This window comes from Stomoxys calcitrans, chromosome 3 (genome assembly GCF_963082655.1).
Source record: "Stomoxys calcitrans chromosome 3, idStoCalc2.1, whole genome shotgun sequence".
Lineage (NCBI taxonomy): Eukaryota > Metazoa > Arthropoda > Insecta > Diptera > Muscidae > Stomoxys > Stomoxys calcitrans.
Window position 1 is genome coordinate 14,505,248 of NC_081554.1, and position 144,179 is coordinate 14,649,426.

The window sequence follows — 144,179 nt, forward strand, 5'->3', positions numbered from 1 at the left end:
ATTTAAACCGACTTTCTTTTATTGTTAAAAATAAATTGGGTTATTTTCAGACGAAGCTTCCTTGAAAAAATGAAGGCATGGTTAATGTGATCAATAGTAAAGTTCGTGTCTTAAGTCTTTTGTTTTTGTTATATGAAAATTTAAAATTTTATAAAATATTGGGTTGTCCAAAAAGTAATTGCGGATTTTTCATATAGTCGGCGTTGGCAAATTTTTTCACAGCTTGTGACTCTGTAATTGCATTCTTTCTTCTGTCAGTTATCAGCTGTTACTTTTAGCTTGCTTAGAAAAAAAGTGTAAAAAAAGTATATTTGATTAAAGTTCATTCCAAGTTTAAAATGCATTTACTTTCTTTTAAAAAATCCGCAATTACTTTTTGGGCAACCCAATATAATCAAAGTAAAATTTTTTTTGTAGATTTATTGTATAATATTCAATATCTACTCTAACATTGTCTTAACCAAAAAATTCATTTGGATTTATATGAAAATGTTTTGGTTGGTAAACTGCTTCTGGGATTTGCCCATACACGAAAAATAAATTTTTATCTTGGATGGACTTTTTGATAAAAACATTTTTATTTCTTTTAAATAGCTGAAGCTGGGCAACCATGTTAAAAACTAAAGTTTATATATCCTTTCAGCAGTTGCACGCTCTACAAACCTTCTAGCCACTGGAAGTGACTCAGTTGCATTTTTATCAAATTTCATTAATTTTCTCATGCACTTTGATTTGGTGTCAACCAATTCGAGCAAAACTTACAAAGACCACAAAACGATCAAAATGAAACTAAAAATGCCTAGTAAAACAAGAGAGCCGATCAATAACCTTTTTTGTTGTATGTCAATGCAATGATCATAGAGGCGGTGATGGTTGTCGGCCCATTGTTCTGTAAGCCAACCAAAAAGAAGAAAAAAAAAAACAAAACCATAGGCGTAGAACGGAAATGCCCATCTGATATGGTCGTTGATGCGTCTTTTGTCCCCTTTGTCTGCTGAATCATGTCACAGTTTGTTTTGTGTTTTTTTTTTTCATTCCCAAAAGCAACAACCACTACCACCTATGATTATAACAACGATTACTCTGAAATCAATCCGCATTTGTTACTTTGTCGTTGTGGTTTGCTGCATTGGATGACTGAAATTGATTTTTCTAGTCGCCTCATTGAACATCCAAATGGATTGCATGCAATGACAGAATGTTCATCCGGACTTTCAGCCATGCCCCATTCGCCAACATCATCACCAACATGACTACTAAAACAAGCATGCATCCTATAGTTGTGTTGCATTAAACTTCAATTTAGAATCAAGGCATGAATGAGTGAATGATGAATGATTTTTCCAATTGGAGTTATGGATGGAAATTGCTTGGAAAATGTCAATTTTCCATGATTATTGTTTAATGCGATTTGAAATCATTATGTTGGCATAGGTTTTTTCTTTCGATTTGTTCATTGAACTACACTAGGCTGCTAAGAGGTTTAGAGACTCAAGGGTATTTAAGGGATCTTTATCAGTAATACGACCGGTTTGGATCATACCTGGTACGGATGCTGGAGGTCAAAACTGAAAACTTTGTGACAAATTTCAGCCAAATCGGATGAAAACTGACACTTCTAGGGGCACAAGAAGTCAAATCCGGGGATCGGTTTGTGTGGGGGCTATATAAGTTTATAGACCGATTCCAATCATACTTGGTACGGAGGATGAAAATCATAGCAGAAGCCCTTGTACCAAATATCAGCCAAATCGGATGAAAACTGACACTTCTAGGGGCTCAAGAAGTCAAATCCGGGGATCGGTTTGTGTGGGGGCTATATAAGTTTACAGACCGATTCGGATCATACTTGGCAGTTGGAAGTCAGATCACAAGATTTTGTGCCTAATTTCAGCCAAATCTTATGAAAATTTAGGTCTCTAGGGGGTCAAGAAGTTAAAACTAGTGATCGATTTACATCGGGTCTATCTTAAAATCTGAACCGATATTTCCCAATCGCAATCCCCAATGACCTACATCGATAGGAAGTATCAGTGCAAAATATCAATCGAATATCCATGTTAGTTCGAACGGGCGGACAGCCGGACGGACGGACATGGTAAAGTATCTAGGGAACCTGCCCCGATTCGTACTATATGGGATTATATGGGACTTTTTATACCCTCCAACATAGGATGCGGGTATACTAATTTCGTCATTCCGTTTCTAATTCCGTCAATCCGTGTGTCTAAGACCCCATAAAGTATATATTTTTGATCGTTATGACATTTTAAGTCGATCTGGATATGTCCGTCCGTCCGTCTTTCGAACGAACTCTAACTTTTGAAGGAGTAAAGCAAGATGTTTGAAATTTTGCAAAAATACTAAGTTATTAGTGTAGGTCAGTTGGGATTGTAAATGGGCCCAATCGGGCGTTATTATTACACGATTTGGTTGAAAATTTTGCACGAAGTATTTTGCTTTGACTTTCAATAACCGTGCCAAGTATGGTCCAAATCGGTTAAAAACTTTATATAGCTCCCATATAGGGACAATATCGGGAGATCGGTTTCCCGATTACACTTCTTGAGCCTTTAGAGGGCGAAATTCTTATCCGATTTGGCTGAAGAGTTGTGTAACGACTTCTTTTATGACCTTTAATATTCGTTTTAAATATGGTCCGAATCGGTCCATAACCTGATATAGCTCCCATATAAACATGATCTTCCGCTGTTATATCTTGAGCCACTATAGGGCACGATTTTTATCCGAATTGGATGAAATGTTGAACAATATAATTTAATTGTGGTCCAAACCGAACCATATCTTGATATCGGTCTAATAGCAGAGCAAATCTTTTCTTATATCCTTTTTTTTTGCCTAAGAAGAGATACCGGGAAAAGAACTCGACAAATGCGATCCATGGTGGAGGGTATTTAAGATTCGGCCCGGTCGAACTTAGCACGCTTTTACTTGTTTCTATTAGTATTTATTTTCGTATGGGCTGGGCCACCAGGGAATAGACCCCAAATTTCTATATACGTTTCTTTTTCTACTCCCAAGCACAATTCATTAAATCCCATATTGTGCCGAACGGCCTATATGTCCGTTTAGAGGTGTTTGTTGGGTGGGGCGGCCCCCTTGAACTTGACCCCAAATTTGAATATTAGTTTCGTATTCTACCTCCAATTACCTTTCATTTCATACCCGTATTGCCCCAATCGGAAAACATGTCAATAATGGGCGGTGTTTGGGGTTGGGGCGTGCCCGCTGATACTTGGGTTCAAATTCGTATTCTACTCTTAAATACCTTTCATTTGATACCCATATTGTCCGAATCGGTAAACATGTCCGGCTGGGTGGGTTTTGGGGTAGGGCGTCCCAAACGGTTTGTTGACCCCAAAGTTTTATACCAATTTTGGGGTTTGGGGTTACCATTAGGGGTCATACAAAAATTCGCTTAAATCGATCCACACATCTCCGAGTTAGGGGGAGGGTCCCCCCCCCCCCCCTCATGGGGAATACCCTATTTTCAATGAGGGGCCCAACTATACCATCAGTGAAAATTTCATGAAAATTGGTTCAGCTGTTCTTGAGTCTACTCGGAACAAACAAACAAAGCGCAACACTTTAATTTTTATACCCTACACCACCACTGTGGTACAGGGAATTATAAGTTTGTGCATTTGTTTGCAACGCTAAGAAGGAAAAGAGCTAGACTGATTAATAATTTTCCGATTTCGATTTAGCCATGTCCGTCTGACAGTCTGTGAGTCCATGTATTCTTGTAATCAAAGTGCAGGTCGTTATTGTTATACAATCATCACGAAATTTTGCACATATCACTTTTTTGGCCCAAGCACAAACGCTACTGATTTTGCTAAAAATCAGTTTAGATTTAGATATAGCTCCCATATATATATATATGACCCGATGGCCGTAGCAGCTACAATTTTCAACCGATCAGCACAAAATTTGGCACGGATTGTTTTGTTACTGATCTTAACATATCTGCAAAATTTCATCAAAATCGGTTCAGATTTAGATATAGCTCCCATATATGCATATCGCCCGATTTGCACTTAAATGGCCGTAGTAGCTACAATTTTCCTCAGATCTGCACAAAATTTCGGACGAATTGCTTTGTTACTGATCTTAACATGTCTGCAAGATTTCATCAAAATCGGTTCACATTTTGACATAGCTCTCATATATATTGGGTTGCCCAAAAAGTAATTGCGGATTTTTCATTTAGTCGGCGTTGACAAATTTTTTCACAGCTTGTGACTCTGTAATTGCATTTTTTCTTCTGTCAGTTATCAGCTGTTACTTTTAGTTTGCTTTAGAAAAAAAGTTTAAAAAAAGTATATTTGATTAAAGTTCATTCTAAGTTTTATTAAAAATGCATTTAATTTCTTTTAAAAAATCCGCAATTACTTTTTGGGCAACCCAATATGTATCGCCCAATTTTCAGTTAAATGGCCGTAGCAGCTACAATTTTCAACCGATCCGCACAAAATTTGGCACAAATTGTTTTGTTACTGATCTTAACATATTAGCAAAATTTGATCAAAATCGGTTCAGATTTATATATAGCTCCTATATATATATATATCGCCCGATTTGCATTTAAATGGCCGTAGCAGCTACAATTTTGAACCAATCTGCACAAAATTTGCACGGATTGTTTTGTTACTGATCTTAACATATATGCGAGAATTCAAATCGGTTCAAATTTGGATGAAGCACCCATACATATTTATGGCCGGATTTGCATTTACGTGGCGGTAATAACAAAAATATTCAAACGATCTGCTTGAAAGTCAGTTCAGATGTAGATATATCTCTTATATACATATATATTTATATAATTGTAATTTGTAATTTATTGACACCCGCACAACAAGAACGCATGTTCTTATGATTATAGTACGGGAAATTAATCCTTTTAAAGTTACAATGTTAGACAAAGTATAAATAAATAAATGTAAAAAAAAGAAAAAAAAATCAAATATAATAAGCTTGAAACTAACAAAATATAAATAGGATGTTAATTTGAGTAATAAATCAAAAATAAGAAAAATATTGGTATACAATTATTTACCGCTCACAAATCAAAATTAACACTTGACATATTTATTTTTAACAAGACTTATCTAGAATCCCTAAAGTGATCTAGTAATTTACCTTTAAATGTTACAACGTTACTGATGGTTTGAAGGTCGTGCGGGAGAGAGTTCCAGAGCTGAACGGCGAATATAAATAGATGCCATTGAGAGACTAAGCTACGGTGTATCATTGGAATCAATTTGTTTCCTCGGTTCGACCTTGCAAATCTGATTCTCTCAAATAAATGAGATGGTGCCTGTGTATATATTATCCTATGTAAAAAGGTCAATGACCTCATGAGCAAAACATCACGAAATGATACACCATATAAGGATCTGGAGAAACGGAAAGTGGAGTCTCGTCGACGAAGACCATATACATAGCGTACCACACTGTTGAAGAAAGTATCGATCTTACGACTGCTTCGAGAATCACAGTTTGCAAATAGCTCACAACCGTAGAGTAGGCTAGGTATAATATATGACTTTGCCAAAAGTATTCTTACCCAAAGAGGAGTAAGTTGTTGAGTGGACCAAAGCGAGCGAAGCTTTGAATACCCTTGACCAACAGCAGCATTAATATGGTCTGTCCACGACAAGGTACTGTTGAAAGTCACCCCCAGGTTCTTTGCACGAGCCACGATCTCTAACCTCTCATTAGCAACAACAACAACAGGATCGCAAGTGAAACGTGAAACCCTTTTCTTAATAACCATGCACTTCGACTTGAGAGGATTAAGGCACAAGCCATTAGCATTTGCCCATTCATAAATTCTGGACAGGTCATGGTTCAGCATCCTGACATGGTCGTCTAAGCATTCCTTCGTGCTACTTATATAGACCTGCACATCATCAGCATACATGTGGGTCTTACAAAATGAGAGCTGGTCTGGCAGGTCGTTGCTATATAAAGAAAATAGAATAGGACCCAAGATTGAACCCTGGGGCACTCCTCGAATAACAGGCAAGGGACTAGAAACTGATGACTTCGAAACCACGGATTGGGTACGATTGGAGAGATATGACATGATTAGACGAACAGACGAAGACGAGAAATGAAACAGGTTTTTTAATTTTGCTGCCAACATAGTGTGATCGACCGTATCGAATGCCTTTGAATGGTCGAGGAGAACAAGCAAATTCAATTCGTCATTCTCCAAGTTACTCCTGATATCCTCCACCACATCTGCTAGAGCACTTATACAACTACGTCCGGGACGGAAACCTGACTGCTTCTCATATAAAAGAGAGTTCTCATTTATATACGAAAATATCTGTCTATACATTATCTTCTCAAAGACTTTGGACAGAAAACACAAAATGGAGATGGGCCGAAACTCCCTACAATTCTTGGGTAAGGGTATAACTTTAGCGTACTTCCATGCCACCGGAAATGAACTTCTGGTCAAAATGCTGTTAAAAATGTGGGTAATGTATGGCAAAATAAATGGTAATAGTACCTTGAGAAATCTTGGTTCAATGCCGAATCTTGGTATTGCCCGAATTTATAATTGTATGGTAAGTGTAGAGTATTATGTAGTCGCCTCCGTCCGACTTTTTTCTTTCCTTATTGGTTATATAATAGATTCTTCAATTTTTTTTTGCCAAATAGAATTTTAAATCTGTTTTCCAAAACTGTATAACACAAATTTGTTTCAGTGGAAAAGTCTGACAAAGTTTGGTTTCTTCTAAAGTTTGCTTAATTCGAAAGAATTTTTTTCTAACACTATTTTTTCTTCAAAATTTTATGTTGGCCAGTGTTTTTATTTATTTTTTTCTTAAATTGCATAACACCAATGTTGATGAGCTAATTTCTACTACTTCTGATGCTGCTTTAATTTGCTTTGTCCATTGCCTGATCTGGGCCCATGATGCAAATGCAATCTAATAAGACAGAGACAGACATTGAACCAACTAGCCTCGTAATGTTGAATGTTGTCTTATGATTGCAATAAAACTGAGAAATAAACGTGATCCAATTTGTCGGACATCAGCCCAAAAACTGGCTAAGAAATGATGAGGAAAATGGATTTAATACCTCTGCTGCTAGAGGTGATGTCGAGAGCGAGCTGACCATTTGCCACCGAGCAAATGCTACTGCGGAGAGTGCCAATCACCCAGACGCCAGTGATAGCAAATCATTCATCCAGCCGTCCATCAGAAGCGACAGCATATTGAGGTGATCTGTATCATTCAAACATTGCCATAATTCCTTTAGAGATGCAGTGATGTTTATTGCTACGTCCCTTAGTGAACTGATTTACAATGGTTTGGCTGGTCTGTGTTTTTTTTCTTATTGAAGTCTTAATTGAATTTCGTTATGCCTTAAAGGGCAGGGGGGTTTCTTTTTGGAATGGCCTACACGTTTTAGAGTGCATTTCCTCAATCAACATAGCCTTAATCCCTTGATTGAATATTTCTCAATTGTTGTTTTGTTTTGTGATTTGTTATAGGAATTGTGTAAGGCGCTAAATTAAGTAACAACAGTGTGAAATATTCAAAGAAGATTATTTCAAGAAAATAAACAAATATAAACTTAATTAGATTTCAGTTAGATTACAAAAAAAAAAAAATAGAAATTGTCCAAGGGCTTCGGATTTAAAGAAAAATCATAAATCAATGACTGGAAGAATTTTTTTCGAGTGGTTACTTTGACTCTATAATTTGTATGTCACATGGAAATTCTTTGTTTTCTTAAATTTCTCTTAAAATTTCCTTTTTTTTTCTTTTGGGTGGAAAAATTAAAAATTCTAAATGACTTGTAGGTTTTTTTTTTTTAATTTCATTTTTATGGGAGTCCATTTGAATTTGGGTTGTCCATTCAAAGACATGCATAAAGTCGTAATGTATAATTTGAATATATAACTTTTAATGGATATGCATAGTGGCCACTGAATGGGTTTATGGATGCTGTTGCTTAAGTTGCGTTGACTCAATAGATCGATCGTTGATTCTTGTCCGTCATGCCTATGAAAATTCCTTATTTATTAAGAACACGCCGTGCGTGCCAGAGTGCTTTGCGTGCTGTGTTAATTTTCACGCTCGCTTGAGATTTTGGACGATCATCTCATTAAATGCTTCTAAATGCATTTTTTTTTTGGCTTTTCGATTTACCATGATTGAATGGTGAGCCATGGCACTATTATGTTATTTCTAAATGCATATCTCACTGTTTTTGTTTAAACCATACTTGATAAGAAGAAAATTCCAATTGGCCGTAAACGAAAAAAAAACTCTTATCAACTAACAGTGAAATTTTACAAAAAAAAAAAGAGTGTAAAGGGAAAGTCATCGGAAAGTTCTAAAACTCAATTGAAGCCATAATTGACAACATAAATGTGGTTAAAATGAAGAAATCAATTAATATTGGGTTGCCCAAAAAGTAATTGCGGATTTTTTAAAAGAAAGTAAATGCATTTTTAATAAAACTTAGAATGAACTTTAATCAAAAATACTTTTTTTACACTTTTTTTTCTAAAGCAAGCTAAAAGTAACAGCTGATAACTGACAGAAGAAAGAATGCTATTACAGAGTCACAAGCAGTGAAAAAATTTGTCAACGCCGACTATATGAAAAATCCGCAATTACTTTTTGGGCAACCCAATAAATCCCAGAGCATAAATAAAGTTGTGTTGCAATTTGTTTCCAAAAAAAAAATTTAGTTGAAATTGTGTTTCAAAAGAAAATTTTGTCAAAATTTTCTTTTTGCAGAAAAACACAAATTTTGTCAAAATTTGGTTACTTTGAAATTTTTATCAACATTTTATTTCTATAGAAATTTTTGCTCAATTTGGTTTCTATACCAAATTATATCAAAACTTTAGTTAAAAAAAACAATTTTTAAAAATTTAGGAAAATTTTTGTATGAGAACACTTAAAAGAATTTGAAAAATGTTTTATGAAAAGTTTTGTTAAACTTCTGGTTTTATAGAAAATTTAGTTTCTTTTTATAGAAAATTAGCCGAACTGGGCCCGCTCCGCTGCGCCTTCTTTAACTCTCTTATATCTTTTTAGGGTGGGGACACTTCGCCCTGAATGCTGATGTCGAATTCGTGCCATCGTAGCCTATGACGCTGAACGCGTTCGAATCCTGGCGAGAACATAGGACGAAGTGGGGACACTTCGCCCTGAATGCAGATGTCGAATTCGTGCCATTGTAGCCTATGACGCTGAACGCGTTCGAATCCTGGCGAGAACATAGGACAAAACGGTGTTTATTCCCACTTAATGTTGTTGCTTAAGGACGCACCCCAAAACACTTGGCTCCAAAATTGGATATCAAATTCGTTTTCTACTCTCAAATACCTTTCATTTGAGTCCCATATTGTCATAATGGGTCAAATAACCCATTTGCCGTATCTTTAGGAGGAAAGGCGCCCCCAAGACTTGAACGCAAATTTTAATGTCATATTCGTAATCTACTCTCTAATACCTTTCATTTGAGTCCCATATTGCCATGGTCCACTAACATGACCATTTGGGGGTATTTGAGGTTGGGCGACCTTCCATTACTTGGACCTTATGTTTTATGCCATATTTGTAATCTACTGCCTAATACTTTTCATTTGAGTCCCATATTTACATGAACTTCGAATATATCTGTTTAGAGGAGTTTTGGGGTTGGAGGGGGCCCGCTGGGTACTTGGACCCAAATTTTTATACCATATTCGTTTTCTGGTCTCCAATACCTTTCATTTGATACTCTTATTGTGCCCATCGGACCACTTTCAGATATGGGTGGCGTTTTTGGGTTTAGGGGGAGGGTCCGCCTCCCCCCGATATCTAAAAAGTATAAAGCCTATGTTTCCTTCCAGATAAAAGTACACAATCTATGAAAATTTTCAGAAAATCGGTACAGCCAAGTATCATATAGTCATAATGGGTCTAATAGCGTTTTTGAGGGTTGGCGTGACCCCCAATACTTCGATTTGATTTTGTATGCCAGATTCGAAATCTACACCCGAATACCTTTCATTTGAGCCCTATATTGAAATGAACGTCCAATATGTCTGTTTGGGGGAGTTTTGGGGTTGGGGCGGCCCGATGGGTACTTAGACTCAAATTTTAATAACATATTCGTATTCTACTCTCCAATACCTTCCATTTGATACCTATATTGTCCCGATCGGTCCACTTTTGATTTTGGGTTGTATTTTTGGCATAAGGGGGAGGGTCCTTCACCCTTGCGATACCGAAAAATTATATTGCCTATGTTTCCTTCCCGACCTACCAACACAATAAGCGAAAATTTTGTGAAAATCGGTTCTGCCGTTTTTCAGCCTATACAGAACAAAGAAACCGAGTCCCATATATTCGTTATGGGCTAATGTGCACATTTTGGACGTTTTTTGTGGGGGTCGGGTGTGGGGTTTGGGTGACCCATTCGACATGAATTTGTATGCCAGATTCGTTATCTACTCCTGCATTTGATACCCATATTTTCCTTATCGGTCGACTTTTGATTTTGGGTGGTGTTTTTGGGGTAACGGTGGAGGGTCCGCCCCCCTCCCGATATCAATAAATTATAAAGCCTATTCCTACTTCCTGACCTTATTCGTAATCTACTCCCAAATACCTTTCATTTGAGTCCCATATTGTCATGATCGTCAAATAAACCTATTTTAAGAGGTTTTGGGGCTGGGGCGGCCCCCCAGGTATCAGGTTATAGACCGATTTCAACCATATTTAATACAGTTGTTGGAAGTCACAACAAAACACTTTATGCAAAATTTCTGCTAAATCGGATAAGAATTGCTCCATTTATTTGCTCAAGAAGTCAAGATCCTCGATCGGTTTATATGGCAGCTATATCAGGTTATGGACCGATTTCAACCATACCATACCACTGTTGTTAGAAGTCATAACAAAACACCTCATGCAAAATTTCATCCAAATTCGATAAGAGTTGCACCCAGGGATGATAAAGGCGCTTGAAATTTCAAACAAATATTTCCTATTAGTGTAGGTCGGTTGGGATTGTTAACGGGCTATACCGGTCCATATTTAAATATATCTCCCCTATAAACCGATCTCTCGTTTACATATCTCTAGATCCTAGAAAATACTATTCTCATCCGATTTGGCTGAAATGTTGTACTATGACGTTTTCTATGATACTCCACAAATGTGCCAAATATGGCCGGAATCGGTTCATAACCTGATATATGGTTGCCCAAAAAGTAATTGCGGATTTGTTAAAAGAAAGCAAATGCATTTTTAATAAAACATAGAATGAACTTTAATCAAATATACTTTTTTTACCCTTTTTTTCTAAAGCAAGCTAAAAGTAACAGCTGATAACTGACGGAAGAAAGAATGCAATTACAGAGTCACAAGCTGTGAAAAATTTGTCAACGCCGACTATATGAAAAATCCACAATTACTTTTTGGGCAACCCAATAGCTCCCATATAAACCAATCTCCCGAATGCATTTCTTGAGCCCCTAAGGGGCGCAATTTTTGTCTAATTTGGCTGAAATTTTGCACAACGACTTCTCCAAAGGCCTTTAAGATACCTGCCAAATATGATCTGAACCGATCCATAACGTTATATAGCTCTCACGAGCTCTCTTGAGCCTCAGGAAGACCTAATTTTTATCCGACTTGGCTGAAATTTCGTACAGTGGCTTCTTCTATGATCGCTAACGTACGTGCCAAATACGGTCGGAATATGTATATAACCTGATATAGCTTTATATAAGTCGATCTCCCTATTATACTTTTTGAGCCTCTAGAGGTCGTAATTGGCTAAACATTTTGCGAAGTGACTTTTCCTATAATCTCTAACATACGTGTCACATATGGTGTGAATCGGTCCATAATACAAATCAATCCTGATACAGCTCCTATATAAACCGATCTGCCGATTTTGCTTCGTGATACCCCATATGGCGCAGTTCTTATCCGATTTGGTTGAAATTTTGCACAACAGGACCCAAATCGGTTCATTACCTGATTTAGCTCCAATAATATTGCAATACTTATCGATTATCCTTTGTTTGCATATAAAGAGATCCCGGGCAAAAAACTTGACGAATTCGAATTGACCCCCAGAAACTTGGTACGGAAACTGTGTATCAATTTCATGCTCTTCTCCCAAATTCCTTTTATTTAAGCCCCATATTGCCATGGGCAGTAAATGAGTCTGTTTTGGGGAAGTGGTGGACCCCAAGAAATTTGATCCAATTCAATTAGTATGAATTTTGCGCTCATCTCCCCAATACCATTCCATGTATTGCCTGGATTTAGGGATGTTTTGGAGAGTGGTGTGGTCCCCAAACACTTAGTCTTGAAAAGATATTAGCTTCGTGTTCTATTCTCAAATATAATTTGTTTGAATCCGAAAACATGTGCGGTTTGGGTGGTATTATGGTTGTTGGGGAGGCCACTAAGTAACTTAACCCTGAATATACTTCTCGAAAATATCTTTTATTTGGGCCCCATTTTGCTATGGTCGTCAAATTTGTTCTCTTTGGGTTGGGGGCAGCCCAATAGACACTTTTTACCGAATGTTGATATCTGATTCGTATTCAACACTCAAATACCTTTTATTTGAGCCCCATATTGCCATGGTCAGTAAATATGTCCTGTTTGGGAGTGTTTTGTTGAAGGGGTGGACCCTCAGAAATTTGGTCCCACATTTGGATATCAGATTCATATTCTACTTGCAAATGCCTTTCATTTGAAACTTGGTCCCATATTTCATTTAAAACTTAGTCCCATATTGCTATGGTCGTAAATTTGTCCTCTGTGTGGGGTGTTTTTGGTGAGTGGCGGCCTCCCAGAAACTTGGTCTTACATTTGGATATCATATACGTTTTCTTATCCTAAATACCTTTCATTTAGACCACTCACCATATTGTGGTGATTGGTCTAAATTTATATTTGGTAGATTTTGGAGATGGGGCGGTACCTACCGGTACCCTAGGTACCCCATCCGGAATTTGAATACCAATTTTTTATTTCTAGGTAGCTTTAATCGCACCGTCCATCAATTAGGGCAAGGGGGAGAGTCCCCCCCCCCCCACCTTTCAGATATCTAAAAATGTAGTACGCCATTTTCACCACGGGATCATTATGCATCATCTGTGAAAATTTCAAGAAAATCGGTTTAGCCGTTTTTGAGTCTATACGGAACATACATACAAAGACACACAATTTCATGTTAATAGCCACCACTATAGGATGGGGCTATACTAATCTAGTCAGTCCGTTTGTAACATCTCGGAATATTCGTCTACGATCTTATTAAGTATATATATTCTTGATAGTCTCGAAGTTCTGAGTCGAACTTGCCATGTCCGTTCGTCCATCTGTCGAAATCACTAAAGCGATCGAACGCATAAAGCTAGCCGCCTGAAATTTTGCACAGATACTTAATATTGATGTAGGTCGTTGAGGATTGTAAATGAGCCATATTGGTTCAGATTTAGATATAGCTCCCATATAAACCGATCTCCCGATTTGACTTCTTGAGTCCTTACAAGCCGCAATTTTCATCCCATTTCACTGAAATTTTGCATGTGGTGTTCTGTTATGACTCCCAACAACAACAACTATTTTCCTTCCAATTAGCTTTCATTTGATGCCCATACTACCCCAATTGGTAAACATGTGCGTTTGGATGGGTTTTGGGGTAGGGCGTCCCCCACTGTTTATTGACCCCACAGTTTTAAACTAATTTTGGTGTTTTTGGGTTGCCATAAGGGCATACACAATTGCGGTTAAATCAATGTACCAATCTTCAAGGTGGCATTTGTGAAAATTGTGATTAGAGGCAGGGTTAGCCGTAAGCAGATATCAGAAAAATTAAATACCCCACCATCTGTGAAAATTTCATGAAAATTGGATCAGCTGTTTTTGACTCTACTCGGAACATACAAAAAAACAAATAAAGCGCAAAACTTTAAATTTTATAGACTTAACTTTTAAGAAAATTATATTAAAATTTGTTTTGTTCATGTCTTTTTTTTTACCAAAAAAACTCCTTTATTGAGTAAATCTTGGGTATTTGGCCAACAACTGTGTGAAAGTGTTTGCTCATATTTAAGAAGATTTAACCTTCCGCTGCCTAAGTTGTCATCGTTTTGGTTATGGATAAGTTTTACCTAACAAGTTCTATGAGAATGTTTTTTTTACAAAGAAAATGTTGTCACATTCCTTTAATATGTCTCACATAATAAGCCACACGGTATAACCAATTTATTATTGTTTTGCTTACAACAACCTTAAAAAATTAAGCCATTCACATGGGACAATGGGAAATCCCACAGTCTAATGGGAACCAAATATTTGAAAACGAAAAATTATCACATACAACATTTAACCCCAGTTTTGAAAAAGACCCCTCCCCACTTAAATGTCAAAAAACAAAACCTTCGAAAAATAAGGCACAACAAAAACATAAACAAACTCTGAATGGATGAGTGATCTGCAAGAATCCCAAAAAGAACCAATAAAACATACCTAAGAACGACAAAAAAAAAAAAAAAATAAAAGAAAAATTTGTCATTTCCTATTTCCTACGCACACATAACTGTGCTGCTTGTTGGGGCGCATTCACTCAATGGCAGTCACCATAAATAATGCCATTGTTCCAGAAGTCAAGACAAATTTTCATCAACAACATAACATTACCATGGCTGGCGGCCGAGATGTTGATGGTGGTGGTGGTGACGATGCCTGATCATTATGATCACCGCGATAAAACGGTGATGACGATAATGGTGTTGACAATGACGTCGAAGTTCTAAGACTCGTCGTTGTATAGCCCAACACCCAAATCTTTGGCAGCAAAATTAATTTGTGTCATGCTCAGGTGACTTCAGTCAACCGAAAAGAACAAGAAGAAGAATAGGAAGAAGAAAATGTGTGTGCAGGAAGGGTGCCATACCTAAAACATCAACCTAGAAAACTCTAAGCACACGCAGTCAGTTGTTAAGAATTTTTAAATTCTTTATAAAATGGAGGTGGGTGTGATAAGGGGCCAAAAATTTTGAAAAAAAATTTTTTTTTTGAGAAAAAGAAACGAAATTTTGACAAAATTGTCTGTTAAAACTATATTTTGACAAAATTTTCTATAGAAGCAAAATTTTACCAAATTTTCTATAGAAGCAAAATTTGACAAAAACTTATATTTAAAAATCAATTTGTGTTTATTTGTTTGTATGTTTGTGTGTTCCTTATATACTTCACTCTTGGTGCGTAATGATCCCGTGGTGAAAATAGGGTACTAAATTTTTTGATATCTGAAGGGGGAGCGGACCCTCCCCCTTACCCTAATTTTCAGACACGCCAGATCTCGGAGATGGGTGGTGCGATTTAAGCGAAATTTTGTGTGCTCTCTTATAGTACCCTAAAAATAAAAATTTGGTATCCAAATTTTGGATGGGGTACCTAGGGGGGCTGCCCCACCCTAAAACCTACCAAACATATATTTAGACCAATCACGCCAATATGGGACTCAAATGAAAGGTATTTAAGATAAGAAAACGTATCTAATATCCAATTGTCGGACCAAGTGTTTGGACGACCACCCCAACCCCCAAGAAACCCCAAAATCAAACATATTTACCGACCAAGGCAATATGGGACTTAAATGAAAGGTAACATACGAATCTGATATCCAAATGTGGGACCAAGTTTCTGAGGGTCCACCCCTTCCCCAAAACAGCCCCCAAACAGGACTTATTTACTGACCATGACAATATGGGGCTCAAATAAAAGGTATTTGGGAGTAGACCATGAATCGGATATCAATATTCGGGACCAACTGTCTAGGGGACGTCCCACCACCATAACAACCCCCAAATAGGAAGTATTTGCTCACCAAGACAATTTGAGTCTTCAAGACAGTGGAGCTCGATATTCATAGTTTTTAGGTCCCATACCCCAAATCGGACATATTTGCTGACTTTTGCAATAAGGGGTTTAAATGAAAGGTATTTCAGATAGGAAAAGGAATTTAATATCTAATTTCGAGGTCAATGGCAATATGGGATTCAAATAAATGATTTACAGATATATGAGAATAGAGCACGTTGCTGATATATTTTCAGGGCTTAGTGTTTGGGGGACCACCCCACTCCCCAAAACGCCCCTAAATCGAGCATATTTACCGACCATGTCAATGTGGGGCTTAAATGAAAGGTATTGGGGGTAGAGCAAGAATTGTTACCCACTTTCAGAACCAATTTTCTGGGGTCTACCCCTTTCCCAAAATACCCCACAAACAGCAATTTTTTAGTGACCATCGCAATATGGGGCTCAAATAAAGGTATTTGGGAGTAGAATACGAATTTGATATCTAAATGTAGAATCATGTATTTAGGGCATCACCCCCTCCCCAAAACACTTCCCAAAGGGTGAACATTTTTCGACCATGCCAATATGTGGCTTAAATGAAAGGTATTTGAGATTAGAAAACGAATTTGATAATCAATCTTGGGCCATGTTTTTGGGGGACGTCCCATCCTGTAAACTCCCCTCAAATCCAATAGCAATATGGGCCAATGGCAACATGGGCCAATGGCAATATGGGCTGGCCCGGTCCAGCTAGTGTTCTATAAAAATAAAATTTTGACAAAATTTTCTATAGAAACAAAATATTGACAAAATTTTCTATAGAAACAAAATTTTGATAAAATTTTCTATAGAAACAAAATTTTGACAAAATTTTCTATAGAAATAAAATTTTTACAACATTTTCTATGGAAACAAAATTTTGACAAAATTTCCTATAGAAACAAAATTTTGAAAAAATTTTTTATAGAAACAAAATTTTGACAAAATTTTCTATAGAAACAAAATTTTGAAAAGATTTTTTATGGAAACAAAATTTTCTATAGAAACAAAATTTTGACAAAAATTTCTATAGAAACAAAATTTTGACAAAATTTTCTATAGAAACAAAATTTTGACAAAATTTTCTATGGAAACAAAACTTTGACAAAATTTTCTATAGAAATAAAATTTTTACAACATTTTCTATGGAAACAAAATTTTGACAAAATTTTCTATAGAAACAAAATTTTGAAAAAATTATCTATAGAAACAAAATTTTGACAAAATTTTCTATAGAAACAAAATTTTGACAAAATTTTCTATAGAAACAAAATTTTGACAAAATTTTTTATAGAAACAAAATTTTGACAAAATTTTCTATAGAAACAAAATTTTGAAAAATTTTTTATAGAAACAAAATTTTGACAAAATTTTCTATAGAAACAAAATTTTGACAAAATTTTCAATAGAAACAAAATTTTGACAAAATTTTCTATAGAAACAAAATTTTGACAAAATTTTCTATAGAAACAAAATTTTGACAAAATTTTTAGTAGAAACAAAATTTTGACAAAATTTTTAGTAGAAACAAAATTTTGACAAAATTTTTTATAGAAACAAAATTTTTGTAATTTTGTTGTATTGTATCGGCTATAGGTCCATTAAAACACAAATATTTAAGGTTTTTTTCTTTTATTTTTCTCCAATATTTCGGTAGACTCCGTCTACCATTTTCAAGGCTAGTTGTATTTAAATAAAAAAACAGAAAAACACAAATTTTAGTAAAAACGAATCACACAATAAAAACAGAAAAACAATAATTTTTAAGAAACTTTAATTCCTATTACATTTAATGAGTTGTTACACGAACTATTGTCTGTTGGCAACTAAATGTTCTCTTCTGCTGTGCTTGTTGACTGTGTGGCGGTATACCTTCGCGCAGCTTTCTATATCTTTCTTGAAATTCATTCTCTCGTCAGGCGGTAAGTCGATGATATGCAACATCTCGAGAGTGAATCTTCGTCTGTAATTGTTCTCTTGAGCTAAGATGTCCACATCGTTGAGGTTTGGCTTATGACCAGTCAATGCACAGTGGGCTGCTAGTGCAGTTTTCTGCTCGATTGGTCTATTATTGGCTTTTTGGTCAGATTTATGTGCAGATAACCTAGTTTTCAATTTCGTCATGGTAGTGCCAATATATGCCATCGGGCATATATTGGACTTGTCGCCGTTACATCTAATTTTATATACCACGTTTGATTTCTCCTCATTTTTAATTTTACATTTTGTCTTGCTGAATAATTCATTCACAGTTTTGCCTGTTTTTAATGCGAGATGGTATTTGTCCTTGTCGTATAGATTTGATTTGCCAAATCTTTCGGAGAATCCTTGTATGTATGTTAGCGATTTATAAATTTTTCCTTTTGTAGGCTGCTCTCCGTCTATGATTTTTCCAAGACGTTCCTTGGCCTTGCCTAATAGTGAATTAATTGTCCAATTAGGGAAGTCGTTGGCTCTAAGAATTGCCTTTATTTTCCTCTCATTGTCAGGATGAAAGTCTGGATCACTAATGCTAAATACTCTTCTTATAAAATTCGTTGCTGTGTTTGTTATTACTCTCTTGTGGTGTTTAGAGTAAAAATTGATTAATCTTCCGGAAGCCGTCGATTTTTGATACCAATCTATTTTTAGCTGGTTGCCATGTCTATAAACTACCGAGTCCAAATAAGGTAGTTTGCCATCATATTCTTCTTCCTTCGTAAATTGGATGTAGTTGTTGAAGGAGTTCAGAGTCTTCAGCGTCTCTGCCACGTCTGATTTCTTCAAAATCGCGAAAATGTCGTCTACATATTTTGTCAATATCTTAGGTTTTCTTATTTTGTCAAATGTGTTATTGAGAAGTTCCTCCATTACGATGTCCGCAATAATGGGTGAAGCGGGTGATCCCATTGGCATTCCTCTAAGCTGTTCATACAACTTGTCATCGTATTTAAAATATCTGCTGTCCTTAATGCAGAATGTTAGAATTTCCTTGAAAATTTCCCTTGGAATATTGGTATATTTTTCAATCTCGTCCCATTTATTCTCAATTGTCTGGAGTGCTAAATTTATTGGAATACTTGGGAACAAGGACACCACGTCAAAAGATACTAAAACTTCGTCATTTTCTATGGTCATGTTCTTTATCTTAGCTTTAAAGTCCACTGCGTCTTTCACATTATATTTGGAATCCTTGGTGATATTTTTCAAAATATTCACTATGTACCTACATAGATGATAGGACGGCGCGTTTATTGATGAACATATTGGTCTCAACGGTGTACCTTCTTTATGGATCTTTGGGAGTCCATATATTCGAGGGGCCAATGCGGTCTTGCTGGTCAATTTATTCTTCTCCTGGATGCTGATAAGATTCAAGTTGTGAAGTTTATCCACCAATTTGTTGTTCCTTGTCTGTAGCCTAGATGTTGGGTCAATCTTTAAGCGCCTATACATACACATATCGTGTATTATTGCCTTCATTTTTTGCTCGTAGTCATCTTTGTACAAAGCCACTGTCTTTCCTCCCTTGTCTGCCGTTAAAATTAATAAATCCTCATTCTCCTTTAAATATTTTCTTGTTTGAGACACTGTGTCCACCACATATTTGTCTCTCATGCTCATCTTTGACTTTCGTAAGTGATCGTCTATCAATGTTGTAAGCTTGGTTCTTCCCATCTCCTGTTCCTCTCTATTCTCTATAGTTTGTACACACTCCTCTCCCTCTGCAATGACTTGCAAGAGTGGAAAGTTCTTGTTGGTGTGTGGGAGAGCGTGTTTCGGACCTAAAGAGAGAATCCATTGTACGTTCGTTGGTATCTCTCGCTCTGTTTTATTCACAAACCACACGTCGTTGCGTCTAATGTTGAGGGCCTTGTCTTGTCGTTGTGTGAGTGCCTGTAGTTTCTTTATGTGTGTTGTCTTGCTCTTGCTAACATTGCCCTTGTAGAGAGTAAGCTCACTGTCGAGGTATTGTAGGAAATCATCTTGAGTCAGTAGTTCTCCTAGCTTAGTCTTTGTATTCTCTACTTTCTCTTTAAAAGAGTGGATTTGCTTGTGTTTGTATTGTATTAGAAGTTTTAATACTTTCGTGTGAAAGTTGTGAATGTACCTGTGTAATGTTTTCTCAATATTTGGCGGGATTTTCTTGGTTTTGTGTGTTTGGAAGATGTTGTTAGTGTGTTTGGTTGCATTGATTATGAAGTTTGGTATGATGCCTGTTCTCTTACATTTTATTAAAAATGTTACCGATGTTTTGAGCTTGGCTATTTGTTTTTGGTGTTTCGAATATTGCTGGGCCGTTCTGTATGTGTGCTCATTGTACTTTTGTTTGATGTTTTTGTATATTGTCATCTTATTTGTTTTTATATTACGGCGTGCCTCCCGTTGATGTATACTCTGTTAGGGTATTGTTGACCTGGTTTAAAATTCTTGTAATTTTGTTGTATTGTATCGGCTATAGGTCCATTAAAACACAAATATTTAAGGTTTTTTTCTTTTATTTTTCTCCAATATTTCGGTAGACTCCGTCTACCATTTTCAAGGCTAGTTGTATTTAAATAAAAAAACAGAAAAACACAAATTTTAGTAAAAACGAATCACACAATAAAAACAGAAAAACAATAATTTTTAAGAAACTTTAATTCCTATTACATTTAATGAGTTGTTACACGAACTATTGTCTGTTGGCAACTAAATGTTCTCTTCTGCTGTGCTTGTTGACTGTGTGGCGGTATACCTTCGCGCAGCTTTCTATATCTTTCTTGAAATTCATTCTCTCGTCAGGCGGTAAGTCGATGATATGCAACATCTCGAGAGTGAATCTTCGTCTGTAATTGTTCTCTTGAGCTAAGATGTCCACATCGTTGAGGTTTGGCTTATGACCAGTCAATGCACAGTGGGCTGCTAGTGCAGTTTTCTGCTCGATTGGTCTATTATTGGCTTTTTGGTCAGATTTATGTGCAGATAACCTAGTTTTCAATTTCGTCATGGTAGTGCCAATATATGCCAGACGAAGATTCACTCTCGAGATGTTGCATATCATCGACTTACCGCCTGACGAGAGAATGAATTTCAAGAAAGATATAGAAAGCTGCGCGAAGGTATACCGCCACACAGTCAACAAGCACAGCAGAAGAGAACATTTAGTTGCCAACAGACAATAGTTCGTGTAACAACTCATTAAATGTAATAGGAATTAAAGTTTCTTAAAAATTATTGTTTTTCTGTTTTTATTGTGTGATTCGTTTTTACTAAAATTTGTGTTTTTCTGTTTTTTTATTTAAATACAACTAGCCTTGAAAATGGTAGACGGAGTCTACCGAAATATTGGAGAAAAATAAAAGAAAAAAACCTTAAATATTTGTGTTTTAATGGACCTATAGCCGATACAATACAACAAAATTACAAGAATTTTAAACCAGGTCAACAATACCCTAACAGAGTATACATCAACGGGAGGCACGCCGTAATATAAAAACAAATAAGATGACAATATACAAAAACATCAAACAAAAGTACAATGAGCACACATACAGAACGGCCCAGCAATATTCGAAACACCAAAAACAAATAGCCAAGCTCAAAACATCGGTAACATTTTTAATAAAATGTAAGAGAACAGGCATCATACCAAACTTCATAATCAATGCAACCAAACACACTAACAACATCTTCCAAACACACAAAACCAAGAAAATCCCGCCAAATATTGAGAAAACATTACACAGGTACATTCACAACTTTCACACGAAAGTATTAAAACTTCTAATACAATACAAACACAAGCAAATCCACTCTTTTAAAGAGAAAGTAGAGAATACAAAGACTAAGCTAGGAGAACTACTGACTCAAGATGATTTCCTACAATACCTCGACAGTGAGCTTACTCTCTACAAGGGCAATGTTAGCAAGAGCAAGACAACACACATAAAGAAACTACAGGCACTCACACAACGACAAGACAAGGCCCTCAACATTAGACGCAACGACGTGTGGTTTGTGAATAAAACAGAGCGAGAGATACCAACGAACGTACAATGGATTCTCTCTTTAGGTCCGAAACACGCTCTCCCACACACCAACAAGAACTTTCCACTCTTGCAAGTCATTGCAGAGGGAGAGGAGTGTGTACAAACTATAGAGAATAGAGAGGAACAGGAGATGGGAAGAACCAAGCTTACAACATTGATAGACGATCACTTACGAAAGTCAAAGATGAGCATGAGAGACAAATATGTGGTGGACACAGTGTCTCAAACAAGAAAATATTTAAAGGAGAATGAGGATTTATTAATTTTAACGGCAGACAAGGGAGGAAAGACAGTGGCTTTGTACAAAGATGACTACGAGCAAAAAATGAAGGCAATAATACACGATATGTGTATGTATAGGCGCTTAAAGATTGACCCAACATCTAGGCTACAGACAAGGAACAACAAATTGGTGGATAAACTTCACAACTTGAATCTTATCAGCATCCAGGAGAAGAATAAATTGACCAGCAAGACCGCATTGGCCCCTCGAATATATGGACTCCCAAAGATCCATAAAGAAGGTACACCGTTGAGACCAATATGTTCATCAATAAACGCGCCGTCCTATCATCTATGTAGGTACATAGTGAATATTTTGAAAAATATCACCAAGGATTCCAAATATAATGTGAAAGACGCAGTGGACTTTAAAGCTAAGATAAAGAACATGACCATAGAAAATGACGAAGTTTTAGTATCTTTTGACGTGGTGTCCTTGTTCCCAAGTATTCCAATAAATTTAGCACTCCAGACAATTGAGAATAAATGGGACGAGATTGAAAAATATACCAATATTCCAAGGGAAATTTTCAAGGAAATTCTAACATTCTGCATTAAGGACAGCAGATATTTTAAATACGATGACAAGTTGTATGAACAGCTTAGAGGAATGCCAATGGGATCACCCGCTTCACCCATTATTGCGGACATCGTAATGGAGGAACTTCTCAATAACACATTTGACAAAATAAGAAAACCTAAGATATTGACAAAATATGTAGACGACATTTTCGCGATTTTGAAGAAATCAGACGTGGCAGAGACGCTGAAGACTCTGAACTCCTTCAACAACTACATCCAATTTACGAAGGAAGAAGAATATGATGGCAAACTACCTTATTTGGACTCGGTAGTTTATAGACATGGCAACCAGCTAAAAATAGATTGGTATCAAAAATCGACGGCTTCCGGAAGATTAATCAATTTTTACTCTAAACACCACAAGAGAGTAATAACAAACACAGCAACGAATTTTATAAGAAGAGTATTTAGCATTAGTGATCCAGACTTTCATCCTGACAATGAGAGGAAAATAAAGGCAATTCTTAGAGCCAACGACTTCCCTAATTGGACAATTAATTCACTATTAGGCAAGGCCAAGGAACGTCTTGGAAAAATCATAGACGGAGAGCAGCCTACAAAAGGAAAAATTTATAAATCGCTAACATACATACAAGGATTCTCCGAAAGATTTGGCAAATCAAATCTATACGACAAGGACAAATACCATCTCGCATTAAAAACAGGCAAAACTGTGAATGAATTATTCAGCAAGACAAAATGTAAAATTAAAAATGAGGAGAAATCAAACGTGGTATATAAAATTAGATGTAACGGCGACAAGTCCAATATATGCCCGATGGCATATATTGGCACTACCATGACGAAATTGAAAACTAGGTTATCTGCACATAAATCTGACCAAAAAGCCAATAATAGACCAATCGAGCAGAAAACTGCACTAGCAGCCCACTGTGCATTGACTGGTCATAAGCCAAACCTCAACGATGTGGACATCTTAGCTCAAGAGAACAATTACAGACGAAGATTCACTCTCGAGATGTTGCATATCATCGACTTACCGCCTGACGAGAGAATGAATTTCAAGAAAGATATAGAAAGCTGCGCGAAGGTATACCGCCACACAGTCAACAAGCACAGCAGAAGAGAACATTTAGTTGCCAACAGACAATAGTTCGTGTAACAACTCATTAAATGTAATAGGAATTAAAGTTTCTTAAAAATTATTGTTTTTCTGTTTTTATTGTGTGATTCGTTTTTACTAAAATTTGTGTTTTTCTGTTTTTTTATTTAAATACAACTAGCCTTGAAAATGGTAGACGGAGTCTACCGAAATATTGGAGAAAAATAAAAGAAAAAAACCTTAAATATTTGTGTTTTAATGGACCTATAGCCGATACAATACAACAAAATTACAAGAATTTTAAACCAGGTCAACAATACCCTAACAGAGTAAACAAAATTTTGACAAAATTTTCTATAGAAACAAAATTTTGACAAAATTTTCTATAGAAACAAAATTTTGACAAAATTTCTATAGAAACAAAATTTTGACGAAATTTTCTATAGAAACAAAATTTTGACAACATTTTTTATAGAAACAAAATTTTGACAAAATTTTCTATAGAAACAAAATTTTGACAAAATTTTCTATAGAAACAAAATTTTCTATAGAAACAAAATTTTGACAAAATTTTCTATAGAAACAAAATTTTGACAAAATTTTCTATAGAAACAAAATTTTGACAAAATTTTCTATAGAAACAAAATTTTGACAAAATTTTCTATAGAAACAAAATTTTGACAAAATTTTCTATAGAAACAAAATTTTGACAAAATTTTCTATAGAAACAAAATTTTGACAAAATTTTCTATAGAAACATAATTTTGACAAAATTTTCTTAGAAACAAAATTTTGACAAAATTTTCTTTAGAAACAAAATTTTGACAAAATTTTCTACAGAAACAAAATTTTGACAAAATTTTCTATAGAAACAAAATTTTGACAAAATTTTCTATAGAAACAAAATTTTGACAACATTTTCTATAGAAACAAAATTTTGACAACATTTTCTATAGAAACAAAATTTTGAAAAAATTTTCTATAGAAACAAAATTTTGAAAAGATTTTCTATAGAAACAAAATTTTGACAAAATTTTCTACAGAAACAAAATTTTGACAAAATTTTCTATAGAAACAAAATATTGACAAAATTTTCTATAGAAACAAAATTTTGACAAAATTTTCTATAGAAACAAAATTTTGACAAAATTTTCTATAGAAACAAAATTTTGCCAAATTTTCTATAGAAACAAAATTTTGACAACATTTTCTATAGAAACAAAATTTTGACAAAATTTTCTATAGAAACAAAATTTTGACAAAATTTTCTATAGAAACAAAATTTTGACAAAATTTTCTATAGAAACAAAATTTTGACAAAATTTTCTATAGAAACAAAATTTTGACAAAATTTTCTATACAAACAAAATTTTGACAAAATTTTCTATACAAACAAAATTTTGACAAAATTTTCTATAGAAACAAAATTTTGACAAAATTTTCTATAGAATCAAAATTTTGACAAAATTTTCTATAGAAACAAAATTTTGACAAAATTTTTTATAGAAACAAAATTTTGACAAAATTTTCTATAGAAACAAAATTTTGATAAAATTTTCTATAGAAACAAAATTTTGACAAAATTTTCTATAGAAACAAAATTTTGACAAAATTTTCTTTAGAAACAAAATTTTCTATAGAAACAAAATTTTGACAAAATTTTCTATAGAAACAAAATTTTCTATAGAAACAAAATTTTGACAAAATTTTCTATAGAAACAAAATTTTCTATAGAAACAAAATTTTGACAAAATTTCCATAGAAACAAAATTTTGACAAAATTTTCTATAGAAACAAAATTTTGACAAAATTTTCTATAGAAACAAAATTTTGACAAAATTTTCTATAGAAACAAAATTTTGACAAAATTTTCTATAGAAACAAAATTTTGACAAAATTTTCTATAAAAACAAAATTGTTTTACATAATTGTTTTCATCTACATATATCAAAATCTTTTTCAACTAGGTTTTTCTTTGAATTTCCCTTCCTGATCATATGGCTTATCTCCACCTTCTTCACAAATAGCGTGCAATATGGAATGACAAAAGAATTTGATGAATGTGTGCCACCTTGAGATAAACAATTTAGAAATAACTTTATTACACACATGCAAACAGACAGACAGACAGAAACCCAGTCATTCAAATAGTTCTAAAAGTCAGCCCACAAATGTGGGTATTTTCTTTCATACACACTCCAAGATGCCGTCACAATTATCAGCTAGCCTGCCAGCCAGCCAGCCATACATTTATTTAGAGTTGGGGTTTTTTTTTTTGCATTACACACAGTGTTAATTGTTTCCAGACGACATGGCATAGAAACGGAGCATAATCTGCTCTAGAATGTGGCCAAAATAAAAAGAGACGCACAGAATGAGGCACAACATAGAAAAAAAGCTAATTCACGCGATCTTTCCAGCTCCAGTTCTGGCCCTGGGACAACTAACAGCGATAAAGTCAATCAAATGCCAACAATGAATGGCATCACACCAGCTAAATGGCGATACTGCATCTGAGCAGTGCGCTATCAACCCACACACATAGTTTTTCTCCCAGTATATACCCTGTAGAAAATGGCCATTTTAATCTTTACTTACTGACTTACTATTGACTTTGTCACCAGAACTACAAACAAATTGTATCCAAGCTTGTCATTCAGAAGTCAGTAGTGACATTGTCAACAGTAAGTCATTAGGGTATATATAGAGACATTGCGAGATATATGGGGCATTGTCCAAATGGTGTTTTATGCAGGCACCTGCCAAAATGGCTTAATCCCGCAAGGCTCCTAAACCCGTGTGAAAACGATGCGTCTACCAACGCCCCCATAGACTCCGTATAGACTCAAAAACGGCTGAACCGATTACGACGAAATTTTCACAGATTGTGTAGGTTGGTCTGGAAGGAAGCATAGGCTATATAATTTTTTGATATCGGGAGGGAGGCTTACCCTCCCCCTTACCGCAACAGTACTACCCCAAAATAAAAGTGGACCGATCGGGACAATATGGGATTCAAATGAAAGGTAGTCAAGAGTAGAGTACGAATTTCATAATAAAAGTAGGGTCCAAGTACTTGGGGGGACGCCCCAGCCCCAAAACTCCTTAAAATAGTCTTATTTGACGATCATGACAATATGGGACTCAAATGAAAGGTATTCGGGAGTAGATTACGAATATGGTCAGGAGGTAGGAATAGGCTTTATAATTAATTGATTACGGAAGGGGCGGACCCCCCACCGTTACCCCAAAAACACCAGCCAAAATCAGAAGTGGACCGATAGGGACAATATGGGTATCAAATGAAAAGTATGCAGAAGTAGGTAACGAATCTGGCATACAAATTCATGTATTGGGTTGCCCAAAAAGTAATTGCGGATTTTTTTTGAAGAAAGTAAATGCATTTTTAAAAAAACTTTGAATAACCTTTAATCAAATATACTTTTTTTACACTTTTTTTCTAAAGCAAGCTAAAAGTAACAGCTGATAACTGACAGAAGAAAGAATGCAATTACAGAGTCACAAGCTGTGAAAAAATTTGTCAACGCCGACTATATGAAAAATCCGCAATTACTTTTTGGGCAACCCAATAGAAGTATAGAGGGTCACAAAAACGTCCAAAATGGGCACATAAGCCAAACACGGATATATGGGACTCGGTTTGTTTGTTCCGTATAGACTGAAAAACGGCAGAACCGATTTTCTCCAAATTTTCGCATATTGCATAGGTTGGTCTGCAAGGGAACATATGCAATATAATTTTTCGATATCGGAAGGGGGACGGACCCTCCCCATTATGCCAAAAACACAACCCAACATCAAAAGTAGACCGATAGGGACAATATGGGTATCCAATGAAAGGTATTGGAGAGTAGAATACGAATATGATATTAAAATTTGAGTCTAAGTACCCATAGGGCCGACCCAACCCCAAAACTCCCCTAAACAGTCATATTGAACGTTCATTTCAATATGGGGCTCAAATGAAAGGTGTTCGGGAGTAGATTTCGAATCTGGCATACAAATTCAGATCGTAGTATAGGGGGTCATGCCAACCCTCAAAAACGCCATTAGACTCATTATGACTATATGATACTTGGCTGAACCTGATTTTCTTAAAATTTTCATAGATTGTGTACGTTTGTCTGGAAGGAAACATAGGCAAAATAATTTTTAGATATCGGGTGGAGGTGGACCCTCACCTTTACCCCAAAAACGCTACCCATATCCAAAAGTGGTCGGATGGACACAATAAGGTTATCAAATGAAAGGTATTGGAGACGAGAACTTGAATATGGTATTAAAATGTGGGTTCAAGTACCCAGCAGTCTAGGTGGCGCTTTTCTTCCCAAAGATAGGTCAAATGAGTTATTTGACCCATTATGACAATATGGCACTCAAATAAAAGGTATTTGAGTGTAGAAAACGAATTTGATATCCAATTTTGGAGCCAAGTGCTTTGGGATACGCCCTAAAGCACCCCCTAAACTGAACTTCATTTCCGTTGCGAATAAAGAAAGAATTTGATATCTATTTTCAGTAAAAAGTGCCGGTGGGAGCCCCAGCCTCAAAACATCCTCCAAACGGTTCATTTTTACCAGCCATGGCAATATGGGGCTCATATTAAAGGGATTTGGAAGTGCAGCACGAATTTGATATCCATATTTGAGTCGAAATGTCTGAGGTGCCATCCCTCCCCTAATGAGAACATTACCCTAAGGAAGAACATTACCACCAGGAACCCAGATGAGGCAAATTCGCACACATCAATGAGTGCTTTCCGATTCAATTTTAAACTCAATGATAAAGGACCTTTTTTATAGCCGAGTCCTAACGGCGTCCCGCAGTGCGACACCTTGTTGGGGAAAAATGTTTAAATGACCATGCATGGCATTGTACCTCGCAAGTGTCTCCCATATTAAGAGGGGATAAACACCGCTTTGTCCGATGTTCTCGCCAAGATTCGAACGCGTTCAGCGTCATAGGCTGCAATGGCACGAATTCGATATCTGCATTCAGGACGTAGTGTCCCCACCCTAAAAAAATATAAGAGAGTTAAATAAGGCGCAGCGGAGCGGGCCCGGTTTGGCTAGTAACTTTTATAAAGGAAATTTTTGGATAGCTGCCATACGTTTATCGCATTATCACCAAGAATTATCTTCTCTGCCATGTCTGTTAAGTACAAACAAGAAGTTTAAATTGGTTTCTAGAATTTATACTAAATTAAATTCTTTAATTACATATTGGTCAGCTTATGTCGCTTATTAGCATCACTTGCTATATTTGCATTTTCATTTTGGTTTTTTTTCGTAAAGATTTATGAGCCAGCAAAATTACTTCCAACAAAACAAAAGTTTTTTACCTGTCAATGGAAACAATGTAGACAAGGTTGTAGACAATTTGGTGACAATGTCATATACGCTGTAGACAAAAGTGGTGACATGGGGACACTTTACCCCAGACTTCCTACAGGGTATAAAATCGATGGAGGGAAACATGAACGGCTGGCATACGCATTTGGCGCATTTTTTTTTTTATTTTGCAAATGAAGTTGTTATGAGGTCTTATATGCATATAATACTCGTATCCATAATGGTGTTAAAATTTTATTCACACATTTATAATGACCAAGCCAAGCCAAGGATAAATGAGTTAGGAGTTTATTTTTTTTTTTATTTTCCCAGCATTTTCTACAAGTAGATTTTGAAATGCATAAAATGCTTCCATAGCTTATGTCCTCTTCAAAACAGGCTCCGTTCAGTGTATGACTCAAAAACTACTGGGCCGATTTTCCTGAATCTTTCACAAAATATCTCGATATCGAATCTTGACTTCTTGAATCTCTGGAGAGAGCAATTCTTGTCCGATTGGACTGATATTTTGCACAAATTGTTTTGTTTCGAGTTCTAACAACTGTGCCAAATAAGCGCCAAACCGGTTCATAACCTTAAATTGCTGCTATATAAGCCGATCTACAGATTTGACTTCTTGAGCCTCTAGGTGGCGCAATTATCTGGCTGAAATTTTAAACGTGGTATTTTTATAACCTACACCCCTACTGTGGTACAGGGTATTATAACTTAGTGCATTTGTTTGTAACACCCAAAAGGAAGAGAGATAGACCCATTGATAAGTATACCGATCAACTCAGAATCACTTTCCGATTCGATTTAGATTTTCATCCGATCGTCTTCAAATTTGATATAGGAATGTTTTTCGGCCTAGAGACGAAGCCTATTGAAAAAATATTGGAAAAAAATCGGTTCAGATTTGGACCGATCTGGGCCAAACTGACGAAGGATGTCGAAGGACCTAACACAACTCACTGTCCCAAATTTCAGCAATATCGGATAATAAATGTGGCTTTTATGGGCCTAATACCCTAAATCGGAGGATAGGTATATATGGCAGCTATAACCAAATCTGGAAAGATCCGGGCCAAATTAACGAAGAATATCGAAGGGCTTAACATAACTTACTATCCCAAATTTCAGCAAAATCGGATATTAATGTGGCTTTTATGGGCCTATGACCCTAAATCGAAGGATCGGTCTATATGGCAGCTATATCCATATCTAGACCGATCCGGGCCTACTTAACGAATGATGTCGAAGGGCTTAACACAACTCACTATCACAAATTTCAGCAAAATCGGATAATAGATGTGGCTTTTATTAGCCTAAGACCCTAAATCGGCGGATCGGTCTAGCTCCCATACTATATCAAGATATAGTCCGATATAGCCCATCTTCGAACTTAACCTGCTTATGGACAAAAAAAAGAATCTGTGCAAAGTTTCAGCTCAATATCTCTATTTTTAAAGACTGAAGCGTGATTTCAACAGGCAGACGGACAAGCGGACAGAAATGTCCGGCTTGTAAAGATTTAAGAAGTCAAATCGGGAGATCGGTTTATATGGGAGCTATATCAGGTTATAGGCCGATTCGGACCGTACTTAACACAGTTGTTGAAAGTCATAACAGAACACTAGACCCAAAATTTCAGCCAATGGGAGCTATCGGACGAAAATTGCGGCGTCCAAGGGCTTAAGAAGCCAAATCGGTTTATATGGGAGCTATATCCAAATCTGAATTGATATCACCCATTTGCAATCCCCAACGACCTCCATCAATACTAAGCATCTGTTCAAAATTTCAAGCGGCTAGCTTTACGAGTTCGACCACCAACGTGATTTCGGCAGATTTTCACTCCTAGGGCCACTGCAAGCGCATTTATTGACTAATATTTTTAAAATTTTGTGCAACAATTTCCTCGACGACTTCCACAATATCTAAGAAAATTGGTCAAAATCGGTTCAATTAATCTAGAATAATGTTGTCATTTGTCAACCGTATTTTATTTTTCAATCAACCAAAACGCAGGGGATGTCCCCCATATATGCCATGCATTGCGTTGGAAAGGATAGTTAAGGATAGGAGGGGGGAAAGAGGGGGTAATGTTTATTGACACTTGCCTTGAATGTCGTAAGTTGCGGGAAAAACATCCACCGGAAGTCGATTCCACATACGAATCGTCTTTGTGAAAAAAGAAATCTCTCGGTAGTGCATGGTCCGATCAGTTGGCCAATCAATTACAAACAAGTGCGCGCTTCTAGAAAATCTTGTACTTCTGACAAACAACCTCAAGTCAGGAATCAGAAGACTGATTTCCGAAGAACACACACCGTGGAAAAACCGATAGAACAGCGCCACACAACCCACATTTCGACGATGCTCAAGGGAAACAATAGAGTTGGATACACTACAATCAACACCAACGCCCGCCTCTGGACACGGTCAAGCAGCTCCAAGGATGATATTGGAGCTCCGGCCCATATATGCGAGTTATATTCCATCTTCGATCTGATGTACGTAATGTAGATATTAGGGAGATCAGCGGGAGTGAAATATTTCTTACACCGATTAAGAAAGCCCAATCACTAGAATACTTCCTTTGAGACTTCGAATACATGCTTTGATCAACGGACACCACATTGTATCTTATCTTATTGTATCTATCATAGCACCGTCCGTCTGTTGTAATCAATCCTCCAAAATTTTAAATATTGAGCTGAAATTTGGCACAGATACGTCTTTTTGATGCACGCTGGTTAAGTTCTTGAACGGGCCTAATCGGACCATATTTAGATATACAATAGCTGCTATATAGACCGATTTTCCCATAAAGGGTCTGAAGTCCGTAAAAGCCTTATATATTACCCGATTTTGCTGGAATTTGAAACAATGAGTAATTTAAGACTTCCCGACAACTGACCTAAATGTGGTTCTGATCGGACTATATTGAGATATAGCTGCCATATAGAGCGATCTGCCGATATGGGGACTGAAGCCCATAAAAGTTTTATTTATAACCCGATTTCGCTGAAATTTGGAGCAGTGAGTTTTTCTGAGCCTCCCGATATCCGACCTTAATATGGTTCGGATCGATTTATAATTGGATATATCTGCCAAAAAGACCAATATTTTGTTCTACAAAATTGAAAAGTGCCATATATATTTTAGACCACTCAATGTCCGAGATCAATTTGCGTGCTTAAGTTATCCAATTTTCATTGGATTGCGATTAAATGAAGTTTACATATATACCCGAGGTGTTGGGTATCCAAAATTCGCCCCGGCCGAACTTAATGCCTTTTTACTTGTTTTTTCTTCCCTTTTATTAAATTTACCGCACTGTATACTAGACTATTTTCATTGACTTGTAATTTGCTTCAGTTTAATGTTTACCGGCAGTCACAACTTCTGACATTTTCTATTAACCACTGACCCATAATAACTCAGCCGACAATCCCACTAGCCTAGTTAGTGGCCCAAAAATCCCCTTCCATTGCTGTACTACAAATTATGTACTACTATATGAGGGAATTGTAACACAACAAGAAAACCGGAACCCGCCGGCACCCCCTTGTATCACCAATTAAAAGGTTAATGAAATAAAATCATTGTTTTTGTTTTTTGTTTTGAAAGACAACAATTGGAAAATCTCAACTGTCCGACCTACAAATAACGGCCAGAGAACAGCACACAGCACAGCACAGCACCCCCCCAAAAAAAAGAGTTCAAATGGGATCTCAACTAAATGTGAAAGACTAAAGACGGTGACAAAGACATCGATGCTGGCCATTATGTTGTTCAGTCACCCACCCACCACTTGTTGAATGAGTTGTGCAAATGGTAGAAGGCGCACCTCCGAAAATATAAACACAGCAAAAGAACTTTTCAGTCTATGCCCTGCCATACGTTGACTCGGTCTAAGGCGGCAGCGACATTTCAATTTGAAACAGAAAAAAAAAACAATATTTCGCTCTTTAGCATTTTCCATGGTCTGCCACCATCATCATCAGACCCATGGTGACAGTCTGCTGTGCTGCACATTGAGGCAACAAATTAATAAGAAATATTGGCTAGACGGAAAGATAAAAACCATTCTTGAGGGATTTTCTTTTTTTTCCGATTTAAAAATAAACTACTTGGGGGCATACACAAAAAAATCTCGTCAATATGAAAGACATGGCGGCTGTTTAGAAGAATTTCGTAAGTTCTCCATTCAGCATTTTTGTGATTTTGGTAAATATGTATATGGGTGGAGGGACGGACATGCCAAAAGATGTATTTCAATAATTGTGACAGATTTTGGTATTTTGCGCCTCATGGTAAAGAGGAGGAGAGAGTTGGGGAAAGAGGTGTTGTCTAGTTGGCCATGTTCTATTATAGAGAAATTTATGGGGTGCATTTTGAAATACAAATGTATGTAAGACACCGTTTGTTTTTGTTAAATACCAAGGGCCTGAGGTGTACCATAGGTCGTACAGGTTTTGCAATGAATAGAAAAAATCAACTCTGCAGAAGCACAAAATAGTTTTAACATGTGAGTGGCCTAGACTTATTAGTCTAAGCATTAACTCTGCTGGGCAATAATGACATGTTTCATAAAAGCTGTGGAAAAAAACAGTAAGGAAGGGCAAAAGTCGGGCGGTGCCGACTGTATAATACCCTACACCTACCCTTTAAGTACAATGTGGGAGCTATATCAAATTCTGAAACAATTTTGATTGACCTCGGCGAGCAAATATATTCAACTGTAACAACTACGGTTGACAAATCATTAGATTATGCAAAAATTACCCAAAATCTCACGAACATATTTATGGGAGCTATATCTAATACTGAACCGATTTCGAGCAAACTTCTCAGATAATGTGGTAGTCTTCGAGGAAAGCGTTGTACAAAATTTTGTCAAGATTGATCAAACAATACGCTTGCAGTGGCATTTGGGGTGAAAATCTGGCGATATACATATATAACAGCTATATCAAAATCTGAACCGATTTCCATAAAATTCACCAGTAATGTTGAGAATCGTAAGCAAATCTTTCTTGCCAAATTTCGAGAGAATCGGTTAACAAATGACCATTTTATTGCAATATTACTGCAAATCGGACGAACATATATATGGGAGCTATATCCAAATCTGAACCGATTTTTTCCAATTTCAATAGGCTTCGTCTCTAGGCCGAAAAACATGCCTGTACCAAATTTGAAGACAAGCGGATAAAAACTGCGACCTGTACGTGGTACACAAATTAATATGGACAGACAGACGGACGGACAGACAGACAGACGGACATAGCTAAATCGAATCAGAAAGTGATTCTAAGTCGATCGGTATACTTATCAATGCGTCTATCTCTCTTCCTTTTGGGTGTTACAAATAAATACACTAAGTTATAATACCTTGTACCGCAGTTGTGGTGTGGGGTATAAAAACTACAACCTTTCTTAATCAAAATGCTAATTTTTCCCATGAACATTCCACTAAGAAACAGGGGCAAACTTCTCACATACCAATGAGTGCAGTCCGATTCAAGTTTAAGCTCAATGATAAGGGGCCTCCTTTTTAAAGACGAGTCGGAACGGCGTGCCGCAGTGCGACACCTCTTTGAAGAGACGTTTTACATGGCATAGTTCCTCACAAATGTTGCCAGCATTAGAAGGGGAAAACCACCGCTAAAATTTTTTTCTGATGGTCTCGCCGGGATTCGAACGCAGGCGTTCAGCGTCATAGGCGGACATGCTAACCTAATCACAGTAATAAAAATCCCCTTATTAAGACGATGGATTACATACTTCCCATAGTTTATTACAAAACATTACCATGTATATTTTTCCCATAGAATACAAAGAAAATCCCCTTGGAGATTCTAAAGGTTCTTTCACACATCCCACATGCAGTTGCTTTAATGGAAAGTTATTTCCCCTGTCTAAGCAGAAGATTTCACATGATTTTCTTTTAAACATAAAGGGGAGTTTTTTTTTCGCCACGAGCAAAGATTCAACAGTGGGAATTTTTTTTCTCAAACCCATTAAATTCTCAGACATATTTCATTCATTCTTAATTGCCCTGCTTTTTGTCTGCTGCAGGAGCAACAACAGCTGCAACATTTCGAGGTTCTAGGCAATAAATAAACTTTGTAATAAGTTGCAAATTTCCATTGACAACGAAAACATCAACAGCACCTTGGCTTGGCGTGGATGGAAAAACGCATTTTCTTGCTACCTCTTTGTGTTGAACAGCAAGTAGTTACTGCCATAGCTGAAAGGCAGTTTGGTGTTATTTCTGCTTTTTTTGTGTGTGCTGACAGCTTCCATTGTGAAAGCCTCTTTTTCCCAAGCGAAAATTTCTCAACATGCCTTTTTACCAATGCTGGGTATTTGCACCTCTGGCGAAATGTCGCTTTTTTCTGTAGAGCTCTCAGTGCATCATCAAAGTTGCAGCAGATGGCTCCTTTAAGGCCATGCACTATGGGATGAGATTAAAAAAAAGGAAAATTTAAAAAATGAGAAAATGATTTTTTTGTTGTTAAAAAAAAACATAGTAGCCTCGGTAACGAAAGGAAAAGGTGTTTTTTTTTTCAAAATTTTTTAAAATTTCAAAATTTTTGGAAAAATGCTACGTCAATATAAATTCTCTAAATTATAAATATACCTGCTTATGACCGGTTGTTTCTTTGCCCCAATGGTACACCCAATATCGAGATGTAACTGTATAGCAATTTTAATAGCTTTGGGCTTATGCGTAAAGAAAGAACATTTTGGAAGATTTAGTGCCTAAATGTACGAATTAAAGAAAAAATCTAGTCGGGCGACAAATACTGTCAAGGTGTAACTGTATCGCAATTTTGAGATCTTTAGCTTAATCCGTAAACTAAGTTCCATTTTGTACGTTTTAGTACCTAAATGTACAAATTTCAAAACAATCTTCTAGTCATCCGTTACTAACTGCCAAGATGTATTGTCACAGATATAGCTCAGTCTGTAAATAAAGTACCACTTTGTACGTTTGCTACTAAAACATGCGAAACAAAATCTTCTGGTCGTCCGGTACACACTGCCAAAATGCTCCTGTATCCCAAATTGCAGCTCTGCAGCCCAATCTATAAAGAAAGTACTAAATAGTACCAATTACAGCACTTAAGAGCTATTTATTCCATTCCTTGTACGATTTCAACATTTCATATTTGGTACAATTTATCGTATAATTGTCAAGACATCGACCATTTTTAGCAATTTGTTTTTAATTTTACTATTCTCCGTTCACTGTAAAAGTAAATAAGCTATTTCATACTTTTTGGTACCTAAACGTTTGTTTTGTTAAAAATTGCTTAGTCAGCCAACACATATTAAATCTCAGAGCACTAGTTCAATGCGTAAAGAAAGTATGAAATGGTACCTAATACGGTACTAAACGTAAGTTTCTTCCATTTCCATTACTATTTTTCATATTTTTTTCTATCTACCCTCCTTATTTAGCAACAACAATTATTTAAGCCAAATTTCGAAGTTCTAGCTCTACCCATTCGCCTTATGCAAAGTTCACCTATTTCGTACCATTTTTGGTACTTTTTTGTTTCTAAATGTCAAAAACCTCTTTTGGCATCCCTATTTAGATTGACATAGTCTACCTAAATTCCAAAATTCAAAGCTCAAGCCCAATTAACAAAGAAGGTACCAAAAAGTACCAATTGAGCTACTTAACGTACCCAAAATAGTACCGCTTCCGGTACTATTTTGGTAAATGTTTGTCATCAAATCTTATTTTTTTGGGGCGTTCTTTAATTTGAGCCCAATTTGTAGTACATAAACGTACGAATATCGAAAAAACGCGCCTGCGACCCAAGACCCACATTCGTGCCAAATTTCATGACTCTAGCTTTAGCCGTTTGGGTTGGGCGTTCACCAGTCAATCACGAGTCTCTTTTATAAATGGAAATAAATTTCATCAAAATCAAACAACGGAATCGAGGGTCAGGCGTAATGGGTTAAAAATTCTTTAAAAATATTTATTGCCCGAGGCCCCCCCCCCCTGGCTACGTCCCTGGCTCCAATATAAACCGATCTGCTGATTTGACTTCTTGAGCCCTTCCAAACCCCAATTTTTGTCCGATTTGGCTGAAGCTTTGCATGTAGTGTCCTGTTATGACTTTCAATAACTATACCAAGTAAAGTCCATATTGGGTCTTTAACCTGGTATAGCTTCCATATAAATCGATCGCCCGATTTAACTTTCTGAGCCTTTACAAGCCGCAATTTTTGTCCGATTTGGCTAAAGCTTTGAATGTGGTGTTCTGTTATGACTTTCAACAACTGTACCAAGTACGGTCTATAACCTGATATGGCTCCTATATAAACCGGTCTCCCGATTTGACTTCTTAAGCCCTTACAAGCCACTATTTTTGTCCGACTTCGCATGCTGTGTTGTGTTATGACTTCCAACAACTGTGCCAAGTACGGCCAAAATCATTCTATAACCTCCAGTCTCTCGATCATCCTTGTTAGGTTCCTAGAAGCTTTAATTCTTGCTGGTTTGACAGAAGTTTAGTATATGGTATAAAATTATGCCCTACAACTTAATTTGTATTGTTTAAATTTTTAGCAGAATCCATGGTGGTGGGTTCTCAAGATTCGGCACGGACGAACTTAGCACGCTATTACTTTTTATTTTTTTTTTTGTTAAACCTTTTATTACATCTAAATAAGTACTCTAGATATTGAATATATGAAATCTCATCACAATTGGAATCAAGTGTCCAGCGTAAAATGGTTAATTTTCTTAAATCAAATCCCACTGTGCCACATTGAATCAGACTTTATAAAATACCTGTTGTGTAAAGAAAACTTTACCAGCAACAGTTTTCATTGAGTTTTTATTGTACCCTGCAATGTTTACAATAATCCTAGATTCTGAATTTAAAAGGGGAATTTTGAAGCACAATTCGGTAATAACCCATGGGGGAATTTTCTCCAAAAGAACGAAAGAAACAAAAATTTGAAGTGACAGCTTTATGTTTGGGAAGGTAAAGTTTTCTTTATGTCCAACTCCTCCCAAAAGGAAACCTGTGGCAAAAACACTTTTTCTGCCACATTATTCTGCTTTGGCGGTTTATTGTTTTGTTATAATAAAAAACACAAAAGAATAACCATTAAAAGAATGACTGCAAATGTTGGTAGTAAGTCAGTAAGCCTTTTAAAGAGCAAATGCTTCAGGATGCAAAATGTGTTGTTAGTATGTCAACACCATGCGACGAGCGAGCAACTCAATGATGGACGAGGCTCTAGACCAAGTCTTGCCATTAAAAGCCAACAAATAACAAAAAAAAGGAGCTGTTTTGTTATTCTGTTTTGGTTTCCATTTCATAAATCCATCGCAAATTTGGGTCAACTCTTTGATAGGTTCGTTGTGTCGCACATGATGATGTGTGATGTCAAAATCTTCCAATATGGTCTGGACCAATCAATAATGAAAGGAAAAGCTTCCAAGTTTCCCACACACAACACCATACCTCCTGCAGTGAATGGCAAGGCGGCCAGAAATCTAGTTTAACCACTTGTTGTTGCCTTGTCGATACCTTTCTAACCCGCCACATGAGTGCAATGAAATGCTTCACCAAACACCCATGGTTGGTCGGTTGGTAGTTGGGTATTGGCAACATTGTTTATGGCTACTTCAGCATGAAATTGATACGACATACATTACGTGCTTTAATGTTTCATTTGCCTTCTTTTTACACTTTGTGCTCGATTTTCCTACAAGAAAGTGGATATTTTTGTAGTGTTATTGGGTTTTTTTTTTTTTTGGTCAAAATATTTTCACATTTTATGGAGCAACCAAAATTCACAATGTAGTGGTTTAAATTCAAATATTCATTGCGGTAAAAAAAAATTCACATAGAGGTTGAAAGGAAGCGAACGATACTCTACATGCGGTGAAATAGACAAATGATTTCTAAAATGGAAAACGTAGTATAACGACAAAAATAAAGAAATATCATAAGTAAAATAAAATAAAATATAAAAAAGCTAAAAAAAAATTAAATTGAAATAGAATAAAATAAAATAAAATTTAATGGAATGGAATGGAATGGAATGGAATGAAATGGAATGGAATGGAATGAAATGAAATGAAATGAAATGGAATGGAATGAAATGAAATGAAATGGAATGAAATGAAATGAAATGAAATGAACTGAAATGAAATGAAATGAAATGAAATGAAATGAAATGAAATGAAAAGGAATTGAATGGAATGAAATGAAATGGAATGAATTGGAATGAAATGAAATGGAATGAATAGGAATGAAATGAAATGGAGTGAAATTAAATCGAATGAAAAGGAATGTAATGAAATGGAGTTAAATGGAATGAAATGGAATTAAATGGAATGAAAAGTAATGAAATGAAATGGAATGAAATGAAATGAAATGGAATGAAATGGAATGGAATGGAATGAAATGGAATGGAATGGAATGAAATTGAATGGAATGGAATGGAATGGAATGGAATGGAATGGAATGGAATGGAAAGGAATGAAATGAAATGAAATGGAATGGAATGAAATGGCATGAAATTGAATGAAATGGTATAAAATGGAATGAAATTGAATGAAATGAAATGAAATGAAATGAAATGGAATAAAATGGGAATAAATGTAATGAAGTGGGAATGAATAAAATGAAATAAAAATAATCTTCTTAATATAAAAATCAATTTGTGTTTGTTTCTTCCGTATAGACTCAAAAACGGCTGAACCGATTACCTTGAAATTTTCACAGATTGTGTAGGTTGGTCTGGAAGGAAACATAGACTATATAATATTTGATATCGGAAGGAAGGGAAAATAAAAGTGTACCGATCTCGACATGATGAGACTCAAATGAAAGGTATTCAGAAGAAGAGTACGAATTTCATATTCAAAATTGGGTCCAAGCAACTGGGGGGCCGCCCCAACCCCAAAACCACCCAAAATAGGTTTTAATAGACGATTATGACAATATGGGACTCAAATGAAAGGCATTCTGGAGTAGATTGCGAATATGGTCAGGAAGGAGAAATAGGCTTTATAATTTGTTGATTTCGGAAGGGGGCGGACCCTCCCCCTTACCCAAAAACACCACCTAAAATAAAAAGTGGACCAATCGGAACGATATGGGTATCAAATGGAAGGTGTATTAAAATTTGGGTCCAAGTACCCAGAGGGCCGCCCAACCCCCAACCCCCAACTCTAAACAGATATATTCAACGTTCATGTCACTATGGGACTCAAATGAAAAGTATTCGGCAGTTGATTACAAATTTGGCATAAAAAATTAGTAATAGTAATGGGCGGTCGCCTCACCCCCAAAAACCCCAAATGAGCATATTAGCCGACCATGTCTATATGGGACTCAAATGAAAGGTATTTGGCAGTAGATTACAAATATGACATTAAAATTTTGCGTTTAGGTCAAGGTGGCGCTTTTCCTTTCAAAAATTAGTCAAATAGGTTGATTGACCCATTATGACAATATGGGCCTCAAATAAAAGCTATTTGAGAGTAGATAACGAATTGGATATCCAATTATGGAGAGAAGTGTTTGGGGGTACGCCCTAAACCAAACTTCATTTCCGTTTATGGCAATATGGAGCTCAAATCAACGGTATTTGGGAGTTAGGCCCCAAAAACACCCTCCACCCTCCTTTAATTAAAGCCCCATGGCAATATGGGGCTCAAATTAAAGGGATTTGGGAGTAGAGCACGAATTTGATTCCAAAGAAAAACACATTATTTCGGAGATTGGTAATTCGATTCGTTCGAACTTTTTTTGGCATTCCGACGGTTAATCGTCCAGCCCAAATGGCTAAAGCTAGAAACACGAAATTTTGTACGAATGTTGGACTTAGGTCCTAGGCACGGGATAAGGCTGGATTTGGTGCTATTCGTACGAAGAACCAAAAAGTACGAAATGGTACATAATTGCCTAGCGCGAACGGAAAGGACTAAAATTATGTTCTTTGGCCCAAATTAAAGAGCGTCTCAAAAAAAATAAGGTTTAACAAATTTATCGAAAATCGCACCGAATGTGGGAGAATTAGTACGTTTAGTACCGCTATTGGTACTGTTTGGTACATACCTTGTAAATTGAACTAGAGCTCCGAATTTTGGAACTTAGGTTCACTACGGCAAACTTAATTGGGTGACTATAAGAGTTTTTGAAAATTTTTACATTTAGGTACTAAAAAAGTGCCATAAAGATACGAAATGGGTGAAAATTTTACAGGGCGGATGGATAGAGGTGGAATTTTTAAATTTGACTAAAAAGAAATCTGGTGCAAAAGGATGAGCGTAAAAAGAAAAAATGGAAGAATAGTACTGCTTACGGGAGAAAACTTACGGTTAGTATCGCAATTGGTACCATTTGGAACTTTCTTTAAAGATGAAGCTAGAGGTCTAAAATTTGGCATGCAGGCACAACTATGAAATATATGATGGGTGGCTAAATGATCTATTCAAAATTAGTACATTTTGGTACCTAAATTGGTACCATTTGGTACATTTTTGCATGTAGGTACATGTAAGAAATATATGAGGGATGATCAAATGATTTGTTCACAATTCGCACATTTTAGTACCAAAATTGGTACCATTTGGTACTTTCTGTTCACATGGAGCTAGAGGTTTGAAAATTTTCATGTAGATAAATCTAAGAAATATATGAGGGGTGATCAAATGATTTGTTCACAATTCGCACATTTTAGTACCAAAATTAGTACCAATTGGTACTTTCTTGGAACTACAGATGGAACTACAGGTCTGAACTTTGGCATGTATGTACAACAACATATGATTGGTGGCTAAATGATCTTTTCACCATTCGCACATTTTGGAACGAGAATTGCTGCCATTTAGTACTTTCTTTACAGATGGAGCTAGAGGTCTGAATTTCCCTTGCAGACACAACTACGAAAAATAGGATTGCTGACCATGATCTTTTTACAATTCGTATATTTGGTACCAATATTGGTATCATTTGGTACTTTCTGTGCAGATGGAGCAAGAGGTCTGAAATGTGGCATGTAGTACAATCTTATAAATATATGATGGGCGACTAAATGATTTTGGTACCGAAATTGCTACCATTTGGTACTTTCTTCATAGATGGAGTTAGAGGTCTAAAATTTGGCATGCAGGTACAACTAGGAAAAATAGTATGGCTGACCATGATCTTTTTACAATTAGAACATTTGGGTACCAAAATTGGTATTATTTGGTACTTTCTTTATAGATGGAGCTAGAGTTCCGAAATTAGGCATGTAGGTACAACTCAGAAATACTACTGACTAACTGATCTATTCATTCATTTCGTACATTTTGGTACCAAAATTGGAACCATTTTGTAGTTTTTTTTACAGATTGAACTAGAGGTCTAAAATTTCACATGCAGGTACAACTAGCAGAAATATGATGGGTGACTAAACAATCTACTCAAAACTCGTACTTTTTGGTACCATTTGGTACTTTCTTTACAAATGGAGCTAGAGGTCTGAAACTTGGCATGTAGGTAGAAGAAGGAAATATATAATGGGTGACTAAGTGATCTATTCAAAATTCGTACATTTTGGTACCAAAAAGTGAAAAATAGTACGAAATAGCTTATAGTCGCTTACAGCGAACTGCTAAAATTAAGTAATTTGACAAACATTATCGAAGTCTTGACAAAAATACGACATGGGCAATAAGTCGTACTAATTGTGGTGTAATTGGAACCTTGGACAACTAGAAGATATTTTGTTTTCCCTCCACCATAGGTTGGGAATACTAATTTCGTCATTCTGTTTGTAACACCTCGAAATATGCGTCTAGGTCCCAATATAATATATATATTCTTCATCGCCATGACATTTTAAATTAATCTAGCCATGTCCGTTCGTCTGTCCGTCCGTCCGTCTGTTTATCGAAAGAACGCTAACTTTCGGAGGAGTAATGCTAGGCGCCTGAAATTTTGCACAAATACCTTTTATTAGTGTAAGTCGGTTGGGATTGTAAATGGGCCATATCGGTCTATGTTTAGATATAGCTGCCATATAAAACGATCTTGGGTCTTGACTTCTAGAACCTCTAGAAAGCGAAATTCTCATCCGATTTGCACGTGGTGTTCTGGGACTTGACTTCTTGAGCTGCTGGAAGGCGCGGTTCTCATTCGATTTGGCAGAAATTTTGTACAACTGCCGAACTTAGTACACTCTTTCGTCTTATTCGTACATTTAGGTACTCAAACGTACAAAATGTCACTTTCTTAACGGAGTAAGCTAAAGCTCTCAAAATTGGCATGCAACTACACTTTGGCTATAAATTTTGGGTGACCAGAAGATTATTCAAAAAACGTACATTTACATATGTACTAAAACTTACGAAGTGGTACGAATTGAGCTTAAGAACTCTCAGAGTGATCTTAAGTTCTCAAAATTGGGATACAGCTAGTCCTTGACTACAAATTTTGGGCGACCAAAAGATTTTTTTGTCAAAATTGGAATTCATTTATACTCTGCCAATATTTTGGGTTGCCCAAAAAGTAATTGCGGATTTTTCATATAGTCGGCGTTGACAAATTTTTTCACAGCTTGTGACTCTGTAATTGCATTCTTTCTTCTGTCAGTTATCAGCTGTTACTTTTAGCTTGCTTTAGAAAAAAAGTGTAAAAAAAAGTATATTTGAATCAAGTTCATTCTAAGTTTTAATAAAAATGCATTTACTTTCTTTTAAAAAATCCGCAATTACTTTTTGGGCAACCCAATATATTGGGGGACTTGTGCTTTCTTTACGAAAGGCGACAGATTACTGAAATTTTATACGCAATTATTACAAAACTTCATAACCTTATAAACCTATAAACCTTGGTTTTCAGAAGTCCTACACTAGAAAGGGGGTATCAAAAATGGGGGTGCTAATTTTATATATTTTATATTAACTGCTCAAACTGCTGGATATAGGGTGATTAAGTTTATATTCATTGTAATATTTATATGCGTGTTCGTTCGTAGGCGTATGCGTATTCAAGACTGCTGGCGTTATCATAATTACAATTTTATGCCCCAAGTTTCGCAAGCAAATACAACACACATTCCAAAGCAACAATTGACTGAACGAAGTCAAGCATATTTACTAGTGTTTATTAGGTTGTCTTCATTGCAAAAGAAGTGATGGTATTGCCAATTTACAAAAACAAAAGTGGCAAACATATGGTCTGATAAACTGTTAGAAATAAGACTCCATGATTTTTGATCAAACATTATGCTTAACCTATTAAAAGTTCACATTTTATGTTAATTGAGATATGACTTTTTGGATTAAAACTTCTTTTTGGGAACATTCCATTAATTCAAAAAGTATTTGATCTTCGTTGTTTATTCAATTCCATCTTAAATTCCGCATTAAAATAAGTGCATGCCATGGGTAGACTGATAGACACCACCTTTGTTCCGATCCATTATGAATTCCCCTTAAATTGGACCACTGGGTGTGCATAAATAATACGAATTGTAAGTATCGAAGCACTCAAACACTAGCAGAGAAACATGCACTCTCACACTAGAATGCATGGGAAGCATTGATCCGTAGCTGTAGCTCTCCCTTGCATGAATGCATAATTTTTTACTACACATGCGTTGTAGCATGTGTGGAGGCGCTATGTCAAAAACACAGTGGGACATTTTTTTTAAATTTAAAATTAAAAAAAAATTAATATTTTAAAAATGTTGGATAAACATAGTAGCCCGGTTAATCCATTTGGCAAAGTGGGCTACTGAAATCGGGGCTAGCAAAAATTAGCAAAATTTTTTTTCAAATTTGTATTTCCAAATATTTAACAAATTTTTTTGTTTTAATATTTTTTTTAATTTTAAAACTATATATAAAAAAGATTATAAATATTTTAATTACTCAAAAATATTTAACTTTTAAAATTGTTTTATTTATACATTTATTTTAGTTGCAAATTTCGTTGATTATTAAATTTTTTTAGTTATTAAAATTTTTTTTGATTATTACATTTTTACTTAAGTTGAAAATTTGTTTTTGTTAATAAATAACTTGTCTAATTTCCTAATTTTTAAATTTTCAATTTTACATTTTCAAATCTCCAGTTCTATATTTTCAATATTTTTTTTAATTTTTATACCCTCCACCATGAAATGGGGGTATACTAATTTCGTCATTCCGTTTGAAACACCTTGAAATATGCGTTTAAGATCCCATATATTCTTGATCGTCGTGACATTTTAAGTCGAACTAGCCATGTCCGTCCGTCTGCCCGTCCGTCTGTCTGTCGAAAGCACGCTAACTTTTCAAGGAGTAGAGCTAGCGGCTTGAAATTTTGCACAAATACTTCTTATTGGTGTAGGTCAGTTGGGATTGTAAATGGGCCAAATCGGTCCTTTTTTTGATATAGCTGCCATATAAACCGATCTTGGGTCTTGACTTCTTGAGCCTCTAGAGGGCGCAATTCTCGTCCGATTTGACTGAAATTTTGCACACAATGTTTTGATATCACTTCCAACAACTGTGCTAAGTATGGTTCAAATCTGTTCATAACCTGGTATAGCTGTCATATAAACCGATCTTGGGTCTTGGCTTCTAAAAGCACAATTCTTATCCGATTTGGCTGTAATTTTGCACCTGGTATCACTTCCAACATTTATACGAAGTATGGTCCAAATCGGTCCATACCCTGATATAGCTGCCGTATAAACCGATCTATGATCTTGACTTCTTGAGCCTCTAGAGGGCGCAATTCTTATCCGATTTAGCAAACATTTTGTACAACGGCTTCTCTCATGGCCTTTAACATACGTGTCTAATATAGTCTGTATCGATCAATAGCTTGATACAGCTCCCATATAAACCTATCTTCCGATTTTTCTGCTTGAGCCCCTACAAGGCGCAATTCTTATACGAATGAACTGAAATATTGTGTTGCCCAAAAAGTAATTGCGGATTTTTCATATAGTCGGCGTTGACAAAATTTTTTCACAGCTTGTGACTCTGTAATTGCATTCTTTCTTCTGTCAGTTATCAGCTGTTACTTTTAGCTTGCTTTAGAAAAAAAGTGTAAAAATATATATTTGATTAAAGTTCATTCTAAGTTTTATTAAAAATGCATTTACTTTCTTTTAAAAAATCCGCAATTACTTTTTGGGCAACCCAATATTACACAATGACTTCTACAATGTTCAGCATTCATATATGGTCCGAATCAGACTATAATTTGATATAGCTCCAATAGCATAGGAGTTCTTATTCAATATTCTTTGTTTGCCTAAATAGAGATACCGCGCATAGAACTCGACAAATGCGATCCATGGTGGGGGGTAAATAAGATTCGGCGTGGCCGAACTTAGCATGTTTTTACTTGTTATTACTGTTTATTCATTTTGATAATCTCAAGGCTTTTATTTTCATAAATTTTTAATTTATAAAGTTTTTTAACGTCAAATTTTTTTATATTTTTAAATTTATAATATTTTGTATTTGTTTTTTAGTCAAATTTTTGAAATTAAAAATTTTTTTATGCTTTACTTAGCATTTTATTTATAATTAAAGTCGCTTAAATTATTTTTAAAATTTTTATCAAAAAAAAAAATAATTTTTGATTTAAAAAAAGTTAGTTTTCTACTCCCTTAGTTAAATTTATTTGTTTTTTTAATATAATTTTTAAAGTTATTATTTTTTGTATTTTGAAGTTTTTGTTTTATTTTTTTAATTTTTTAAAAAAAGGAAAAACGTCTTTTTTTATTTCATTTGTTTTCTTTTGTAAAGTTTTAATAAAAATTTTCTTGTGTAAATTATTTTTTTTTTCCTTATTTCTTTACATTATGTTCCCCTGTGCCACATTTCTTGTATGCACCATACACCAACCCATGTTGCATGCGGATCATTTGGTTTAAACCGCATTTCTGGCAAAGCGGCAAACATTGTCAAAGCATGCAGAGGGCGCCGCGTATTCAAGCAATTTGGCGGTATTGCATTTTTATTTATTTTATTGCTTTTCAATAGATCAGGTGAGTGGGTGGATAGTTTTTTCGCTTTTTGCTCTTTTGACTGAATCGGTAACGACGATACTCCAGTCTGCATTGCCAAGTGTCTGTCCATCAAATCTAAAGGCACCACACATGCTCACAAAGCTGAGTGAGTGAGTGAGTGCAGTGTTATGCAATACTTAGTCCCAATTTGAAATTCCAAAATAGACGAATTTATGTTTTTATTACAACTCTAAAAAAGACTATAGGGCGAAAAAAAAAAATTGAAATTGATTTATGACATTTTGCCTTTTATCTGAGTTACAGCTTAGCATAGACCATTGATCTCGACAAAATTCTTTTGAATTTTCCACATAGCATGCTATGCATTTTTTTTGTAAGAAGTTAGTGTGATGAACTAAAATTCGAGCGATTGAATAAATTGCTGATTTAAGGAGAATAAATGGTTTGCTAAGGGGAATATTATTATGACTATTTATCTAACGTGGAACAGATGTTGTCTTTGAGAATATAGAAAAACTAGTAAATATTTAGTAAGTTCGGTCGGGACGAGTCTTAGGAGCCCCCTACCATGGATTGTACTAAAAATTTACACAAAGGACCTTAGTTGAGGGGCACAAGACTTCGGATCTTGACTTCTTCAGCTTCCAGAGGGCGCAATTCTTATCCGACTTGGCTGAAACTTTCCATGAGGTGTTTTGTTTTGGCTTCCAATAACTGTGCCAAAAATGGTTTAATTCGGTTCATGACCTGACATAGCTGCCATATAAACCTTTCTCGCATTTCGACCGGAATAGCCCGAATTTCTTCGGAAATGTTGTCTTCCAAAGCTGGAATAGTTGCTGGCTTATTTCTGTAGACTTTAGACTTGACGTAGCCCCACAAAAAATAGTCTAAAGGCGTCAAATCGCATGATCTTAGTGGCCAACTTACCGGTCCATTTCTTGAGATGAATTGTTCTCCGAAGTTTTCCCTCAAAATGGCCATAGAATCGCGAGCTGTGTGGCATGTAGCGCCATCTTGTTGAAACCACATGTCAACCAAGTTCAGTTCTTCCATTTTTGGCAACAAAAAGTTTGTTAGCATCGAACGATAGCGATCGCCATTCACCGTAACGTTGCGTCCAACAGCATCTTTGAAAAAATATGGTCCAATGATTCCACCAGCGTACAAACCACACCAAACAGTGCATTTTTCGGGATGCATGGGCAGTTCTTGAACGGCTTCTGGTTGCTCTTCACTCCAAATGCGGCAATTTTGCTTATTTACGTAGCCATTCAACCAGAAATGAGCCTCATCGCTGAACAAAATTTGTCGATAAAAAAGCGGATTTTCTGCCAACTTTTCTAGGGCCCATTCACTGAAAATTCGACGTTGTGGCAGATCGTTCGGCTTCAGTTCTTGCACGAGCTGTATTTTATACGGTTTTACACCAAGATCTTTGCGTAAAATCTTCCATGTGGTCGAATAACACAAACCCAATTGCTGCGAACGGCGACGAATCGACATTTCACGGTCTTCAGCAACACTCTCAGAAACAGACGCAATATTCTCTTCTGTACGCACTGTACGCATTCGTGTGGTTGGTTTAATGTCCAATAAAGTAAACTGAGTGCGAAACTTGGTCACAATCGCATTAATTGTTTGCTCACTTGGTCGATTATGTAGCCCATAAATCGGACGTAAAGCGCGAAACGCATTTCGAACCGAACACTGATTTTGGTAATAAAATTCAATGATTTGCAAGCGTTGCTCGTTAGTAAGTCTATTCATGATGAAATGTCAAAGCATACTGAGCATCTTTCTCTTTGACACCATGTCTGAAATCCCACGTGATCTGTCAAATACTAATGCATGAAAATCCTAACCTCAAAAAAATCACCCTTTATTTCCAGAAAGAAGGGGTTTAAATGCAAGGTTTTTGAAAATTAGAAAATAAATTTGATATCCCATTTTGAGGCCACTGACAATATGGGGTTCAAATAAATGATATTTCGGAGTAAAGCTCCATATAGAGTAAAAGAAGGCTCGGCGTAGCGGGCCCGGTGATCCATCGTGGGGGGTGTATAAGATTCGGCCCGGCTGTACTTAACTTGATTTTTTAAATATTTCACTGAAAAGTTTTGTTTTCCCCAATTTGAAATCTGCATATGGTAATGATACTCTCTTATCTATTGATATGATCTGGTAACTCCTTACAATGTTTCTCTCACAGCAGCAGTGTAAATAAAACAGCTTTAATTGCTTTCAGATGCAATTATGCTCAAAATCGCGATAAGCAACTTTTACACACATTGTAAGGGGATTTTCTCTTAACCTTTATCCGCCTATTTGCACAAATTTGGTGCTACATTTGGTTTGAGTTTGTATGAGTGTGTCTGTGTGTGTGTGTGAAATGCAAGCATTAATTTTTTGGCAATTATTTCAACGATCACTCCTTGTTTTTTGGTTTACGTGACAATGTTTTGATTGGCGATATCTAAAACGTTTTGTGTCCGTTTTAGTTTGGCGATATTCGTTTGGCAACTTTCATTGCAACAATTTCACCCCACAACAACTTACACCACACTCAAACACATCGCCAAAACTGCTCCCACAGAATCCTTTGTAAAAAAAATGTTGCCCACATCGCAATCGCAACGACAACGAGAAGAAAAAAATGTCGGAAAAAGAAAAGAAATCGACAGCTGAATTAAAAAAAAGCGAAATTATTTTAGTGCTTAATAGCACGATCTGTCTTGACCTTCTTTAATGGGAGCTCCCAGTGCCCAGGAAAAAAAACAAAACAAATGCGCCACAACAACAACAGCAATTGTTTGCATGAGAGGCCAAAGAAGCTTCCCAAAATTTTCCTCAAAAACATTCAAAGTATCGATGGATCGATCGATGCATTTTGGCTCATTGAAATGTGCATGGGCAATAAAACAAACGAAATGCTAAATACACCAGCGAAAAGTCGCCAACATCCGCCGCCGCCGTCGATGCCGCCGCCAACATAGGGAACAATGATGTCGACAATACACTTCAATACCTCACCTCAGTTGTGGTCAAGTTTGGCTTAAATGAGGGGAAAAAAGTGAATTTGTGGCTGCTAAAGTGCACTGTGGCTTTACCATTCAGGCCTACAAATGTGGGTACTGAGCTAATAGGAGTTCAAAGTCTAGCCCAGCAAGCATAGCAATGGTCTCAAAACGGGTTGAACACGAGATAGGAAGTGAGAGGAAGTACAGAAATCCAAAGGAAGATCAACTGGGAGAAGTTCAGTGAGCATATGCAGAACTTTAGGTCCTCTGGGGGACCTTTATGGGTCGGAACTGCAACGGCCAGTGGGTCTAGTTACATAGTATCTGAAAGAAGTCTTTCTAAAGGCATTTCCAAAACTCGTACCGCTGCGCAAGACCAAACTGTCATGGAACATGGGAAGGTAATCAGGAAAAAAGCTTAGAGGCTTTTTAATAAGGCGAAGGAAGAGAACGCATGGAAGGCTAGAACAAGTATTGCGATATCCTAAAGAGCTTCTGGAAGGAGGCGAGGAGAGCAATGAGGGGTTCCCTGCCAAAATTCCTGTGGAGAGTTGGACGGCTCTAGTGAGACTTCTAGGTTACGCAAAATACTCTGAAGAAAGCACAGCCTCAGAACAAAGGACAGGATCTTCACGGAGAAAAGCCCAGAGACCATAAGCGTAGTAAGGCCTCTAGATCTAGGATGGGCTAAGCACCCCCAGCAAAGTTTTAGCTCATGCCAAAGACAGTGGAATTTCTAATGGAAAACTATTTTCGAAGCAGAAGGAGGTTAGCAATCAAAATATCGCATTAGCCTTCTCAACCTGTAGTGGCCCGAGAAGAAACATTGGGTGGACACATTCAAATTTGAGTTTGGAACTGAGTCACTGTTCATCTATGAGCTCCCCTTTCATACACAAATAAATTGCAAATTTTGCCCAAGAACATTCCACTAAGGAACAGGGGCCAACTTCTCACATATCAATGAGTGCAGTCCGAATCAAGTTTTTAAGCTCAATGATAAGGAGCCTCCTTTTTATGGCCGAGTCCGAACGGCGTGCCGCAGTGCGACACCTCTTTGAAGAGAAGTTTTACATGGCATAGTACTTCGCAGATGATGCCAGCATTAGGAGGGGAAAACCACCGCTGAAAATTTTGTTCTGATGATCTCGCCAGGATTCGAACCCAGGCGTTTAGCGTCAAAGGCGGACATGCTAACCTCTGCGCTACGGTGGCCTCCTCCCCTTTCATGCACTATTCTCCTTTTTCTCTAATTTTAGAACAATTTCAATTTTATATCACAGTTCCTTACCATTTTTCAATTTTCTAACCTAGGATTCGAACCCAGGCGTTCAGCGTCAAAGGCGGACATGCTAACCTCCGCGCTACGGTGGCCTCCTCGCCTTTCATGCACTATTCACCTTTTTCTCTAATTTTAGAACAATTTCAATTTTTTATAACAGTTCCTTACCATTTTTCAATTTTCTTAACCACTGTGTGACCATAGTACCCCCAAAACCCCCAAAACATTAATGGTAAGTTCAGTGTCCAACATTTATGGCCTTAACTCCAAAGATCATTGGACTTGTTACCAACGCCAACAACTTTTAGTTTCTTCTTTTCCATGCTTTCATTGCTTCTTGGAGAAATTTCAAACAGGTTCAACGGGCAAACGCTGACTCGCTAACTTTTGTTGTCTCTGGCAGAGAATTATTGAATGTCTGCAATCCTTTGGAATATGCCATCATGGGCGCAAGCCTGAGCATGCGAATTCAATGATGATTGCTGTAGTATGTGGTGCTAGGTGAACTTAAATGATGTTAAAGGTGCAGCAGCAGCAACATGTGGCAATGCATCATCATAACAACAGCATGCGGATACACGTATGAACGCAGGAGGGTAGGAAGGACGGACGGACGGACGATTGGAAGTCATGTTTTTTCAGCCCAAGTCTGGAAAGCAAGCTCACTCTTACTTGGGGCAGTAGCAGCGGTGGCATTGGCAGTCGGGCAAAGGCATTGCTTTATTTATCGCTGATGACCTAGAATATTGCAACGTTGCCCCAACATAACAAAGGCATAGACATGAAACATGTTGCCTTCAAAGTGCTGTGATTGTAGTGTAAGCTGCTGTTGCTGCTGCTGCCGCTGCAGCCGGCTGTTTGTTGTTGTCTCTTAACAATCATTGATCGAAAGCCGGTAATAATGATCTTGTCACTTTTTTGCTTAATCACCAACACCACGCTCCACCGTTTTTTATGGGATCTGGTGGCCAGCGATAAATATCCGTCTGTCTGTCTTGGTCTGCCAAATGTTGTCGTTGGGATGGTTGCAATTACTTTCTTGGTCGCATCCGCCGCCCGGTGTGGTTAACAGTAGGATGACAACGAAGACGACAACGACAACGGTGGAGCTGCTGTTGCTGCTGCTGCCTGGTTTCACTCTCTTTGGCAAGTCTTTCACTTTTGTTTTCTTTTCCTTGGCAACTTTCAATTGGGCAATAAATCTCATACACACTCCCGTGTGGAGTATATCACGCATCATCGGCATCGGCATTGGCATCTGCCTCTTTGTCTTTGTCTTCATCATCAGGCAGCCTCAGCATCATCTGTATTTTGCGGTGTTTTGCAGTGCAGTGGGCGCATGCGTAAGTTAAACCTGGGCAAGATCAAAGTAAAAATGTGCGATGAATATCAATTTGCATGATCATCTTTGGCTGTTTTCGTTGGTTGTCGTCAATTGTAATGTGGCGCATTGTTGCCTTTTGAAAATTTCCCAAGATCTCATGGAAAACACCAGCAACTGCCAAAACACTTACTTCCGCAGTATTGCAGTAAAATTATTTCACGGCTAAAAATTGCAGCATTAACAGGGCAAGTGCTCAAAGGAAATATTTTGCGTTTGCAAATTACAGGGAAAGTAATAAATTTTGCGTTGTTTCTTTTAACTTGGTTTTTGATTTAACAGGTTTTTGGTAAATAAAATTTTGGGAGAGAATTAAAAAAAATAATAAAAAAATAAAATAAAATAAAATAAAATAATATAAAATAAAATAAAATAAAATAAAATAAAATAAAATAAAATAAAATAAAATAAAATAAAATAAAATAAAATAAAATAAAATAAAATAAAATAAAATAAAATAAAATAAAATAAAATAAAATAAAATAAAATAAAATAAAATAAAATAAAATAAAATAAAATAAAATAAAATAAAATAAAATAAAATAAAATAAAATAAAATAAAATAAAATAAAATAAAATAAAATAAAATAAAATAAAATAAAATAAAATAAAATAAAATAAAATAAAATAAAATAAAATAAAATAAAATAAAATAAAATAAAATAAAATAAAATAAAATAAGATAAAATAAAATAAAATGAAACAAAATAAAATAAAATAAAATAAAATGAAACAAAATAAAATAAAATGAAATTGAATGAAATGAAATGGAGTGAAATGAAATGGAATGAATTGGAATGAAATGGAACGAAATGGAATGAAGTTAAACGAAATGAAATAAATAGAATAAAATAAAATAAAATAAAATAAAATAAAATAAAATAAAATAAAATAAAATAAAATAAAATAAAATAAAATAAAATAAAATAAAATAAAATAAAATAAAATAAAATAAAATAAAATAAAATAAAATAAAATAAAATAAAATAAAATAAAATAAAATAAAATAAAATAAAATAAAATAAAATAAAATAAAATAAAATATAATAAAATAAAATAAAATAAAATAAAAAAAATAAAATAAAATAAAATAAAATAAAATAAAATGAAATAAAATAAAATAAAATAAAATAAAATAAAATAAAATAAAATAAAATAAAATAAAATGAAATGAAATGAAATGAAATGAAATGAAATGAAATGAAATGAAATGAAATGAAATGAAATGAAATGAAATGAAATGAAATGAAATGAAATGAAATGAAATGAAATGAAATGAAATGAAATGAAATGAAATGAAATGAAATGAAATGAAATGAAATGAAATGAAATGAAATGAAATGAAATGAAATGAAATGAAATGAAATGAAATGAAATGGAATGGAATTGAATTGAATGGAATGCAATGGAATGCAATGCAATGAAATGCAATGAAATAAAATGGAATGGAATGAAATGAAATGAAATGAAATGAAATGAAATGAAATGAAATGAAATGAAATGTAATGAAATGAACTGAAATGAAATAAAATGAAATGGAATGAATTTGAGTGAAATAGAATGACATGAAATGAATTGGAATGAAATGAAATGAAATGAAATGAAATAAAATGAAATAAATTGAAATGGAGTAAAGAGGAATGACATGAAATGAAATGAATTGGAATGAAGTTAAACGAAATGAAATGAAATAAAATGAAATGAACTGAAATGAAATGGAATAAAATGGAATGGAATGCAATGGAAAGAAATGGACTGAAATGGAATGATTTTAAAATGAAATGGAATGAAATAAAATGAAATTAATTGGATTGGAATGGAATGAACTGAAATTAATTGGAATGGAATGAAATGAATTGGAATGGAATGAAATGAATTGGAATGGAATGAAGTTAAACAAAATTAAATTAAACAAGTAAAAGCGTGCTAAGTTCGGCCGGGCCGAATCTTATACACCCTCCACCATGGATCGCATTTGTCATGTTCTTTTCCCGGCATCTTTTCTTAAGCAAAACAGGATATAAGAAAAGATTTGCTCCGCTATTAGAGCGATATCAAGATGTGACCCGGTTTGAACCACAATTAAAATATATGTTGGAGACCTGTGTAAAATGTCAGCCAATTCGAATAAGAATTGCGCCCTGTGGGGGCTCAAGAAGTAAAATAGAGAGATCGATTTATATGGGAGCTGTATCGGGCTATAGACAGAGTCAGACCATAATAAACAAGTATTTTGATGGTCATGAGAGGATCCGTCGTACAAAATTTCAAGCAAATCGGATAACAATTGCAACCTCTAGAAGCTCAAGAAATCAAGATCCCAGATCGGTTTATATGGCAGCTGTATTTGGTTATGGACCGATTTGAACCTTATTTGACACAGTTGTTTAAAGTAAAAATAAAATACGTCATGCAAAATTTTAGCCAAATCGGATAGGAATTGCGCAATCTAGAGACTCAAGAAGTCAAGACCCAAGATCGGTTTATATGGCAGCTATATCAGGTTATGAACCGATTTAAACCATACGTAGCACAGTTGTTGGATATCATAACAAAACACGTGGTGCAAAATTTCATTCCAACCGGATAACAATTGCGCACTCTAGAGGCTCAAGAAGTCAAGACCCAAGATCGGTTTATATGGCAGCTATATCAGGTTATGGACCGATATGGCCCATTTACAATACCAACCGATCTACACTAATAAGAAGTATTTGTGCAAAATTTCAAGCGACTAACTTTACTCCTTCGGAAGTTAGCGTGATTTCGACAGACAGACGGACGGACATGGATAGATCGACATAAAATGTCACGACGACCAAGAATATATATACTTTATGGGGTCTCAGACGAATATTTCGAGTAGTTACAAACAGAATGACGAAATTAGTATACCCCCCATCCTATGGTGGAGGGTATAAAAAAGCGTTCCGAATCTTGGGAACTCACAACCACCATTCAGTTAAAAATTGTTTTCGACAGACGGACGGACATGACTAGATCGATTCAGAACGACGAGACGATCAATAATATATATTCTGTATGGGTTCTTAGACGAATATTTCTAGATGACTAGATTAGTATACACCCATCCTATAGTGGTGGGTATAAAAATACGAAAATTCTTACCATATCCGGAAAGAAATCGTTTCGAGGGAATGATAAGGAGGGAATTTATTTTTTCTGTTCCGACATTTAAGAACGAAATTGTAACGATTTCTGGGTCAGAGAGATGTTTTGTAAGACTTTCGTCAAGCAATTGATCCGAAATCGGACCGATTCGTCGGCAATATCATCCGCATTTTCTAAGACATTGGTCAAGAATATATGTGGAATTTCCCTCAGCCGTGTCGTGCTGATAACATGACAACTACTTCTCTCGATTTTAGTTACGATTTCGGTAAGCATCGGATCTGATATCGGATGATACATTCGATTGTCGGACCGAAATCGGAAAATTTTGTTAGCTGGGAGGTTTGGCCAACCCAACATATACGCTTATATAGTTGTAAAGTTTCACAATATGTTATTGATTACTTCTTTTTTACGTTTAAGTATTAAAATAAACCTTAAAGTATTTTTTTTATCCAAACTGGGTCATGTAATCGATCCAGCACTAAAACCATGCAATATGCTATGGCTGCCCGCATATAACATTTACCAATGCCAAATTCCAATGAAATTTTTGTTAATTGGGTCATCATTAAAGAAAAGCCGAAAAAGACAATTTTTTTCCACACTCACTCACACAAACACGTGCATCACTTGGTCTTTGCTAAGCTCTAAACTCCAACAAATGGGTGACATAATTCCATATGGCCACCGAAAGTGAGGCTTTGTGTTGCGTAAGTGGTAAGTGGCAGACGCCAATGACATTACGACGACGCACTCTTCCATCTCACCCTGCTAAATAACCCATCAAAGACTTTACCCAAGACTGCAGCAAAGATTAGCGCGTTTTTTTTTTTTCTTTGCTTTTGGGATTTCTGCGTGGGGTGAATGGAATGAAACGAAATTGAAAAGCTACAATAATTAATTCTCACAGTTAGCTGTCCGTGCCTGTAAGAAGTGAGAGGCGATTTGCTGTTGAGGCGATCATCATCAATTGTTTTCATAATCCGCTGAGCAAGCGAGCGAATGAGCCATGCCATGTTTGTTGTTGTTCGTAGTGGTATTTTCTTAAAATTAAAACATTAATTTATTTACAGCTTTGTAATAATGTAATGGCATAATGTTGCAGTGGCATAAACTAACACACTTAGGCATGAGAGAGTTGGCAAAAGTCAGGTTCACACTGCATGATAGGAAAATAAAAATTGGAAAAAAAAAATTTTTTTTTCTATAAAGAAACGAATTTTGGCGAAAATAAAACACTACTATTATTTTAACTTAATTTAAATAATATTTCTTAAGTTTATCAAATCAATAAAATTTTGCCCAATTTTATCCCCTTTAATTGTTTTATTTTACCTTTCAAATTATATACTACTCCCGTCATTCTGTTTGTAACTACACGAAATATTCGTCTGAGACCCCATAAATCATATATTGGGTTGCCCAAAAAGTAATTGCGGATTTTTCATATAGTCGGCGTTGACAAATTTTTTCACAGCTTGTGACTCTGTAATTGCATTCTTTCTTCTGTCAGTTATCAGCTGTTACTTTTAGCTTGCTTTAGAAAAAAAGTGCAAAAAAGTATGTTTGATTAAAGTTCATTCTAAGTTTTATTAAAAATGCATTTACTTTCTTTTAAAAAATCCGCAATTACTTTTTGGGCAACCCAATATATATACTCTTGATGGTCGTGACATTTTATGTCGATCTAGCCATGTCCGTCCGTCCGTCCGCCTGTCCGTCCGTCCGTCCGTCTGTCTGTTGAAAGCACGCTTACATTCGAAGGAGTAAAGCTAGCACCTTGAAATTTTTCACAAATACTTCCAATTAGTATAGGTCGGTTGGGATTTTAAGTGGGCCATATCGGTCCATGTTTTGATATAGCTGCCATATAAACCGAACTTAGGTCTTGACTTCTTGAGCCTCTAGGGGACGCAATTCTTATCCGATTGGAATGAAAATTTTCACAACGTGTTCTGTTATGATATCAAATAACTGTGCCAAGTATGTTTTAAATCGGGCCATAACCTGATATATCTGCCATATAAAACGATCTTGGGTCTTGACTTCTTGAGCCACTAGAGGGCACAATTCTTATCCGATCAGAATGAAATTTTGCACGAAGTGTTTTGTTATGATATCCAACAACTGTGCAAAGTATGGTTCAAATCGGTTCATAACCTGATATATCTGCCGTATAAACCGATCTTGGGTCTTGACTTTGTGAGCCACTAGAGGGCACAATTCTTATCCGATTTGGCTGAAATTTTGCACGAAGTATTTTGTTATGATATCCAACAACTGTGCAAAGTATGGTTCAAATCGGTTGATAACCTGATATAGCTGCCATATAAACCGATCTTGGGTCTTGACTTCTTGAGCCTCTAGGGGGCGCAATTCTTATCCAATTGGAATGAAATTTTGCACAACGTGTTTTGTTATGATATCCAACAACTGTGCTAAATAAGGTTCAAATCGGTTGATAACCTGATATAGCTGCCATATAAACCGATCTTGGGTCTTGACTTCTTAAGCCTCTAGAGGGCGCAATTCTTATCCAATTGAAATGAAATTTTGCACAACGTGTTTTGTTATGGTATCCAACAACTGTGCTAAATAAGGTTCAAATCGGTTGATAACCTGATATATCTGCCATATAAACCGATCTTGGGCCTTGACTTCTTGAGCCACTAGAGGGCACAATTCTTATCCGATTGGAATGAAATTTTCCACAACGTGTTTTGTTATGATATCCAACAACTGTGCTCAATAAGGTTCAAATCGGTTGATAACCTGATATAGCTTCCATATAAACCGATCTTGGGTCTTGACTTCTTGAGCCTCTAGAGGGCGCAATTCTGATCCGATTGGAATGAAATTTTGCACGAAGTATTTTGTTATGATATCCAACAACTGTGCTAAATAAGGTTCAGATCGGTTGATAACCTGATATAGCTGCCATATAAACCGATCTTGGGTCTTGACTTCTTGATCCTCTAGAGGACGCAATTCTTATCCGATTGGAATACAATTTTGCACAACGTGTTTTGTCATCATATTCAACATAACCTCATATAGCTGTCATATAAACCGATCTGGTGGCTTGACTTCTTGAGCTTCTAGAGGGCGCAATTCCTACCCGATTTGGCTGAAATTTGGATGACGTTTTTATTATGACTTTCAACAACTGTTCCAAATAAGGTTCAAATCGGTAAATAACCTTATATAGCTGCCATATAAACCGATCTTGAATTTTGACTTCTTGACCGACTATTGGGCGCAATTCCTATCCAATTTATCTGAAATTTTGCATGAAGTGTTTTGTTATGACTTCCAACAACTATGCCAATTATGGTTTAAATCGGTCCATAACCAGATATAGCTGGCATATGAACCGATCTGGGATCTGGACTTCTTGAGCCTCAAGAGGGCGCAATTATTATCCGATTTGGCTGAACGACTCCTCCCACGACCTCCAACATACGTGTCGAATATGGTCTGAATCGGTCTTTAGCCTGATACAGCTCCCATATAAGCCGATCTCCCTATTTTACTTCTGAAATTTTACACATAGACTTCTATTGTGGTCTCCAACATTCAATTCAATTACCACAATTATTTTCTTTTATCCTTTGTTTGTCTAAAAAGAGATTCCATGGCAAGAGCTCGACAAATGCGATCCATGGTGGACGGTATATAAGATTCGGCCCAAACGAACTTAGCACTCTTTTACTGGTTTTTATTAAATTTCCCATTATGAAATACCCACCACTGTTGACAGCATGAGAACCCCCCTTAGTGCATAATTAACGAGGAATGCAATCCTCTATTGGTGATTGTGACCATAATATTGATTACGGTAGCTATAACACTATTTAATTGCAATGAATAAGCAACTAATGTCCGCTTAAGACAAGTATCTTTATATTTCAATATTTCATGATCATGCCGATCATTGGCCGTTGACACGTTGGCATATGGAAAATCATTGCAGGAAAACTCACAAAAAAAAATGCAAACATTACCACATCAACGATTTATAAGCAATACATTGGTCTTGTTAATGACCCGCTGATTATGTATGACATGGCATTTATGGGCGATATAAGCAGTGGTAGGCCTGATGAAGGATTAACCTCCTACCACCCTCCACATTACATTGGTTGGTGGTTGTGAGTGATCTTACCTTAAAAACAGGTTTAATTTACTGGAATATACCTAAGGCTGCTAAATTGCCATTTTTCATTGGAAATATTTATCAAATCGAAAATTTTCTTTGTCACATAGATGCATAGTTTCTATTTGAACATAAGAAGAGACACAACAAATAGCACCGGAGGCCAAAAAGGAAAAATTATTACCTCTCAACATTTTGCCACATAGTTTCGCCATGCTTAAGCATTCAACTCACATATGTGCCAACATGATTTCACTTTTCTTTAACGTTGATATTGATTTTGAGCAAAGTTGGCATTTTGCTCATAATGATGTTAGTCTTATCCGTTTAGGATTTCCTCAATCTACGGCTCTCGTGAATAACAAAATGTTCAATTGAAAAGTGATAACGTAGTAATTTTTCCTATAAAGAATTTTCATATATTGGGTTGCCCAAAAAGTAATTGCGGATTTTTTAAAAGAAAGTAAATGCATTTTTAATAAAACTTAGAATGAACTTTAATCAAATATAATTTTTTTACACTTTTTTTCTAAAGCAAGCTAAAATTAACAGGTGATAACTGACAGAAGAAAGAATGCAATTACAGAGTCACAAACTGTGAAAAAATTTGTCAACGCCGACTATATGAAAAATCCGCAATTACTTTTTGGGCAACACAATACATTGAAAACTCAAACTAGTTAAAGCGTGCTAAGTTCGGCCGGGCCGATCTCTTTCCACGGCATCTCTTTTTAGGCAAACAAAGAATAATAGAAAAAAGTTGCCATGTTATTGGAACAATATCAAGTTATGGTTCATTTCGGACCATAATTGAACTGAATATTGAAGAAGAAGTCATTGAAGTGGAAGTCAATCATTGTGTGAAATTTCAGCCAAATCTAATAAGAATTGCGCACTTCAGAAGTAAAATAGGGAGATCGATTTATAGGGGAGCTGTATAAGGCTATAAACTGACACGACACGTAAGTTAAGGGTCATGTGAGAAGTCGTTGTACAAAATTTCAGCCAAATCGGAAAATACTTGCGCCCTTTAGACGCTCAAGAAGTCAAGATCCCATATCGGTTTCTATGGCAGCTATATCAGGTTATGGACCGATTTGAACTATTCTTAGCACAGTTGTTGAATGTCATAACAAAACACCTCATGCAAAATTTCAGCTAAATCGGATAATAATTGCGCCCTCTAGTGGCTCAAGAAGTCAAGACCCCGGATCGGTTTATATTGCAGCTACAACAGGTAATGGACCGATTTGAACCATTCTCAATACAGTTGCTAGAAGTCATAACAAAAAACGTCATGCAAAATTTCCGCCAAATCGGATAGGAACTGCTCCCTGTAGAGGCTCAAGAAGTCAAGACCCCAGATCGGTTTATATGACAGCTATATCAGGTTATGGACCGATTTGAACTATGCTAAGCACAGTTGTTTAAAGTCTAAACAAAACACCTTATGCAACATTTCAGCTTAATCGGATTATAATTGCGCCCTCTAGTGGCTCAAGAAGAAGAAGAAACATCACAGATGTTTTCGACCGCCTGAGGTCTCCTTGTTCGTTTAGCTGGTGGAATCATTGGACCGTATTTTTTCAAAGATGCTGTTGGACGCAACGTTACGGTGAATGAACACATTTCGAACCGAACACTGATTTTGGTAATAAAATTCAATGATTTGCAAGCGTTGCTCGTTAGTAAGTCTATTCATGATGAAATGTCAAAGCATACTGAGCATCTTTCTCTTTGACACCATGTCTGAAATCCCACGTGATCTGTCAAATACTAATGCATGAAAATCCTAACCTCAAAAAAATCACCCTTTACCTCAAACAAATCACTTAAACATATTAGGTCACCCATTTGTTCTCCGTTATTTGCTCTCAATGAACAGCCAAGAGTGATACAACGACACGGACGACTCCATGAGAGTGCGATTAAAAACCGAAGACCCCATAAACAAGACTTTCATCCTATATGAATGGTCTCCTGACCACATCGGTTACCAACAGTTGTTAAGCGGCCCACAGCTCTTATCAAGGTTCTTACCTCTAATTTTTTAATACGCACCATCATAAGATCGATCGAAATATCCATTTCTGACGCTACAAAGTTTATATATTTCAGATCGTTGTAAAGTTCTAAGGCGATTTAACGATGTCCGTCTGTCCGTGAGTCTGTTGTAATCACCCTACAGCCTCAAAAATTTAAGATATTGAGCTGAACTTTGGCACATATATGTCTTTTTGCACCCAAGGCTAGTTCTTGACCGGGCCAAATCGGACCATATTTGGATAAAGTTGCCATATAGACCAATCTGCCCATAAAGTCTAAAGCCCATAAAAATGCAAATGACAATTATGCCCATGAACATTCCACTAAGGAACAGGGACAAACTTCCCACAGTGCAGTCCGATTTAAGTCTAAGCTCAATGATAAGGGGCTTCCTTTTTAAAGCCGATTCCGAATGGCGTGCCGCAGTGCGACACCTCTTTGAGAGCAGTTTTACATGGGATAGTATCCCACAAATGTTACCACCATTAGGAGGGAATAACCACTGCTGAAAATTTTCTCTGATGGTCTCGCCAGGATTCGAACCCAGGCTTTCAGCGTCATAGGCGGACATGCTGACCTGTGCGCTACGGTGGCCTCCCTAAAGCCCATAAAATCTTTACTTATTTCCCGATTTCGCTGAAATTTGAAACAGTAAGTTGCTTTAAGCCTCCCGAAATCCGATTAAAATATGGTTCACATCGGACCCTATTTGGATATAGCTGCAATATAGACCGATCTGCTTATTAAGGGTCTGAAGCCCATTACAGTTGCAATTATTACTCTATTTCGCAGAAATTTTAAACTGTGAGTTGTTTTAAGCCTCCCGAGATCCGATCCAAATATGATCCAGATCAGACTATATAGCTATAGCTTCCATATAGACCGATGCCTGATTTCGATGAAACTGTTACTTGTATAAAAGTTCTTGGTACCTGAGTATAATATGGTCCAAACAAGCCGCTATTTAGATATAACCATGGTAATGGTAGTGGAGTTATAACAAGTAAAAGCGTGCTAAGTTCGGCCGGGCCGAAAATTATATACCCTCCAACATGGATCGCATTTGTCGAGTTCTTTTTCCAGCATCTCTTCCAGCATCTTCTCTGCCCGTCAGTCAGTCAAAAGCACGCTAACTTTTGAAAGAGTAAAGACAGCCGCTTGAAATTTTGCACAAATACTTCTTATTAGTGTAGGTCGGTTGGGATCGTAAATGGGCTATATCGGTCCACGTTTTGATATAGCTGCCATATAAACCGATCTGAGATCTTGACTTCCTGAGCCGCTAGAGGGCAGAATTCTTATCCGATTTGGCTGAAATTTTGCATGAGGTGTTTTGGTATCACTTCCAACAACTGTGTAAAGTATGATACAAATCGGTTTATAATCTGGTATAGCTGTCATATAAACCGATCTTGGGTCTTGACTTCTTGAGCCTCTAGAGGACGCAATTCTCATCCGATTTGACTGAAATTTTGCACGAAGTGTTTTGTTATGACTTCCAATAACTGTGCTTAGTATGGGTCAAATCGGTCCATGTTTTGATATAGCTGCCATTAAAACCGATCTGGGATCTTGACTTCCTGAGCCGCTAGAGGGCAGAATTCTTATCCGATTTGACTGAAATTTTTCACGAAGTGTTTTGTTATGACTTCCAATAACTGTGCTTAGTATGGCTCAAATCGGTCCATGTTTTGATATGGCTGCCATTAAAACCGATCTTGGGTCTTGACTTCTTGAGCCTCTAGAGGGCGCAATTCTCATCCGATTTTACCGAAATTTTGCATGTCGTGTTTTGGTATTACTTACAACAACTGTGTTAAGTATGATTTAAATCGGTTTATAATCTGTTACAGCTGTCATATAAACCGATCGTTGATCTTGACTTCTTGAGCCTCTAGAGGGCGCAATTCTCATCCGATTTGGCTGAAATTTCGCATGAGGTATTTTGTTATGACTTTTAATATCTGTGCTAAGTATGGGGCAAATCGTTACATAACTTAATATAGCTGCCATATAAACCGATCTGGGATCTTGACTTCTTGGGCCTCTAGAGGGCGCAATTGTCATCCGATATGGCAGAAATTTTGTACAACGGCTTTTCTCATAACCTTCAACATAGAAGTCTAATATGGTCTGAATCGATCAATAGCTTGATACAGCTCCCATATAAACCTATCTCGCGATTTTGCTTCTAGAGCCCCTACAAGCCCAATTCTGACCCGAATGAACTGAAATGTTACACAATAACTTCTACAATGTTCAGCATTCATTTATGGTCCGAATGTTGCTATATCTTGATATAGCAACAAAAGCACAACAGTTCTTATTCAATATTCTTTGTTTGCCTAAAAAGAGATACCGCGCATAGAACTCGACAAATGCGATCCATGGTGGAGTGTATATAAGATTCGGGCCGGCCGAACTTAGCACGCTCTTACTAGTTTTATTTTGCCATCCTTTCATAATCCACTTTTTTCGGTTACACTGCGTAATACAATGATTAAAAAGTATTGAGACTAAAATTTTAATTTTTAATACATTTTAAATTCATTAATAAAATTTATTTATTAATTATTATACTAAGCTATACAAAAGTAAGTAAATGAAATCATGTACATAACTTCAAAAAATCACCATCTGAAGGGGAACACCTTGGGCGGTTTATAGATGTGCTATAGATACACTAACAATTTTCCATGAATTCTCTAAAGACTTTGGAGAAAAATTCTATAGAAAATATCTAAATATTAGAAACTAAAGGAATGCAATAAAATAATAACTAAGGAATAAGAGTTATGATCAGAGCCTATATATAGACAGTACATAATGAAGCCACAAATATAGTACAAAACTTCAGCTAAGTTCATGGAATTGTAAAGAAAATCTAGTTTTTAGTTTGGTCCTCATTGGTGTTGGTTGCCTGTGTACCAGTTGTATCAGTTGTTTGGGTTTGTGCGAGATTTGGATCATCGCGTAGTAAGGAAGACTGCTCAAAAATACGACTTCTAGCATCACGTAACAAAGCTAAACGATCGGTAATCTGTTTAAAGAAGAGATGTTACAGCCTTAGTGAGATTCTCGGTACAAATTTGTGTACTTACCGATCGATTGCCGGCTCCCAATCCCAACTGAGAGCTAATGGGGCTGTAAATAATAAAAAATCATATGTTTTATTTTAATTTTTGTTCTCAAAATTCAAAAGACTCGCCTAAACGAAGCCAATCTTAGGCGTTCAAATTCAGCTTCCAAAATTCTATAATCTTCACGCAATAAACGATAGGCATTCATGTATTCACTCTTATCCTTATAAAAGAAACCAAATAACTCCTCAAACTCTTTGAATTTTTCACGTATTATAGTTTCGGCCTTCAGTTGGTCCTCCCTCCATTGGCGATACGAGCTGAGCAATTCCTCTGATTGTTTAGAAACTGCCTGTTCGTTTCTGCAAAGAATAACAGTGCAGATCACTGAACATTGTTAGTGTGTTGAAGTACATAAAGTAGAGGCGTGAGTAAGAGCCAACAATGTGACTTTGAATCATTTGTCGCATACTCACTCGTAGGCCTCTCTCAATCTTTGATAGTCCTCTTCAAGAATTTTTATATTTCGTTGACCATCCAGCTTCTCTTCTCTGAGTTGCCGTAATTCCCCGGCATGTCTGACATCATTGCTTCTTAATATAGCCTGCTGCTTCTGTATGACCTCATGAGCGTTGTAAAGTTCTTTTTCGGTTTTAATCATTTGCTCCTGCAAACTTTTTTGGCGACCCACAACAATGGCTTCTTTCTCTTTAAGTGAAAGAACCTCTTTTCTCAGCAAATCGCCCTAGCAGAATATAGAAGAAAGTATAATTATTTAATTTAGAGAATTATATGAGAGTATGATATGACAGAATTATATGAGAGAATGATATGAGAGAGTGATGTGAGAGAATGATATGAGAGAATGATATGAGAGAATGATATGAGAAAATGATATGTGAGAATGATATGAGTGAATGATATGAGAGAATGATATGAGAGAATGATATGAGAGAATGATATGAGAGAATGATATGAGAGAATGATATGAGAGAATGACATGAGGGAAGTATTCCCTGTTCCTCAATGGATTGTTCATGGGATATTTAGTACTAAAGGGTGATTTTTTTGAGGATAGGATTTTCATGCATTAGTATTTGACAGATCACGTGGGATTTCAGACATGGTTTCAAAGAGAAAGATGCTCAGTATGCTTTGACATTTCATCATGAATAGACTTACTAACGAGCAACGCTTGCAAATCATTGAATTTTATTACCAAAATCAGTGTTCGGTTCGAAATGTGTTCAAATTTTGACAAATTTTGTTCAGCGATGAGGCTCATTTCTGGTTGAATGGCTACGTAAATAAGCAAAATTGCCGCATTTGGAGTGAAGAGCAACCAGAAGCCGTTCAAGAACTGCCCATGCATCCCGAAAAATGCACTGTTTGGTGTGGTTTGTACGCTGGTGGAATCATTGGACCGTATTTTTTCAAAGATGCTGTTGGACGCAACGTTACGGTGAATGAACACATTTCGAACCGAACACTGATTTTGGTAATAAAATTCAATGATTTGCAAGCGTTGCTCGTTAGTAAGTCTATTCATGATGAAATGTCAAAGCATACTGAGCATCTTTCTCTTTGACACCATGTCTGAAATCCCACGTGATCGGTCAAATACTAATGCATGAAAATCCTAACATCAAAAAAATCACCCTTTAGTATAGTAAAACACTTAATTAATTCAAAAAGCTGATAACAACTTCTTGAACTTCTCAAGGCCATATTAAACAAGTAAGAGCGTGCTAAGTTCGGCGGGGCCGAATCTTATATACCCTCAACCATGGATCGGATTTGTCGAGTTCTATGTGCGGTATCTCTTTTTAGACAAACAAAGAATATTGAATAAGAACTGTTGTGCTTTTGGAGCTATATCAAGTTATAGTCCGATTCGGACCATAAATGAATGCTGAACATTGTAGAAGTTATTGTGTAATATTTCAGTTCAATCGTATAAGAATTTCGCCTTGTGAGGCTCAAGAAGCAAAATCGGGAGATAGGTTTATATGGGAGCTGTATCAAGCTATTGATCGATTCCGACCATATTAGACACGTATGTAGAAGGTTATGAGAGAAGCCGTTGTACAAAATTTCAGTCAAATCGGACGAGAATTGCGCCCTCTAGAGGCGCAAGAAGTCAAGATCCCAGATCATTTTATATGGCAGCTATATCAGGTTATGTACCGATTTGCGCCATACTTAGCACAGTTATTGAAAGTCATAACAAAATACTTCATTCCTCCAGAGGCTCAAGAATTCAAGATCCAAGACCGGTTTATACTACAGCTATACCAGATTATGAACCGATTTGTGTCATACTTAACACAGTTGTTGGAAGTGATACCAAAACACGTCATGGTAAATTTCAGTCAAATCGAACGAAAATTGGGCCTTCTAAAGGCTCAAGAAGTCAAGACCCCAGATCGGTTGATATGGCAGCTATATCGAAACATGGACCGATTTGAACCATACTTAGCACATTGTTTGAAAGTCATAACAAAATACCTCATGCAAAATGTCAGTCAAATCGGATAAGAATTGCGCCCTCTAGAGGCTCAAGTAGTCAAGACCCCAGATCGGTTTATATGGCAGCTATATCAAAACATGGACCGATTTGAACCATACTTAGCGTTGTTATTGGAAGTGATACCAAAACACGACATGCAAAATTTCAGCCAAATCGGACGAGAATTGCGCCCTCCAGAGGCTCAAGAAGTCAAGACCCCAGATCGGTTGATATGGCAGCTATATCAAAACATGGACCGATTTGAACCATACTTAGCACATTGTTTGAAAGTCATAACATAACACCTCATGCAAAATTTCAGTCAAATCGGATAAGAATTACGCCCTCTAGAGGCTCAAGAAGTCAAGATCCCAGATCGGTTTATATGGCAGCTATGTCAAAACATGGACCGATTTGAACCATACTTAGCGTTGTTATTGGAAGTGATACCAAAACACGACATGCAAAATTTCAGCCAAATCGGACGAGAATTGCGCCCTCCAGAGGCTCAAGAAGTCAAGACCCCAGATCGATTGATATGGCAGCTATATCAAAACATGGACCGATTTGAACCATACTTAGCACATTGTTTGAAAGTCATAACATAACACCTCATGCAAAATTTCAGTCAAATCGGATAAGAATTACGCCCTCTAGAGGCTCAAGAAGTCAAGACCCCAGATCGGTTTATATGGCAGCTATATCAGGTTATGTAACGATTTGCGCCATACTTAGCACAGTTATTGAAAATCAAAAAAGAAAACCTCATACGAAATTTCAGCCAAATCGGATGAAAATTGCGCACTCTTGAGGCTCAAGAAGTCGAGATCCAAGATCGGTTTATATGACAGCTATACCAGATTATGAACCGATTTAAATCATACTTAACACAGTTATTGGAAGTGATACCAAAACACGACATGCAAAATTTCAGTCAAATCGGACTAGAATTGCGCCCTCTAGAGGCTCGAGAAGTCAAGACCCCAGATCGGTTTATATGGCAGCTATATTAGGTTATGTACCATACTTAGCATAGTTATTGAAAGTCATAACAAAATACCTCATGCGAAATTTCAGTCAAATCGGATAAGATTTGCGCCCTCTAGAGGCTCAAGAAGTCAAGACCCCAGATCGGTTTATATGGCAGCTATATCAAAACATGAACCGATTTGAATAATACTTAGCGTAGTTATTGGAAGTCGTAACAAAACAGCTCATGCAAAATTGCAGCCAAATCGGATGAGAATTGCGCCCTATAGAGGCTCAAGAAGTCAAGACCCAAGATCGGTTTATATGACAGCTATACCAGATTATGAACCGATTTAAACTGTACTTTACACAGTTGTTGGAAGTGATACAAAAACACTACATGCAAAATTTCAGTCAAATCGGACGAGAATTGTGCTCTCTAGAGGCTCAAGAAGTGAAGACCCCAGATCGGTTTATATGGCAGCTATATCAAAACATGGACCGATTTGAACCATACTTAGCGAAGTTGTTGGAAGTGATACGAAACAAACACGTGCAAAATTCAAAAACGTCAAATCGGAAAATAATTGCGCCCTCTATGGGGTCTCAGACGCATATTTCGAGGTGTTACCAACACAATGACGAAATTAGTATACCCCCATCCCATGGTGTATAGGGTAGAAAAACATCATACATACTCATATCAAAACCACTTTTCTCTACTAACCTCCATTTTGTGCTCCATTTCCGTTCTTTCCATCAGTTTATAACGTTCATTCAGAACTTTTAACTGGGTATGAGCAGCTCGTAGTTTCTTCGATTGATCCTCAAAATTTTTCTCCAGGCTATCAAACTTTTGAGCCAATTCCATGCGATGACTTTCTTGAGATTTCAACAGACCCGCTAATCGTTGCGATTGTGCATAAAGGTTTGCTGTCAAAAAGATAACTGATGTTCTAAAGATATTCTTCACTTTTGGATACTATGAACAAACAAACCATTCTTTCTTTTGCTTTCATTCAACTCCTCATTGAGTTTTCGAGTCTCGGAACGCAAAAAATGTTCTTGTCTCCTTGAATCATCCAAATCTTTGGATATTTTTTCCAATCGGTTTTCCAACTCTGCAATTTGATGTTGACAATTACAACTCTGATTGGTGTAGGCAATTGGAGCTGCACTGGGATGCTGCAGGGTATTGGCACGACATGAGAATTCAACAGCAGGTGTTGGGGCGGAACGATTTAACAACGTTGTCAAATGCAGGATATGTTGTTCACTTGCAGTAAGGTTTTGTTCAAGCTGATGTATTTGGCATTTAAGGTTGTTATTCTGAAAAAAGTTTATGCAAGAGAAACTTTTAATAAGTAGAAGGGGACAAGAGGAATTTAGCAGAGAAAATAACTAAACAAACCAATCACGATTATCTTTTGAATAGAATACGATAAATGATAGCCAATTTTATATAATATTGGGTTGCCCAAAAAGCAATTACGGATTTTTTCATATAGTCGACGTTGACAAATTTTTTCACAGCTTGTGACTCTGTTATTGCATTCTTTCCTCTGTCAGTTATCAGCTGTTACTTTAGCTTGCTAAATTTCATTCTAAATTTTATTAAAAATGCATTTACTTTCTTTTAAAAAATCCGCAATTACTTTTTGGGCAACCCAATACTTTGTATTAGTCGTACTTATGATATTAAACAAGCAATTAATATCAATAGAAAATTTAAATAAAGACAATATTTCATAGAAAATTTCCCTAAAATCAAGTAAGAAAAATATTTTTATACCCACTACCACAGGTTAGGAATTCTACTAATTTAGTCATTCCGTTTGTTACATGTCGAAATATTGATCTGCGACCCTACATAGTAAATAATTTTTGATCATCTAGACATTCTAAGTCAATCTAGCCATATCCGTCCTTCCGTCCGTCTATGAAAAACACCCTACAGTCTTCAAAGCCAGAGATATTGAGCCATTTATCGTATTTTAGGCATTACACCGTGTTTTTTATCCATAGGCAGGTTAAGTTCAAAGATGAGCTTTATCGGACTTGAATCAATCAAGATTCTTGATACAGCCCCCATATAGACCGATCAGCCGATGTATGGTCTGAAGCCCATTAAAGCCACATTTATTATCCGATTTCACGGAAATTGGGGCAGTGAGTTGTGTCAGGCTTTTCGATATCCGCGCCCTATATGGTTCCGATCGGTTTATATTTTAATATAGCTGCCACATATACCGATCTCCCGATTCAAGGTCTGTGCCTAAAAAAACCAGCGTTGATTACCAAATTTCCTCGAAATTTGGCGCTCTTCGACTTCCCTGTTCAATATGGCTGCCACATTGACTGATCTCCCGATTTACTGTTTTGAGAATTATTGAACAGTGAGATGCGTTAAATGCTCGACGCCCGTGCTGGGTTTGAATCGGTAGCTTCTACGGGTGTATAAATGATGCATTCTCACACCGGACTTTGTCGAAATGAGTACTATGCCATGTAAAAACTTCTCCTCAAAAGAGGTTTCGCACTGCGGCACGCCATTCCGACTCGACTATAAAAAGGAGGCCCCTTATCATTGAGCTTAAACTTAAATCGGACTGCACTCATTGACATGTGGGAAGTGTGCCTCTATTCTTTAATGGAATGCTCATGGGCAAATGTACATTTTACTGACAAGGGTCTCAATAGCCTAAAAACGCGTCTGCCAGTGGTGTGATATCTATGTCCGATTGTGTGATAGCTGGCAATTTCATTTCTTCAATTCATAAAACCCATCCCTGCTACCTAACATACATTCTCGTGGCCATTTAAGCTGGACTAAGGCACAAAGAGTGATTTATTTATTCCAATGACTAACTCTAGTAGCCAATAGTAAAAAATTCTTCGATTCGGAAAAAATTTCTTTGAATTAAAAAAAAAAAAAATTTTTTTGTTAAGCATACCGATCGGCTTAGTATCACTTCCTGATTCGATTTAGCAATGTCCGTCTCTCTGTCCATGTATTCTTGTGATCACGGTACAGGTCGCATTTATTGTCCGACTGTGATGAAATTTTGCACATGTCACTTTTTTGGCCCAAGGACAAACGCTATTAATTTTGAAAAAAAACGGTTCATATTTAGATATTTTTCATCCGATATGGCCTTTTAAGGCTATAGAAGCCACAATTTTGGTCCGATCTTTAAAAAACATAGTACGAGGTGTTTTACTCGACGTGTACATACTTGTACAAAATTCCATCAAAATCGGTCCAGATTTAGATATAGCTCCCATATACATCTTTCATCCGATCTTACCTTTTAAACCTATAGAAGCCACAATTTTGGTCCGATCTTTAAATTATTTAGCACGGGGTGTTTTATTTGAAATCCTAATACGTGAGCGAAATTTCATAATATTTCAGTCCAATCGGATAAGAATTGCCCCTTGTAGGGGCTCAAGAAGCATAATCGGGAGATGGGTTTATATGGGAGCTGTATCAGGCCATAGATCGATTCAGACAATATTGGACACGTATATTGAAGGTCATGGGAGAAGCCGTTGTACAAAATTTAAGCCAAATCGAATACAAATTGCGCCCTCTAGAGGCTTAAGAAGTCAAGATCCCAGATCGGTTTATATAACAGCTATATCAGGTTATGTGCCCAAAGTTGTTGGAAGCCATAACGAAACATTTCATGCAAAAATTCAGCCAAATCAGATTATAATATAGGGGCCTAAGAAGTCAAGAACACAGATCAGTTTATATAGCAGCTATATCAGGCTTTTTACCAATTTCAACCATACTTGGCACAAAACACATCATGCTCAATTTATCTAAATCGGATGATAATTGCGCCATCTAGTGGCTCAAGATAGTTTTACATGGCAGCTATATCGGGTTATGGACCGATTTGAACCATACTTAGCACAGTTATTGAAAAACATAACGAAACACGTCATGCAAAATTTCATCCAAATCCGATAATAATTGCGCCCTCTATAGGTTCAAGAAGTAAGATCCCTGATCAGTTTACATGACAGCTATATCAGGTTATGGCCTTCTAAGGCTATAGAAGCCACAATTTTGGTGCAACCTTAAAAAAATTTTGCACGCGGTGTTTTATTTGAGATCCTCATACGAGTGCAAAATTTCATAAAAATTGGTCCAGATTTAGATATCGCTCCCATATATATCTTTCATCCGATATGGTGTTTTAAGGCTGTAGTAGCCACAATTTTTGGTCCAACCTTAAACAGATTTTGCACGAGGTGTTTTATTTGAGATCCTAATACGTGTGCAAAATTTCATAAAAATTGGTCCAGATTTAGATATAGCTCCCATATATATCTTTCATCCGATATGGAGTTTTAAAACTGTAGTAGCCAAAATTTTGGTCCGATCTTTACAAAATTTTGCACGAGACGTTTTATTTGGCGTCCCAATATGGATACAAAATTTCATTAAATTCGAACCTGATTTAGAAATAGCTCCCATATACATATTTCATCCTATATGGATTTTTAAGGCAGTAGAAACCACAGTTTTGGTCAGATCTCTACAATATTGGGCGTGAGAAATTATATTTGACGTCCCAGGTATAAAAAAAAAATTTTAGACCCAACAGACTCTCGGTTTTTTAAAAAGTTTAGCCGCTCAAAGTGTTGATACATACTTTACAAATATTGTGTTGCCCAAAAAGTAATTGCGGATTTTTTAAAAGAAAGTAAATGCATTTTTAATAAAACTTAGAATGAACTTTAATCAAATATACTTTTTTTACACTTTTTTTTCTAAAGCAAGCTAAAGGTAACAGCTGATAACTGACAGAAGAAAGAATGCAATTACAGAGTCACAAGCTGTGAAAAAATTTGTCAACGCCGACTATATGAAAAATCCGCAATTAATTTTTGGGCAACCCAATATATAAAGAAGATAAAACTCCCGCACGAACATAAACCTCAAATTTGTATTCCACGAGTTCTACATCTATGAACCATGCTGTATCGAAATCGAGGGCGCGCCCTATACAGCGCTCTTTTCGTAAAAAATTTAATATAAAATTTTAGTATTTTCAATTAAATTTTTAATTAATCCAATTAAAAAATTAATTGGATATTTCGAAAATTTCAATCATTTTTGTAAGTGAATCAATTAAAAAAATTAATTAAACATTTTAAAAAATTCAATCATTTTTTTAATTGGACCAATTAGAAAATTAATTGGACATTTCAAAAATTTTTCAATCATTTTTTTTTAATTGAACATATTTTTCAATCACCTTTTTCAAAAACTGTGATTGATATTATCACTACCGTGATTGAAGCGGTTTCAATTAAAAAATTGATAGGATCAATTAATTTTGTGATTGAAACCGATTTTTATTTTTATTTTTTTTTTTTTTCTGTATACATTCACTTTTGTGAATATGGGCGTTAGTCGCTGGAGAAAATGTTATTCAAATTTTGTTTAAAGAAAATTTTTTGAAATTTTGTTTCTATAGAAAATCATGTAAGGATGTTATTTTTTCACAATTAACTCAACACACTGTGGCTTCCATTTCTCTATAGGCAGTGTCTTTCTCCTTAAGTCGCAATTTTAGGGCCTCTTGAAGACGATCATTTTGATCTTCCAATTCCTTTAGGGAAGCTGTCAAATCCACTTCATCATCATCGCTAGCATCATGTTGGCCACCTTTCCCATGACTGCAGCATTCGTTGTGTACTTGGACCACCTCACAGGACATCTGTTCTAAATCATTTTTCAGCTCATCGATAATTTGCAGATATTTTTCATGGGTATTGATAAGAATGCCAGAAACACCGCCAACGGCTTCTTCGCCACCACCACCGCTATCATGGTGATGATGTTGCAAGGATGCTTGCAAATGCATTCCATGGGGACAATCGCCAGCCTGCGACAGCATTCACAAATAGAAAATAAAAACACAACAAAAGTTTAAAGTTTTACTACATCTTATCACGATGTTAGTCAAATGTTTCTTACCATTATGAGATTTGTTTTGATTTTCTTTTAATTATGGCAGCGTGTTGCAATAAATTTGCCTTGGTATTATTTCGCTTTAATACGCAAAAATTGCCTTAAGGTGTTGTGGGTCTTAGCAGCCACATGATATGAAGGGTGAAGAAAGAACTTTTTTTTCCCCTTCAAAAAAATGATTCTCCTTTGAACGAAGTTTTTTTGTATATTGTTGTTGGTATTTCAATTACTATTTTGTTGTTGTTATTATAGTTTCGTTAGTGCCCAATTTCGTGTTTGGCATTGCATTGGCAAGTATCGCCAACTTATTTACAAGTATTTGCCGTCATTACATTTTCGGAATTCAATAATTTTGCAATAAAACTTTGTCACGAAACCTGAAACCATTACAAAGTGAAAAACGAAAGCTCCAGCCCCAGCAAGCAACACATCAACAGCAAAAGGACTCAAACACACACACACACACATACACATCCAGGTACATAGACACTGCTGCCAAATATGAAGAAAATTTGAAATAGAATTTTGAGCTAACGCCAAAGAATTTTTGTCTGTGATTCATGACCTGGCATTTAAACTCTTTAATAATTTTTTTCAAATCAAGGAAAGAAAAAACAAATTTTGCATGAAAATATTCCATAAACCATAACATATTAGTTGAAATTTTTTAAGATATATTGCCAGAACAAAGGATACATAAGAGTATATAAAGGGTTTTGTATTGCAGCATATTAGAGACATGATAAAGTCATTATTATGAAAAAATACAAAATTAAGGTAGTCAAAGCGTATTAAGTTTGGCTAGGCCGAACATTAGATACCCACAGGTTGAAAGTTAGTGTACTCCAAACTGTGAGCAAATTTGCACAAATTGTACTGGAAGTCGTACGTTTACTTTATATGACAGCAGAAGAGAGCGGAAGAGTGAGTGAGAGCGAGAGTTTGGTAATTGAGAGTTTTGCAAATTTCTACCCAGAGGAAAATTTGCAGCATCGAACAGCTGTTTTATGACAACCAGCTGTTTAATTCAAATAAAAAACAAGTAAGAGTGTGCTAAGTTCGGCCGGGCCGAATCTTATATATCCTCCACCATGGATCGCAATTGTCGAGCTCTTGCCACGGTATCTCTTTTTAGGCAAACAAAGGATAAAAGAAAATAATTGCTACGTTATTGGAACAATATCAAGTTATGGTTCATTTAGAACCATAATTGCATTGAATATTAGAGGTCATTGTGTAAAATGTCAGCCAAATCTAGTAAGAATTGCGCACTTTAGGGGCTGAAAAAGTAAAATAGGGAGATCGGTTTATAGGGGAGCTGTATTAGGCTATTAACCGATTCATATCATATTCGACATGTATGTTGAAGGTCATGAGAGAAGCCATCATACAAAATTTCAGCCAAGTCGGATAATACTTGCGCCCTTTAGAGGCTCAAGAAGTCAAGACCCCAGATCGGTTTATATGGCAGCTATATCAGGTTATGCATCGATTTGAACTATTCTTTATACAGTAGTTGGAAGTCATAACAAAACACCTCATGCAAAATTTCTGCTAAATCGGATAATAATTGCGCCCTTTAGAGGCTCAAGAAGTCAAGACCCCAGATCGGTTTATATGGCAGCTATATCAGGTTATGCATCGATTTGAACTATTCTTTATACAGTAGTTGGAAGTCATAACAAAACACCTCATGCAAAATTTCTGCTAAATCGGATAATAATTGCGCCCTCTAGTGGCTTAAGAAGTCAAGACGCCGGATCGGTTTATATGACAGCTATATCAGGTTATGGACAGATTTGAACCATAGTTAGCACAGTTGTTGAAAACTATAACAAAACACGTTATGCAAAATTTCAGCCTAATCGGATAATAATTGCGTTCTCTAGTGGCTCAAGAAGTCAAGACCCCGGATCGGTTTATATTGCAGCTATAACAGGTTATGGACCGATTTGAACCATTCTTAATACAGTAGTTAGAAGTCATAACAAAACACCACATGCAAAATTTCAGCCAAACCGGATAATAATTGCGTTCTCTAGTGGCTCATGAAGTTAAGACCCCAGATCAGTTGATATGGCAGCTATATCAGGTTATGGACCGATTTGAAGTATTCTTAACACAGTTGTTGAAAGTCATAACCAAACACCACATGCAAAATTTCAGCCAAACCGGATAATAATTGCGTTCTCTAGTGGCTCATGAAGTTAAGACCCCAGATCAGTTGATATGGCAGCTATATCAGGTTATGCATCGATTTGAAGTATTCTTAACACAGTTGTTGAAAGTCATAACAAAACACCTCATGCAAAATTCCTGCTAAATCGGATAATAATTGCGCCCTCTAGTGGCTCAAGAAGTCAAGACCCCAGATCGGTTTATATGGCAGCTATATCAGGTTAGGAACCTATTTGAACCATTTTTAATATATTTGTTGGAAGTCATAACAAAACACGTCATGCACTATATCAGCCAAATCGGATAGGAATTGCTCCCTATAGAGGCTCAAGAAGTCAAGACCCCAGATTGGTTTATAAGACAGCTATATCAGGTTATGGACCGATTTGAACTTTTCTTTGCACAGTTGTTGAAAGTCATAACGAAACACGTCATGCAAAATTTCGGCCAAATTTCATAGGAATTGCTCCCTCTAGGGGCTCAAGAAGTCAAGACCCCGGGTCGGTTTATATTGCAGCTATAACAGGTTATGGACCGATTTGAACCATTCTTAACTCAAGTGGTTGGAAGTCATAACAAAAAACCTCATGCGAAATTTCAGCCAAATCGGATAATAATTGTGCTCTCTGGGGCTCAAGAATTCAAGATGGTTTAAATCTAAGTATGGTTTAAATCGGTTCATAACCTGATATAGCTGTCATATAAACCGATCGGGGGTCTTGACATCTTGAGCCTCTAGAAGGAGCAATTCCTATCCGATTTCGCTAAAATTTTGCACGACGCCTTTCGTCATGACTTCTGTGCCAAGTATGGTTCCATTCGATCCATAACCTGATATAGCTGCCATATAAACCGATCTTGAATCTTGACTTCTTGAGCCACTAGAGGACGCAATTCTTATCCGATTTGGCAGAAATTTTACATGAGTTGTTTGTTACGATTACCAAAAACTGTGCAAGCATGGTTTCAATCGATGCACAACCTGATATAGCTGTCATATATCTGACCGATCAGTGGTCTTGACTTCTTGAACCTCTAGAGGGCTCAAATCCTATCTGATTTCGCTAAAATTTTGCACGACGTGTTTCGTTATGACTCTCAAAAACTGCGCAAAGTATGGTTTAAATCGGTCCATAAACTGCCCTATAAACCGATCTGGGATCGGTCAATAACCTAATACAGCTCTATATAAAACGATCTCCCTATTTTACTTTTTAATCCCCTAAAGGGCGAAATCCTTATTCAAATTGGCTGAAATTTTACACAATGACTTCTACTGTGGTCTCCAACATTCATTCCATTATGGTCCCAATCGGACCATAACTTGATATAGCTCCAAGAGCATAGAAATTCTTTCCTTTGTTTGCCTAAAAAGAGACAACGGGAAAAAATCGACCAATGCGACACATGGTCGATATAAAAGATTCGTCGATATAAGATTTGGCCCGGCCGAACTTTTCTGATTTTACTTGTTTCATTTATTTAGCTAAGATCAATGTCGCTTTTGTCTTCCTTGGGATAACTTCCCGCTTTCTGCCGAACATCCTCCTTTCGAAATGCCAGTCCCTTACAACATCTTTTCTTTTTATGCATTTTACAGGACAGTTTCATATCGATGTATTGGACAATTGCAGTGTACAACTCCCGAGGCGACCGGCTATATAAATCCCAGCTTCGCCTTTCTTGGGTTTATTCTCAACCCATTCCTTTTCACACATCTCGAAAGTACTAAGTAACATTTTCATGGTCTTACTAATCGTTGATCTTCGTCAATCTTCGAATTAGTTACAATATATGGCAGAGTACTGTAACTGCATTGTAGAAATGCTGAGCGAACACCCCGTTTCTAAGTTCAAATTAAACTACTTTAAGAGGCTTGGGATATTTTAGCTCTCGCATTTGCAATGGTTTTCACTTGCTGGTAAAATCTAATAAGATCCCTCTCCCCCTTAACGCTTTTATTGACTTATCTCTCTTAATTTCCCAACTAAATTTCTTATTGACTCTCTCTCTCTCTTTGTCTCACTCTCATTTGCTCCCGCCTCACCCATAACCCATTCTAGCAGAATGCGTGTTACACACAATCGATTAAACACAACACCATACTCTTCGCAGAGACGATAAAGAAAACCACATTAAAAAAACAAATTCCATGATAACTGGCGGCGAGGACAAATTAAAACAATGTGTAAAAAGTTACAAAGTCACAATCAACTCCTTCAAGAAATTGGAAGGAACACAAATCAAACTTACACTAAGGTAAACGAAAGGTAATTATTTAGGCGTCTTGCGGAATAAAATGCCGAAGGGGTTGTTGAGTGGAGAAGAGCATGATATCGACTTTTGCGTGCATAACATGCGTTTTACAATTGTCTGCGCTGATTAGCATGGTGCATAGGAATGTTAATTTGATTGTTGTTTTTGTTTTTTTTATATTCTTTTTACCATACAGGTGATAAAAATGACAGTGTTTTATTAGAACACATAACGGTGCCTTAAATCGCAGTAGGCTAGGTGTTGTTGGTGGGGTTGAGTATACTAAATGTGGTGGGATTTAATGTGGCAGGTCAAGTTCGCTGAATCGTGTTGGCATAGCTTGAGCACCTTGTTAAATTGATGGATTTTTTTTTTTTTGGTTGGAGAGTGAGATAGGACGTGAGTAACAAATTCGGGAAGCACTTTTTATTGTCTTTCTTTATTTGTATCAATGTGGGTTGGCAAGGCATGCAATCAAAAAACAACAAAAAGCTGAAATATGTTTCAAATACATAGCCCACTTAAGTTGTTGCTGTTTTGCTGACATGATTTAGGCTCGTCATACATAATCCCTACATAATAGAGACACATGCACGTTCACAGCCCGACAGGCATGGAAACTAGAAAAATAAATAATAAATTGTTGTTTACATACAGGAAGAAGCGGGTTCGCTGCAGAATAGTTTTGTTATGCCAAGTTGCAAATAGCAATGTGGCATTGTGAATACGAGAGCAGTTTATGAAGAATTGGAACAATACTGAGGCGAGTGGTATTTCTGAGATATACATTTTATTGATAGCAGTAACCACAATAAACCATAGAATGGCCAGCATTTAAGTTAAAAGGCCATCTAGACTGTCCTTCGGATACTTAGTTGTGGGTCAGGGCAACCAAATGAGGACGCAACTCGAAACTTAACTTCATCTCAATGATTTGGTTTTAAAACGCAGCCACCAAGGTAATTCTCAACGACAGCCACCGCGTTGATGAGAGCATTTTCCTCTTCAAAACTTTCATCAGTTGGGTCCCGCTAGAGCACTGAATACCATGTTAACTGATAGCAACCACTGCTGCAAGACTAAGGTAACTCTCACTTTTTTACTTAATAACTGGTCACCAAATTATCCCTCAAATAAAGCCTGATTTGCTTAGAACTATCGTACGAGCAGTTAATCAACAGAAACCAATAACACTGATCCGATTGGAACTTGGAGACTTCGAATAATAAAGGATACGTATATTGCGGAGGCTTCCCAAGCTTTAAATCAGCGATGGGCAAACACACACACACACACATATGGGCATATTATTGTGTACACATAGCAGAATATAAGCAAAATAAGACAGCCAGTATCCTAACAAGTTGATGTAAATTAGCCGAATTGAAGATAGTGCTGCCCTCTATCTGCTTTAGAGTTTATTGTGGAGATACAAAAATTTTAAGTTATCCTAAACACATAAAAACCAGTTTTTCCAAAAATTTATACGGGTTGAATCTCGTATACCCCAAATAAAAGCTTGCGGAAGGTGAATCAGATTATTAACTAGTTGGTCCTTTGCTGCTCACCTAAACTGTGTACACGCAGCAAAAAAGAAGCAAAATCAGACAGCCAGTATCCTAACAAGTTAATGTAAATCAACCGAATTGAAGGTAGTGCTGCCCTCTATCTGCTTAAGAGTTTATTGTGGATACAAAAATTTTAAGTTATCCTAAACACATAAAAACTAGTTATTCAAAAGTTTGTACGTGTTGAATCCCGTATACCCCAAATAAAAGCTTGCGGAAAGGTGATTCAGATTGTTACCTAGTTGGTCCTTTGTTGCTCACCCAAAATGTAGCGAGAAGCTTACGAAGCAAAACAAGTAATATCGTGGCTAGTTCGACCGGGAATAATCTTGGAAATTCACCACCATGGATTCTGCTAAAAATTTATACCAATTAAATGTAGTTGAAAGGCATAAGGGTCCAAGAAGTTAAATCCGGATATCGGTCTGGGAGCTACATTAGGTTACACTACGTGGAAAATCGAACAAAAGTTGCGGCTTGGAAGGGATCTAGAAGTAAAATCAGGAGACCGATTTGGACCGTACTTGGCACAGTTGTTGAAAGTCACAACAGAATACTACACGCAAATTTTCAATTGCGGCTTCCAGGGGCTCAAGAAGTAAAATAGGGATATCGGTTTATATGGGAGTTATATCTAAATCTGAACCGATATGGCCAATTTGCAATTCTCAACTACCTACATCAATACTAATTACCTGTGCAAAATTTCAAGCGACTAGCTTTACGCGTTCGACCTAGATCGACCGACGTTCGATGGCTAGATCGACTCAGAACGTCGAGACGATCAAGAATATATATACTTTATGGGGTCTTAGATGTATATTTTGAGGTATTACAAACGGAAGACTAGATTAGTATACCCCCATGCTATGGTGGTGAGTATAACAACATGGATATCGGACATCCGTATGCTGCAAACTCAACAGACAATCGCTGCATATTCAACTCGACTGAACCATTGCTTGAAGAAATCACTGCCTATTCCCATGATAAGGCGGCGCAATGGGAAACCTTTGTCCATTCTGTGGACAATGTCGCGAAATTCTTACTTGGATATCAAAAACCTCCCAAGGATCCAATAGTACGACCATGAGTATCGAAATGTAACTAAAGCCATGAATGAGGTTTACAGAATAGTCCCGCCGTCTGTGCTAAATGCTCCATGGAAGTAAAGCCAGGGAGAAACATATTTTTCCCATGAAAAAGAGCAAAATAGGAATACGTGAGTAAGAGCGAATCGAGATCTACAGGAGGCAGTATGAAGTCCGAAAACACTATCAAAGAATTAAGCACATAACCGATGGATTTGGTACAGGCGCAACATACTACTAAGGCAAAGAAGACAAATACAGTAACAGACGGATAGTGTGCTTAAAGTATGAAAAGAAATTTTCCAGCTGCTGGTATCTGACAGCGTCAGAAAGAGGATGGTATTGAATATATACCGTCTAGTTAGAATGAGGTCTGCGTGGCAGTAATCCAACTGAAAAACAACAAGGCAGCAGGAGCCGATGGGATGCCGCATGAACTATTTAAAAACGGAGGCGACACGCAGATAAGGCGTATGCTAAAATAACTCATACCCAGTGATTGGAACCTCAGCATACTATGCTTCGGTTAATGTGGGCCCATAGCCGTGAATGTCTTGATTCTCCGGGCACCAGCTTCAAAATATTAACAGAACAATCTATTTCGGAAATAGAACCGTAGTACCGTGCTGGAATGACGCTGAGCTGAGTAACGATGCAGGTGTATTAAAGTAAGACACTGATACACAAGAGCTCGACGCAGAATCACGGCTAAGACAGAACAAGCTCTATACAAGGAGCAAAAAAAACCAACAACGTAAGCCCGTCTACGATAGAGGAGCCACGGAATACAGCACCCAGCTTCCAGAGCAGAAAAGCCCCCGGTCCCGACGAAATACCGGTTGAGGTCATCAGGCAGATAGCTGAAAACAAACCACAATTTCTTGTGAGAATATTCTATCAATCCGTTATTGAAGATGGTTTTCCCAGAGCTATGGGAGAGACAAAATCCGGTGCATATAAGCAAAGGCGTTCTCACACCCCGTCCTCAAATGGGCCAGTGTGTATGCTGGATATCGGACGGCAAGCTTTTAGATCAACTTATAAAGCAATGATGGTGGACTCTCAATGTGGTGGATGTGATGTGGTGGATGTCATGCAGTGGATGTGATGTGGTGGATGTGATGTGGTGAAGATAGTCCTCTTGGCCAGACTGGATGTGAATAATGCATTCAATAGTCGGAGATGGTTTGACGTCATCCAGTCAGAGAGGACTTTAATGTCCCCACGTATCTGATGAGAATAATGAGAAGTTACTTGCAGAACAGGGTACTTATCTAGAGTTTTCAGAGTGACTCATAAAACAACGGTGGTGGACACTCAATGATACAACATGGCTTCCGGGTAGGAGTGTCTACGATCGAAGCTCTCAGAGATATGGTGGAGATAGAATAGAATCGATTGTCCTCTTGGCCACACTGGATGTGAAGAATGCATTCAATAGTCTGAGATGTTCTGACGTCCAGCAGGCACTAAGAGAGGACTTTAAGAACCCGGCATATATCTCATGAGAATAATGTGATGTTTTTTGCAGAACAGGGTACTTATCTCAGGATGGAATGAGTGAATATGAGGTCAAGGCCCCACACTTTAACCAGATCCTTGCAATGGCAGTTATGATGGATTATTGTGAATAGAAATGCCAGACGGAACCCTACCGGAATCGGATTGTGCACAGTGCAATCTATGACAGGTGTTGCTAACGGCAAAGAATTAGCGGGACTCCCTTGGTTGCAACTTGCCATGCATAAGACGGAGTTGCTACTGCTAGAGAGAAAAAATATTCCAGTAGAATATCCCACATTGGCGACATACTGATGAAGACCAAAAGATCGGTCAAATATCTAAGGATCCGACTGGGTACAAAGTTGACCTATGAAGAACACATCCGGCACGCGACAATAAAAAGCCGCGAGGAAAGAGGAAAAAAGAAAAGTTTCGCTACTTAATTTTTTATAGAAAAAATGTTTTGTACAAAATATTTTATAGAAAAAATTTTTAGGACCATATTTTTTATAAACAAACTTTTATTAACCATTTTTTTTATGAAAAAATGTCGGCACCAAATATTTTATAGAAAAATTTCGGTACCAAATTTTTTAAGAAAAAATTTCAACAATTTCGCTAACAAATTTTTTATAGCTAAAATTTCGAATTTTTTGTATAGAAAAAATTTTGGCATCAGTTTTTTTTATTGAAAAAATTTTGCCCTTCAAATTTTTTCTTGAAAAAATTTTGCCTCCAAATATTTTATTGAAAAAATTTTGCCTCCAAATTTTTTATTGAAAAAATTTTTACTAAAATTTTTATTAAAAAACTTTTCCACCAAATTTTTTATAGAAAAAATTTCGCCACCAATTTTTTTGTAGAAAAACTTTTGCCACCAAATTTTTTCTAGGAAAACTTACGCCACCAAATTTTTTATTGAAAAAATTTCGCCACCAAATTTGTATAGAAAAAATATCGCTATTAAATTTTTAATAGAAAAAATTTCGCTATTAAATTTTTAATAGAAAAAATTTCGCTACCAAATTTTTAGTAGAAAAAATTTCGCTACCAATTTTTTTGTAGAAAATATTTCGGTACAAATTTCGTAATAGAAAAATTTTTTATCGAAAAAATTTCAGTACCAATTTTTTATCGAAAAATTTTCGTTACCATATTTTGTCAAAAACATTTCGGTACCAATTTTTATCAAAAAAATTTCGGTAAAAAATTTGTATAGAAAAAATTTCGCTACCAAATTTTTAATAGAAAAGATTTCGCTACCAAATTATTTATAGAAAAAAATGTTTACTAAAATTTTTATAAAAAAAATTTGCCACCATATTTTTTATAGAAAAAAATTTCGCCACCAAATTTTTTGTAGAAAAACTTACGCCACCAAATTTTTTATTGAAAAAATTTCGCTAACAAATTTTTTATAAAAAAAAATTTCGCTACCAAATTTTTTATAGAAAAAATTTCGCCACCAAATTTTTTATAGAAAAAATTTCGCCACCAAATTTTTTATAGAAAAAATTTCGCCACCAAGTTTTTTATAGAAAAAATTTCGCCACCAAATTTTTTGTAAAAAAAATTTCGTCACCAGATTTTTTGTAGAAAAAATTTCGCCACCAGATTTTTTATAGAAAAAATTTCGTCGCCACATTTTTTATAGAAAAATTCTCGGTAAATTTTTTTTTTTTACCGAAATAATTGTGATACCAAATTTTTTATGGAAAAAAATTCGCTTCCAAATTTTTATTAGAAAAAATTTTGCTCCCAAATTTTTCATTGAACTAATTTGAACCATAGAATATTTTTGCTAACAAGTATTGTATTGCAAACTATTGCTGACAAATTCGTTATAACATTTTTTATAAAAAAAATTTGGTATCATATTTTTTAATGAATGATTTCGGCACCAAAATTTTTTATACAAAAAATTTTGCTGCCAAATTTTTTTGTGTAGCAGTTTCGGTTTTCATTGAGTTTTGACGACAACTATAACTATTGTAAATTTAAAATTTTCCCAATTTGATCCATTTTGGTTTAAGATTTACTTTTCTAATATTTTACCAAATTAGTTTTTTGAAAAAAAAAAAAAATCAACACAAAATTATTAAATATTTAAAATTAGCTCATTGCGGGGTTAATTTTTTTGGATAATTTTTGTTTTCTAATTTCAAATACCGTCCTCGTATGTTGATGTCTATGTAGTGTGCATGCATGCTGTTTTGGATGGCATATTTATTTTTTGTGGTTAGTTGGAGAGAGGCCAAAATCCTTCCTACAGGATACGAACATTATTTGTAAATTATTGATTTTTTTTATATGCATTAGATAGGCACACAATTGAAATTTTGGATATTTTATTTAAACTTTTTCATTTTTCGTGGTTTTCATGACAAAATTCCACTTGTTATTTTTGTTTTTCTTATTGAATTCACACCCACATAAATCCAAGTGACAAATACTTTTCCACTTGCGACACAAAACTTTTTGAAACAATTTTAATTGTTAGCACTTTTCCACTCTGTTGATATTTTCAACTTTTGCAAAATTGTTATTTCTTCCCCGCATAAGAAAAGAAACTTTCAAAACTTTTTTCGTTATTCTTTAGCAAATTCTTTTATTCTTTCGAATTAGTTTATAATTTATTTCACTACTTCTTCTCAAGTACACAAGAAGAAGTGGAAATGGATTCACGAGAGTATTAAAAAAACTTCCGTTTCATTGTTTTTCGGAGAATTCGAATTGTGGTGTTGTTGTCACGAATGCAGTCAGCCAGGAAATGCGCGAATTCCGTTACAACACTGTTCTCACCGCCGCTTCCTGTCTGTCAACCAATCGAACTCAACATGAAATTTATTGTGTTCGACAAGAGTCTATGATGAGTGTTGTTGGTGTAACGCCCGCTATGGCTCATCAATTTCAGGACACGAACATTTGGCTTTGTTTTTGTGTGATAATATGGGTGCTTCAAAGGTTTAACTGCAATTGTGGTGGTTGTTCCTACATAGAGAGGGGGTTTACACAGACACACTCAAATAGACATATATGTATAAAAACTCATTCATAAAGTTTGGAAATAAGTCATTGCATTTATTTAATGTTTTGGGCTTCTTTGTTGTGGTTATTCCCTTTTATACCCATTTTATGGGCTTTTGAAAGTTTTTGTTGTTGTTGTTGTTATTAACTACTCTTCACACAGTGGCATGGAAATCAAAAAAGTGGGAAAAGTAGCTTTTTGAAGGATATTTTTACAAAATTAGGAATGGAATTAGCTGAGATTTTAACATGATGAGGCCTAAAATTTATGGATGCTAGAGGGGAGAACACTCACAATTGGTTATTTCGGTCTTACAAAATTGTGTTCGAGCTCCGAAGGGACCATTTGTGCTTCGTTTTTATACCCACCACCCTAGGATTGTAGCACCTCGAAATCCTGATCTGCGACCCCATAAAGAATATATTTATTATGGATCGTTTTGACGTGTCCGTCCCTCTGTCTGTCGAAGTCACGATGGCGGTCGAACGAAGAAAGATATCGGCTTGAAATTCTTATTGATGTGGGTCATTGGGTATTGCAAGCGGGCCATATCGGTTCAGATTTTGATGAAGCGCCCATATTAACCGACCTCATTATTTCCTTATTTGAGTTCTTGAGCCCCTGGAAGGCCCAATTTTTGTCTGATTTGTCTAAAAATTTGTATGCCGTGTTCTGTAGTGACTTTCAACCACTGTGCCAAGTATGGTCCAATTCGGTCTATAACCTGATATAGTTCCCATATAAACCGATCTGCCAATTTGAATTCTTGACTTCTTTTGTCCGATTTGGTTAAAAATTCGCAAATAGTGTTCTGTTATGACTTCCGGCAATTATGTCCAGTACGGCCCAAATCGTTCTATAATCTGGTATAGCTCCCATATAAACCGGTCTCTCGATTATCCTTGTTCGGTTCCTAGAAGTTTTAATTTTTGCTGATTTGACAGAAGTTTGGTATGTAGAATAAAATTATGCCAGATAGCGGTCGAACGCATAAAACTATCCGCTTGAAATTTTGCATAGATATTGAATATTGATGTAAGTCATTACGGATTGCAAATGGGCCATATCGGTTCAGAGTTTGTCTGTTCCGTATAAATTCTAAAACGGCTGAACCAATTTTCATGAGATTTTCACAGATGATACGAGTTTGGACCCCGGTGAATATAGGCTACTAAATTTTTTGACATCCGAAGGGGGGGCGGACCCTCCCCCATACCCAGATTTCGGAGATGCGTGCAGCGATTTAAGCGAAATTTTGTATGCCACCTTATTGTACCCCAAAAACTCGAAATTGGTTTAAAAATTTTGGGTCAAGTAACCTGGGGGACGTCCGATCTCAAAATCCTCCCGGACGGACATGTTTACGGAATGGGGCAATATGGATATCAAATAAAAGGTATTTAAGAGTAGAATACGAAGTCGGTATACAAATTTTGGCCAAAGTGTGCGGGAGGTCCCCCGCCCCCAGAAAAGCCCCCAACGGGACTTTTTCACAGCTTTGGGCAATATGGGTATCAAATGAAAGGTATTTAAAAGTAGAGTACAAATCTGACATAAAAGTTTATTCATTGGTATCTGAGGGGCCTCCCCACCCCCCAAAACCCCATCGCATGGATATATTTACCGATTGGGACAATATGGGTATCAAACGATAGGTATTTAAGAGTAGGGGGGTGGGGGGGAGTTTCTCACCCCCAAACACACCATCCACCAGGACACTTTTACAGCTTTGGGCAATATGGGTATCAAATGAAAGGCATTTAAAAGTAAAGTACAAATCTGACATAAAAATTTATTCATTGGTAACTGAGGGGCCTCCACGTCCCCCAAAGAACCCCAACAGGAATTGGGACAATATTGATATCAAATGAAAGGTATTTAAAAGAATAGTACAAATCTGATATAAAGAGGTATTCCTTGGTGTCTGAGGCGATTGGGACAACTTACCGATTGGGACAATATGGGTATCAAATGAAAGGTGTGTGGAAGTTGAGTACACATCTGTTATAAGAACTGGGTCCAACCCCCAAGACGGGTATTAATGTCCAACGTCACAAAATGAAATGAAAGGTCTTAGAGAGTTAACTAAGAATCTGATATACACATTTGGGACAAAGTCTAGGACTCGTCCACCCGCCTAATACACTACAATAAGACGCGTAGTTCAGTAGAGTTCGAATATAATGTAGACATGAAGATTCAACTATCTGTTTTGCGCCCTGCCTTTAATGGGACCAAGACTATATGTCTATATGGCAGCTATATCCAAATCTAAACCGATCTGAGCCAAATTAAAGAGGGTCTAACACGAAGGATCTAACACAACTCACTGTCCCAAATTTAGGCAACATCGGACGCCTTTTATGGGCCCAAAACCCTAAATCGAGAGATCGGTCTATATGGCATGTATATCCAAATCTGGACCGATCTGGGCCAAATTGAAGAAGGACATCGAGTGGGCAAACACAAGTCAATGTCCAAAATTTCAGCACAATCGGATAATAAATGTGGCTTTTATGGGTCTAAGACCTTAAATCGGCGGATCGGTCTATATGGGGGCTATATCAAGATATAGTCTGATATAGCCCATCTTCGAACTTAACCTGGTTATGGACAAAAAAAGAATCTGTGCAAAGTTTCAGCTCAATATCTCCATTTTTGAAGACTGTAGCGTGATTTCAACAGACAGACGGACGGACATATCTACAATAGATCGGCTTAGATTTTTACGCTGATCAAGAATATATATGCATTATAGAGTCGGAAATGCAAACGGAATGACAAAATGAATATACCCCATCCTTCGGTGGTGGGTATAAAAATTAATTTGCGTTTGTTTGTTGGATTGTTTGTTTGTCTGATGGTACATATTGATCCCATGGTGAAAATAGGGTACTATATTTTTTGATATCTGAAGGGGCGACGGACCCTCCCCCTTAACCTAATTTTCAGAAACGCCAGATCTCAGAGATGGATAGCGCGATTTAAGCGAAATTTTGTGTACCTAAAAACAAAAAATAAAAATTTGGTATCCAAATTTCGGATAAGGTACTTAGGGGGACCGCCCCACCCCCAAAACCTACCAAACATATATTAAGACCAATCACGACAATATGGGACTCAAATGAAAGGTATTTAGGATAAGAAAACGTATGTAATATCCAATTGTGGGACCAAGTGTTAGGGGGATCACCCCAACTCCCAAAACACCCCTAAATCGGACATATTTACCCACCATGGCAATATGGGACTCAAATGAAAGGTATTTGCGAATAGAATACGAATCTAATATCGAAATGTGGGACCACGTTTCTCGGGACCCACCCCTTCCCCGAAATACCGCCCAAACAGGACTTATTTACTGACCATGGCAATATGGGACTCAAATGAACGATATTTACGAATAGAATACAAATCTAATATCAAAATATGGGACCAAGTGTTTGGGGGCCGCCTCTCCCCAAAAACATTCCCAAAGGGGACAAATTTACGACCATAGCAATATGGGGCTCAAATGAAAGGTCTTTGGGAGTAAAGCACGAATTTGATATCAATATTCGGGAGAAGTGTCTATGGGGCCACCACACCCCCACAACTCCACCCAAATAGGAAGTATTTGCTGACTATTGCAATATGAGACTCAAATAAGAGGGTCTTTAGAGTAGAACTCCAACTCACTGAGTGGCCGCCCTTCTTAGCAAATCATATTGCATCCGATTTGGCTGAAATTTTGCATGCAGTATTCTGTTAGGGCTTTCAACAACTGTGCCTAGTACGGTCCAAATCGGCCTACAACCTCATATAGCTCCCATATAAAGCGATCTCCAAATTTGACTTTTTGAGCGCTTAAAAGCCACAACGTTTGGCGGAAATTTTGCATGTAGTGTTCTGTTATGACTTCCTAGAACTGTGCCTAGTACTGTCCAAATCGGTCTATAACCTGAAATAGCTCCCATATAAACATATCTCCCGATTTGACTTCGTGAATACTTACAAGCCACGATTTTCTTTCTTGAGCCCTTATTAGCCGCAATTTTTTCCAATTTGGCTGAAATTTTGCATGTGGTGTTCTGTTACTACTTCAAACAACTGTGCCAAATACGGCTCAAATCGGTCTATTACCTGATATAGCTCCCATGTAAACCGGTCTCTTGATTATCCTTGTTCGGTACCTAAAAGCTTTAATTTTTGTTGGTTTGACAGAAGTTCAGTATGTAGAATAAAATTATGCCCTTTAACTAAATTTATTTTGTATAATATTTTAGCAGAATCCATGGTGGTGGGTTCCCAAGTTTCGGCCCGGCCGAACTTAGCGCACTTTTACTCGTTACTTGTTCAAACTATTAATATAAGTTTTTTTTTTTTTTTGTAAATTTTTATTTTTTTCGGACAGTTACATCACTTCTTTTAAAGTCATTTTAATTTTTAAGATTTTATAACTGTCTGTCATGTACCTTTAAATGTAACTCTTACACCCATACAAACTACTGTAAACAAGGCTTGCAATTCAAAGAATTTGGCGGGAAATGTATTAGATTTACATGTATTTGTAATTCTTAAATCATTGTTATACATATATAAATACATACATACAAGCAGACACATGCATTGATACATATGTACCTTTATATACCACATACAGTTGCCTTATTTTTTTATGTTTTCTTTACTCTAGAAATTCTAATTTTACACAAGGGGAAGTTTGTTTGGTTTATTATGTTTGTATGTGTGTGTGTGGGTAGGCTTACACAATGGCAATTTAAATTTAATTTCAAATCGATAACCTAAATTCAATTTACATACCCACGTTTCTTCAATAGTGGTAGTGGTGCTGATGGTGTATTACTACAATACATTGCCTTACTCCTAATATTAGTGATTTGCTTGTTTTTTTTCTAATTATTGAGCTGTCAATAAAACAAATGCACAAGAACTTTAAATACCTATCTAATTATAGAAGAATGGGTAGTACTCGTTCAAAGGCACTGGAACAGATAATTTGTGTATGTGAGGCTAAGTCCCTTTATAGGATTTCTCCATGTTCTGTTTTAACTTCAACTCCTCTGTTAAACATTACTGCTTTAACTCTCTCTTTCTCTCTCGCTCACTCCCTGTTTTTCACTTGATAGATTAGCTCATATCATATAACTGGTATTGCTCTCTGCATTAGATATATATATATATAGATATATATGTATGTGTATATTTCTCACAATTGTTGATGTCAATAGCTAATGTGTTTTTCTATAAAAATGAGAGTGTAGGAGTGAGTTGTGGGGAAACCCTTATTAGTAAGTATCATAAATTGTTGCTCTCACGCCTATAGTTAACACAAATGTAAGAGGCTTAAGAGTTGATTCTATTTGAGGAGGTCAATCGTTATTCCCCTCTCTCTTACTCCCACTCAATATCACTATTGAATTTGTTGTGTTGAGCTTTGTTGGTGTTGTTGTTGCTGTATCATTGCCTGCGCTGAGTTGGTGAGTGATGCGGGTGGTGTAATGTTATCAATGTCCTCACCTTCACTGAGATTCTGTTGAAGTAATTAACAAAAACTCTTCTTGATTACCATCATTTAAAAATAATTACCAGCACTTACCATGTTTTTCTGTTGTTCAACGAATTTTTCACGCTTCATTAAGGCAGAGGATAATTCTTCAATCTGGTAATGTAATCAGATTATACACATGGTTTTTTGCTTTTTAAGAATTTTATATAAAATCATGTTACCTTTTGATTTTTATTTGCTATTGTCTGCAATAGTTTGCCTTCCCTTTCTTCATTTTTCAACTTCATGTCCATGATGGCTTTGCAGAATGGATTCGGCTCACCTTGGTTAGTTGCATTCTTGCATATGTTTGTATAAGAAAAATCTGCATTCTGGAAAAATAAAGAGCAATTAATGTCGTAGAGTGAAGGTGTGACAAGCAAAAAGGTATTATGTTAGGTCAAGACGAAACTTAGAGTACCCGCTACCTTTTTATATTCACCACATTTTTACACCCACAGCCTTTTATACCCACCGCCTTTTTATTCCCACCACCTTTTATACCCACCAACTTTTTATACCCAAAAAATGTAAAGTTTGCCCATGAACATTCCACTAAGGAACAGGGGCAAACTTCTTACATATCAATTAGAGCACTCCGATTCAAGTTTAAGCTCAATAATAAGGGACCTCTTTTTTATAATCGAGACCGAACGGCGTGCCACAGTGCGACACCTCTTTGGAGAAAGGTTTGACATGACTTTGTACCTCACAAATGTTGCCAGCATTAGGAAGGGAAAACCACTGCTGAAATTTTTTTGTGATGGTCTCTCCAGGATTTGAGCCTAGGCGATCAGCAACATAGGCGGACATGCTAATCTCTGCGCTACGGTGGCCTCCACCATTTTATACCTACCACCTTTTTATACCCACCACCCTTTTATACCCACCACCTTTTTATTACCACAGCCTTCTTATACCCACCACCTTTTTATACCCACCACCTTTTTATACCCACCACCTTTCTATACCCACCATCTAAAGATTGGGCTATACTATTTTATTAGTTCTGTTTGTAAATGCAAAAACGGAGTGCCACAGAGCTAAACTACTAGTATGCACCAATCCCATGGCAGCCGGTTGTACGTACCGGATTCACCCGATTAAGTCCTTCATCGACAAGGGCTGTCGCCTCGATGCACAACACACTGCTACAACAACAACAACTAGTATACACGGCCGATTACCTAGGGTAAGTACCTCATATGCTCATATGCTCCCACCAATAGGAAGGGATACCTCGAAATATGGATCTAAGACCCCATAAAGTATACATATGCTTTATCGTCTTGACATTCTAAGGTGTCTATGCGTCTCTCATTTTGTCTTTCCAAAGCGCACCGGTTCCAGTTTAAGATCAATGCTGGGGGAACGAACGGATATTTTAGATATAGCTGCCATATAGTCCAATCTTCCTTCCTTCTTAGGGTCTTAATCCCATACAAAGCGGGTTTATTGCCTTTGTATGGCAATAAAGAATATAAATATATTCAATATAAAAGACAGAATCTGCACGATTGCGAGTTTTTCTACTGCAGCTTATAGTTCTGCGTCTTCTTTTTCTGAACCCTCTTCTTCTGCTGGAGTATGTTCGGTAGGAAAAGGCAAGGTAGCCCAAAGATGTTTTATACTTTGACTAGCTGTACCCGGTCCGCTCTGCTGTATCTTTATTAGCACCATGCGAAAAATTAGTTTCTTACTTACTACCATTTGTATCTCCCAGTACAATTTTTTTATATACCACCAAATACCTTTTATTGAACCCCACATCGCCATGATTGACCAATATTAACATTTTGGGAGGTGTTTTGAGGGTCAGGCCACCATCTATCACTTGAAGCTCATTTTTTACACCATAATATTCGTTATATACTCCCGAATGCCTTTTATTAAAGTCCCATATTATCATGATCGTCTTATATGCCCAATTGGGACGGTTTTGGTTTGGGGCGGCCCGCTTGGTAATTTCACCCAAGTTTTAATATTCGATAATCGTATTTGTAATCTACTCCCGAATACCTTTCAATGGAGTCTCATTGTCCGTATTGCTCCACTTTCGTATTTGGGCGGTACTTTTGCTGCGGGTTTGGGCCTGGGGCGGCGCCATAGGTACTTGGATTAAATTTTTGAGATAAAATTCGGTTTCTTTCATTTAAGTGCCATATTGTGACAATCGGTCCTCTTTGATTTTTGGCGGTATTTTTGGAGTGGTTTTGGGCTTTAAACGGCTCGCTAGGTGCTTGGACCCAATCTTAAGTATCATATTCATACCTTACTCCCAAATACATTTAATTTCATTCCCATATTGTCCCGATCGGTCCACTTTGGTTTTTGGCGGTACTTTTGGAGCGCTTTTGGGCTTGGGATGGCTCCCTAGATATTTGGATCAAATTTTTAAAACCATATTGAAACTCTACTCATGAATACCTTTCATAGGAGCCCTATATTGTCCCAATCGCTACACTTTTGAATTTGGACGGTACTTTTGGTGGGGTTTGGGTTTGGGCCTGGGCGCCCTAGGTACTTGGACGCAATTTTTGAAATAATATTAGATGATATTCCTATTCTACTTCCAAGAACCTTTTATTTGATTCCCATATTGTCTCGATCGGTCTACTTTTGATTTTGGGAGTTTCTTTTGGGCGCTTTTAGGCCTAGGGGAGCCTCCTAGGTACTTGGACCCAATTTTTAATACCATATTCGTATTATACTCTAAAATACCTTCCATTTGAGACCCACATTGTCCAAATCGATAAATATTTCTTGTTGGGGGTTGGAGAGGCCCTTCAGATACTAAGGAATTAATTTGTACTCTATGTCCTGTTGCGTGGTGTTTTTGGGGATGGGGGACTCCCCGACACTTAGGATGACATTCTTATGCCAGTTCGTACTCTACTCTTAAATACCTTTCATTTGATACCCATATTGTCCCAATCGGTAAACATGTCCGTTCGGTTGGATTTTGGAGGGGCGTCCCCCCAGGTTATTTGACTTTGCAAAATTTCAGCCAAATAGCGTAAGAATTACGCCCTCGACAGGCTCAAGAAGTAAAATCGGGAGATCGGTTTATATGGGAGCTATATCAGGTATATAACCGATTGGGACCATAATTGGCATATTTATTACAAATCATGGAAAACGTCACAGAGCTAAATTTCAGCCAAATTGGAAAAGAATTACACTCTCTAGAGGCTCAAGAGGTAAAATCAGAAGATCGATTTATATGGGAGCTATATCAGTTTATGGACCGATTCAGATCATACTCGGCACGCATATTAAAGCTCATAGAAAAAATCACTTTGAAAAATGTCAGTCAAATCGGATAAAAATTACGCCCTCTTGAGGCTCAAGAAGGAAAATCGGAAGATCGCTTCATATGGGAACCATATCAGGCAATGGACCGATTCATACCATACTTGGCACATATATTAGAAGTCATATAAAAAGTCACGGTGCACAATTTCAGCCAAACCGGGAAAGAATTACGTCCGCAAGAGGCTGAAAAAGTAAAATCGGAATATCAGTTTTTATGAGAGCTATAAAGGTTTTGAACCGATTCGAACCATACTTGGCATGCATATTAGAACTGATAGAAAATGTCACTCTGCAAAATTTTAGCCAAATCGGATAAGAATTACGATTTCTAAAGGCTCAAAAATTAAAATCCGTAGATTGGTTTATATGGGAGCCATATCAGGTTATGGAGTGATTCGGACCATACTTGGCACGTATGTTGAAGGTCATAGGAAATTTTCCAGATAAAATTATTGAAATTTTGTTGAATTTCAACAAATTCTTTAGTTGAGGTAGTGAGTAGTAAAAATAGGCGTACTACCATGTAGAGCACAAAACTCTTATGCCATTTTTGACTTACAAGCCCAGGTTCGAGTCCCCCGGTCGGCCAAAAAAATTTAATTTTTTTTTTATTAAACTTATTTTAGAAAATTCGGCATGAAAAAATATGAATTTCTTATTCAGAAAAATTTTTTTAGTGTTTTTTACCTTTTTTTTAAATTTAATTAATTGAGACACTTATTACTGTGCAGCAGTACTTATTGATTAACTTCATCACAAGGAAGATGATTTTGGTAGGCTGGAAGATGCGTGCAAGACTGCTAAACATGAGGTCATGAGTTCAATACTCTGCGTCACCAAAATTACAAAAATTTGTTTTTAAGGGTAATAGAAGAGAGTGACAGAGAAAAACCCTAAAGCAGCAGTAAACCGAAAGAGACAAAGCAGCGCGAGCCGAACAAAGAAAACAAAAACACCACTACCCGAAGCAAAGCACATGCGTTGGATGGTTAAATGATTTTTTGCCTTTTGCTTATGGATATATTGTTGTTGTTGTTATATATTGGCTTGCAAAGAGTGCCTTTCAACAACTTTGTACTTTGGTCGTTGAGATACAAAATAAATTCTTGCAGGAAAATTAACAAATTTCGTAGTCGTTTTTTCGACCAAAGTTGTTGTTTTTCAAAATTACTTTTATCTGTGTGAGTTTTGGATCACAGTGGTTATTAGCCACTATTCACTCTGCCTCCCGAGCTAATATATTCCAACGTTAGAAGAAACTCAAGCTTCTGAACTGACAAACCTAAAGAGTAACCCAAACCCAAATTCGATGTCATATCATGTCCCACCTAGTCTTTTATCTTACCATTCCACACAATAAATCTGCCAACTCTTTAAAGGTCACACTGCTTCTTTGGGCAATATTTCTTTCTGCCTCCAGGGTTGCATTTAGCTCTAATAAAATGACACATGCAATTATTGAATTCTTACTACTTTGTATCAAATATTCCTACCATCATTTTTATGTTGTAAATTTTGCACTCTCTTATTAAGCTCCAAATTGTTTTCGTTTAAGTGACGCAAACGTTTGCGTACAGTGTCCAAAATTCGTATCTCATGATCATATTCATTTTTCGAACTTATGCCAGAGTCATTATCAGCTTCTCCAACAGTAGTTTCGTGGAAGGCTTCCAAATCCATTAAATGATTTCGCAAAAAATCCAATTTACGATAAGCTTCGGCTTTTTCAGATTCCTGGAATAAAAAAATTTAAAAAAAAATTATTAACTTATAATGACAACGCCGTATAGTTGTTGTTGTTGCTGTAGCAGTGTGTTGTACACTGAGGCGGCAGCCCTTGCCGATGAAAGAATCCATCGGGTCAATCCGGTACGTACAACCGGTTTCCATGGGATTGACGTAGTATAGTAGACCTTTTTACTTGATTTGTCGCTTTTAGTCCGGTTTGTGTCCATGCAATGAGTCACCAGCCATTGAAAATTAGTTCAATGATTAGGTTCTAATGACTCTCGAATTTCATGGAAATCGGTTCAGATTTAGATATAGCTCTTATATATATAATGCCCAATTTTCACTCCTAGTTTACAGATGAAAAGCGACAAATAAAATAACAAGAATTGTCTATGGGAAGAAACTAAGCGGTTTCTTCTGGTCCAAATCACCACGTAGTAGATAGACTTACCCCATTGAAAACAATGTTACACCTACACCCACCCAACACGCAATAAAACAGTGCAGAGCCACTTCTATTCTTTTTTTTTTCTTTAGCATAGCTTTTGACTTACCATTTTCTTTATAATCTCTGGTAGAGGTTTTTTGTGGACTTGTTCAAAGAATTGATTGATTTCTGCATCCAAATCCTTAACCTTATCTCCCGTACATTGATTGAGCAATTCGAACTGGGTTAAAGGATAATCACTGAAATACTGCAGAATTAACAAAATTAAGAGAATAATTTGGTTTGCTATTTGCGTCCTTCAGATATCTTTTGTTTTTTTCTTACTCACCTTTGGGAAATTCCCCTCAGACACCAGTGTAGAAGCTTCACTTCTTGGTGAATCCATATTTAATGATGTCATGCTCGAATAAGGCTCTCCAGTAATCTAGGGCGAGAAAAAAATAGTGGTGGCTCAGCAAAAAATTGCTATAAAATGAAGAAAAATCTAAAAAACGAAAATAAATTCTCTTTTGAAATGAAATCTTTAGAATGAAAAGTTGAATTTGAAAATGTCATTTGAAAAAAAAACAGAATTTCCGAATTGTCAAAGTTTGCTTTGATGACAAATCAGTTCAGTAAAAAACATGATACAATAATCACAAATCTTTATATTGACTTTGCAGACCTTGGCATTCGAGCGTTTGAGATCATTGCGCAGCTCCTTGATGACATCCTCCTTTAACTGTATCTTCTTGGTGGCCTTTTGTATCTCATCCTCCAAACACACCACCTGACGTTTTAGCTCTCTCACCTCATCATGCTTATCGGCCACCTCAAGAGCCAAAGCTTTGATATTTGCATAAAGCTTAAGACATCATGTAATTGTGAAGAAGAGAAAAGTAAAGACGAGATGGAGACCGAGAATAGCGAGAGTAGCGAGGTAAGATGAAAAAATCCATAAAAAATTAAAGAATATATATTTTTATTAAGGTTTTTTTTTTATTAAATTTATTGAAAAAATGTCATTAATAAATATAAAGAGAAAATAATATTTTTAAAACCCAAAGGCCTTATTCAAGTTCAAACCTTGTTGCGCTGGACTAACTCCGGATCGGTAATATTCTGAAATTATAAAAATGGGGAAAAGAAGGCTTTTAGGCAATACCTAGAGAAGAAGAATACATACATTAGAGTAGATGTGGATTCGGGCACTTGATGTTGATAAATGCCACTCCATTTGGCATGTGTTTGTCATTCCGTAGCAGGGACGTAGCCAGGATTTTATTTTGGGGGGCTAACACATTAGAACTAGAAAATAATAATAGGTACGTATATGCGCTAAAATAGGAGATATAGGAATTTTAAGGGCTGGTCGGTCCCGATAGCAACACCCCTGGCTACGTCCCTGATCCGTAGGCTATAATAGCGGTCCCAGTCTATCCGTTGAAATTACGCTACAGTCTTTAAAGATAGAGATATTGAGCTGAAACTTTGCATAGATTCTTTTTTTGTCCCTAAAAAGTTTAAGTTCGAAGATGGGCTATATCGGACTCAATCTTGATATAGCCCCCATATAGACCGATCCGCCGATTTAGGGTCTTAGGCCTTTAAAAGCCACATTTATTATCCGATTTTGCTGAAATTTGGGACAGTGAGTTGTGTTAGGCTCATCGATATTCTTCTTCAATTTGGCTGAGATCGGTTCAGATTTGGATATAGCTGCCATATAGACCGATCTCTCTATTTACGGTCTTGGGCCCATAAAAGGCGCTTTTGTTGTCCGATTTCGCCGAAATTTGGGACAGTGAGTTGTGTTGGGCCCTTCGACATCCATCATTAATTTGGCTCAGATCGCTCCAGATTTGGATATAGCCCCCATATAGACCGATCTATCGATTTAAGGTCTTGGACCGATAAAAGGCGCTTTTGTTGTCCGATTTCGCCGAAATTTGGGACAGTGAGTTGTGTTGGGCCCTTCGACATCCATCATTAATTTGGCTCAGATCGCTCCAGATTTGGATATAGCCCCCATATAGACCGATCTATCGATTTAAGGTCTTGGACCCATAAAAGGCGCTTTTGTTGTCCGATTTCGCCGAAATTTGGGACAGTGAGTTGTGTTAGGCCAGTCGACATTCTTCTTCAATTTGGCCCAGATTGGTCCAGATTTGGATATAGCTGCCATACAGACCGATATCTCAATTTAAAGTCTTGGACCCATTAAAGGGGCATTTATTGTCCGATTTCGCCGAAATTTGGGACAGTGAGTTGTATTAGGCTCATCGATATCCATCATCAATTTGGCTCAGATCGGTTCAGATTTGGATATAGCTGTCATATAGACCGATTTCTCGATTTAAGTTATTGGGCCCATAAAAGGCGCTTTTGTTGTCCGATTTTGCCGAAATTTGGGACAGTGAGTTGTGTTAGGCCAGTCGACATTCTTCTTCAATTTGGCCCAGATCGGTCCAGATTTGGATATAGCTGCCATATAGACCGATATCTCAATTTAAAGTCTTGGACCTATTAAAGGGGCATTTATTGTCCGATTTCGCCGAAATTTGGGACAGTGAGTTGCGTTAGCCTCTTCGACAACTTTCTGCAATTTGGCCTAGATCGGTCCAGATTTGTATATAGCTGCCATATAGACCGATCTCTCGATTTAAGGTCTTGGGCCCATAAAAGACGCTTTTGTTGTCCGATTTCGCCGAAATTTGGGACGGTGAGTTGTGTTAGACCAAACAACATTCTTCTTCAATTTGGTTCAGATCGGTCTATATAGACCGATCTCTCGATTTAAGGTCTTGGGCCCATTAAAGGCGCCGAAATTTGGGACGGTGAGTTGTCTAAGACCCTTCGACATTATCATCATTTTGGCTCAGATCGGTCCAGATTTGGATATACCTGCCATATAGACCGACCTCTCAGTTCTCTCGTGTCGTATATGGTTCGGATCGGTATATAATTGGATATGGCTACCAAAAAGACCAATATTTCGTTCTACAAAATTGAACAATGACCTGTACTTATTAGACCACTCAATGTCCATGTCGAATTTGGTCCAAATCGAACTATTTTTCGGTATAGCTGCTATGGGATTATAATTTGTCACCGGATTATGACGAAAGGTGAGTTACATATATACCCGAGGTGGTGGGTATCCAAAGTTAGATCCGGTCGAACTTAACCCCTTTTTACTTGTAAAGTTAGGTTTGACTGAAGGGCTCGCGACTAGCAATCAGGTGAACTGAAACTAACTCTCCAGCCTGTTAAGCCAGGCCTTTGTCAATTTCTACAATGCCTAGAGGGAATCTAAGCACAGAAAAAGATGCTCACTCATTATCCTATGTTTTCTCGTCGCAATGGTGTGGTACTCTCGCCGTCTTCAACTAATCCTCGTCAGTGCAGACTCTGCAGAAGTCTGCCTCTCTATGTGTCCATTGCGACCAGACGTTGCAATGTCTTGTCAGGACCATGGTTGCGGAGTCTTCCCCTCCACTCCGACCCTGGGTCAGAGTCGGAGTATACAGCCAGAGTCGGAGAGCGGTTCGGAATCGGGGCAAGCGTGCTCAACTCCGAATCAAACTTCGACTTCGGCTCAATTCTGCTCAATAGTCCGACTGCGATTTCGGCCTCAAACACTCGACTGCGTAGCCCTAGTCAGGACTCCGCAATCACTTGCCCAGACAATCCCATGCTTTCTCAGGTCCATTATAAGCGATGTCCTGTTACGCGAAATACTCGGAGACTAAACGAGACAGCAAACTCACGCCTCATTCACGCTGTAGTCGTACTACAAAGAAGCTCCACGGAGAAAAGCTCGCTTATTCCTTGGCACAATGCGACCTTATCAAAGAAGGCGCAACGATTAGCCTGTGTCAGAATTACAGGATACACGGCAGATGGGCTTGTGATCGATTCTGAATGCTACAATATATTCGAAATTGGATCGTCAAGGTTGTGCTTAGGAGTTCGGCGTGCTGAAGGATGATGGATCTGGCCACATTTCTCTTCTGTGTTATACAGGTCTTAGACTATGTGGCATTAAGACCGACTCTGGTTAGATCTTAAGGATTCGCTTTCCTGGAAGAAAGGATTGGGAAATGGATGCTGTGTGTGAGAATGGGACCTCTGTCTTCACTTATGGCTCAAAGATGGAATGCAAATCGATATTGGGGTTGAAGACGCCGGAAGACACTGTGCGCCTTTTACTTCTGAGGAAGATTGTTCCTTGAGGCTCTAGAGTTGCAATTCTTTATGTGTGTCATTTTGTTATGACTTCCAACAACTGTGCCAAACATTTTTTTGTTACTAGTTTTTTTTTTATTTTATTCTACTTAATTTCTTTTTTATTTTTGTTATTTTAAAATTATTTTTTTTTCTTCTAAACTTTGTAACCTTTCCTGGTTTATATGATCACTTACCCCCATTTGTTGCATATTTCCTTCAAGATTTATGTTTTCCAACTGCTGTTCACTCAAACCAAACACTTGACATGGCGATATAGTCTCCAATGTTATACCCGCCAAATTCGCTGTTTTAATTTCACATGAATTCTGTATGAATTTGACTAAAGTATCGATGTCCTTGCGAGACTTCATCAGCTCATTACTTTGACTATGGCGACAATTCGAATTAACTCGACGCTGTAAATACTCCAAACGTTCGGCTACTTCGGACTCCAATTGTTCCATGTTGGATATAAGAGATTCGTTGGTTTTCAGCAACATATCCACCCATTCTTGATAGGTTACTAATTTTAGCTGGAAAGAGAGAAAAATTTAAATTATTGCAAAGAAAAATCAACGAAAACATTGAAGGGTAATCGAAAAATTGTAGTGGACCCCGACTTATTAAGAAAAAAATTGTCTTTGATAGCTTTTAGCATTCTTTTATTCCGTAGTTTGGAGGTAAGCAGCTGATTCAGGACTATAAGAATTAGCATGTGGATCATCCAGTCTCTGAAAGGCCAGACCTTCGGCCAGACGGTTTGTTAAAGATCCTTCCCGAGGAGAGATTTAAACTATGATGTTATGCCTGCTATGTTTTAATTGTTTTTCGAAAAAGGATTCAATTATTGGGTTGCCCAAAAAGTAATTGCGGATTTTTTAAAACAAAGTAAATCCATTTTTAATAAAACTTAGAATGAACTTTAATCAAATATACTTTTTTTACACTTTTTTTCTAAAGGAAGCTAAAAGTAACAGCTGAAAACTGACAGAAGAAAGAATGCAATTACAGAGACACAAGCTGTGAAAAAATTTGTCAATGCCGACTATATGAAAAATCCGCAATTACTTTTTGGGCAACCCAATATTTACTGCAGGAAAGCCAAAAGGTTCTTGGGAATGCCATATGAATGGGCTAGACCCAAGAGTCTCAACGCCGCCGTTAGAAAACAAAGAATTTCCTACTCACTAGAAACGAAAAATAACATAAGACGATTAAAGGATGAATGCAGGTGAGAAAATATTACTCTATCGCAGGATAATCGAAGTAACGATAGGATAACAGTATGAAGTAGAGAAAGTTTAAAGCTGTATTACTCGGACAACGAATGATATTGAGTGTGAAACATGATGATTCCTATAATCTGAATACCGGCCCACAGTGAGGTGTAATATGGGGATGAAAGGACGAACAATCTGGCAATAAGAACCAAAGGTTTGTCGAACAAAACGCGTTTCAAGTTGGGCGTGGGGCCAAGAAGCCTTAGGAAAGATGGCAAGGATTTTTGGCAAGATCCGTATAGTTACAAGCCAAAGCAAATACTGATGGAGACTATAAAGGTGATCAGCACCACCTTCGGCTCCTTCACGGCACACATGTTCACAAATTACAGTCTGAGGCAATATTTTGTCAATTAAGAAATTTTAGGGATTTTTGAAAAAATTTTGGGAATTTACTCCCAGGCATTTTTTCAACAATATTTCCCCATATTAGAAATTTTGGGAATTTTTGGCAAAATTTTGGCAGCCCGAGGCATTATTTCCAACATATTTCCCCATTAAGGGAATTTCAGGGTTTTTTCATCAAAATTTTGGAATTTTTCGAAATTAATTTTTTTTTTTTGAAGTTGGAAGTGTTTTGGTAAGTATACCAACATTTTATTTACAGTTCCCACTTTTAACCGTATTTCCTCATCGGAGGGAATTTGAGGAATTTTGAATTGGGCTTTTACAGTTGTTTATAAAAATAGTACCATGTTTGCCCTTTATATGGAACTAGCCTAACCGGGCCGGTTCCGCTCTTTATATCTTTTTAGGGTGGGAACACTTTGCCCTGAATTTTAATATCGAATTCGTGCCATTATAGCCTATGACGCTGAACGCCTGCGATCGAATCCTGACGAGACATCGGACAAAATTTAAGGCGGTGGTTATCCCTTCTTAATGTTGGCGACATTTGCTAGGTACCACACCATGCATGGTCATGCAAAAAAATAAAATTCTCCCCAAAGAGGTTCGGACTCGGCTATAAAAAAGGTCACTTATAATTGGGTTTAAACTTGAAATGGAAGACACTCGAAAAAAGTGTTTTTAGGGTAGGGATGGTACCTCAGACATTTCGACTCAGAAATGGATATGAAATTCGTGCTCCACTCCCAAATCCCTTTAAATATGAATATAAACCGTTTAGAGGATGTTTGCCCTGAAAATAGATATCAAATTCGTTAATTACTTTCAAATACCGTTGATTCAAGCTCCATATTGCCATAGTCGGAAATGAAGTTCAGTTTATGGGGTGCTTAAGGACGTATCCCCAAACACTTGCCTCCAAAATTGGATATTAAATTCTATTTCTACTCTCAATTACCTTTCATTTGAGTCCTATATTGGCATAATACGTAAATTTTAAATAAATTTGGCGTAGTTTTAGGAGGAAAAGCGCCACCTAGAGCCACCACTTGAACGCAAATTTTAATGTCATATTCGTAATCAACTCGAAAATACCTTTCATTTGAGTCCCATATAGCCATGGTCGGCTTATATGCCCATTTGGGGCTATTTGGGGGTGCGGTGACCTCCCATTACACTGGAATAATTTTGTATAGCATATTTGTAATCTACTGTTCATTTGAATAAATCTATTTAGGGTTTGAGCCCGCTGTGTACTTGGACCCAAATTGTAATACGATATTCGTTTTCTTGTCTCCAATACCTTTCAAGTGATACCCATATTGTGCCTAACGGTCCACTTTTGGTTTTGGGGTAAGGGGGAGGGTCCGCCCCCATTCGATATCTAAAAATTATATTGCCTATATTTCCTTCCAGACAAACCTACACAATCTGTGAAAATTTTAAGAAAATGGGTTCAGCCGAGTTCCATACAGCCGAGTCCCATATAGCCGAGTCCCATATAGTCTTATGTCCATACGGAGCTTTTTTGGGGGCGGGGTAACCCCCTATACTTCGATCCTAGTTTTTATGCCAGATTCGAAATCTACTCCCGAATACCTTTCATTTGAGCCCCATATTGACATGAAGGTGCAACATGTCTTTTTGGGGCGGTTTTGGGGTTAGGGGGGCCCGATGGGTACTTACACTAAAATTTTAATATTATATTCGTATTCTACTATCCAATACCTTTTCACTTTTGGTTTTGGGTGGCGTTTTTGGGGTAAGGGGGAAGGTTTGCCCCCTTCCGATATCGAAAAATTATGTAGCCTATGTTTCCTTCCAGACCAACCTACACAATTTGCGAAAATTCCGAGAAAATCGGAACAAACCGAGTCCTATATAGCCGTGAATGGCTAATGTGTCCATTTTGAGCATTTATGTGGGAGTGGGGTGAACCACAATACTACGACATAAATTTTTATGCCAGACTCGTTATCTTTTCCGGCATACTTTTCATTTCATACCCATATTGTCCTTATCGGTCCACTTTTGATGTTGGGTGGTGTTTTTGGGGTAACGGAGGAGGGTCCGCCCCCTTTCGATATCAATAAATTATAGAGCCTATTCCTACTTCTTGCCCATATCCGCAAACTACTCCCGAATACCAGACGTTTGAGTCCCCAATAAACCTATTTTAGGGGGTTTTGGGGTTGGTGGGCCCCCCAGTTACTTGGACCCAATTTTTAGTATGAAATTCGTACTCTACTCCGGAATACCTTTCATTTGAGTCCCACATTGTAATGATCGGTACAGTTTTATTATTGGGTAGTACTTTTGGGGTAAGGGGGAGAGTCCGCCCCCCCTCCCGATATCAAAAAATTATATAGCCTATAGTTACTTCCAGACCAACCTACACAATCTGTGAACATTTCATGATAGTCGGTTCAACCGTTTTTGAGTCTAAACGGAACAAACCGACAAACAAACACAGATTGATTTTTATACCCACTACCATAGAATAGGGATATACTAATCTAGTCATTCCGCTTGTAACACCTCGAAATATTGATCTAGGACCCCATAAATTATATATATTCTTGATCGTCTCGATATTCTGAGTCGATCTAGCCATGTCCGTCCGTCTGTCAAAATCAAAATAGAGCTAGCCGCTTGAAATTTTGCACAGATACTTTATATTGATGTAGTTCGTTGGGGACTGAAAATGGGCCATATCGGTTCAGATTTGGACATAGCTCCTCCCATGTAAACCGATCTCCCAGTTTGACTTCTTGAGTCAATGGAAGCCATAATTGTTGTCCGATTTGGCTGAAATGTTGCACATAGTGTTCTGTTATGACTTCCAACAATTGTGCCAAGTACGGTCTAAATCGGTCAAGAATCTGATATAGCTTCCATATAAACCGATCTCCCGATTTGACTTCCTGAACCCCTGGAAGCCTCAATTTTCAACCGATTTGGCACAAATTTTGAACAAAGTATTCTGTTATGATTCCCAACAACGGATCCAAGTACGGTCCAAATCGGTCTATAACCTCATATAGCTCCTATATAAATCGATCTCCCGATTTGACTTCCTGAGCCCCTGGAAGCCGTAATTTGCATCCGATTTGGCTGAAATTTCACACATAGTGTTCTGCTTTGACTTCCAACAACTGTGCCAAGAACGGTTTAAATCGGTCAAGAATATGATATAGCTCCCATACAAACCAAACTCCCGATTTGACTTCTTGAGCCCCTGGAAGCCGCAATTTTCATCCGATGTGGCTGAAATTTTGTACGTGGTGTTTCGTTATGACTTCCAACAACTGCGCTAAGTACAGCCCAAATCGGTCAAGAACCTGATATAGCTCCCATATAAACCGATCTCCCGATTTAACTTCCTGATCCCCTGGAAGCCTCAATTTTCATCCGATTTGGCACAAATTTTGTACAAAGTATTTTGTAATGACTCCCAGCAACGGAGCCATGTACGGTCCAAATCGGTCAAGAACCTGATATAGCTCCCATTTAAACCGATCTCCCGATTTAACTTCCTGAGCCCCTGGAAGCCTCAATTTTCATCCGATTTGGCACAAATTTTGTACAAAGTATTCTGTTATGACTCCCAACAACGGATCCAAGTACGGTCCAAATCGGTCAAGAACCTGATATAGCTCCCATATAAACCGATCTCCCGATTTAACTTCCTGAGACCCTAGAAGCCTCAATTTTCATCCGATTTGGCACAAATTTTGTACAAAGTATTTTGTAATGACTCCCAGCAACGGAGCCATGTACGGTCCAAATCGGTCTATAACCTGATATAGCTCCTATATAAACCGATCTCCCCATTTTAATTCTTGAGCCCCTGGAAGCCGCAATTTTCGTCCGATTTAGCTGAAATTTTGTACATGGTGTTCTGTTATAATTTTTGGGGATATCGATCAACATTTTGAGAATTAGACTTTGGTAGTTTATTTTTTTTCCAAAATGTTACCATATTCCCCATTATATGAGGATTTTGGGGATTTTTGTAAAAATTTTGGGAATTCAACTTTTGAAATTTGCTTACCAAAATTCCTAAACAAATCACACTTTTTGAAACATATTTTCCATTTAAAAGAGTTTAGGATAATTTTTATAAAAATGTCAGTAAACAATTCTCACTTTTTCCACACATTTCTCTATTTAAGGGGAACTTTGGGGATTTTTGTAAAAATGTTGGTTAACAAAAATTAATTTCAAAAATAAAACTTACATTTATGTCTCCTTGAGCATTGGCCTCAATGTCACTCAATCGCCTTTGGAACACGTTATTCAATTCCCCATTGATTCTAGCTGTATCGCCTATGTATACTACATCCGAATTGGAACGAAATTTATGCGCATGCTCCTCCAAATAGGATGTGGGAGGCTCTTGAAGGGATGTTCTTTGATGTGGATTAGTGGGTCTATGCCGATCATTGGTTGGTGTATTGGGAGGTGATATGGCTGCCCTCATATTCGTATCACTCAGAGGATTTCGATTCGTTGATGGCATTGAGCGGTATTGGGCGATGTGTGAATCATAATTTCCATCCATCGTATCTCGCTGGAAGTCTCCTTGCTTATTCAGATTACCTTTGTGTTTTGGAGATAATTGTGACGGCTCCATGCCAACATTTGTGGCAGTCAGTGAGAATCTCTGCAGTATTGGATGTGGTGGAAATTCTTGCATACGCGTTGGTGGTATACTTGTGGTGGCATATGGCAGATTGAGCGATGGAGATCTTTGCGGTTTGGGTGGTGGAGAATTGGGAAATCCCGAATTACTGGACGGTTTATTGTTTTGCATATTTTTAGGATTGTCTTCAAAATAAGCAGGGAAAACGAAGTGAAGTTTGGTGTTTGTGCCAGCACACCGGTATCAGTGAGGAGGTGGATACTTTCCTTGGGCTAAAGAGAGTGGTTATCTAAGGCTTTGATTTTGGAATCAATCAAAGCTCGCCCACGAGCACAAGCACAACTAATGCAATTGAGTTAATAAGAAATTTTCAATAATTTCAAATATTTTTATTTTTATTTTTGACATTCTCTTGTGACATTCTTAGAGTCTGTCATTGTCAAAAAAATCATAATTCTAAAAATTTTGGCCAGGGTCATGGTAGTGTACCTTGGGAAACAATCTTGTCTCGACTGCCTTGCATATATAAGTCGAAGTTTCAACCAAAGAACTACAAGAGGTGGTATTTATCTGATTTGCGGTATACTCATAAAAATGCGGTATTAGTATCTATCGCCATAGCAATTGATGCGATGTTACGCTCAGCACAATGATATGAATGGCGATATAATGAATACTCGCACGTTCATTTTCATGCTTCGCGTAACACCGCTTTAAATATTGTCTTTGCTCATTGCGGTGCTATCAGTGAATGTAAGACGAGTATGAATGTAACACAAATACCGCATCAACACATCACATTGGCTCAAATCGTTATAACAAAAAAATTAATTTTATTATTGCTTATAGTCAATTTCGTTCACTAATTACTAATTTTCATCATATTTTGGGGTTTTTTTCAAAATTTTTTTATTTAAAAAAAAAATTGTTTTGGCAAACACTCATCATACCACCGCATTTACAAAAGAAACATGCGTTGTTTGGAGTTGAATGATTGCATTGATTCAAAAAGCCAAGTATTTGCTGTGCACCACAAATGCGCTACACCGCTGCAGATCTCTGGTTTCAACCAGGTCAAATTATGCCATAGGATGGTTATCGTCATTGAAACCGTCGATAGGGTCAGCTCCGCCACGCCTTTTTACGAAGGCTAGATGCCTTAGGAGACCTGTCCTGGATGGACGTGACTCTTGTCCTGAGACTAAGCTAAAACACGGAACGTCGAGGAAAGTGTAAAAAATGGACTTAAAACGCTCTAGAGGTTCTGCAATGTCTACAATGGCAGGATGGTATTACAAGGTTCCATCATCATCTTGCCTCGGCTGGATAAAAGTCCTCTAAAATTTTTTTTCAAGGAAGGAAGCTATTGCATAATTCGATAACCGGGTCGACCATCACGGTTTAAAGTCCTCCATCGATGGCATAGATGGATGCTATTCCATTATTAGCTTCCCTCTACTTTGTAGATGCCCCCTCCAATGTTCCCCGTAGGAGGATGGAGGATGCAGAATTCCATAGTGAGCTTGCCCCAACGGGAAAAAACCATAGCCTTGTATGATGCTTATGCAGAATTCCATCCTAAGTTCGCCCTGCTGGGCAAAAGTTCTCAAATGTTCGCCATAGGACAATGCTAAGGAGGAGGAGCCATTGCAGGGTTCCATCATAAGATTGGTATTTTGGAAAGAGCTTCTCCAGCGTTCTCTACAGAAGAATGCTATTGCAAGATTCCCTCATGAGATTGCCGTAGGAGGATCATGAGTTTGTCCCCTCTGAGTAAAAGTCCTCCAATGTTCCCCGTAGGAGGATGGTATTGCAGAATTACAACGTGAGCTTGCCCCTCTTGGGAAAAAGTCCTCCATTGGTCGCCTTAGGATGTTGCTAATACAGAATTCCTCCATGTGTTCGCCCTGCTGGGTAGAAGTACTCAAATTTTTCCTAATAAAATATTCCATCATGACCTTGCTCATTTGGGTAGAGCTCCTCTTACGTTCTCTACAAAAGGATGCTTTTGCAAGATTCCATCATGAGTTTGCCGTAGGAAGATCATGGGCTTGCCCCTTCGCTGTAAAAAGTCTGATAAAACAAGGATTCCATCAAGAGCTTTCTCTTTTAGAAAGAGCTCCTCTAACGTTCTCTACGGGTTGATGCTATTGCAAGATTCCAACCTCAGCTTGCCGTAGGAGGATCATGGGCTTGCCCCTTCTGGGTAAAAGTCTTGCAATGTTCTACATAGGAAGATGGTATTGCAGAATTCCATCGTGAGCTTGCCCCTACTGAGAAAAAGTCCTCCAATGATCGCCTTAGGATGAATTCCATCCTTCCGCCCTGAGAGTCCATCCTGAGTTCGCCCTGCTGGGTAAAAGTTCTCAAATGTTCGCATAGGGCGATGCTAATAAAAGATTTCATCATGAGTTTGCTCTTTTGGGTAGAACTTCTCCAGCGCTCTCTACAGAAGGATGATATTGCAAGATACCATCATGAGCTTGCTCTTTTGGAAAGAGCTCAACCAGCGTTCTCTACAGAAGGATGCTATTGCAAGACTCCATCATAAGCTTGCCGTAGGAGGATCATGGGCTTGCCTCATTTGGATAAAAGTCCTCCAATCTTCTCTGTAGGAGGATTGTATTGCAGAATTCGATCGTGAGATTGCCCCTACTGAAAAAAAGTCCATCCATGGTCGCCTAAGCATGTACTAATGGAGAATTCCATCTTGAGTTCGCCCTGCTGAGTAAAATTTCTCAAATGTTCGCCAAATGGCGATGCTAATCAAGGATTCCATCATGCGATTGTTCTTTTGGAAAGAGCTCTTCCAGAAGGAGATGGTGCTATTGCCAGATTCCATCAGAAGCTTGCCTTAGGAGGATCATGACCATGCCCCCATCCGGGTAAAAGTCCTTCAATGTTCACCGTAGGAGGATGGTATCGCAGAATTCCATCGTGAGCTTACCCATACGCCTTAGAATGATGCTAATGGAGAATTCCATCTTGAGTTCACTCTGCTGAGTAAAAGTTCTCAAATGTTCGCCAAAGGGCGATGCTATTGGAGGATTTCATCATGAGATTGCTCTTTTGGAAAGAGCTGCTCCATCGTTCTCTATAGAAGGATGCTATTGCAAGATTCCATCATGAGCTTGCCATATGAGGATCATGAGCTTGCTTCGGTTGAGTAAAAGTTCTACAATGTTCGCTTTAGGAGGATGTAATTCAGGATTGCAGCATGATTTCGTCTCTGCTGGATAAATATCCTCCAATGTTTGCCTTAGGGGAACGATATTGCAGAATTCTATCATGAACTTGCCCTTCCGGAAAGAGGTTTCACAATGTTCCCCATTTTAGGATTCTATTGAAGAATTCTATCATGAGCCCCTGTTGGGTAAAGGTCCTTCAATGTTCCTCATAGGAGGATGCTATTGCATGTTACCATCATAGGTTCGCCTTTGCTGGATAGAGATCCTCCAATGTTCTCCGTAGGATGAGGCTCTAGCAAGATTCTATCGTGAGCTCGCCCTTGCTGGTTAAAGATTCTCCAATGTTTACCACCATGGGCTTACCTTGGCTATAGGAAAATCCTAGTGCAAGATTCCATCATGTCCTTCCTTTGCTGGATAAAGGTCCTCCAATGTTCCCTAAAGAAGGAGCTATTGCTGGATTCCATCCCTGCTGAATAAAAGTCCTCCAATGTTCACCATAGGAGGTTGCCATTGCACAGAAGGAGCTATTGCTGGATTCCATCTCTGCTGGATAAAGGGCCTCCATTGTTCACCATAGGAGGTTGCCATTGCAGGAGATTCCATCACAAGCTTGCCTCTGCTGGGTAAAGGTTCTTCAATGTTCTCCATATAAGGATGCCATAGTCAGGATTCCATTATGTGGTCGTTCCTGCAGGGTAAAGTTTCTCCAATGTAGGTGGAGAATGGTATGGCAGAATTAGGCTTGTATTTTCTGGCATCTTCATCAGCATTCTTTCGTAGTTAAAGTTTCAGATGTCGTAACCGAATATAGAACCCTCGTCAGCACAACTAAGGATACTTTAGATGTCCCCGTGAACTCAATGGGGAGGGTATAAAAGTATTATATTCATCATATACTCTGTCAGATTGTAATTTCACTACAAACTGATACAGCCTAACAAACTGAGGCTATTTAAGATATTTTTAACGTCTAACGTTAATAGGTCTCTATGTAGGGTTTATCCGTTGACGCGCTGTTTTCTTTCATGGTCAGAAATTATTTAGCCTTTCTACCTGGTAAGGATATCTGAAAATCATAACCCAAAATGTCAGTGAATCCTGGATAACAATTCGGCACAAGAAGCAAAATTGGAAAATCGGTTTATATCCAAACCCGGCCAATTTGGCCCATTTTCAATACCACCCACCCACAATTTTGAGGGACTAGCTTTACCAGCTCGAAAGTTTGCGTGATTTCGAAATTAAAAGATTTGCATTCCCTATCGTTAAAATTGTCATAGACATTCTTGCCGTTGTTGTGGTTGCTGTTCTCTGCAGTGGTGAAAGGTCACTGGCGTGATCGTTTATATGTTTAGTGTCCGCTTAACTGTTGTCATTGCGTTATTTGGTTGTGCTTGTGCTGGGGCAGGGGAAATAATTCAGTGTAGTTTTTATTTTTACGTTTTTTATTTTGCAAGTCTCGAGTTACAAGACTTCGAGACTTGACGACATGAATTTTAAACTCCAGACAGACTTTGAAGCCAACAAAGCCTTGCTAGCGATAGTTGAAATGTTACCTCACATTCACATTGACGACTTACTGACTGACTGACTGACTTACGCACGACGCATTGGTTTGCCTTAAAATTGCTTACACGGTCACACACGCGGTACAACACTACGCCCGACCGTAACTGGGTAGGCGTTATGCGGCTGGCTGTTGATTGCACTGCACTCGAAATCCCATTCACTTATTGTTGGTGTTGGTGTTGTTTTTGGATTTTGGTTGCAACCACAATTTTAGAGTTTGTGAGACTTTTAGCACATTCATCTCCCGCCTGGCAGGCCTAGGCGGCAAGCGATATTTCGCAGCTGTTAATTTTTAGTTTGTTTTTGTTTTATTAATGAGGATTTTCAATGTTTGCGTTTTGTCGTTTTTTTTTATTAAATTTTTTTGCTCATATTCACATTCTGAGTTAGTTTTGTTGGTGCTGGTGGCTGATATCAGCAAGCCTAGCACACGATTGTCGTCCCCAAGTACCCGAATTTTGACGTCACACTTGTTTATGTTTGTTGTTGTTATTGTTTGGTTTTTTTAACAGTGTTCTTGTCGTTGTTTGATCTTCGATTTTATGTTTACTTTTTGATTTGTTTTCGTTGTTGTTGTTTATTCTGTTCTCATCGCCGATGTTCTTGCTATTCGGTCTTGGGGACTTGGAGTGTTTTGTTATTGCTTTTGCTTACCATATGGTCGTGGTTCGTTTGTTGTTGGCGAGCGTATCTCAGCGATTCGCGATACGTTCATGTTTCCCGACAAAATGTAACTGAATTCACTATGGCCAAATGTTGAGGTGAAATACTCGTTTTGCTCTTTGCTTAGATTTTTTTTTTGTGCACAGTGGTCAAAAGCAACTAAATACAAAATGTTCAACTATAAAGGAAACTAGTGACAGTGTGCAAAGTTTTGCCAAGCCGAATGCTTTATACAGTGGATCATATTTTTCAAGTTCTTTGTCTATAAGCAAACAAAGGATAATGGATAGGAATTGCCATGCTTTTGCAGCTATAACAGGTTATGGACCGATTCGGGCCATACTTGCCTTGGATGTTGGAGACCAAAATAGAGGTCATTGTACAATATTTCAGCAAAAACGGAAAAGAATTTCGCCCTAAGGGACGCAAGAAGTAAAGTAGTTGCTTTATATCGGAGCTAAATCAGGTAATGGCGCGATTCACCACCATATTTGACACGTATCTTGAAAATCATAGAAAAGTCTTTGTGCAAAATTTCAGCCTATCAGAAAAAAAATGGGGTTTTTAGGGGCCCAAAAAGTGCAATCGTTAGATCGGTTCATATGGGAGCTATATCAGGATTAAAACCGATTCAAGCCAAACTTAGCATATATATTGCAGAGCATTGGAAAGGTCATTGTGCAACACTTCAGCTAAATTGGATACGGATTACGCCCTCTAGAGGCTCAAGAAGAATAATCATAAAATCGGTTTATATGGGAGATATTTCAGGTTTTCAACCGAAAACGTTATAGCACAAAATTTCAGCCATCGGATAAGAACTGCGCTCTCTAGAACCTCAAGAAGTCAAGATCCGATATCGATTTCTATGACAGCTATGGACATGAATCTTCTGGGAGGTCTCCTAAGATTTGTTGACGAGACGAGATGCTTCTGACGGGTGGTGCCAGAAGCTGCGGCGAAGGTACATCCGTGCTTGCGTGGTGATGGGCGTTTTTCACTCTGGTTCTCCATTCCCCCTGTTTCTTTTTAGTCGTGTATGACTAGTGGATATGGTCCGAGGACTCATATCTTCTTTCTATTCGCTTTCTCTCTAGGCTATCACATGCCTCCCAGTGAACTCACCTATGGTGGGCCACCCATTCAATCTGACCTAACCTAACCTTGCCTTAGGAAGATACTACTGCAGAATGGCATCATGAGCTTGCCCCATCGCCATAGTAGGGTATTGCAGATTTTCTTTTAATCTTGCCCTGATGAATAGAGATCCTCCTCTGCGAAAGGAGGTTGCTATTGCAGGATTCCATCATGAGCTCGCCCCTGCAGGGTAATGGTATTCCAACGTTCACCATATGAGCATCGTATTGTAGAATTCCATTATGAGGTCGCACCTTCTGTGTAGACGTCCTCCATTGTTCGCCATAGGAGGATTCTAGTTCAGAATTCCCTCATAAGCTCAACCCTGCTGGGTAGAGTTTCTCCAAAGTTGCGTCTCGTCTGTACTTCCATACAGAACTTTCGTCAGCACATCTAAGTATTTATTACATCTCCTCGAACATGAATGGGAAAAGTAGAAAAGTATCCTGTCTATCAGATAGTTTCGCATGATCCCTTACATCGGCTTAGTCTTTTGAACTGATAACTTAAGCCCGTGGTAAAAAAAATGTGGGGTTCTAAGCGTGAATGTGCGCACTATTTTTTGCGTCTCGTTCTTTCTTTGTGCCGTGATCACAGCGGTGGAATCGGCTGCCTTTCGCGGTACGGGATGACTATGAGCACCACACGGGTTGAAACTCTGGGCTTCGATTAATGTGGTGTTCATCGTCATCACGCAAGGATTTTCGACATTTACTGTAAACAAATCTTTTGTTTTATATCTTCCTCTACAAATGTCTAAAATAAAGCCACTTTTTCATTTATTTTTTATTTTCAACATGCTTGCTATTTTAGCCACGGTGCTTATGGTTGATTGTCTCATTCGTCTGATTCTCTATGCCCCATAGATTATTCTCTCAGCTCACGTAGTACTCATAGTTGCTTTTGTTAACATATGAGACAATACGATATTTACCATATAAAGAGTGATTTTTTTGAGGTTAGGATTTTCATGCATTAGTATTTGACAGATCACGTGGGATTTCAGACATGGTGTCAAAGAGAAAGATGCTCAGTATGCTTTGACATTTCATCATGAATAGACTTACTAACGAGCAACGCTTGCAAATCATTGAATTTTATTACCAAAATCAGTGTTCGGTTCGAAATGTGTTCATTCACCGTAACGTTGCGTCCAACAGCATCTTTGAAAAAATACGGTCCAATGATTCCACCAGCGTACAAACCACACCAAACAGTGCATTTTTCGGGATGCATGGGCAGTTCTTGAACGGCTTCTGGTTGCTCTTCACTCCAAATACGGCAATTTTGCTTATTTACGTAGCCATTCAACCAGAAATGAGCCTCATCGCTGAACAAAATTTGTCAAAATTTGAACACATTTCGAACCGAACACTGATTTTGGTAATAAAATTCAATGATTTGCAAGCGTTGCTCGTTAGTAAGTCTATTCATGATGAAATGTCAAAGCATACTGAGCATCTTTCTCTTTGACACCATGTCTGAAATCCCACGTGATCTGTCAAATACTAATGCATGAAAATCCTAACCTCAAAAAAATCTCCCTTTACATACACAATTACTCACCATATACGTCTCTTTAATTGAGAACCAGAGCAAATGTTGTTTTTATGTTTGCTGAGAGACAGAATACAGATCGTTGACGGCGATTGCATTGGCGTTGCCAAGGTATTAAAAACCAAGTTTTATAGAAATAGCTGTAAATAAAAAAAAGTTTACTCGTACATGCAGCCTATTATTAAAATCGACTATATATACGAGTATTACCTTTTGAAAGAATGTATGTAAAATTTTCGAGCAAACTGGGCCATAATCAACTCTGGTTCAACAGCCCCAAGTTTGTAGACGAGCCATGGAGATGAAATTCAAAGTGCAGGAGTACTTAATGAGAATCATGAGAACCTACCTGATAGAAGAGGTGCTTTTATGCTCATCTGCTGAGTTTTGGGCCTGGGGTGCAACACAAGGTTGCATATTTGGATCCAACCTCTGGAACATTAGCTGCGATGGAATACTAAGGATGAAGATACACTTCTGAATGGGCATACACCAGATATTGCAGCTGTCATCAAGGCAAGAAATACGGAAGAGGCGCAATGAAGACTAAATCAGATTATGATCAGAACCAGATAGTAGTTGCAATCCCACAGCTCACGAAGAAAGCCTGCAATAGTATCCGGTGTGTCGAAGAATGTTATTACCCTATTAAGTGCAAATGCACCCGAGTCGTTGTTGTTCGGAAATTGAGTGATCGATTGAGGAGCAATCCAAGATCGTAACGGGGCATCAGGCTCCTCCCCATGCTTTCAAAATTATTGGAGAGGGAAAGTGGTGACATGCTTTAGGGAGTGTTAGGAGGAGGGTACATCCTCGTTGCCAAGATCCATGTGCAGAACTGTGTGGGCGGGTCGGGCGCCAAATATGTTCTTGGTACATTCGGTTTCGATTACCTTTCATAGCGTAGTGTACTCACAAGATTAGGAGAAATAGATTATCAAAAACTTTCTCTCTGACATAGCTATCCCTTCAATAGAAGACCTTGCGTAAAGCTATCGTGGTCTGGTAGGATATTTAGCTTGGCTGTTCTGTGGAGTATGGAGGAGTATGCTCCATATATGGAAGCCATGGTGAAACAATCATATGGTGCAATCCGCCATAAAGATGTCATTTCCAATATGACATTGTTCTCAACACAACCAAAGAAACTTGCGCGTGTGTGTACGTTTGCAGGTTAAATGAGATAAACCTTGCGTTCGTGTGTGTACGTGTACAGGTAAAATGATAGAAAGAGAAACACAAAGAGTTTGCTGTGAACGTAAACACAGAAATGCCACCTTAATACCGTCAAACTGGCAGGCGGTTTTCAGATTGTCTCGTGAGACCATCTTCATTAATCCACCTTGTATGGAAGCGAGGTATGTTGTAAATCTCTGCAGGGCAGGTACTTTCGATACAGAGGACGGCCGCTTTATGAGATAAACTTCTTACCGAATAGAGTCTGAACCTGGAATTCTCGTCATCGCCAATGTGGTACCAAAGATCCTCAGATATATCCTTTGAGGAGTATAATTAAACAAATCGGGGATGCGGTCTATAAAGTGAAATTTTCCCCATAATTTAATGTAAATAAAGAGCGTTATTAGAACAACAACAAAAAACTACGCTCTACGAAACTACCTTGATTGGCAAATGACATAACTTCAAATGTCAAAGTGGTTTTAGAAATAAACATGTATTTCCATTTAATACATGTATTTCCATCATTATAATAATGTTTTGTTGCTTAAGCCTAGTACTAACTTCGATTGTGCGGAAAATGTTGCTAAACACAATCTCAATGTTTCCAACAGTGTTGCTAATTTATTTAGTTGTAATTAAACTTTTTTTATTTGGCATGCAAAGCGTTGTTTTGGTAGTAAACAGTTGTATGTTGACATCATTGTTACCATATGTCTGTTAACCAAAGGAAAAACAAAACTTTCTGAAAACTTCCATATTTTTATTTGAGAAAGTTAAAAGGGTTTAATAATGCACAAATGGATGCGGATGAATGTAGCCATTGGAGACTACATTGCACCTGAAGAAATTGATCTCCCGCGGCAAACCAGACCATTTCTGGCTCAATTGCGTTCCGGCAGATGCAGCTGCCTCAACTCCTGCTGAGCTAGGGTTAATGCCAACGTCCAGGCCATATGTTCTTTTTTTATTTTTTGAGACTGACAGCCCTTCCTATGGTTCAAAGAAGCTCTTTGCATTTTCTAACCAGTCTAGACTACACATAGTTCGGAACTAGGGTTAATGCCAAAGTCCGGGCCATACGTCGTTTTTATTTTCTGAGACTGACAGCCCTTCCTATGGTTCAAAGAAGCTCTTTGCATCTTCTAACCAGTCTAGACTACATATAGTTCGTCGCTAGAGCCTATAGGGACGACAGATTGTCCACATATATCATGATATTCTGCTCCAGCCGCCACTTCCCCATTGGCATTATCTCCAATGCCATCAGGACCACCGAAACGCTGTACACGTCCAAAAGCCTATGTATATGATTCCTTGTTTAACGGAATACAGAAGCTCTCGGGGAGGGCGAGCTACCTACATCTCCGAGTGCCCTTTTCGGGAAAATGACATTCCCACCGTCAACAAGAAAGGATTTCCTGCCTAGATCGGCGATGGCATAAAACACAAAAAGGCAGAGCTGGTGTTGTTCATTAGAAGTAAGAAGAATGCGAATTCAGGGGACCGATCCTGAGCTGCCGCTCTCTCGGGAGACTAAATACCTGGACGTAATTTGTATATACATAGCTGGAGAATGAACGTTGAGGAGAGATTTAAACGGAGGCAGAGTGCGCTCTAATCATGCCAAAGCTCAATAGCCAGGTTTAGGAACTTGGATCAGGGGCGGTCCAATGGATGCACACTTCTTTGGTTTGGCTGATCTTTACCTATGGGCGCTTGGTGTGGCACCTGGCCCTGGAGAGTGTGAGTCTACGATGTATGATGGAGAAGGAGCTGCACTTAACGCCGCACTAGACCTTTGCAATTTGATGTAGGGGTCGTAATGTTGAGGTCTGACTTCAAACTGAGGAAGTCAGGGACATGACGTTGTTCCAATTTCGTCCATTCGTTTGTTTTGCGAAAGGCCGCTGGAGTGGAACGATTAAATGGCTTTGGCGATGCAAAGGACTGAATACCGGGCGGATCTTTCTTCGATGAAGATTTGAAGTTTGTCTTCCCGCAAAGGGAGCTTTGGGCTGGGAGTGTCCCGAACTTCTCAGTTCACTCTATTTGCATGGATGGGTCTAATTGAATGGGAGCACTGAAGCAGGGGTTTTTGTTGAATTCTTAGAGTTCATGGAGTCACATAGAATTCTGGACGGGAGCAGTGTCTTTCATTATTCATATTATCTCTACACAAAAAAAGCAATGTAACAGCTGATTGTCATTGTTCGCTGGAATTAATATACATGTACATTTAAAATCTACGAAATTTGACAATGTTGCCAGCAACATGTTGAAATCATTTGTAAAAAGAACTAAGTACAAGTTATTTGAACAAATTTCGTAGGCATTTTGCAAAAGTTTTTTGTAAGGACTTTTGACAGTTCTTCTGACAAAAATTCGAAGTCAGTACTAGGCTTTTTTATATGTGGAATATCAGATCATATACATTTGACATTTAGAGTTTTTTCAAAATAATGAAAAATTTTACTAGCTGTTCGCTAGACCTCACCTTATAAGTGCATCCAGTGCGGCAGGATATTTTTTCAAGGAAAATCTTCTAACTTCATCAAATTATGTATTTTACTTTGGCTTTTGCTCTTATTGTTCCTGCCCAAAAAAAAGCAAACAATGAAGAAGCATTGCCAGCTGCGATAGAGGCGACGTAAGCCTCATATGTTTAAGTCCTCTTTCACATAAAACAATAATTACTGTGAAAAGTAACTTATTGTTCAAAAAAAACGTTAACATATTGTTTAAAACTTGTTTTTATTTATTTTGTTACCCACACTAACTATTTTGCACAACCACCATTTGCTTTGTTTACCTTTCAGATGGTAAACTATGTTTGGCAGATCGATATTTTCTTCTCCGGAATGGATAACATTTTGGAATATTACGTTCGTTTAGCCTAGTAATGACTTCGACTTTTCGTTTGACGCACTACAAAGAAATGGTGACGAAGAAAATTCATTTTGACAGTTGTTTGGGCGAAAAATTGAAGTCAGTACCAAGAAATATTCATTTATAGGTAGTGGCAGTTACCCAAGAACATAATATTGTGTGCCCTATCTGTCAAAACCAGTGATTAGTGCAACTCTGATTTTGTAGGTCTGTTCGCGTACATTTCCAGTAAACATTTGCCAGTAAACATTTGCAGGAGAGTAAGAGCCATTTTGCTCTCTTTAAAAAATTTGCAAGCAAAAATACTTCAACGACTTCCAGTGAAAATTTGCACGAAAACATATGGTTTTTGTTTTGGTTGTGTTTTTATTTGCTTGCTTGGAAAACTATTTTTTTTTTTAATAAAAAATAATGCCGATACTTTTGAGGTATTGTCCTTAGATAAACGTCAATTTATTGACCTGGGAGTGCAAGGCTAGAAAGGGGAGTCATTCGTCATATACGTGATCTCCGTGCCGCGGGACAGCCATCACAAATTACCGTGCAATCCCATGGCAGCCCGTTGTACGTAACGCATTGACCAGATGGAGTTTTTGAGCAAAGGACACGAGCGAGGGGGAGTCGCACAAACCGATCTCCTTTCTCTCATCAGTAGCCAAGACGCATAAGGGACTACTCCTCCCGCTCCTATCGTTGAACAATTTCCATTCGCCGAGCATCAACATGCATTTCGAAGGCTGCATAGGACTACAACTGCTTCACATGCCATTACCGTATACAAAAGTACACTTGCTAAGCTGACAAAGATACCTTGGACTAACCATCTAATGGTTCTGGATATTGTGGCTAGACAAACTGCTACGACCACTGATGTGAGGTTAAGGGAGCTTTCTATTTGGTCATGTGGCGGCTACGGACACTTTGTTATCATTGAAGATATCTGTATTCGTTTACAATTGGCAGACTAATTTGCACTAATTTTTTTCTAATCCCACTGTGCGTCACTTATCCCATGGCAGCATCTTTCCTCCTTAACAAATTCAAAAGAACGGTGTTGGTTTCATCGTAGCTCTCCGATGAGGATGATTCCATCGAAACACTTAAGAAAACGATAATTGCTCTTTTCTTGGCGTCTGGAAGTAAACAATGTTTGAATTTCTCAAGATTTTCAATATAATTCTGCAAATTTTGCACTTACCTTTTAATGTAGAACAACCGACTTGAGGTAAAATTACAACTTTTTTTGTCGAGTTTTCTGTACCTGAGCTCTAGCTGTTGCCATGATCCCTCGTTAAAAGTGAATAAAAATTAAACAAATTTAATAATTACCAAATAAACAATATTTATATTTTTTACTTACCTCTGCCTTTTTGATCCATTTTGTTGCTTTTCTTAAATCAGCTGATTTTCTTAAAACAGCTGATCTTTACAAAATATCTGTTCACAGTTACAAATTCCTACTGGCAGAAAAAGTCGCAGTAGAAATTTGCGGGTTCTCTATTTTCTAACTGTCAAAATTTGCTCTCTCTAGCGCTCTCTTCTGTTGGCAAATAAAGTACGCGGAGGACTTCCAGTAAAAATTTGTGCAAATTTGCACAAATTTTTTATTTCCCGAACACAGCTTGTGCATGTTACTCGTTCGCGCCATTTTTCGTTGTTTGTGTGTGTTATGGTTCTTAACTATAATACACTCACACAACCAAAACTCGTTGACAGATAGTGCACTTCGCGAGAAAAAATTGTACTCAGCTGTTTACGGTACACTACCTGGTAATTATGTCATGGTCAGTACCAAGATATATTCATTTACAGGTAGTGGCAGTTGCCCAACAATAAAATATTGAGTGCATTATCTGTCAAAATCAGTGATTAGTGCAACTCAGATTTTGTGTGTGTTACTAGTTCGCGCCATCTTTCGTTGTTTGTGTGTGTTATGGTTCTTAACTACAATATAACACACACACACAACCAAAACTCGTTGACAGATAGTGAAATTCGCGAGAAAATATTTTACTCCTCTGTTTAGGGTACACTACCTGGTAATTATGTCATTGTCAGTACAAGGCTTAAGCTATAAACCAATTAGTAAATACGTAACGGAATTAACTCGCTCGATAACGGAAATAGAATTAGGCTCCTGAACAAATTAAAAAAAACGACTTTTGTGTTGTATTATTTTACATTCATTTATTTTTTTTTTGTTTTCTTATTCTGCGTTTTTTTTATTTTTGCAATTTCATCTTCAATAATTATTAATTTGTTAATATATTATACTTAAATATAGGAAAATAAAATAATAAAACGCAAATTCTGTACGTCTGTGTTTTTATATTTCTTCTGCTTGTTATTAGTATGTAATTCGATCATAAAATATAAAAAAAGGCGAGAAAAGGGGTGCTTAAGAGGTATTTACCAGCAGTAAAGGGTGTTAACTTTAGGAATTAAAAAAAACGGACGAGAAAAAAAATAAATAAAAAATCAACAATCGAAAAAAAATATAAAATTCGAAAAAAAAATAAAATAAAATTCGAAAAACAATAGATGAATGGAAGGTGTGTTTTCAAAAATTATTTCCATTTTTTATAAAATTAAGTAAAATTTTTGGGGCAAAGCTTTTTTAAGCTAAAGGGTCTCAAAGGAAATATGATCTTCAAGCTTTTCTCGTCACATGCGAAATTTTCGGCTCGAAATTTTCTCTAAAGACAAAATTGGCAGAAAGACAGGGGCTGACCCATGAGCGGTCTGGGATTAATCGGGTCTTTCCCAATTTAATGGGTGCATTATAGATTGTAACTCGACTACAGCTGCGTTGCCAGGAGACAAAACCACGAAGAAAAACTTAGTATAAAGGTGGAAATTTATGTCAATTTCACACAATATCAGTGTTTTTAAAGTTCAGCTACTAAGAAATTTGTAAAAAAAAGTACGTAATTCAATACAAAAATTAAAATTTCTGTAACAAATTTGGCCATTGGCAACGCAACTGAGTTGGGTTGCCATCCATAATCGACAAATAAAGCTGGTACCTTTATTATCATTCTCAAAATATTTGCTACCTTATTCACAAAACATAATGAAGCCTTAAAATGGGTTTATTTGACAGTTCTATAAAGGACACCTGTCAAATAAACCTATTTCAAATCTATATTAACATTTTGTGAATACCCTTGTTAATCGATAACGGTACCATTACATGCTTTAAAAACCTCCTGACAAATTAAACTCTCATGTTTACAAAAATCCCCAAAATTGTTATAACTCCTAACATTTTTGCAAAAATTACCAAATCTTTTCCTTCATAAAGATGACAATCTTGCTTGACATACATTTGCAGAACTGAGAGGACCAAATTTAACCGCTCATGGCTAGAGGTCGGAATTTTATACACTTGTAAGAGATCACCTCAGCGATTCTTAAAGTATCTAATAAAAAATACATTAAAAAAAATACATTTTTCTGGTAAGAAAACCTTCAAAAATCGAATTCCCAAAATGTTTACTAAAATCCCCACATTTTATTTCTTTCCCAACGTCAATTGTGGTACCACACATAGCTATTTTCCCATGAACATTCCGATAAGGAATATGGGATACTACTCTCATAGCAATGAGGGTAGTCCTATTTAAGTGTAAGAACTACGATATGGGGCCTCCTTTTCTATTTCGAGTCCGAACGGAGTGGCGTTTAGCGACACCACTTTTTAGAGAAGTTTTAACACGGCTGGATACCTTGCATATCTCGCCAGCATTTGTAAGGAGATAAACACCGCTGAAAATTTTTTCTGATGTTCTAACCAGGATTCGAACCCAGGCGTTGAGCGTCATAGGCGGATATGCTAACCTCTGCCCTACAGTGGCCTCCAATTCCCATAGCAGCTGCGTTTTTGGGAGCCGAACGCCGGGGAGAGCGCACAACTGACTGCCTCACTCTTTAGATATTTTTCGGAGTTATGATGTCCCGTTAAAGTCAATTCTTGGGTTTAGCTACACTTCCATACTCCCGAAATAAGTTGACCCACGACAGAATCGAATTATGGCCAGGAACGAGTGCGTAAGGAGGAATTTCAAAGCAAGCGTGTAAGGAACGGTGCGTAGCAACATGTGAGCTAGCATAAAGAAAATGTGCACCGGTCGGTTAAGGCCCGCGCTCCCTAGACCAGAGCATAATGGCAATTGACTGCAGAGAGAAAGAGGGACTTCCCCCTCCATATAAGTGAGTTTCTTTGGCGCTCCCCGTATATATAGCAGCTGTATCCAAATATGATCCGATCTGCATCATATTCGGGGACGATGTTCAGGGGGTTAACACAGCTTACTCAACTTACTTTCAGCAAAATCGGAAGACCTTCAATCGGAGGATTAGTCTATATGGGTGCTATACCCATAAATGGTCCCATTTAAACCATACTCGACACGGACGTCGATTATGAAATTTGGCACTTAACATTGTGCCAAATTTCATACAAATCGGGTAATAAAGGTGGCCTTTATGGGCCTGGGACCTTAAATCGGGATATGGTGGCTATATTAAGATATAGACCGATTTGAACCATATTCAGTACGGATGCCATCCTGAATCCATTCGCCCATCGCCTTAAGTCTCATAGCCACAGTGACTGCCTCACACTTAAGCTGTATGTCAATGGGTCGGATATCTAGAATAGCCGCCAGTGCTATTCTAGATTGCCAGGATTCGAACGCAGAATTTCAGCGTCATAGATGGATATGCTAACCTCTGGACTTCGATGGCCTCCAACTTTTGCAGTTTGTTTAAACAAATTGAACTGCATATCTAAATTTTTCTTGCATTAGGGGAAATTTTGGGAATTTTTGATAGAATTTTGGGATTCGGATTCGAGGAGTTACAAACAGAATGACGAAATTAGTATACTCCCATCCTATGGTGGAGGGTATAAAAAACCCATTTCTTCAAAAAAAAAAAATAAATATTCCATTTGAGCAAATTTTGGGTATTTTTGTAAAAATTTCGTTATGTGACCAAGAAAAACGAAAACCGTATTTGACTGACATTTCCAAATCTAGGTGGATAGTTTTGAAAGAAATCCGGGCAGTTAGGGGATTTTTGAAAGTTGACTGAAACAAAAAACTGCATTTGATTGAGATTTTCAAATTTAGGTGGAACATTTTGAAAGTAACCCGGACTGTTAGAGGTGTTTTCTTGCGAGTTGATAGAAACAAAAAACTGCATTTGATTAAGATCTTCAAATTTAGGTGGAATTTTTTTTAGTTAGTTTTTTCTTGCGAGTTGATTGAAACAAAAAAACTTTGAGAGAAAATTTTCATTTTGCATTACTTTTTTTTTAATTTTTATCAGAGGGCGAGACATTTTATTATGTGTGTGTGTGTGTTTTTTTTTTGTTTTGTTTGGAGACATTTTGTTGTGTGTTTGTTTTTTGTTTGCATGTCCTTGTTGTTGTTGTTATATGTAAATAGTAATTAAAAATCTAACTATAAATGAGTTATTTAATATATATATTAAATCAATTCTCTTTCTTCATATATTATTCTGCTTAATTTTTGTTTTTAATCATCAAAAATAGAAAGAAAACAAATATCTCTTATACATGGTATTTTTTTTGTTTTGTTGTTGCTGCATTTGAAATCATCAAATAATTATTGGCTTACATACTCCTTGCCATTGTAAAGAGGATGTTTGGCCATGCTCTATAACTTTAAAAAGATCGTTTACGCAAGTATGTGTTTGTGTGTGTGTGAGAGATACGAGTTGGAGAGGATTTGTTTTTCTGGTAGCTGTGGTCTAAGTTTTTTTTTTTTTTTTTTTAATGTACGATGAAAGATAAACATGAATGCTTTTTAATATAAATGTGGGAGTGTGTTTGTATATGAGTTTAAAATGAATAGACTTGGTTCTGTGGTGGTTGTTGTGTTTGTAGCTCTACTATGCTTTAGTGGGTATTTCTTAATTCTGTTGTGTTGTCTTTTTCACTGTTTTCTTGCTCTTAAATGATGTGACAATCTTTTCATAAAAGCAAGAGTATTCTATATGGATTTATATATATACGTGTGTGTGTGTGTGGCTGTATGGGGGAAAGAGAGGGTAGAGTTCAGAGAACAGCATAAGACCCAACCCAATATTTGCCACTCAATCGCCACTTATGCCAAAACAATTGTTGGTTTCGCATGACACACACATTCAAATGACAATAGAGTGAGAGCGTTGCCCAATCGTTTTACTCTTCTTAAGTGTTTGTGTTTTTTTTTTCAATCAATGGTCGTCGGACAATGGTCGTGTGTTGTTTGCAATTCAGCCACACTCAGAAGAGTGTCTTTCCAGGAAACAATTTTTGCCGAGCGTTCCAAGACAACTTGTCGAGTTGCCAAAATTTATCTTAAAAATTTTATTCGATTTTCGGTCAGATTTCTTTCAATCATTTCTGCAAATATTCTATATACACGCAAGATTCACTGAATAAGGTTAAGCCAAGCGATTAGCCGACATACAATTTAAATTTTGGCACTACTTGGCATTGAGGATGTTAACTTGGTCTCTTTTTACATTCATTCTTTGTCTATGTTTTCTCCTATTTGATGGCAGTTTCAATCGACAGATTTGACATCCTTAATGATGTTCATGGGGGCTATCCACTTAATGTTTTCGCAAATGACCTAACCTTCTTTTAGTGAATTCTGATATACACGTAAGGGAATTTCTTGCTTCGTCGTTTTTTTTCATAATTCCGAGCATTAGCTGAGAGAGAGAGAGAGAGCTTCAGAATCTCTGTACGTTTTCGTCAAGTTTGTGTATAACGGGTTTTTAGTTTACTTTTTTTCGGTCGTTAAGTAGCATTTGAGCCAAAATTTGCCAATTTTTTTCTTAGAAAAGTAAAAGTGCCGAAGTGCAGTGAAAATTAATTAAACTGTTGATACTTGTGGTAAATACTAGGTATAACCACAGAAAATATGTTACAATATATTTTTATTAAATTATAATTTGTAGATAAGACGAATAAAAGCTCAACCTTATGACAACATCAAGAGATTTATACACCGAAAATGTTTTTACACTTTTTTGAAATAAATGGAGTTGTTAAATAAAACAATAAAAATATAAAAGAAAAATTGCTTTTAAGAAATATTTTGAGATTTTCGGGTTAATTTTTTGAACATACATGCCACTCAGTATATGCTGATAGGATTTTTTCTAGTTTATTATAATAGAAATACGAAATATATTCGAGCGAATTGTTGGAAAATTTAGGAACTATCGCATTTATTTTAAGCAAACCTGCGAAAATTATCAGAAGAGAAGTTAATATTTCTACGAGTGAAATTCGAAAATATTCCGATTTTAAGATCCTAGATCATTATAAAAATGTCGATATATATTCGAGCAAATTTAAGGACTATCCAATTATTTTCTAAACAAAGCTCCGAAAGTTATCCGAGAGGTTGGTATTTCCGCGGGTGTTTTTTTTTAGTTCACAGTTATTATACCGAACAAAATTCTCATGTTCAGATTTTCGGATCCAACCGTTGGGAATTTCGGATCAAAACATACGAATATGTTCAGAGTTTCCAATCAAACATCATTTAGCCATTTTCTGATCATTTTTGACTGTTCCTTCAGAATTTCCCATGGATTTTTTCATACGAATTCTCAAAGAATTCTTTACACAGCTCTGATGCTCATTCCGAATTTCCCTTGACAAAACTTTCAGAGTCGATGTAAACCAGTGAACGAAGCCAAAGCTTTTTGTCGGCGGCGGAGGCTTGGTCAAAATCTTAATCGGCCACGGTTCGTCGACTGAGCCGATTCAAAAATTAAAAACGAAGCATGACATCATTACCAGGTAGTGTAAACAGCCGAGTAAAATTTTTTCTCGCGAAGTGCACTATCTGTCAACGAGTTTTGATTGTGTGTGTGTGTATTATAGTTGAGAACCATAACACACAAACAACGAAAAATGACGCGAACTGGTAACATACTCAAAATCAGAGTTGCACTTATCACTGATTTTGACAGATAGTGCATTCAATATTTTGTTGTTGGGCAACTGCCACTAACTGCAAATGAATATAACTTGAAACGGAGGCCTTATAAATTAACAGTTTTGATGATTTATCGTTCAATTTGCATGAAGTTGCACGAAAAATATTCAAAGGAAATAGAAGAGACATGTAAAGAAAATGTCAAGATTTCAGTAGTATTATTTGGGCTCAGCCGATTTTTTTGCTGAAATCACCGTACTACCCAATGAAAACAGTGGCGGCGAGGTTGAAGCAAAATAATTCGGCGACACCTAGATTTCGGCTCGTCTTCGTTCTCTGGTGTAAACCGCCTATACAACGTTCGTTACGATTTCGCATATAATTCAAAATCAATATCGGAAACTTGTGCAGAGACTGTGACTGAATTCTTAAACAAAAACAAACTCGGCAAAAATTGTTTCCTAGTAGGGAGTCGTATGCGCCAACAACGATTGCTGGTATAAGGTGTGAGTGTGAGTGTGATATTCGCTTCATATTTATTGTAAGCACTTATTTATGTGGTGGCTCGCTGCTGTTCTCTTGTAGAGTTTTTATCGGTTTGTTTTCTGTTTGTTTTTAGTTTTGTGGTCCTTTGTTGTGTTTAAGCTAAATAAACATAAACTTTACGATCATCGGGCGTCCGAGCCAAATATTCTCTTTCGATAAGACCTTCTATTCGTTTCTTGATCAATACCGGCGATGGTAGGAATCTTGATTTCAATTGCGATGTTACATCCGACACCAGTAAATTGTGCTAAAATTTATGAAAAAACAAAATCCCTTAAAATTTTTGAATTCCAATATATTTTGTTATTGCTACTCACCGGCATACGCTTTCTGGCTTTCATAATACGAACAATCGCCGCTTCAATTTCATGTTTACGATCTTCATCAACTTTGCCACGGGTCTCCTTGCGCTCGGGCTCTGTATCGGCTTTAGCAGCCACAGTTTGGATTTTTATTCTGAAAAAAAGGAAAATAAAAAACAAATAAATACAGGAAAACTAGAAACAAGTAAAAAACAATTTAAGTTCAGTCGGGACGAATTTTATATAGCCTCCACCATGGCTCGCATATGACAAGTTCTTTCAGTCAGTTCTTAAAATACAGAAAACAGTTTAATATAATTTTTTCACTTATCGCCCATCTAGATTTCAGAAATCTCGTGTTTTGCAATGAGGTTTTCTATTTTCAGTGTGAGGAAATCTACTATTTCAGGAGATTTGCAGTAAATCATCTTCGAAAGTGGTTTTGTAATCCGAATAATTCAAATGGAACACTGCGATTGCTGTGACTAACGGTTATTGTCTATATTTACGACGGCACTTTTTCTAAACATCTCATATTTTCTAATTGAAATTATAAAATTTTCTCGCTTAAACGGGTTTGGGAAATTTGCTCAAATCGAGTGAATTCGGGCTCTAGTGTTAACGTGGTTTTAGGCATAGGAAAATACAACAATCAACATTTCGGCCAAATCGAATAATACAATTGCGACATCTAGAGGAATATCAGTGCAAAGTTATCGATATCATGCGATAACATATAATAATAACCGATTAATGGTGATATCACTAAAATAACACACACCAATTATCCCCCTGCACGGGATAGCTGTGAGCACCACACAGGCTGGAACATTGAGCTCAAATTTGTGCTCATGGCTGCCACGAGAAGCTTAGCCGCGATCTACCGTGCGCGTCCACAGGTTGCGGATAGTGGAATTCTCCATACGGAGTAGCTGCAACGGCAGTCTAGGACAATCAGCGGTATCGAGCGGAGAGTCTCAGTGAGAGGCCGTGCGGCACCGGCTCTTGCACAAATACTGAGTGCCTATGATTCTCGATATGACAAGGCGAGTTATTGGCGCCTTTAAATAGCCAATGGCCAACCTGTTCCCGCGGATATCGGTCCTTTGGACCGGAACGAGCTTTCTCACCAACAGGAGCTTGACGAGGATTGCCACCTCCACGTGAAAATGTGGATACAACAACAACAAATGATTCAGCATTTACCAAGAAACCCTCCAACAGGAAAGGAGGAGGTAGAAAAGCTATGTACAATGACTAAAACTCGTAAACCAGCCGCAGTCATCACTGGACCGGATAGGAAAGAGGTGCCCATTGTGCACAATGTGAAAGCTGATGTTTGACGAAGTCTATTGCAAGGACGGATTCAAAGTTGTCGGTTGCGTGAACGAGGAGTCTATGGAATTTTGGCGTTGGACAATCGATAATTGTTCAGCGTTTTGCCTTTGGCGGGGGGTGCTTTGGGAAATATGGATTACTGAACTGGCTGTTCGTATAGCTGCAACTCTGGGTAATATGGATTGCTGAACTGGCTGTTCGTATGGTTGCAACGCCATGGATCGTGAATAAAGGAAATTTGTCAGAACTGTTGAGGCTGCTGGCGAAGCAGAAAGCGCTTTCCACAAAGCCCTGTGCGTAGAGCAACGGTCTGATTCTGAACGCATCAATCGACAAGGAACGCTATTTGTTGTTGTTGTAGCAGTGTGTTGTGCACTGAGGCGCAGCCCTTGCCGATGAAGGACTCCATCGGCTCAATCCGGTACGTACAACCGGCTGCCATGGGATTGAACGCTATTTGTGTAGAGTGCAGGCGTAGGGTTTGATTTTACTTTTGCCATGTCCGACTTGCGAAGTCAAAAAGAGGCTATTTAAATCGTCCAAGAGGACTTCATGGGTTTTTTTTGTGAATCGACAGAGGGTGAATTAGTCCTCCAGTTGCCTTAGGAGGAAAAATTGTTTGAACCATAATAGTACACGGAAACGGATGGCATACTGCCTGCTATGTTGCAAATGGCAGTTCCGTATGCCACACGACTCCTTGAAATTATTTTTAGGAGCTGAGTTTTGCTGGACTACTTATCGACTGGGTGGCGGAAGCTTAGGGTGTTTTTCCTCCAAAGGAAGGCGGGGAACCGAGCCACTCTCTGCCCGAGGACTTCAGGCCTATCAGCCTCTCATCCTTCATTCTGAAGACCCTGGAGAGACCAATTGATACATGTATTTGGGGCACATCCCGACTCTTCACTGGTATGCGTCTATCAGCATGCTTATGGTAAAGGTCGGTTTGTTGGCTGTACTTTTCAAGATGTGGTTTGCAACGTCGAAAGGAATTTGGGTGTGGGCGACTTTTCTTTGACAACTCTCTTGAACATAGAAGGGGCATTTAATAAGTGTAGTTAGAGGCCGCACATGCCACTTTGATGCACACAAAGTCCCTTTTTCTAGTGAAATGGGTTGGGTTGCGGCGGCATTATCAACTCATCACTAGTGGAGTGCTCGATTAGGAAGTTTGTGACCAAAGGAATTACGTAAGTAAGGGCTTTATTCATTCTTTTGTTGCTTTTGGTTGACAATGCGAAGCTAAAGTCTTTAGAGAAGGAGAGAAGAAGGTCGCTGCCCAAGCCGATGACGTCATAATGGTGGGTGGCCGTTTATTCTACTATTAGGGACTTTGTTCAAGAGATGGGCAAGGGCCATTGGGCTTGGCATAAACCCTAAAAAGACTTAGATTTAGATTTATTTGTTCGTTTTCACATACAACAAGATAACAATGATCTTATAATTACTGTATGTGAGATATCAATGACATTTAACACAGTTCAACAGAGATTAGTAGTATATAAAGTAACATTTGTAATATATAATTAATTAACAAATAATTTTGACAATATAAACATTATTTAATTAAGACATTATCAATATTAAGATTATTTAAAGATTTTTCTGTAAAGCTTTTTTAAATGAATTTGCGTTGCAAATAGATTGTATTGACAAGGGTAGTGAGTTCCATAGGCGGATCGCATTTGTTAGATATTGCCATTGTGATATCAAAAGACGATATCGAGGCATCACCAATAGTATCCTTCTGTTTGTTCTCCCAAACTGCAGCTTTTGGTACATGTATTCTGGACATTTTTCATAAATGATTTTATGCAATAGTAACAGATTTTTTATATCTAGAAAATCGCCAAATTTCATATTGCATATGCTTTTTTCATAGGGTGAACAGCTCTCGTATCGATTTAGGCCATGAACATATCTTATTATTGCATTGTGAGCTGTCTCCAGTCGTCTAGTGCTCCTAGAGTCACATTTACTAAACAGTTCACTTCCATAGCAGAGCACAGGCAGTAAGTACGTTTTAGCCAAAAGGAGGCGAATGTGTTTTGGCGTAAACGATTGTATTTGGTACAGTGTTCTTAGCATACCAAATATTTTTCCAGTAGTCGCAACTATGTGATCGGTCCATGTCAGTGAGTTATTGAAAGTTATACCAAGATTTTTAGCCTTTTCGACTAGCTGTATGTGTTGCTCACCAATTAATATATGTTCTTCAGTAATAATATTATGGTTGCGATTTGAAATTAAGATGCAGTTTGATTTTTTAGGGTTTATGTTAAGATAGTTGGCATGAGCCCAGTTGGAAATAATGCCCAAATCTTCATTTATTTTTAAAAAACCTTGACGTATTTCAGGTTTAGCAAAACTCAGATAGAGCTGGACATCATCAGCGTATATATGTATAGAGGAGTATCTGAGCCGTGGTGGTAGGTCATTTATGTACATCGAGAAAAGCAGTGGTCCCAAAATCGAACCCTGCGGTACACCCTTATTCAATTGAAGAGATTTGGACATTATATCCTTGATTACAACCGACTGAGTTCTTTGGCAGAGATAGTTTTTAACTAACAACACAGCAGATGCAGAAAAATTAAAATAGTGCTTCAGTTTCAAGCACAACAGCTCATGGTTAACACAGTCAAAAGCTTTTGAGTGATCCAACAGTACTAGGCAAGTAGCCAGTCCATCATCAATATTTGACCTAATATCTTCGGTAACATCGATTAAAGCAGTAACACAGCTGTGTCTTGGCCTAAAGCCAGACTGTTTGCTGGATAAGAGGCGATGCTCGTTTAAGTATGCGCTTATTTGCTTGTGAATTATCTTTTCAAAAGCTTTTGAGAAGAAAGGCAGAATTGATATGGGACGATATTCATTTCCATTTTTCGATTTTGGCACAGGTATAACTTTTGAATGTTTCCATGTGGTCGGATATATGCCAGTTGTTAGAATTGTGTTGAAGAAGTATGTGATATACGACAGTGTGTATGGTAAGGTGGATTTTATGAATTTTGGGTGTAGGTTATCCAAACCAACTGCATTTGATTTTATACTCATGCAACCCTCATAAACATCAATAGGCCGAATACATGCAAATTCAAAAGTTGTAAAGTCAGGAAATGCTGGTGTGTTTGATATGACATTTATTGGGTTTGTTTCTATATTATTATCTTCAAGATATGTTGTGCTGTTTAGGAAAGATGCGTTCAGTTCATCAGGATTTGCATCAATTTCAACTATAGGAGTGGACCCGACACCAATTTCTCGTATTGTTTTCCACTTTTTTTTGGAATCGGTAGCCTGGCGGAATTTGTTGGCGTAATAGCCAGCTTTTGCGCGATTAATTGTTTTATTTACATCAGTTCTGAGTGCTCGGTATTCTTCATGGAGCATTGGGCATTTAAAACGTTTCCATCGTCTGTAAGCCAAATCTCTCTTGTCAATTAATTTTTTAATTGACTCACTAAACCAACAGTTCTGAGCTTTTCGAGGACGTGGTGTGCAAATAGGTACGGTGCAGTCAAGAAGATACAATAGATTTTCACTAAGAAACGTTAACTGATCATCAGTAGAATAAATGTCATATATCTTACTCCAATCAATGTTGTGTATTTCAGAAGCAAGTGTATCATAATTTATTTTATTAAAGTTAAAATAACTTGTCTGTTTTTGTTCTGGTGTGTGCACAGCATCATATGTCAGAAATATGAGATCATGCTTAGAAAAACAGGGCATACTAAGCTGATCGTATAGTAGAACATTATCAGATTTTGAAACAAGAAATATGTCAATCAGGCTGTTCGAAGTTGTTGTATAGTGAGTTGGTATTGTAGTATTTACCCCATACAATCCCATGGAGTTAAACGACTCAATAAGTGTTTTTTCCTTTAAAAGGTTAGAATTGAGATCGCCGGCTATTATAACATCATCGTAGTGCACAGAAATATCAAGGATAGTGTCGAAAATACATTCATACGGTATATGACAATTTGGTCTATATGCACAACCCAATAGAATTTTACGGGTATTAATAACAAGCTCGACAAAGATTGATTCAATTTTCTCATTTTGTTCAGATTTAAAAATTACTTTGCAGGGTAAGTTATTCTTTACATATAACGCCACACCACCTCCAAGGGAGCTTCGATCATTTCTATATACATTATATCCTTCAACACTTATTATGCTGTCAGTAATAGAAGAATTAAACCAGGTTTCACTCACACATATTATGTCAACTCCGGACATTTCGAAATTGTGCCGAAATTCATCTATTTTCCTTTTCAGGCTTTGTGCATTAATATGACAGATATTCAGGCCAGTTTTCTGTCTACAGAGTACTTTAATCATGTAATATGATCCGTTATTGGAACCCAAAGTACTATTGGTTAAAGACATTTATTAGAAGTGGCAACGCTTTCAATTTGAGAATTTGAAATGAAGGAGAATTTTGTAATGAATTCGTTAAAATATGTATTACTATTTTCGCTAATAAAAAAATTAAAAAATATGCAAAAGATTGGTTTGAAAAAATATAGTTTGGAAAGACATTAAACAGTATCAATAGCATGACGAAAAAACTGGTCATAATCTACCTCGTTTGCAATATGAATTGGCTCAGTGTTGGGGGCAGTCTTGGCATATATTAAGCCGCGAAAAGAGTAGATCGAGGTGATTTTTTTCTGTCTTTTCAATTTAATACCCGTTTGCAAGATTCTAAAATTCGTCGAAGTAAGATTTTCATTGATGTATACACATTGATTGGAATCAAAACCAATGTGATGTAAACATAATTGACCATTAAATTTTTTTCTGAACTGTGCCAGCATCTTTAAGATATAGTTTTTCACGAATGGCGTTAAAAGTTGAACAATTATAGTAGTATCAGGGCTATTGTTTCCTCTTTTACCTTTCAATCGATATATTGACTTATATGGAGGTGTTGCTACATTCAGTGCCTTACATATACAGTCAAAAATATGATCTAAATTCTCCGACGGGTAACAAGGAATGCCATTAACACGAAGATCGCATGATACCGCCAAGTTTTCTTGTTTTGCTAGATGGGCTCGAAGGTTTTTTATATCTTCTCTCATGCTAACTATTTCTGCACATTCAGTTTCAGCTTTCAGTAGTCGTTCATTTATTTCGTTTGACTTTGCCTCAATTCGTTGTATGTGTGTATCTACATAATTTAACAGCTTCAGTTCCACTTCTTCAAATCTCTTATTCATGGACGCGTTCAATCTCTCTTCAGTTTCTTTAAGAGCTTCTTTGAACATCGTCCACTGCCTCTCAAAGCGCACTTTCATTTCATGTATTATATCTCTTTCATATCGAGCCAGCTTAGGTGTTTTCGCTTTGCTCTCTGGATTTGACGAATCATCTCTCTCCCTCTTTGACGATCCCGTTAACTTAGCCACCAGCTCTTCTTCAAGCTGATTGTTGGCGTATGTAATGTCAGCCATCAGTTTCTCTTGAAACGATTCACTTAGCTGAGACATAATATTTTTGTTGTTGGCGTTCTTTTGAGCACAGAATGTATTTTTCTTTTTTATGTATGTATGTGTGTACCGCACTGCACTGATTTTGTTTATTTCAATTGATTCAAAACCAAAATAAAATGTTTGCTTTTATTTGATAATATACAGGACAGTTTTTCTCAAAACAAACAGATATTGTGTCAGATACAATTCCACGTGGAAATAGACAAACAGTGATGAACTTTTGTTATATTTTATTGTAAATAACCAGAAAATTATTGGAGTGGTACTTTTCAACAGGAGGAGAAAGCTTTGCGTTTTTAGGGAGCTGTACTGGATAGTGTAGAGCTCTCTCCGACGATCTAGTACATGGGCGTAATTCTTAACCTGAAACGTCGATGAAAAGGGAGGCTTAGGCCGGGATGGTTCACAGCATGTTTAAGGCGGTTGTTCGTCCGATTCTCTCCTATGGATGTCTGGACAACTGTGCCCCCAACAGAATTATGCACAAAGTACAGATTGCGGCGGCGGTGTTTTTCTCTGAAACAAGTAGTGCCCGGCAGGGGATAGCTGTGAGCACCACACAGGCCGGAACATTGAGTTCCGATCTGTGTGGTGTTCATTGCTGTCACAAGAAGCTTAGCTGCGAGCTACCGGGCGCGTCCACAGGTTGCGGATAGTGGAATGCTCCATGCGGAGTAGCTGCAACGGCAGATGCGGAAAATCAGCGGTATCGGGCGATAGTCTCAGTGAGAGGCCGAACGGCACCGGCACTTACATAAATACTGAGTGCCTATGATCCTCGATAAAACAAGGCGAGTTATTGGCGCCTTTAAATAACCAATGGCCTTGTTTTCGCGTCGATCGGTCCTTTGGACCGGAACGAACTTGCTCACATACAGGAGCTTGACGAGGATCGCCAACTCCACATGAAAATTTGGCTACAACAATAAGGAGTGCCCTTTGAACCTGCATCGCGGCAGCCGGCCAGGAATGGAAGGCTTATAAGCTCGGATTGTGCTAGGGAATCAGTGAACTATCTCTTGTGTGAGCTTCCTAATAGGTTTTACGCTTTCTATGAATGTTATGAGTTAAAGGTTGGCGAAGGCTCTGTGGCCGAATATTTTGCCGAACAAGACATCGCTTGAACTGGAGTCTGACTGTCTGTCCTTAAAGAAATTTCGTGGAAATTTTGCTGTTAGAGAAAATTGCATGGAAATTGTGTCTTTAGAGAAAATTTCATGGAAATTTTGTCTTTAGAGAAAATTTCATGGAAATTTTGTCTTTAGAGAAAATTTCATGGAAATTTTGTCTTTAGAGAAAATTTCATGGAAATTTTGTCTTTAGAGAAAATTTCATGGAAATTTTGTCTTTAGAGAAAATTTCATGGAAATTTTGTCTTGAAAAAAAATTTCATGGAAATTTTGTCTTTAGAGAAAATTTCATGGAAATTTTGTATTTAGAGAAAATTTCATGGCAATTTTGTCTTTAGAGAAAATTTCATGGAAATTTTGTCTTTAGAGAAAATTTCGTGGAAATTTTGTCTTTAGAGAAAATTTCATGGAAATTTTGTCTTTAGAGAAAATTTCGTGGAAATTTTGTCTTTAGAGAAAATTTCGTGGAAATTTTGTCTTTAGAGAAAATTTCATGGAAATTTTGTCTTTAGAGAAAATTTCATGGAAATTTTGTCTTTAGAGAAAATTTCATGGAAATTTTGTCTTTAGAGAAAATTTCATGGAAATTTTGTCTTTAGAGAAAATTTCATGGAAATTTTGTCTTTAGAGAAAATTTCATGGAAATTTTGTCTTTAGAGAAAATTTCATGGAAATTTTGTCTTTAGAGAAAATTTCATGGAAATTTTATCTTTAGAGAAAATTTCATGGAAATTTTGTCTTTAGAGAAAATTTCATGGACATTTTGTCTTTAGAGAAAATTTCATGGAAATTTTGTCTTTAAAGAAAATTTCATGGAAATTTTGTATTTAGAGAAAATTTCATGGAAATTTTGTATTTAGAGAAAATTTCATAGAAATTTTGTATTTAGAGAAGATTTCATGGAAATTTTGTCTTTAGAGAATATTTCATGGAAATTTTGTCTTTAGAGAATATTTCATGGAAATTTTGTCTTTAGAGAAAAATTCATGGAAATTTTGTCTTTAGAGAAAATTTCATGGAAATTTTGTCTTTAGAGAAAATTTCATGGAAATTTTGTCTTTAGAGAAAATTTCATGGAAATTTTGTCTTTAAAGAGAATTTCATAGAAATTTTGTATTTAGAGAAAATTTCATAGAAATTTTGTCTTTAGAGAAAATTTCATGGAAATTTTGTCTTTAGAGAAAATTTTATGGAAATTTTGTCTTTAGAGAAAATTTCATGGAAATTTTGTCTTTAGAGAAAATTTCATGGAAATTTTGCTTTTAGAGAAAATTTCATGAAAATTTTGTCTTTAGAGAATATTTCATGGAAATTTTGTCTTTAGAGAATATTTCATGGAAATTTTGTCTTTAGAGAAAATTTCATGGAAATTTTGTCTTTAGAGAAAATTTCATGGAAATTTTGTCTTTAGAGAAAATTTCATGGAAATTTTGTCTTTAGAGAAAATTTCATGGAAATTTTGTCTTTAGAGAAAATTTCATGGAAATTTTGTCTTTAGAGAAAATTTCATGGAAATTTTGTTTTTAGAGAAAATTTCATGGAAATTTTGTCTTTAGAGAAAATTTCATGGAAATTTTGTCTTTAGAGAAAATTTCATGGAAATTTTGTCTTTAGAGAAAATTTCATGGAAATTTTGTCTTTAGAGAAAATTTCATGGAAATTTTGTCTTTAGAGAAAATTTCATGGAAATTTTGTCTTTAGAGAAAATTTCATGGAAATTTTGTCTTTAGAGAAAATTTCATGGAAATTTTGTCTTTAGAGAAAATTTCATGGAAATTTTGTCTTTAGAGAAAATTTCATGGAAATTTTGTCTTTAGAAAAAATTTCATGGAAATGTTGTCTTTAGAGAAAATTTCATGGAAATTTTGTCTTTAGAGAAAATTTCATGGAAATTTTGTCTTTAGAGAAAATTTCATGGAAATTTTGTCTTTAGAGAAAATTTCATGGAAATTTTGTCTTTAGAGAAAATTTCATGGAAATTTTGTCTTTAGAGAAAATTTCATGGAAATTTTGTCTTTAGAGAAAATTTCATGGAAATTTTGTCTTTAGAGAAAATTTCATGGAAATTTTGTCTTTAGAAAAAATTTCATGGAAATGTTGTCTTTAGAGAAAATTTCATGTAAATTTCGAAAATTGCCTAAAGGCTTTCAATGTCAACACTCACCTGTGGAATTTCGAAACAAAAGCGTCGTTCACCAGGAACTCATCCGAAGGATCGATATCCTTAGTTTTTGTTTTAGAATTTCGCACCAACAAACGTTGTGAGGGTTTGCCCATGGACAGTGATTGTATAGCCCTTTGCAGCTCACGTTCGGGTATATCAGTTTCTTGCAAGATTTCCTCATAGGTCATGACCTCACGATTATTGAAAAGCATCAATATGCACATCTGCAAAAGAGGCAAAAATGGACATATAGCGAAAGATAAAACCAGTGGTTGGCTTATGTCATTACCTGATACGTGGATACCGTTAAAATGTGTTTGCGTGTTGTTGTGGGTATAGCACATGCACCCGCGCTAGTCGAGGAGGACATACTTGAACTGGGGCCATCTTTGTCCGCAACAGCGGCGGCACTATCGGTTGGTTTGCGGCCATAAAATACAGCATTTAAGCAAGCATTTCCTAGGGAAAAATGATGTAGAAAAAAAGAATATTTGAAAATTTTGTAATGTGATTAGAGATAGACCATACCCAGTTGTGGCTGTAAGGTCAATTGACGTCCTGAATGCTTATCCAAATAAAATTTCTTAAATATTTCATATGCTTCCCTAGGAGCTGCTGGTATATTACAATTAGGCGTTGAAGTCTATGGAAACAAAAAAAAATAGACATCAATGAGTATGAGCTTAAATGGCTAGTAGGTGGATGGCTACCAACCTGTGTGGGCCAAAAACCGGTAGTTAATATCCTACATGTAAATTCTACGGACAAATTAATGTTATGATTTGTTATATAGGTTTTGAACTCCTCATTGGTGGTATTCGATATAGACATATCCTTGAACATTCCCTCCAATTTAGATGTGAATTGACAGCCGCACTCAGTCTGCAAAACAAAGTAAACATTTTCAAAGTGACAGGTGGCTGACATGGGTTGAGCGGGAAGAGGTTTACCTTCAATTTTGAAATCATGTTCTTTTCAAAATCATCTGAAACAGATTTATTGAGCAGCAAACGCTTGGCTAAATGAGTTTTGTAATAACGTTCAAACACATCCTTTTCCAGCAAGAATCTAAACAGTACCATGGTCTTATCGAGTATTACTTCAATTTCCTGTTCACTCATCTAAAGTAAAGGAAGAGGTGAAATTATTAAACCATTCTGGGAATTCTTTTTGTTTTTTTTTTTTCAACTTACTCCCTTGCCTCCCTTCTTCAGCTTATCATCTATGAACAGTGACAAATATTCCGGCGATTTGGAATTTAAATTAAGGAAATGCTCAAAATCCGAAGATATGACATTCTTAAAAAGCCGATCATTATTGAATGAATGATGCAAAAACTGATCAAAACGATCCTTGAGGTCTAGCAGATTTTGGACAAACGATATGGGATTTGTGCTGCCATTTTCCTCTTCCTTAACCAACATACGCCCCTGCTCCCTTAGATAGGCTGACATGGTGTCGGCAATAACTTTTAGACCTTCATCCTTCAAACGGGAAAATAATTTATATGTACAAGCCAAATCATCCGTTTTGGAGTTCTTAATCATATAGACGACACCGGAATTTTCCATTTCCACAATAGTACGCATATGTTTCTTGATAAGTTCATCTTCGACCACCTTCACAATACGCGGTTCAGTGTCTTTGTCCAAATAGAGAGCGGCTCGAGAAGATTCTTCTTGAATGCGAGACTGAAAAGAACAGAAAAAGAAATTAAAAACGCAATTGTGTTTAAAGACAATTCTTTTTTCTAAAGAAAAATTTCAGTGAAAAAAATTTCAGTGAAATTTTTTCTAAATTTTCTAAAGAAAAATTTCAGTGAAAATTTTCTAAAGAAAAATTTCAGTGAAAATTTTCTAAAGAAAAATTTCAGTGAAAATTTTCTAAAGAAAAATTTCAGTGAAAATTTTCTAAAGAAAAATTTCCATGAAATTTTCTCTAAAGATAAAATTTCCATGAAATTTTCTCTAAAGATAAAATTTCCATGAAATTTTCTCTAAAGACAAACTTTCCATGAAATTTTCTCTAAAGACAAAATTTCCATGAAATTTTCTCTAAAGACAAAATTTCCATGAAATTTTCTCTAAAGACAAAATTTCCATGAAATTTTCTCTAAAGACAAAATTTCTATGAAATATTCTCTAAAGACGAAATTTCCATGAAATTTTCTCTAGAGACAAAATTTCCATGAAACTTTCTCTATAGACAAAATTTCCATGAAATTTTCTCTATAGACAAAATTTCCATGAAATTTTCTCTAAACACAAAATTTCCATGAAATTTTCTCTAAAGACAAAATTTCCATGAAATTTTCTCTAAAGACAAAATTTCCATGAAATTTTCTCTAAAGACAAAATTTCCATGAAATTTTCTCTAAAGACAAAATTTCCATGAAATTTTCTCTAAAGACAAAATTTCCATGAAATTTTCTCTAAAGACAAAATTTCCATGAAATTTTCTCTAAAGACAAAATTTGCGAGAAATTTTCTCTAAAGACAAAATTTGCATGAAATTTTCTCTAAAGACAAAATTTCCATGAAATTTTCTCTAAAGACAAAATTTCCATGAAATTTTCTCTAAAGACAAAATTTCCATGAAATTTTCTCTAAAGACAAAATTTCCATGAAATTTTCTCTAAAGACAAAATTTCCATGAAATTTTCTCTAAAGACAAAATTTCCATGAAATTTTCTCTAAAGACAAAATTTCCATGAAATTTTCTCTAAAGACAAAATTTCCATGAAATTTTCTTTAAAGACAAAATTTTCTCTAAAGATAAAATTTCCATGAAATTTTCTCTAAAGACAAAATTTCCATGAAATTTTCTCTAAAGACAAAATTTCCATGAAATTTTCTCTAAAGACAAAATTTCCATGAAATTTTCTCTAAAGACAAAATTTCCATGAAATTTTCTCTAAAGACAAAATTTCCATGAAATTTTCTCTAAAGACAAAATTTCCATGAAATTTTCTCTAAAGACAAAATTTCCATGAAATTTTCTCTAAAGACAAAATTTCCATGAAATTTTCTCTAAAGACAAAATTTCCATGAAATTTTCTCTAAAGACAAAATTTCCATGAAATTTTCTCTAAAGACAAAATTTCCATGAAATTTTCTCTAAAGACAAAATTTCCATGAAATTTTCTCTAAAGACAAAATTTCCATGAAATTTTCTCTAAAGACAAAATTTCCATGAAATTTTCTCTAAAGACAAAATTTCCATGAAATTTTCTCTAAAGACAAAATTTCCATGAAATTTTCTCTAAAGACAAAATTTCCATGAAATTTTCTCTAAAGACAAAATTTCCATGAAATTTTCTCTAAAGACAAAATTTCCATGAAATTTTCTCTAAAGACAAAATTTCCATGAAATTTTCTCTAAAGACAAAATTTCCATGAAATTTTCGCTAAAGACAAAATTTCCATGAAATTTTCGCTAAAGACAAAATTTCCATGAAATTTTCTCTAAAGACAAAATTTCCATGAAATTTTCTCTAAAGACAAAATTTCCATGAAATTTTCTCTAAAGACAAAATTTCCATGTAATTTTCTCTAAAGACAAAATTTCCATGAAATTTTCTCTAAAGACAAAATTTCCATGAAATTTACTCTAAAGACAACATTTTCATGAAATTTTTTTTAAAAACAAAATTTCCATGAAATTTCTCTAAAAACAAAATTTCCATGAAATTTTCTCTAGAGACAAAATTTCCATGAAATTTTCTCTATAGACAAAATTTCCATGAAATTTTCCCTATAGACAAAATTTCCATGAAATGTTCTCTAAAGACAAAATTTGCGAGAAATTTTCTCTAAAGTCAGCTTTTTCAGTGAAATTTTCTGTAAAAACAGCATTTCATTAAAATTTTACGCGTAAAATTCTTCTCACCTCAACTTTCTTTAGATAAACACTAGCATTATTTTCGGCCAAAAACTTTTGTGATTCGAATTTATAAAACGATGCCGATTGGGACAAAAATGGTTTCTCAAAATCATCCTCATAGACTGAACGTGAATTGATGCCCAAAGCCATTAGCATTTGGCAAGCATTTTTAATGGCCAAGTGATTGATGGCCTCACCGCTGCGTTCATCCATTACCATATTTAAGAGAGTTTCGCGCAAGGCCTTCTGTATCTCTGAATAGCGAACAATCTAAAAAATGAGAAACAAAAACAAATTTTATTTATTATTGTAAGAAAGAAATCTTTTCCACTTACATCATCTCGAAATAGTATCAGCCCTAAATTATAAACATTTTCCACTTCTCGATTTTGCACATACACTCGATCCATATACATGAGTATGTCTCTTATCATTACCATTGATGTCTGATGATCCGTCCAGGCCTGATTCAATTTGGGCAAAAAGTTATTGTGCAAACTTTCCAGCACATCTTTGCGCACCTTCTCCTCCAGATGCTCTTTGACCACCTCACGCAAACCGAAATATAAACGATGGCCATATTTGTGCAGCACCATGTTGTAGGCATTGCGATAGAGTTGCTCAAATGAGAGGCCCGAATTGTTTTTCTTTTGAATTTCCTGTATGGCATTCTTTAAACTTGCCCATATGGTTTCCACATACTTCTCATCCATGGAGGCCTAGAGAAGACACAAAAGAGAAAAATTATGAAAAAAGGTAAAAAAAACTAACAATTTTAGCAAGGCTAATTTCGTCATATTTCTTGCAACAATATAAGCGGTAGGATCAGTAAGGTAGACCAACTGCAAATGCATATTTGTTCGATTGACAAGCAAGGGGAATACTCCACAGATGTAAATGATTGCTGTCTAATGCAAGTTTAAGCTCCTTTTTTATTGCCGAGTTCAAACGGAGCAGAGCGGCATTACTTAGCAATCCCATGGTAGCCGGTTTTACGTACCGGATTGGCCCTATGGAGTTCTTCATCAGTGTATGCTACAACAACAACTTAGCAGAGAAGTTTTACATAGTTGATTACCTTAGAAATGTCGCCAAAACTAGGAGAGGATAACCACCGCTGAACATTTTTTCTAAAGTTATGTCCGGCATTTGAACCCAGACGTTTAACACCAAAGCGAGGACTTCCTTATCTTGG

The 144,179-nt window shown here is 36.9% G+C and overlaps 4 protein-coding genes across 8 annotated transcripts in view; 1 reads left to right on the plus strand and 3 right to left on the minus strand.

Annotated features, from left to right (window-relative positions):
* Positions 1-820: 820 nt before the first annotated feature.
* Positions 821-20,766, minus strand: LOC131995999 (uncharacterized). The gene is made up of 4 exons (XM_059365403.1): positions 20,562-20,766; positions 19,020-20,453; positions 14,724-14,870; positions 821-889 (listed from the first exon to the last, which is right to left on the minus strand). The coding sequence occupies exons 2-4, from the start codon at positions 20,259-20,261 to the stop codon at positions 821-823; spliced, it is 1,458 nt and encodes a 485-aa protein (XP_059221386.1). The 5' UTR covers positions 20,262-20,453; positions 20,562-20,766.
* A 191-nt stretch (positions 20,767-20,957) lies between these two features.
* Positions 20,958-50,414, plus strand: LOC131996000 (uncharacterized). Its single transcript, XM_059365404.1, has 4 exons — positions 20,958-21,095; positions 21,204-22,637; positions 47,253-47,257; positions 50,186-50,414. Exons 2-4 carry the CDS (start codon positions 21,396-21,398, stop codon positions 50,412-50,414), a joined length of 1,476 nt encoding a protein of 491 aa, XP_059221387.1. The 5' UTR covers positions 20,958-21,095; positions 21,204-21,395.
* A 14,696-nt stretch (positions 50,415-65,110) lies between these two features.
* On the minus strand, positions 65,111-113,434 carry LOC106081110 (putative leucine-rich repeat-containing protein DDB_G0290503). Its single transcript, XM_059365405.1, has 20 exons — positions 112,705-113,434; positions 107,553-108,229; positions 101,879-102,217; positions 98,541-98,576; positions 98,140-98,319; positions 97,804-97,899; positions 97,582-97,722; positions 96,790-97,030; positions 96,642-96,730; positions 92,164-92,313; positions 92,033-92,095; positions 91,848-91,966; positions 79,809-79,863; positions 74,358-74,723; positions 69,816-70,146; positions 69,545-69,750; positions 65,816-66,084; positions 65,468-65,701; positions 65,361-65,403; positions 65,111-65,299 (listed from the first exon to the last, which is right to left on the minus strand). Exons 2-20 carry the CDS (start codon positions 108,126-108,128, stop codon positions 65,144-65,146), a joined length of 3,690 nt encoding a protein of 1,229 aa, XP_059221388.1. The 5' UTR covers positions 108,129-108,229; positions 112,705-113,434; the 3' UTR covers positions 65,111-65,143.
* An 11,992-nt stretch (positions 113,435-125,426) lies between these two features.
* LOC106095486 (cullin-3) overlaps positions 125,427-144,179 on the minus strand; it is a 35,257-nt gene continuing 16,504 nt past the window's right edge. For all 5 annotated transcript variants that reach the window (XM_059365917.1, XM_059365918.1, XM_059365919.1 and 2 more), the window contains 10 exons: positions 143,320-143,703; positions 142,991-143,254; positions 140,296-140,793; positions 140,053-140,223; positions 139,817-139,984; positions 139,631-139,745; positions 139,392-139,561; positions 139,103-139,326; positions 128,976-129,114; positions 125,427-128,905 (listed from right to left, as the gene is read on the minus strand). In XM_059365917.1, coding sequence (XP_059221900.1) covers positions 128,753-128,905; positions 128,976-129,114; positions 139,103-139,326; positions 139,392-139,561; positions 139,631-139,745; positions 139,817-139,984; positions 140,053-140,223; positions 140,296-140,793; positions 142,991-143,254; positions 143,320-143,703 — 2,286 coding nt within the window. In that variant the 3' untranslated portion in view covers positions 125,427-128,752. The remainder of the gene's footprint in view (positions 128,906-128,975; positions 129,115-139,102; positions 139,327-139,391; positions 139,562-139,630; positions 139,746-139,816; positions 139,985-140,052; positions 140,224-140,295; positions 140,794-142,990; positions 143,255-143,319; positions 143,704-144,179) is intronic.

Bases quoted from the DNA above. Each gene is read 5' to 3' on its own strand.
- LOC131995999 (XM_059365403.1), bottom strand. From the start codon at position 20,261: ATGACAATATACAAAAACATCAAACAAAAGTACAATGAGCACACATAC. The intron at 14,871-19,019 runs GTATCTTTTGAC...TTGCTGCCAAAG, and splicing joins TAGAAAATGACGAAGTTTTA to ATTTGGGTGTTGGGCTATAC. The intron at 890-14,723 runs GTAATGTTATGT...GTTGGCTTACAG, and splicing joins CATCTCGGCCGCCAGCCATG to AACAATGGGCCGACAACCAT.
- LOC131996000 (XM_059365404.1), top strand. From the start codon at position 21,396: ATGACAATATACAAAAACATCAAACAAAAGTACAATGAGCACACATAC.
- LOC106081110 (XM_059365405.1), bottom strand. From the start codon at position 108,128: ATGCAAAACAATAAACCGTCCAGTAATTCGGGATTTCCCAATTCTCCA. The intron at 97,031-97,581 runs GTAAGTCAAAAG...TTTTTATTCCAG, and splicing joins CAGAGATTATAAAGAAAATG to GAATCTGAAAAAGCCGAAGC. The intron at 65,404-65,467 runs GCGAGTCTTTTG...TATTATTTACAG, and splicing joins CTAAGATTGGCTTCGTTTAG to CCCCATTAGCTCTCAGTTGG.